Below are 144,179 nucleotides of genomic sequence, written 5' to 3' on the forward strand. Positions count from 1 at the left end.
ACTTATGGACTCAGCCCCTCCTTTGATTGAATAAGTTACTCTTACTCAGCTTCTTAACATCAAATGTCTGTATGAATGTGCAGTTACATTATTATATATGAAAGAATATTGCGTAAGCTTGTAATTTTGCAAAATAAGCATAAATATTGCAGAATTCTAAGATTTAAATGGAAGTGTTTATGTTCTGTGGAATTTATAAAACTGGACTTTGTTCATTGTTTTCCTTGTCTCTTTTAATTATGTAGCTCAGGATATGTTGTGCGAAATATTCTTCTGATTTTAAGAGGAAGAAGTTATTACTGTACACCACATGTGACCACATACTGCAAAATGCCTGTGGTGAATTCGCCTGCCTTTACTACGGAGGTTGACTGAGGTGCTACATCCATCTGAAACAGTGTTTAGAACTGCGCAGCACAATGAAACATTCTTTTGTTCTACTCTACATTACCTTGCACTCTGCATTACCTTGGACTAAAAACATTTTTATTACACACTTATTAACTTTTTTTTGTGAACAAGCTAGTGTATTTGGGAAACATATACGCTAGTCTTTTCACTTGATTGTAAAGACGTACATGAATCACAGTTAATACGACATATGACCATTGTGTATCTTCAAATTAGATTAAAATCATACACAAAAAGCAACAATTGCTGCACGGAGCAACTATTTTGCTACGAGGCAAAGATCAGGCAAGCTATTTCATTTACCCTGTGTGACAAGTTATAAGTATATACTAATCAAAGAAAATAATAAATGCACACTGTAATGTACTTTTCACATGCTACTAATTTGACAACGTCTCCTTTCATAAAATTCATTCAGTTGTTAACAAATCCTAACCTACTAGGTGATTTGCAGCGATTTTAAAGCTTTGTTCCTCTTTTGCGGTTGTTTTAGTGTTTGGAATGAGGAACAAAGCAATGGTTTAACAGTTTTATTAACCTAAAAAAACTATTTTTCGTTACGGACAGAGGGAATTATTGCGTTAAAGTTCGCTACCCGTCCGATGGGCTAATTATATTTAAAATATTCCCAGGTCAATACTTTGCTCATTTCTTGTTGCCATGTAGTCTCATCATTAACGAAATTAAATGCGAGAAGCGAAAGCAAAAAAATTTCTTGTCCAAAAGTAGAATTTTTTAAAAGCATAATCTGGGACCATCTTTAAGGGCTAAGTATTGTATAGGAAGAGTAATAAAATCTAATTGTAAGCACAGCGTACCGCACATGTAACCAGATCAAACTTAAATGGTCATGTGGTTGTGGTATCAATTCCTTTCTCCAATTTTCGTAACTTTTTATTAGTAACAACAACGGCACTGAGCTATTGCTGCTACAGAGTAGGGATGGAACATCAAAGTATGAATACCGGTTTTCTATTTATCGAATAGCGTCGTAATAGTGATCGTCAAAGACGATTAATCGAATAAAGTCTCGACATTTTGATATGCCAAAAATTTATGTTTAAAATTCAGATTATGACATGCAATTGAAAATGTTATTTAAAATTGTGACGAGTGAGAAATAACAAAAATTAAGGAAAACACTGCAAAATGTCAATGTCACCAACGTTCTCTCTGGACAAATATATAATAATATTTACTATTAAAAACAGTCTTGATCACGATTTATTTTATAAGGTGACCGGTTTCGACCACTACTGTGGTCATCTTCAGACCATTGAGTGGAAACCCCTTTCTGTTGGAGAATCCAACAGAAAGGGGTTTCCACTCAATGGTCTGAAGATGACCACAGTAGTGGTCGAAACCGGTCACCTTATAAAATAAATCGTGATCAAGACTGTTTTTAATAGTAATTATTTACAAGACATTGATCACTGCTGTTCCCATAATGCATTCAAAAGTAATATAATAATATATTCCTGTATATCGATATATCCCTGGCAGATATCAACTGTACTGCAGATGCAAATCAAAATTCATCAAAAGTTGAGATGTTACTGTTCATAGGTGAGTATCTTTACGTCTTTTGTAATAGTACCAGGCACGTTATGTCTTGCGAAAGTCTTTGAGGGTAATGTACGTGTTCGTATGGTTATACATTTATAAGGTAAGTGCTAGATAAAGTCGGTGGTGTGCTGCCGCTGAATCTATTTAATGTCCATACGTTTCGAGTATTTTTCAACTGCAGATGAGTTATTACCTGCGTATTATATAGATTTTCAAACCTTTGAGCTTATTTTAAAGTAGTCACAATAAGAAATTGTAGTAATAGTATCTATAACGAATGGATTTAATATCTTAGTTTCGCCAAGGATGAACGACGATCAAACATATGATACCAGAAAGTAAAGATGGAAATAACTATTTCAGTGTGTGATAAAACGCTAATTTGCTGCATCTCATAGCTCCTTGTTCGATGTTTCTCAAGTACATTCATTATGGTGTAATAGGAAGCCTCCGCAATGACACCGCTGCATAATTTACAATATTGAATGGGGGCTCGGCAATACGATCAAATGACTAGGATGACTATTCCTTCTTTCTCTGTAAGAAAAAAATACACCTCTGAGCGCTGACGTCTGCTGCAAACAAGCGAAAAGGCCCAACATTTATCTGTTCAAATGTGTGCTAGTGATCTAATAACCCTCAAACTTTTCAGAGCGATTACGGACAAAACTTTACCGTCATTCTACGTTAGCGTAACAATTTTGTTCTGCGCGTCTGTATGCGCACTCCATACATATTCCTACTCATTGGTGCTACTCCGATATGCAGAAGTTCAGAAACAACTGAAACAGACGATCTTACTGATCGTGTGGGGGAAAAGAGGACGCGCAGTTATTGTACACGTTTTGAAGCTAGAGAGCCACAATATTTACGTTTTGGCGTAAAACCAAGAGGAAAAGAGTGAGAATATTAAGTGAAACGGACGGACACAAACCTGGAGTCGTTATTTTGAAAGTCACAGTCGCCATTCACAGCCATTGTCATCATGGAAGATAAGAGGTAAAGTGCAGCCACTGCAAATACTTCTGTAACAGATTAAGGAAGTAGGCTCTCAAAGCGTTAATTTAACTGCTATCTAAAAATAAATTAGTTGACGACTGCTACGGCAAGGTATCTAATTTGTCAATTAAATCATACGGGAATGTGACCTACTGTATTATTTCAGTTAGAATTTTAAATTTCTTCTAAATATAAAACCAGCGGACAGTGACTTTGCGAGTGCGTAAGTTCTCTAGCAGTATGTGTTGTAGAATGCTTGTCAGTAACGTCATATTGCAGAATTTTACAAACGATTTCGGTATGCACTACGTAAATATGAGTCAAATTTCTAATAATAGATTACATGTCAATGTCGCTATTATTGCGTATAATACCAAAAAAATCCTTCACGAAGTAAATAATTATCGAAATTGGTCTCTACAATTTTTTTGGTAATTTTGATATTAGTGCTCACCCTACTATCACCCAATAAAAATTACAGTTACTCTTGAAACGAATAAACTTGCTGTCCATCATTATACGGCTCGCACCCAAGCTTACTGTCACCTGTGACTTTCTGATTAGCTGGGAGCTGCAGTAATCACTGCAGTTCAAATCTGACAGCTACTGAAAATGTATTTTGTTCGTTTTGTTTAATTTTCGACACAGTTCTTTGTTTTACCGAAACATTGTTTTTTTTTAAGTTAATATAATTGTGTGCTCATGAAACCATACTGTCAGTAAGTAGCTGTACTATTTGTCTGTGTGTACCAAATTAAATGCATGCAAATAAAATTTATCAAAATTAAATGTAAGTACTTCTACTATTTATCTGCGGGTAACAAATGAAATGTACACTAATAATATTCAGGTTTCTTTCCATGGGTGAAGAAACGTTTTCTTGTCGAAGTTGGACAAAAGAATTTTGTTTATGTGTTACACATCTAATTATACTATCACATTCCATTACCAAAATTTTAAACTAAACGAGCATAGGTCACTACTAACATGCAAGGTTAATTCTACTATTACAATTAGGTCGACAATTTCGATTGGGTTAAATATTCTCTTAATGCCATTGTTTTTAATATTATTAAGTAAGTAATGAAGTCTGAAAAATTTATTTTACCTTCCTTCGTGTTATTTCTTACTTAGACGCTTTCTGTTGTCAACTATTCTGAGTGGCTATTTTCGTCTGCTCTCCAACGGTGTTCTTAATCCTACCAGCTGCTAAATGAATTGAATTAGAGTAGCGCAGTGCACTCTCCTTCAATTATTCTGTTACCTCAATGTGCATTTCAAAGCGATTACATTAAAGTTCAGGGTATCTAAGTGTTTCATTCTTGCACATGATACTCCTCAAGGAGACTTTTTAGAGAACTATGAAAGAGCTTTTCAAAATGTTGAAATTTGTGTCCATTCCTAAGGGACCAAACTGCTGAGGTCATCGGTCCCTAGACTTACACACTACTTAAACTAAATTACGAAAAGAACACATACACCCATGCCCAAGAGAGGACTCGAACGGTCGGTGGGAGGGGCAGCGCAGTCCGTGACATGGCGCCTCAAACCACGCAGCAAAAAGCCTTTCCTTAATGTATACTGAAAACTTCATATTTTTAAGTCAGAATATCAAATGTTGTTTGTTAGTTTAGGAAATGGCCTTGTTACTACGTTCAAACCGAAGTATTTAATTTTAAGTTGATTATATCAGTTTCAATTACTAAATAATGACGTAGTTAAAGTGAACTGTCGTTATTAAAATTTATTACAAGCTGCAGATTCCTTTGCTGAAGAGTACTCGTAATGCATAACATCAACCAATCACAGTTCTTACTGTAACATCAGTTTATGCTTAAAAGTATCACTGCTATTTATTGTTTTCTATATACTATGCAATTTATATTTATGATATTTGTAATTGCCACTGTGAATATGCATAGGAATCGATGTCCGAGCGTCTTCATATTTTTTGGCTTGGCATTATAACGAACTGCATTCCTCAGCGAGCATAGAAAGCATTAGGTACCCCGGTTTTGGTTCCTTTTCCGCAACCAAATTAGCTTTTTTTAGTGTCTGTTGGGTTCATGAATAATTTAAGTGACACCGTTACTGTACTAAATCGACAAGCAATAGACAATTAGTACAATACGACCATGATGCAGTGCCATTGGCACAGGTTTACAGAGAATTCAACGTTAGTAATTTTTATACAAAAGAAAGGCGATAGCGTTACGAATTCTGTACATTTCACGCTCTGGTATTTTTCTCTAGTGGAGGGTTTATTCCATCATGGATACAGTCTGTTTGATTAGTTTGTGTCACTGATGCTTGTTCTGAAGTTATTATTTCTGATCAGCTGTGGCCTCTTAGCGGCACTGCCAACTCTTATAAGTTACATTACATTACATTAATACTTGTTCCATAGGTTATGAATACGACATTTCGTAATGATGTGGAATGTGTTACCTTAACATAAGTTTTCTTTGCACAATATATATGCACATATTTTCTTACAGTTACTACTTTGTATCTAACAATTCATCTATTTAGTCGAAGAAGTTGTCTTTCAGAAATTCTTTTAATTTCTTTTTTAATGTCGATTGCCTGCCTGTCAGACTTTAATGCTGTATAGCAAATGACAAAAGATTTTTGAGGCAGCATATTCCAACCCTTTCTGAGCTAAAGTCCGATTTAACCTAGAATAGTGAAGATTCTTCTAGTGTTGTAGCTATGCATTTCGTTATTATTTTTGACTGGGATGGGTTATTACTAACAAATTTCGTTAGTGAATATATATATATATATATATATATATATATATATATATATATATATATATACTTATATATATATATACTGAAGGTACTGTGAATATCCCTAATTCCTTAAATAAATGTCAGCACGGTGATCTGGGCTCCAGCTATTATTCTGGTTACACACTTTCACTTTTGTGCAATGAATACTTTTTCTCTCAATGATGAAAGCAGTGAATGAAACTAGCCAATTTACTGAAATGCTTACCACCAGAATTTGCAATAACCCTCATACCATAAGTAGCTGAAGCTAACTGCTTCAGCAGATTATCAATGTGTTTCTTCCAATTCAGTTGCTCATCGATCCATAAATGCAGAAATTCTGAATATTCTGCGTCAGCAACAGACTTCTGTTCATAGTCTGCATTTATCAATGTTGTTATGCCATTTACCTTACAGAATTGCATATTTCTCAAAATATAGTGAGAGTCCATTTGTAGAGAACCACTTAATAATTTTCTGAAAGACATTATTTACAATTTTCTCAGCTGATTCTAGTTTGTTGGGTGTGATTACTATACTTGTGTCATTAGCAAAAAGAACTAGCTTTGCATCTACATGAATATAGAGTGGCAAGTCATTAACATACACTAAGAACAATAAGGGATCCAAGACTGAACCCTGTGGGACACCATTCTTGATACCTCCCCAGCTGCAAGACTCTGAATATTTTTGCAGAAAAACTGCACTGTTAATTTCAACCTCCTGCATTCCTTCCAGTTAAATACAAATTATACCATTTGTGCACTGTCCCACTCACAACGCAATACTCATCTATATGCATGATATATGCAGTCAAAAGCCTTTGAGAGGTCACAAAATGTCCCAACAGGTGATCGTCAGTTACTAAAGGCATTTAATACTTGATCAGTGGATGCATATATAGCTTTTTATGTTGAAAAGCCTTTCCAAAAACGAAACTGTCATTTTGTTAGTAGTTTACTTTTATAAATATGCGATGCTATAGCTGAATACATTACTTTTTTATGAATATTGAATAATGCTGTCAGAAGTGAGATTGGGCAGTAGTTGTTAGCATCAGATCTATCTCTTTTCTTTACGCAATGGTTTAAAAATAGCGTATTTCAGTCTATCTGGAAAAATGCCCTGTTTTAGTGAGCTACTACATATGTGGCTGAGAATCCTACTTATATGTTGGTAGTAAGAATTTAGTACTCTGTTGGAAATCCCATCGGTTCCCCGTGAGCTTTCACTTTTAACAATAGTGTATTTGAGTGTTTCTGGAAAATGCCCTGTTTTAGTGACCTCCTACATATGTGGTTGAGCATCGTACTTATCTGTTGGTAACAAGCTTTTAGTAGAATGAGATTTTCACTTGCAGCGGAGTGTGCGTTGACATGAAACTTCCTGGCAGATTAAAACTCTGTGCCGGACCGAGACTCGAACTCGGGACTTTTTGCAGGCAAGTGCTTGGGTAGCACAGATGGTAGAGCACTTGCCCACGAAAGACAAAGGTCCCGAGTTCGAATCTCGGTCCAGCACACAATCTGCCAGGAAGTTTCAAGCCTTTAGTACTCTGTTGGAAATGTCATCAATTCCATGTGAGCTTTCACTTTTGAGAGAACTAATTATTTTCCTAATTTCAGTACAACAGGTGGGTGGAATATCAGTTTTATCAAATTGCATAGGTACTCCCTCTTCCGTATATTGCGTTCCATTTTCTAATAAGTAGCTGGATCCTGTTTTATCTGCAACACTTCCAAATGATTATTAAAAATGTTTTCTACTTCTGACTTTTTGTTGACAAGCTTTTCATTGAGTTTTATAGAAATACAGTCTCTCTGTGCTCTCAGTTGCCCTGTTTCCCTTTGAACAATATTCCAAATTGTTTTAATGTTATCATCAGATGTGCTAATGTCAGACGTAATGGACTTACTTCTGGACTTTTTAATAACTTTTGTTAACACAGTGCAGTAGTTTTCATAATGTTTCACTGTTTCTGGATCATTGCTCCTTCTAGCTATAAGATACATTTCTCTTTCCTAAATGTAGGAAAAGAAGAGTATCGAAGAGACGAATGAAAATAATTTACACCGGTCTAAGATGGGGTACGTAATGATTCTCTATTTAAATCTACAAGTAGTAGTGACATCATCGCTAAGCAGTTTCAGAGATGATGTTGTCCGTGAGTGTTGTGATTTGTTTGCTCCAGTCAGATAACGTGACTGGAACAATGGGAACGTTAATTCTTGAGAGATCCATCTATGTGATGAACACATATAAAAAGTATCGAGGGCCAACGAACGATCTATCAATCTCTCGGATGGCGGTTTAGATATTCTCGGATGTCTGTGTGCCAAAGAGGTGTGTTTGTTCTGCAGTTCTCCGCCGAAAATTCCGTTATGTTCAGTTACACATATCCAATATTGCTCTCTCGTTGAAATAATATGAGTCAAACAGACCCCAGTTAGAAAACAGTCGAAACACATTACTCTTGCGCTATCACTTTCGCTTTCAGTGACAGTACGGGCCTTCTCGGAATCGCAGAAGCCGGACATCTCGTTTTTTGATTTACCAGACATATTTAATGCCGCTTTATCGCCAGCGATTCGTCCTGGGAAACAGTTATCCTCTTGAACAACTACCACAAATTCTTAAGAAAACGACAGACGCTTTACGGGATTATTAGATTTTAATTCGTATGGAATCCACTGCAGCTACTTCAATACAATCTTCCTCACTGTTATACTGATGACAGCAACTGTTATGACTGATTTCTGCAGGATTCGTAGGGAATTTCATTCAGTTTTCCGGCTGCTGGTAACATTGCCACGTATTTCAGTGATTTCAACGCACACATATCACCCTAAGTATCAGGGCCTTCTTCTTCAGCCATTGAGATGACCGTAATATTATGTTTGAATGGAGTGTTGAGATTGTTCAATCATTTGTAGGTTCTCCGTAATTATAAATTCGTTTTGCTTTGTGAGTATTTCCCACAGTGTATAAACCTGTATTTGAAGTACATTTAAGTTAGGTGAAACACGAGTTCGAAAGTATAGGTTGTACATTGGTTCGCTGTATCTTTGGGTTCCGGCCAATGCTCATGTACTTACTCGATTCGGTGCCTCACCAAATCGATGGCCTTTAGCTAAAGAAGTAATAAATGCATTTCCTTTATCAAAGCATTCTCTGATACATTTAGGTGCTGTTGTTGTGGTCTTCAGTCCAGAGAGTGACTTGATGCAGGTCTCCATGCTACTCTATCCTGTGCAAGCTTCATCATCTCCCAGTACCTACTGCAACCTACATCCTTGTGAATCTGTTTAGTGTATTCATCTCTTGGTCTCCCTCCATCCCCAATGTTATTCAATGTGTATATTGAGCAAGCAGTAAAGGAAACAAAAGAAAAATTCGGAGTAGGAATTAAAATCCATGGAGAGGAAATAAAAATTTTGAGGTTCGTCGATGACACTGTAATTCTGTCAGAGGCAGCAAAGGACCTGGAAGAGCAGCTGAACGGAATGGACAGTGTCTTGAAAGGAGAATATAAGATGAACATCAACAAAAGCAAAACGAGGATAATGGAATGTAGTCGAATTAAATCGGGTGATGCTGTGGGAATTAGATTAGGAAATGAGATGCTTAAAGTAGTGAATGAGTTTTGCTACTTGGGGAGCAAAATAACTGATGATGGTCGAAGTACAGAGGATAAAATGTGAACTAGCGATGGCAATGAAAGCGTTTCTGACGAAGAAAAATTTTTTAACATCGACTATAGATTTAAGTGTCAGGGAGGCGTTTCTGAAAGTATTTGTATGGAGTGTAGCCATGTATGGAAGTGAAATATAAATATAAAACGATAAATAGTTTTTGACAAGAAGAGAATAGAAGCTTTCGAAATGTGGTGCTACAGAAGAATACTGAAGATTAGATCGGTAGATCACATAACTAATGAAGAGGTATTGAACAAAATTGGAGAGAAGAGAAATTTGTGGCAGATCTTGACTAGAAGAAGGGATCAGATTAGATTAGATTAGCTTATTACTTGTTCCATAGATCATAAATACGACACTTCGTAATGATTTGGAACGTGTCAGGTTAATAAAAGGTGTATATACAAGATATTACATTACACAAAATATTACATGACACTTAATATTTATAATTTTTTGTGGTGGTTGAGGAAATTACCCACTTACTATATCCAAAAATTCATCTAATTAGTAGAAGGAGTTGCCATTAAGAAATTCTTTTAATTTCCTTTTAAATGCTAAATGGCTGTCTGTTAGACTTTTGATGCTATTAGGTAAATGACCAAAGACTTTTGTGGCAGCATAATTTACCCCCTTCTTAGCCAAAGTTAGATTTAGCCTTGAGTAGTGAAGATCATCCTTTCTCCTAGTGTTGTAGCCATGTACACTGCAATTACTTTTGAATTCGTTTGGACTGTTAATAACAAATTTCATAAGTGAATATATATATATATATATATATATATATATATATATATATATATATTGTGAGTCTACAGTGAAGATCTCTAGCTCTTTAAATAAGTGTCTGCAGGATGATTTTGGATGAGCTCCAGCAATTATTCTGATTACACGCTTTTGTGAAATGAATACTCTTTTACTCAATGATGAGTTACCCCAGAATATGATCCCATACGAAAGCAGAGAATGAAAATAGGCCTGGTAAGCTAATTTACTGAGATGTACATCGCCAAAATTTGCAATGATCCTAACAGCATAAGTAGCTGAACTCAAACGTTTCAGCAGATCCTCAGGGGGTTTTTCCAATTCAACCCCCCATCAATGCATGCACCTAGAAATTTTGAATATTCTACCTTAGCTACCGAATTCTGATCGAAGTCTATATTTATTAATGGTGTCACTCCATTTACTGTGTGGAACTGTATATACTGTGTTTTGTCAATGTTTAATGAGAGCCCATTTGCAGAGGACCACTTAATGATTTTCTGAAAAACATCGTTTACGATTTCACCAGTTAATTCTTGTCTGTTGGGTGTGATTGCTATACTTGTATCATCGGCAAAAAGTACCAGCTTTGCACCTTTGTGAATGTAGAATGGCAAGTCATTAATATATATTAAGATCAGCATAAGACCCAAGACCGAACCTTGCGGCACCCCATTCTTGATTGTTCCCCAGTTTGAGAAATCACCAGTTTTTTGCATATTATGTGAACTGCTTATTTCAACTTTCTGCACTCTTCCAGTTAGGTATGATTTAAGCCATTTGAGCACTGTCCCATTCATACCACAGTAGTTGAGCTTATCCAGAAGTATTCCATGATTTACACAATCAATAGCCTTTGATAGATCACAAAAAATCCCAACGGGTGACTTCCGGTTACTCAGAGCATTTAATATTTCATTAGTGAAAGTATATATAGCATTTTCCGTTGAAAAACCCTTCTGGAAACCAAACTGACATTTTGTTAAAACTTTATTTTTACAAAGGTGTGAAGTTACTCTACAATACATCACTTTTCCAAGAAATTTGGATAAGGCAGTCAGAAGAGAGACTGGACGGTAGTTGTTGACATCAGACGTATCCTCTTTTTTATGCACTGGTTTAACAATGGCGTACTTCAGTTTATGTGGGAAAATACCCTGCTTCAGAGAGGTTTTACATATGTGGCTAAGAATCCCACTTATTTCTTGGGAACAAGCTTTTATTATCCTGTTGGAAATGCCATCAATTCCATGTGAGCACTTATTCTTGAGAGAGCTTATTATCTTACTAATTTCAGAAGGAGAGGTGGGTGGAATTTTAATTGGATCAAATGGTGTGGGTAAGGCCTCTTCCATTATTTGACTTGCTTCTTTTAATGAACATTAGGTCCTGTTTCCTCTACAACACTTAAAAAATGATTATTCAAAATGTTTTCGATTTCCGGTTTGTTGTTTATCAAGTTTCCATTCGCCTTGATGGTGATGCCGTCACCCTGTACTCTTAGTTGCCCTGCCTCCCTTGTAATAATATTCCAAATTGTTTTGATTTTGTTATCAGAGGTATTAATATCAGACATGATGCACATGCTTCTGGACTTTTTAATAACCTTTCTTAATGTAGCACTGTAGTTAGGATCAGTTAGTAGGGCACATTCTGAGGCATCAAGGGATCAGCAATTTAGTATTGGAGGGCAGAGTGGAGGGTAACACTTCGTTATAAACGCAAAATTGGAAAACGTTACATAATAAGTCAAGGGGAAAGTGGAAGAACTTTCCAGCAAAGAGCGCGGGTAACCAGTTTTGCCATTTAAACAGAGTTCAAGCAGGGCTTATTTTACTGCAATTTTTGATGTGTGGTTTCAAGACGTCTGAAGTTTTTTATGGCATTCACGAGAGCTAGTAGTTACGCTACATGGAGGATATTCATTGAAATAAAACAGCAACACTATCAGATCAAATGTATCCGGACACCCCTAAGTAACGCTGAACTGACCACCAGATGTCACGAGAGGCAGACAGGTGAACAAAAAAGGAGGCGGTAATACCGTGTTATCAGTAGAGAACCACTAACAATAGAATGAGTCGGTGAGGTGTGCTCAGCGACTTCGATTGTGAACTAGTAATTGGATGTCACCTGATTAATAAGTCCATCAGGGACATTTCAACCCTTCTAAAGCTGCGAAAGTCGACTGTTGATGACGTGATTGTGAAGTGGAAACGCGACAGGACAACCGCAGCTGAACCAAGAGCCGGCGGACGTTATGTAATGGCTGATAGGGACTGTCGAGCTTCGCGCTGCAAAAAAAAATCACATGAAATCGGCGAAAGGAATCTGTCGTAAGTTCCAAAGTGCTACGAGCAGTTCAGGAAGCACAATGACTGCGCGTAGGGAGTTAAAAAGAATGGCGCGCGATGATCGGGCACCTCCTCATGAGCCACACATCTCCGTAGGCAATGATAAGCGACGTTTGAGTTGATGTAAAGAGCGCCGCTGCTGGGGGTTGGATAACTGGACACCGATTTTGAGTGATGCCCTGTGCCATTCCCACGGGAAGGAATGGGTTTGGCGAATGCCGGGGGGGGGGGGGGGGGGGGGGGGGTACGATACCTGCCATCATGTGTTGTGCCAACAGTGTAGTATGGAGGAAGTGGTATTAGCGTATGGGGGTGTTTTTCGTGTTTAGGGTGTAGTACCATTATTGTCCATTATTGTACGAGGGGCGTTTGAAAAGTCCGTGCAAAGTCCGAGAAATAGCACCACCGGCCCGTATTGAGGTCATGTTTAGTTAGTAGCATCTTTGTAAAGAACGCACACCAAGTTGCAGCCATATTGGTCTGTTTCTTCGTGTCTGGCATTCGCATGAATCAAGGAAGTGGAGTGATTGTCAAAAAAGGACGAAGAAGTATTTCGTGTGGTGATTAAACATTACTTTATGTAAAGAAAAACGCCTCAGGAGACAAAAGAGAAGCTTGATAAACATTACGGTGACTCTGCACCTCCGATTAGAACAGTTAAGAAGTGGTTTCAAAAATTTCGGAGTGGCATATGGGCACAAGTTATGCTGAACCTTCTGGACGCCCTGTGAAGGTTACTACTCCATAAATCATTGATAAAATCCATGATATGGTGACGGATCACAGAAAAGTTAAGGTGCGTCAGATTGCTAGTGCTGTGGGCATCCCGAATGAACGGGTACATAATATTTTGTATAAACATTTGAACGTGAGATAGCTATCCGCAACATGGGTTCTGCGATTGCTCACGCTTGACCAAAAACGGAATAGTGTGAAGTTTTGCAAGGATGGTTTGTAGCTGTTCAGGAAGAATCCGCAGGACTTTAAGTGTCGTTTCGTCACTGTGGCTGGAACATGGATACATTACTATACTAATAAGACCAAACAACAATCTAAACAATGGGTTGCCAAGGGAGAATCTGCACCATAAAAGGCGAAGACTAGTCCTTCGACCGGAAAGGTTATGCCGACTGTCTTTTGGGATTCGCATGGGATAATCCTCATCGACTATCTGGAAAAGGGTAAAACTATTACAGGTGCATATTATTCATCGTTATTGGACCGTTTGAAAACCGAGCTGCAAGAAGAACTCCGCCGATTGGACTGCAAAAATGTCGTTTTCCATCACTACACTGCACCAGCGCACACCTCGGCAGTTGTGGTTGCAAAATTAATGGAAATAGGATTCCAGTTCGTTTCACATCCCCTCTATTCTCCAGAACTGGCTCCCTCGGACTACTGTTTGTTCCCCAATTTGAAGAAATGGGTGTCGGGACAAAGATTTTATCAAAGCGAGGAGGTGATTGCAGCAACTAACAGCTATTTTGCAGACTTGGACAATTCCTATAATTCGGAAGGGATCAACAAATTAGAACAGCGTTGGACGAAGTGTACAAGTCTAAAAGTAGACTATGTCGAAAAATAACAAAGGTTTACGCCTAACACGTAAGTAGTTTTTATTTTTGCACGGACTTAAGAAAACTCTAAATGCGGAAAGTCATGAATACATTTTACAGCATGGGGTTCTGTATAAAGGAGAGTAACAGATCGACGACATCCACTATTTGTTTTAGCATATTCCAGTACACCCTGTCCTAAGGCAGCATCTGCCAAGCAATTATTTGTGAATAACATTCCTGAACCGGACTGGCCTGGCCAAAGACCGGACGTGAACCCAATTGAACACAGTTGGCATACGTTAGAACGTCGATTTCGCTCAGTGTCCAGCCGTCTCTGGTTTCGGCTCTTGAGGAAAAATGGGCTTCCATTCCTCTACCGACACGGACTCCTAACTAAAAGAGTTCCCATCAGAGATCACGTCTTCACAAAGGCAAAGGGTGGACACAGCCCAAATTAATATCCATTAATAGGCATGCGGATACTTTTGATCACACAGCGTATATTCTATGAACGGATCCCGCGTTTCTCACGGAAGCTGGAAAGCGCCCAGCGTTTCCTCCAATTATTTGGCTTGTGTGAGAACTTTACACAAGTCAACGCTTTTAACCCTACTTAACTATAGCAGTTAACGTCATAACTTTATAAGTAACTTTTTCTAACTGTAGGTAGCTCAGCTGTTATCAGTCAATGAAGAAACATACTTACTGAATACCACGTCAGTTGCATACGCCCTTCATTTGTTTCCATAGTCAACGACAGAATACGATATTGCAGCGTTCTTCTTCTTAACAAAACAGCCACTGCGATATCGTATCGCAATAACTTTCAATTACAATGTCCTCCTCTGCACTTGAATAATATAATGCGTGTACGGATACAGGCTGTGACGCAGAACCGACGACATACAGAAGTTTGGGTCTGGCTGTGACTCTTGCACGGATAGCCAAAGCGGTTAAGGTGACCGCTCGCGTAAAGCACGAAATCCGGCTGAGAATGAGGGACAGTGGTTAGCGCCGAAGCCGGATGTTGGTTATACCGTTTTTTTCTTTCACGCCATTTTAACCTGACTTTTATAACAGCTCAAAATAATCGGTTTCTGGAATAATCGATTTTCGGTTCTTTATTCCTATTATTTCCTGTAACAATCGTAGAAATGAAACAAAGACTGAAAAATTTTAACTCACTGCGTTTCGAGATACATAGACTCAAAATATTAAATTAAATACGCAAATAAAAGAAAAAATAGTATGTCTACTGTTCGCTGCTTTTCTCGAAAAGTGATAAAGGGCTAAATACTACTAAAATCATTAGCATTCTATTGATTCTATTGCTCAGAAATCATGTAATCTGGTATCATTGCTAAAGGTTAGTCATTGCTAAAGGGTGAAAACTGAGGTTGAAGAGCTCTGTTTTTCGTGTGAATTTGTCCGTTTTCAAGGGCTACAAGTAGATAAAGGCATATTGTGTAGACGCAGGGAGCATGTCAGCTACTTCCTGTGTTTCTTCATATACTGAAAATGTATTATTGTTAAGTTTTTAATTTTTTACTGTTACCATAATTTCCTTCATGTTTTATTATTTCGTAGAAATGCCACACAAACCTTTAATGTCTCAAAGCAAATGAAGCACTGTAATGGTTGCTATGTCTCTTTGTAAAAATATTTGCAGACTAGGGTTGATGTCATTCGGCAGTACAACAGATGTCCGGCGACGGCAGACGAATAGACCAGGTGAGCGCAAGTCTTGTATACTGCACGTACCCTCGTACTTTAAGCCGCAGCATACGGCATCAGGGACGTTATTGCCTCAACGTTGTTGTACTAATTGTTGTTTCATCTGTTTGCTGCTCGTTTCTGCTGACATTGTTATTAAAATACCACTAATCGTTTTCCTGATTTTCTATAATGGCGGAATATTTCAAACCAATGCAAATTTTTCGAACAAAAGCTACTTTTTTTAAAAAAAAGCTCTACTTAAAAACGAAAATTTTTTGCAGTGCTGTAATGGCTAATTGATATTTCAGTTATTTATTTGGTTATTAGTAAAAAGTAAAAAAAACACATGTTATGACCTAGATCAGACAAATACCGAAAAGCACCGGTTATTCAGAACTAAAATACCGGTACCGGTTTTAACTGGTCGTTTTATCCCGTCACATGTTCAAGTCATTGTCTTCATTCCCTTACATAGCCGATAATTGTTCTTATTTGCAACTGCGAACACATTTCTAGTACCTAGAAATACATTAATGGCGATAACAAGAACAATTCGCCATCGCTGCTATTATGACTGCTGACTTGTTTTTCAGCTAATCTGTGAACTGACAAGATGTGGTACTCTTTAGACCAAAACATATCACAGTCACGGGCTAAGCTGTGGTATTTCTGTACGCAGATTACAAAATACACTTTTATGTTCTATGGATGGCAACAGGAATTCTGGTTGTGTTCAGGACTAAGAGTTCGAACCACTAGAAGACTCTATCGTAAAAAGCGTTATATTAGAAATTACCTGTGTGACACCTGCAATTATGCACGTAACAATAACACTTTATATTTGTTTGTTCAGTGACAGTTAGAATAACTGCACCTATTTTCGTCTTGTATGAATTATTGGTCTGTTACTCAACGGAAATTTTAGTTTATGCTGGTCGCTTACAAAATATTTTTCTTACAAAGCGTAGCCAATAAACAAAACCAAATATGTAACCTATTAGACAGAGACACAAAGGATGCTGATCTAATGCTCAACTATTTTAATGGAATTTATGTCGGTACTACAGTCCAGAATTAGGTAAATAAGAGAATAAATTTTGTGGGCGTCGCAGAAATTAATCACTAGTTCATTCGTAATTTTCGACTCCCGATGCAATAATACAATAATAAATGCCACGCCATCCGCGAAGTCGTACGGAAGCATAGTTGTGTTCACTGTTAAGCAATTTTAATAGGCCTCACGATCATCAGGAAGAAGTACGATGGGAATTCAAAATACAGAATAATAGATACAATCCTACAACAGATGAAAATATTTGCAAGCAATTAAGGACTTATTGTGAACGAGTAATCGGATAAAGAGGTTCTTCAAATCTTATTTAAAACTCCACATAATTGTAATAAAAATTACTCTAGATATTACGGCTATGAAAAGTTTAGTAATACTTTAAACGAAAAGACATTGAGGCAAGGACAACACCATGGTTACTTATTCTTTCAATAAAACATTTATTATCCATCAATATACAAGTGTAGATGTTTTGGCGATTATCAGTTTCGGTTTGTAAAGCAAACCACCTTCAGATCTTCCATTCGGGCTGTAGCAGCTCTATTCGATGAGAATGTGGTATGACAGGCTCTGTCCAACTATATTCTGTTAAGTACCGTATTTTGATAATACACCACTTAAAATTGCACTGTGTTCCTCAACGGTAACTTTAACATTAGGTTTGAGACAACAAATTATCCTGGAGAAAATATGTTTTACAATTTTGAGACACGTCCAAGGAATGTCCCACCATGTTTTGCTGAAAAGCTTGCAATACTTCAAGTTTGTGCAGTTTCACCTCTGGTGAGTTGGGGCCAGCGATATAACCAGTTCCAAAGTTACCATCTTCAGCCGAAATTTTCGTGAAGGCGCACTAGTGACCGTTCCAGGTTTCCACTGGGAGAATTGAGGGAAACGGCTCGATTTTCCAACGGCAGCTGTCAAATGCTGTCTTTCTACACCCGCCAGAATACCCATAAACGAACATCGAGTTCACAATTTAAACGATAGATAACACTGCCACATAGCTTCACAAACTATTGGCTTCCTTTCCACACATCCAGCATTTCAACTGCTATAGGATGTCGCAGCCATGATTTGTTCAAGTTATCGTGGCACTATATCGAGGGTATGAAGAACTGAAATACTGGATGTTCTGTGGACAAAGGGTACCAGCCCTCACTTTTCAGTGAGCCTAGTCTGTTTTAGGTATGCAACACTTATTTTCCCCCACATTAATTTTGTGGTTTTCTAAATATTTTTTCTCAGTTGACTGACTGCGTCAGATGCAATATACCGTCTGAAGTCCCACGTGGTCAATATTCAGTTTCTTTCCCTTATGATTAGCCTTGTTAACTCGCGTCGAAAATATTTGTCATTATGGGAAGGATCTTAGAACGAGTGAGATATTTTTAAACAATTGCTTTGATGAGTACATTCTCGAAATTGTTAATATAAATAAATGCATAAATTACGGACCTACTGCGTAACCTACAAATAACATCGTTTCTCCTGATGTGGATGAGAACCCATTGGTCCCTACGCAAGTTAGAAAGAGGACTGTGCTTGCATCTAGGAACAAAAGACTGGTAGGCCGGATTAAAACTATTGCGATAAACTACAAGTTATTTCGTGATACGATAACCATTAATACTGTCCAAGCCCGCATCTCGTGGTCGTGCGGTAGCGTTCTCGCTTCCCACGCCCGGGTTCCCGGGTTCGATTCCCGGCGGGGTCAGGGATTTTCTCTGCCTCGTGATGGCTGGGTGTTGTGTGCTGTCCTTAGGTTAGTTAGGTTTAAGTAGTTCTAAGTTCTAGGGGACTGATGACCATAGATATTAAGTCCCATAGTGCTCAGAGCCATTTGAACCAATACTGTCCAAACAGCTAATTGGATCCGGATTGTAGTATCCGTTGGCGGAACATAGATAGAGCAAATACTCAGAGTGTGTAAATGATTCAAAAATATTTAATTACGACATACAGACCCCACATTTACTCTGTTGGACAAAAACGAAAAAAATAAAAAAACGGGGTAGTTACTAGGTTTACGACTCATGAAAATCTACAGAATTAGGAATATATAGGACCATACCCAATGGATGTGAAAATTGTTATATAGCCAAATGGGGCATTGACCCTTAAACCGCTTTAACGGTCGAATTCTTTTTGAACACTAAATGTGTACCCAAAGTTATTTAAATTTTTTTGTATGTTGTATTTGTACTTCTGATGACCGTTTCCTTTCTGATTTCTTCATTTTTATCTAGGGTCTATTTCGCTTTAGGTCCGCTGCCCTTCCTATTGGCTTAATTTAAAGTCGTCTGTAATCATTTTTTTCCCTAACCGTCTTAAAATTCCTTGTTTCGTCGTTCAGGCGAAGTATTTGTTCTCTTACCCAAGGATTCTTCTCATTTCTGTTGATTTACCTACATTATTTGGTTTACCTAACTTACTCGATTGTGCTTTTTAGGTAGGTGTAGACACCATTAATGTCCGGATGGTCGTCTATGTATAGCGATGGACAACGTATTACTAGATTCTCGGCGGTCGTGGAATCACAACAGCTCAATTAGGAATAACACTACGTATTCATTAAGAGGAGCTGCCATCCCAGTGCAGCACAGGGTATGGTGCTTTTCCGCGGCAGGGGGAGGACACTGGGATGCCTCAGTGAAATGGTAGCAGCTGGTTTGGCCTCGGAGACGCGAGGTCGATGTCAGTGTTGTTTGGCAGGCAGCCGGAATGTGTGCTGGACAGCCAGACATTAATGTGGTGAGTCAGGAGCGTGGTATGCTGGCACCCAGGCTATGAACTTAGGATCCCTTGGAAACACCCAGGGAACGTATAAAATCACTCTAGAGGTGGTCCCCTCTTGGTAACGGCATCTCGAACCCTAGATGCTTGTAGACCAACAGCTAGCAGATAAGGCAATTCCGTGTAGACAAAGCTAGGTGTCACACAGGTCCAACAGTTGGCAGTGTCAGTAGCAGTCGAAGAAAAGCTACTGCAATAGTCTGAGCGGCAAGTATTTATAGCGGCTATCCCCAGGTTTTTTGTGACAGAGATGCAGCTTCAGATACAAAAGTGAGCAAGGCAGTGTCGGATTTCACAGGCAGCTAGCATGTCTGCGTTTCCGAGGGCTGTGAAGTCGGGACAGAATGGTCTGACTGCAACACTCCTACCTCGTTATGCAGGTTCAGTCGACTGAATCTCCGGCTGCTTCTAAACCTATGAACTCCTCTAAATAACATCGTGCTATTAATATCCTTTTACATTAATTCACCGTTGTTGCACTGACTTTCTTTTCTTCTTTGTTCACTCTGTTGCATGGTGTATGGAGGCTGGCACATTTAACTGCTCATATCTTAGAGGTGACCCACTTATACAGTGTGTAATGGACTGGGAGCTCCAGAGGTTGGATGGATCTCCACAGTTAGCAGACAGGCTATCCAACTAAGGACCAGGATTAAGATGGTACCTGTAGATGAGGTTCCTGTTACTACGATCCTGCACTGGCACTGGCTGTGGTACTGCTGAGGATGTTGGAAAATGTGTTCCCTACCATTGTGCCCCTTCTATGTGGCTATAAGCTTGTGTTGTACAATCCAAGGTATGGTGCAGGTGGGTCAACTTTCTATCTGTCAGTATTTCTAAAGGATTATCGGGCAAATACAGTAGTGGATAGGTTCAGAGCTGTAGCCCTTGTTGTTGTTGCCAAAAGCTGAAAAATCGGTCCTGAGACGTCACAATTTGTGCCATTCAGTAGTATTCTGCTGTCGTATAGCTTTAATCATTCTGCTACCTTTGAATGTTCCTACTTCTCAAAATTAACATCCCAAGGAAGGTACATATAAATAAAAACAAAATTCCTCCACTTGTTCTATGTCATTTCCTTCACATATTCTCTTCTATGTGGCACGTAACTTAAAAATGAACCTGATAAAATCCTAAAATTTTTAAATACATTGCCCGTTCATCTTCACAGTGGCTTAACCTTAGGTCTTAATAAATAAGATAATTCACATGTAGATAGTACAAATACAATCCACTCTACATGCCACATTGCACTCCTCTTCCTAACCCATCCCTCTTTTTCAGGACTACTGCCGATAGTGGCGCTAGGGTCTGGTGTACACCAAAAGGGATGGATATACCTAGCATGTATGACTGTAGTGTGGATAGTTAGTTGTAGCTTTACATTGAATGGTGAAGCCATTTCAATCACTTGCTATGGATACTGACAACGACTGAAGAACTGTTTAGTGTTTTTTCAGTATGTATGGTCCTGTTAACATTAACCATTATCCCATATGGTATTCAGGTATCTTCACATGTCCCGCTGTCCCATCCACTCCAACTTTTGAAGGACTTTCTATTGTGCTTCTGTACTTTCTTCTGTATCTCCCACCAAGTTATTTTCAAAATTTCCTTCTTTCCTTCTTTAGGCTTCACTACCTCAAAAAATGATAGCATTTTCGAGCCATGTGCTGCCTCGTATGGTGATAGGCTAGCAGTTTTGTGAACCCTAGAATTACATGTTCTCACAGTGTCTAGTAACAGGGTATCTCAATCGTTCTGATGACTATTTACGTACTGACTTAACATCTTCCCTGTTGTCTGATGAACTCACTCAGCTCTTCCTTTCACCTGCTGACATATTCCGCTCTTCATTGACTTGCAATTAAGCCTAAAATGACAAATTTGTTTCACTAATTCTAACATAAAATTGGTACCCTGACCTGTAATCAATGTCTGACTAACATTGAACTTCAACAGCCTGTTATTTACTGTGGTCTGAGCCACTGTGTCCTCTTACTAATTTGGGATAGCTTCCATACCCACATGGCATGAAAAATGATCTAATATCCTCAGCATATAGTAATTCCCTGCCATCGTTAGTGCGAAAGAACCTATGGTGTCTATAACAATCATTTCAAATGGCTTATTAGCCTCCAGTAATCTTACACGATGATAGCCGTTCAGTCTGCTGTGCACATAGTGAACAGTTCTTCACATATTGTTCCATGTCCTGTTTACATGTACACCAACAGTAATGTTTGGCTACATGACGTACCGTCGTTCTTCAACCCCTACAGCCCACTAACATGTGATCATGTGCCTCTCTCAGTACTTCTTCTCACCATAAAATAAGATCCATCTTTCGTTTTCTTGCATTACATTCTGTTGCACACTGTGAACTGTAGCTGTATTGCAAGTAGCTTAGAGCCTTTCTCAGATACTTTCAATTTTTGCCATTCAGCAACATTGTGGCCTACTCTATGTACGAAAGCAACCTTTCTACTGAGAACATCTTATTTCTAAATATTCTTGCCAAATCAGTTGTTTACCTCAAATCGAAGTCGCTGAGCTTCAGTGCCGAATGCATTAAACTGCTCGATAGTTCTTTGAATCCTTATAGCCAATTTAAAGCTGTGTGATCCATCGTTACCTTAAATTTCGTACCATGTAAATAACACTGAAAGTATATTATGCTCTGTACTATGCTTAGGATTTCCTTCACCATGGTAGAGTCATTAAACTCTGCTTTATTTTACTGAAGTGTGGCACAGGCTACCACATGCTCTGCTCTCTTTACTTCTTGACTTAACTTTCACCAATCACCAGACTGCAGGCAATACATGACAAAATGAATTCCTTCTCGTAGATTGGGAAAATCAGCACAGGACCAGTTGACAACTATATTTTTAATTTGCTGAGCACATCTCTGCACTTTGATGTCCCATGGAACTTCTCTCCTTTTACCAATGAGTGAGTGAGAGGTTGTACTTTTTCTGAAAATTTCAGGACAGACTTGCTATAATAAATAAACACCACCAAACCCAAGAAAGGCTATAACTCTTCCTCTGTACATGGCGTTGAAAAATCTGGTACTGTCTTTACTAATCTTGTGTCTGTATGAAAACCACCACAATTGTAAGTAAGGCTTCAGTATCACTGCTTCAAAAATTATTGGCTATTACGACAGCTGTTTCGGAAGATTTCCATTTTCAAGGACCTGCATATACAAAGTTTGAGAATTACAATGTGAAATAGTTCTACAGGAATATTAGACGTTATGCTGTATGAGTGAAGAATTTCGTAAGTAATTCTTCACTTTTAGACTTAATTCTTTATAACTGGAGAATTTCGTGAGTAACTCTTCACTTATAAACAATTAAGTCTAAAATTTCTGTTGAATTATAGCACATTGTAATTCCCAAACTTTGTATCACAAGTACTTGAAACTGGAAATCTTCAAAAATAGCTGTCGTAGTAACCAATAAATATTTTAAGCAGTGATACCTTACATACAATGTCCCTTCAAGACGTATATTTCACTACAAGCCCAATCATCAAGAAACCCACCCCAATTAATCACATATCCTAAATATTGCAGTTCTTAGAATACAAAGTGGCACTTCTCCATACTGAGCATTAGGTTCACTGAGTAACCTCTCAAACACCTCCCTTCATCGTAGCATGTTTTTCCACGTCCTTTGCAAAGATCATTACATCATCCAAATATACTATACACTGCCTCGGTTGTAACACTTCCAAAATTCTTTCCAACAAATGCTGGAATGTGGCTGACTCATTCTTTAACGTAAGTGGCGTATATGGACATTGTTAGTGTGCCAAAGTAACTATAAATGCCGTTTCTAGTCGATCCTCCGGTTCTCTTTATAACTAATGTTAGGCACTCTGCTGGTCCATGGGCAAAGAATATCTGCACTGCACTTTCCCAAACTGTCCATAGTTTCTGATATGTTTGGGACTGGATAAGTGTCCATCATTGTTTGATTATTAAGATACCTGTAATCGTGGTAAGCACAGCAGAAGGGATAAGCTTTTGCTTCACTGCTCTTATCTGGGATGATAACCTCTGTGGTCTCTCAAGGAGAGGAACTCCCTTCAGTAATGCCATCCTAAACCATTCATTAGAAATTTCCTCATGACTCGTTGTAGGTGGTATGGCATACAGTATGATTTGAAATACATAGGTGTCTCATTCCCAGTTGGGATTCCGTGCTGTGTCACTGAGGACTAATTGGATAATCGTTACTGCCCTGCAGCTCGCACTACCGTTCAACGACAGGTTACCATTCCAATTCCTTGCCTTTCTATGATGGCTAACTATTATGTCGTTCTCGATGCACAGATTTTGCACAATTCCTACACTGCAACGAACCTCAGTCTCCCTGTATCTGGCTGACAATACCCTCCAGCGCTGATGCTGTTCCAATAGCTCCAGCTAATTCCTTAGGAAACTCTACCCGTATCTTTCTCGATACATTGGATGACGACCCATGCAAAAAATACTTCTTGTCTTCAGCTCATGCGTATTCACATGAAGATTCCTTATCCAGCTTACGAAACTCTCACTGGACTCCCATTGCTTCTGATGCCCTGTTTAATTGCTCCCGGTATAACCTACAACTTTTCTTCTTTCTATAACGCAGCACGAAGCTTGTCCTCACAACCCCAAAAGTCTGAGCATTCCTAAACTCCTCGTGAGGTATCGGATATGTTTTCATAGCGTAACTTGGGCATATGTAACATTTGTTCCTCTGATCAATAAGCCAGCTTTGCGACTGTAAACAGGTTGTCTACAAATTCTATCACATCCCCCTCTACCTTATCCAAAAAAGAAGAAACTGGAGAAGCAGTACTGGTATCTCGTACAGGTACCGACATAACCGGACGAGGATCAGCACTCTCTTAATCCATCTATCTGCCTCTCCTCTGCGCGCATTTGTGCCCTCTGTTATAGCAAAGCCTGAACTGCCTCGTTAGTGATAACCATCTCTAACTCTGGTTTGCTCATTATAATTCCTATGTCCACAACAAAAAATGTTTCAAATGGCTCTGAGCTCTATGGGACTTGACTTCTAAGGTCGTCAGACCCCTAGAACCTTAGAACTACTTAAACCTAAGGACATCACACACATCCATGCCCGAGGCAGGATTATAACCTGCTACCGTAGCGGTCACGCGGTTCCAGACTGTAGCGCCTAGAACCACTCGGCTATCCCGGCCGGCTGTCTACAACAGTAGGGAAAAATACAATGCGAAAAAATCACGGAAGAACATTTAATGCTAATATCACTGCTACACAGTCTATTACAGACACTCCTAGACCCTACACCTGAGCGCTAACCATGTGGATTCTTTACATTCTCTAGCATAATGTCCAGGCCTTTTACATTTAAAACGGATCACTGCTGAAGTTTGGGCACACAGAGCACTATGCCCGAGTAAAGGACACTGCCTGCAAGCAATTGGGTGCAAACTGTCATCAGCTTCTTTGGTGTCCCCACTAAATTCACTCAAATCACTGACTGGGTCTATTTTCACCAGTTGTACCTTCCAACCAAACTCCAACCCAAACGATTGGTCACTGTCAACACACTCTCGTGGGAAAAAAACTAAAACACAAATCGTTTTCACTCATCACGTCGTCCCACGCCGTTGCTCGTTATCACTGGCTTCTTGGCTCTCTACTGACTCCAAGTACAATGGGGTCTGGACACCACTAATGCCCGGATGGTAGTCTCGTGTTGAGGTGTGCAGGTCGACAGGTTGCGTATTACCAGGTCCCCGAAGGTCGTGGAATCAGAGAAGCTCACTTAGCAATAACATTGTTTGTTCAGTCAGACGTTCATACAAAGGTTGATGGCGGCGATTCGGTGGCGTGCAAAGACCCCAGGCAGCAGCTGGTAGATCCAACACCACATGGCGGCGTGCTTCGCTATAGCAGCGCGATGAAGCCGGTCAGATGTGCTGCGTCAGCTGGGCGGAAACGGCTGATGAAGCCTTGCAGACGTAAGACTGATGGCAGGCAGCAGGCGCTTATGCTTGACAGTTGGCATATGTAGTGGGTGGTCAGGTGTGCGGCATTTTGGCACACAGGCCCTAAACCCAGGACTCTTTGGAGACATCTAGGTATCATCCAAAGGCACACTAGAGGTGGTCCTGTCTTGGTGACACCAGATCGAGCCCCAGTATCATCAGGCCTAGCAGCTGTCTGTAAATCAGCAACTAGCAGATGATGCAGCTTGATGCAGACAAAGCTAAATGACCCACATGAGACCACCGCCTGGCATGGAGTGTGTCTCAGCATTGGCAGAAATCGATGACAAGGTACTGCTGAAGCCTGAGTGGCAAGTATTTATAGTGGTTCTGCACAATTTTGTTGTGACAGCGGACCCCATTTTGTTACGTAACTGACCAAGGCACATACCATGAGAAAACTTAGCTCGCCACTGCGGCAGACTGTGGTCCTACACCGTGCTACTTCAGCAATATTCCAGCCCCAGCTGCAGCATTTAACAGGTAGCTAACTTCCCCGCCTCACCGCTGGTTATGAAGCGTGGACAGAAGTGCGTTGCTGCAACAGTATTATCTCTGACGATACGAGAAATCTGGTAGGATTTGTTTCGATACTTGTACCAAGAAGACGGTATTTTCAAGAGACAGAAGTTGGTTGCAGAGCCACCAATATGAGAAGTTTTCACTGCCGTTCAGCCATCTTCCTTGTTAAGAAAAAGAAATAAATGCCTTATTTGGGAGGGTCAACAAAAATAGCAGCATAACCTCTTTGCCGTTTGCGGTAGACACATAGCATGACCGAATCTGGTGCGTTTTAATCGAATTTATTCGATGTCAGGGTTTCAGCAGAACTCAAGAGAAGGTATGTGGGATTTAGCTCATCCCACAAACGCACTCTTGAGTTAACATCGACTAGGTACCCAATTTCCTAGTTGATTTTAACTGGAGAGACGCAAGGTGTGGTACTCCCTGGAGTAGAGAACAGCTCATTCAGTGTAAGTTTTCTTTCCGAAAACATGTAAAATCAAGGAACAGTTTGCTCAGTCAATTATGCATGGATGCTGATGAACTTCATTTTCCATGTTGTATAGCTGATAACGGAAGCAGACCAATGAGATCCATCATCTACGAATCAAAGCGAAACATTTTGTCATACACTTGAAGAAGAGCCTTCAGAGCTCCAAATGTTTTTTTTTATAAACAAGTATTGTGACTGAAAGCGGGGGCTTCCTGTATATTTGTAAGAATGTAAATCAGCCACGGCCCTAACAAAGCTGCCTTTGATGAAGTTAAGAAATTCGTTTTATATATTACATTTACAGACAGTCTTGTTTGCCAGTATTACTTCTCAACAATTTTCGCCACTAACTCCAAATCTATTATCATACTGGTTGCACCCATAATGTGCAAACCTATGGACTTACTGCCGTCGTCATATTTTCATACAGCTAGTAATAGTCGTCATTCTCCAGTAAATGCTGCATATAACTTCTTTTTTGTGCCCCACTGTGGCAATTCCCCGATAGTCTCACTGTTGACGAAATTGTTTAGTTTTATTAACCATCCATCTCGAAGCGACATTTCATGGAGTCTCCTACTCGTGAAGAAGGAGACATACGGGTATACGTAACAGGCTACGAGTGTGATGCTGGCCAATCGCCGAAACTAAAATTTTCCACCTCGTCCTCTTGACCTAAAGCGTCGTTTTGAAACAACGTTCCAAGGACTTTCGTACTAGACATCTTAGCCTGAAGATGACGAGTAGGAAACTCGCTTAAACGTTGCTTATAGAGGAGGCTCCCACTCGAGACGTAATCCAAGAAGATTCCATAAGTGGAATTAGCCGAGACAGCTTGAATCTATTTTCAGATATAATCCTCTCAAAGCACGAAAGCGCAGTCATGGGAAAAAGTGAACTTCGTCTTTACGGAAATTAACTCCCGATCCAGCGCGTGAATTCATAAACGTCATAACAACAACAGAGAAAATCTTGCATCAGTAACATGATCGGTCATCAAACAGGGAAAGTGCTGTAGAATTATCTGCCTTCGGAGAAGATAGTGGGGAAGCTATAGAAAACTGAACCTTTGTGATCGTCACATTTCATATCGTCACTCTATGCTATTCCCGGGATGATGATGTTATTGTTGATGTCGTTGATCATATTGTGATCTTCAGTCCAAAGACTGGTTTGATATAGATACCTACCCTAGTGTTTCTTGTGCGAACCCCTTCATTTCTACATAAATATAGCATCTTACATCTACCTAAATCTGCTAACTGTACTCAAGACTAGGTCTCCCTCTGCAATTTCGATTCCCCCAATACTTCCCTCCATTAGCAAATTAATTACTAAAATACACATTCCTCACAGTGTGTCCTTGAAACCGAGCCCTTTTTTTGCCCAAATTGTGCCAAAAATTTCTTTTATCCTCGATTTTATTCGATACTTCTGCGTAATTTAGCCGATCCATCCATGTAATATAGGCTAAAACTCTGTCTCATTCTCTTCTGAATACCCCAGTCTCTTTCATATCTTTCTACTCTCCAGCAGTGTTGCTTTTTACGATGAAAGTTGAGGTAGTCTCTCGCTGCCTGTATTTTATGTTTTCACCTTCAGAATTTTAAAGAGAATGTTCCAAACAATGTTTCAAAAAGTTTCTCTAAAGCTACAAATGTTTATGTAGACTGAAGCGGCAAATGAAAATTTCTACTAAGGATGGGATTCGAACCTAGGTTTCTTCTTCACTACGCATATGCTGGCTTCGCACAACTGCACGGACTACACTAGCACCCCCCTCCCCCGACCCCCGCCCCCCCCCCCCCCGCCCCCACCGTTTCAGTCCAAATTCTCAGTCACATCTCCGTCCACTTCGCATTCCCCCTTAACTCCAACAGCATTGCACCGGTTCTCCAACAGTGTAGGAATAGTACCTTAGCATCGAACGAAACAGGGGATCCTGCCTGAAATACAAGCATACATGCTTTTTCTAATCAAATGAAACTATATGGTCCTAGAGACCTTTCCCAGTCTCAAACATCTATGACGTACACTACTGGCCATTAGAATTGCTACACCAAGAAGAAATGCGGATGATAAACGGGTATTCATTGGACAAATATATCATACTAGAACTGACATGTGATTACATTTTCACGCAATTTTGGTGCTTAGATCCTAGGAAATCAGTACCCAGAACAACCACCTCTGGCCGTAATAACGGCCTTGATACGCCTGGACATTGAGTCAAACAGAGTTTGGATGAAGTGTACAGGTACAGCTGCCCATGCAGCTTCAACACGAAACCACAGTTCATCAAGAGTGGTGACTGGCGTATTGTGACGAGTCATTTGCTCTGCCACCATTGGCCAGACGTTTTCAATTGGTGAGAGATCTGGAGAATGTGCTGGCCAGTGCAGCAGTCGAACGTTTTCTCTATCCAGAAAGGCCCGTACAGGACCTGCAACATGCGGTTGTGCATTATCTTGCTGAAATGTAGGGTTTGGCAGGGATCGAATGAAGGGTAAAGCCAGGGGTCGTAACACATCTGAAATGTAATGTCCACTGTTCAAAGTGCCGTCAATGCGAACAGGAGGTGACCGAGACGTGTAACCAATGGCACCCCATACCATCACGCCGAGTGATACGCCAGTATGGCGATGACGAATACACGCTTCCATGTAGGTTCACCGCGCTGTCGCCAAACACGGATGCGACCATCATGATGCTGTAAACAGAACCTGGATTCATCCGAAAAAATGACGTTTTGCCATTCGTGCAGCCAGGTTCGTCGTTGAGTACACCATCGCAGGCGCTCCTGTCTGTGATGCAGCGTCAAGGGTAACTGCAGCCATGGTCTCCGAGCTGATAGTCCATGCTGCTGCAAACGTCGTCGAACTGTTCGTGCAGATCGTTGTCGTCTTGCAAACGTCCCCATCTGTTGACTCAGGGATCGAGACGTTGCTGCACGATCCGTTACAGCCGTGTGGATAAGATGCCTGTCATCTCGACTGCTAGTGATACGAGGCCGTTGGGATCCAGCACGGCGTTCCGTATTACCCTCCTGAACCCACCTATTCCATATTCTGCTAACAGTCATTGTATCTCGACCAACGCGAGCAGCGATGTCGCGATACGATAAACCGCAATCGCGATAGGCTACAATCCGACCTTAATCAAAGTCGAAAACGTGATGGTACGCATTTCTCCTCCTTACACGAGGCATCACAACAACGTTTCACCAGGCAACGTCGGTCAACTGCTGTTTGTGTATGAGAAATCGGTTGGAAACTTTCCTCATGTCAGCACGTTGTAGGTGTCGCCATCGGCACCAGCCTTGTGTGAATGCTCTGAGAAGCTAATCATTTGCCTATCACAGCATCTTCTTCCTGTCGGTTAAATTTCGTGTCTGTAGCACGTCATCTTCGTGGTGTAGCAATTTTAATGGCCAGCAGTGTATATATGCAGACTGAAGCGATGAATGAAGATTGGACTGAGGCAAGAATGGGAATTGCAGCTGTTAGCAGCCACTGTGATAGGGTTAGTACATCTGCCTACTCAGCCAGAGACCTGAGTTCGAATTCTGGCCTTGGTATACATTTTGATTTATCACTTCTGTCTTCGTATATAGGTTGTAGACGTTTGAGACCAGGAAAGGTCTCTGGAACGTTACAGTTTCATTTGATTAAAAAAAAAAATCTACAAATTGCATAAACGCAGGTTTTCTTGTATTCAGCTTATCTTCTAAGGCAAGTCGCATATTGAGTATTGCCCGGCATGTTCCTACATTCCTCGAAACTCAAAATAGTCTTCCCAGACTTCAACTTCTACTAGTTCTTCCATTCTTCTGCAAATAATTATTGCCTATTTTGCAGCCATGGCTTGCTAGGTCCTATAACATTCGCACCGATCTGCACATGCCTACTCCCAAATATCTGCACGAGATGTCTGACTCCCTTTGTTAGCTGCTAACACCGCTGTCAACACTTTTGCGCTTTGGGCAAAAAAGCGGCCGCGAACCGGCGCACACAGGGTGTCTGTGAAGGAAAAGAACGTCAAAGAAGTCAGCACCTGCCTGCTGTACGATATGTGTGACTCCATTTGTGACCCACTAACGCCGCTGTCAACCCTTTGCGGTACGGGCAAGTCCGCAGTGGTTTCTCTCCACTAAAAGCCGGTTGCCAACAGGCGCACACAAGTGTCTGCTGTGATGACGAACGCCAAATAATGGAATCAGGTCTTCATATGTGGAAAATGATTCAGAGAAGCTGCTGTTGCGTCGAAAATAAACTATTAGGAAGACACGGCTCGCTGGTTATGCACTCGCAGGGACTGCTGTTTCATTCAGAGGAACGCGCGCACTCGCCGCCGCGACGCAGCAGTCGCGCCGACCAGGCGCGCTGAGTCATTTCGCGTGTCGTTTTCAACAATGCAGTAGCGCGGCGGAGTCGTCCGGAGCGGCCGCTGAAAGCCGAAAGGTGTAGCGCGGCCGGCTGTCCGCGCCGAAAAAGTGTTTGGCGGTGCGCTGGCGAAGAAGGCCCGGCCGTAGACGACGCGGGTCAGAAACCGCGGCCGCCGACTGCTGACAAGTGGCTGGCGGCGAGCCGGCGGCCGGAGGAGTGGGGGAACGGAGGGAGAGCGGTCGCCAGAGAAGCGCCTGGAGTGGGGGGTGGGAGGGGGGAGTTCCGTGGGATCGGCCGGCCGCGAGCTTGGGACACTGCGCGCTGGGGCCACTTCCACAAACGGTGCGGCCTAATTGCTAATTGTAAAGTAATACCTAGTAATTCGGTAGCGAGCTACCTCTGGCGCTCCCCTCGCTCCGTGTATGTGTGTGCTTAGCTCACCTCGTGTGCGCGCGCGTGCTCGTGTGTGAGTGCGTGCGTGTGCGCGTGTGTGCGTCCGCTGATTGCAGAGGGCACCCCTCACGCGGGGAGGGAGGGAGGGCCAGAGATCCGCGGGCCCGCTCATTACGAGCCTTGATCGACACGAAAACCTACTCAAGCTGGTAAATAAATGTTGTGCTGTCGTCGCGTCGCGACAGCAGTAGCCCGCGGGAGTCCGGGACGGGGGGAATCCGCTGTCAAACTGGCGTGTCGAGCGGTGGTACAGGCTGCCATGCAAGCGCGCTGCGCGGGGGAGGGGGGAGGGGGCGGGCGCGCGGCGGGTGTTTGACGAGTGGAGAGGCAGCCGACGAGCCCGCTGTTGTCGCCCACACTCTTGAACTTCAGAAACCAGCGTTTACACTAAATTATTAGGGTGATGACGCAGCATATTTTGTATCCGACACATGACACAGTGTCAGGCATTGGCGTCCAAGGAAGAGTGGGAGTAGCCTTCCGAGGGAGTGGTGGGAGGAGGTTAGCGAAGGTGGCTTCTCTCCTCCTCGAATCTGCGACGCAGAATTGTATCTACTATAGAATCTACATATATATATGTGTAAACGCCTACTCTTGCTTGCTGTTCTTCCAGACATGCAAGCTCACGATATAACGATATTAGTCTGCTCCTTATTATCTCATTCTCTAGGGTTCCTGGAAACCAAGTAATGTTGCGGGCATTAAGTGATAAATTCAGTGGACTAAGACATAAGGATATAGGCAGTGCGACATACGGAAATTTAGGTCGGTCTGGGGAGCGTTAGCAGCAAGCTGCGATGTAGAGTTTCCGTTAGAGTTTCGAGATTCAATGCTGCGATAAGGTCGAGGTTTCGATTCCCGATTCGTATGCCGCCACGGTAGCTCAATGTGTTCGGTCAGAGGGTTTATCTACCCTCTGCAATAAAAAAAAACTAAGTGAACGGATCAACGAATAACCTGAACGCATGTCATCGGACGTCCGCCAAGAACAAATTCAAGGAACAAGATAGGACAAAATGAAAAAAAAGCGGGTAAGGCGACCGCTCGCGATAAGCGGGAAATCCGGGTAGCAGATCTGTAACTAATTCAGATGATGTCCAGGAATTTGCACTCAGGAATTAATTTCAAAGTGTTCTGTACAGCTGTGGATCATCAGTCATGCACGTTAACCTTCCTATCATATTGGCCAAATCAGTGGGGCCCATACGAAATAGGACCAACAAGGGTTACTTAACGGATATAAACAAGAGCAGCACGAATGGTTACATGTTTGTTTCAGCCATGGGAGAATGTCTTGAAATTACTGAAAGAACTGAACTGGCAGACGTATGAAGATAGAGATAAGCTATGCCGTGAACACTTAATCAGAAAGCTTCTAAAAACAACTTTAAATGATGAAACTACAACTCCATAGATATCGCTCGTACAGATACTGCGACAAGATTAGAGTAAGTGCGGCACACACACAGACATTTAACCCTATCAGCACCAATGCATTTTTCGTAGCATGTACTACCAGAAGGGGAAGGGAGAGAAGAGGCAGGCTCTACTCTATTTTAAATTAAAATAAAAAGCTGGTTAGTTGTTAACTTCTATTAACAGCATACGTACTGATGTATAAGTAGCGGCCAGAACCTGAAAATGTCTTGTAGCACAGTATTGGCAATACCAACACATTTTTTGTAATGTGCACACCAATGTGGAATGATACTTTATGACCACCACAAAAAACATCTAAAAATACAAATTTCGTTAACTGTCATTCACTTTTATTCACGTCACACGTTTTATAGGTATACAGATGTGTGGGAAGGGTCCTGAACCTGAAAATATGATTGTGACATTTGTTGTGGAAAGTCACACTTACTACTCAGACTTAAATTGTTCGGTTAAGTTTTGCTGGAACTTAAAAAACAGTTACAGAATCTCGTATAAGGAGTGATTAAAAACAATAAACATTTTTAAAAAATATTAAAATTTAAAGACATAACTATTGACTAGGTTACGCTACATAACTTCAGCCCGTTTAGTTGTCTGCCCGGAGAATGAAAATTACGTCTTCTTGGTTCAAGGGCGGTTTCGCCACTGTACGTTAGTCAAGGTGGATGCGAGCCTTTGCAGAACAGTACCCCAATAGCCCTCCACAATAACGTGCCTAACTGGGAAGACAAGGGTAGCCTTGATTCGGTCCTAAGTCGCTTATCAGTCGGCTCTTCTGACCATTTAGAGGTTGCTTTAAAGAAGTTTCCCGCATTCATCTAGCTGAATACCGGGCCTGGGTTTCACTTTACACTAAGAATTCATAAATTAGCTTTCAAAACATATTCGTTCTACTTTAATTATTCCAGGCAGCATTAAAAATGTAGAAGAGATACAAATAATGCATTATATCTATTAATATTACATCTATGAAGTTGTGTAGTCAACGCTATCAATGTTGCATAAGAGTGTATTCACGCTTTGAGAGTTAAGAACTGGAATCTTATGCCATTTATTTTTTATGATTACCAAAATGATTTTCTTTCTCGTTCTATAAATTTCTATTTCAAATTTTTAATGTTCATTGTACTCCATAAATAAAATTATCGTTATCAGTTTTGTTCTAACTTTATTTACTAACTTGTTAGTTACGTTGAATGTACATTCAGATCATTAAGTCAAAGAAGTTGTTCCTATAAACGTATTAATAACCTGAAACATCTACTTTGCGTTTACTAATGTAACATGCTTACCTGCCAAGTTAACAGAGTACGCTACCATCTAAGTCATATAGAATATATACCTTTCAATCTTTTGAGACATAGTACAATAAGTATTGTGTACTTCTTGTCAAATTTTGTTCTTTGGGCAAGACACGTCTTCGCCGAATCGTTAATATAACAGAGCGCAATATTAGAACATTGTCGCCTCTTGGATGAACTAGCGCGACCGCCCTTGAAGTCGAGGTTCAAGAATCGGCTTCTTGCAGTAAAGGAATGGCATTGGTAATATGTTCAGCTACCTAGCTTACATGGTCTCGCAGTTACATGTACTTGACAACTTACTAATATATTTCAACAGGTTTCAACCAAGACATTACACACTTCACATTGGCCATCATTGTGGGCATATTTCCTAAATCATGGAAAAAGCTAGTCGGAATGACCAAGAGCAGATGACTACGGAAAATGTAGCGTTTTTCTTGTGAATGAATAAATATGAAATGCCGCTGTATTAGCAGTGTTAAGAGCAGCACTCGTGACACAGTCGCCGATCCCATGGAGTAAATACGTCTTTTATTGACAGGCCTTACGCATTCAGTACCTAATGTCCAGGCTATCACCAGATATACCTTTTTTCTGTCATGCGTACTCAACTGGCTTAATGATAGTGAACTGAGACGATAAACATACAACGAACTTTTTGACGTGGTGAATACAGTTACATAATACGGGGTAATTCAAAGAGGTCCAGAGCCCTTTGAAAAGCCTGCCACAACTCGATGACACGTGCGCTGTAGGTTACGTTTAATATTTTGATGAACAGCGTAGAGCTAATGGCTTATTTCAGTAATTTGGGAACTGCCAAATAAAAGATGAGACAAAATTGAAAATGCACAAGCAAAAATTGGTCGGATTGTTAGAATTAATTGTTGTTTGCAGTATCAATTGCGCAGCCATTTTCAACAAGTAAAAGTGGGTCATCATGAGCCGTAGGCCTAAAACAGGTGCTCTCACACCAGAACGGCGCACAGAACTATTTGAGGTCAATAGACAGCAAAATAAAAATTCATCAAGAGAGTTCTGGTGTCAAGTTTTTAACGGAACAGCAGACATTTTTCACAGAAACACAGTGCTAGGGAGGCTGACAAAAAACGTAGTGACATCAAACAGCGGTGTATATGTAAGCTACAGGAAACTCTCCGTCATGTCATATGCACGCTTCTGCCGGCGAGGAAACTGTTGAAAATTTGCTGATATTAAACACTAACACAATTTTAAATCAAATTTCAAGGCCCTCTTCATTGAACTCTCTACGGCCAACGACAAAGTCATCTAAGAACAGTATGGAAAAATACCCTTTGTGAACTGGAACGATGATACTGTCTTTAACAGTGTTTTGATCTCGACAGACACTGAAAAATTTTGGCTATGTCTTCTTCAATTTCAGAGATTTAAAGGGCTGTCGATTTTTTTTTTTTGGCTAATAATCACGGTCAAATATACTATAGCCAAGTGTATCTTTTCTATCCCCTCCTCCATTACGACACAGATGCGAAATTTAATCGGCAGTCAAACGAAAGCGAGACAGAAGGGAAAAAGTTAGTAAACTGTTTATTTCAAAAGTAATAGCCATATCCGTTAATACATTTATCCAACTGTGAGTTAAGACGATCAGAGCCTTCGCGGAAAAATGTTTGCGGTTGCCTGCGCAACCATGATCGTACCCAGGCGCAGCAACCGAGTCGTGCTATCAACCGCTCGCGGAGTGCCACTGTGTGAGCATTACGCAGTTGCGATCGGTGAGACATTTGTGTTTCAAGCGGTTGTATTAAACACGGGGAAATGTAAGGAGGTGACACAGTGGTAACAAAGGGCAACTGTTTGGCTGTGTCCGTGGCCATACAGTAAGTGAAGTTACTGGATTTGGTGGTCTTTCGTGGTAAACTGTTCATGCATGTCTGCAAGCAGTGGTGTAACACACGTGGTTACGAAACACGTCAGAATTGTGATCGGATAAAGATTCTAACAGAGAGCGACTGGAGAAGTGCTTCACGACTTGTGACTCAAAATCGCTTCAAAACCCGACAAGAAGTGCCGCAGGCAGTGCATGAAGGTCCGTCACAACGTGTTAGCGAAAGAACATTGTGACAGGAACTGCGCACAATGAACATTTGGAGTCGGTCAACGCGCAAGAGGCCATTGATAACTCCTATTTTTCAAGACAGCAACAGCAAATTTCATCCGGCTTGAAGAATATGCGACTCGTTTTCTGGACATTCCCCCCATTCTGTTACATCTCAACTCGCCCGCAAAATCACCTGACATCAAACCCCTTGGAAAAATCTGTGGAACTTGTTGAAACAGCATCTTAAACCCCAACATCAGTAACCCCGCCAATTTGGTGGAATTGCGGGTGGTTTAACCTGGATGCGACGTACCTGCACAGCCTTATAGACTCACTTCCTAACCGATTCCAGTTGATTATCAGTCCAGCGGCGAAATTACACGATATTAAATGAGGCTTGTAATGATTCACCTAGGAGTGACAAATTTTTTGTCCGATGACTTACCGATGCACGATGGCGTGCTGAAAAGTAATGCCTCCGAATTTCTTAAGTCTAAACTCTTAAAACTTTTTAGATAGGGCAAAGGTTATTAATATTCGGCATCCTATTTCTTAATGTTTTCATATTTGCATCCTTCTGCCGCCAGAGGGCTCCAAATTGTAGCATACAACATGGCGGTGTGTGACCTAACGACGAAGGTTCGGAGAAATACACTCCTGGAAATGGAAAAAAGAACACATTGACACCAGTGTGTCAGACCCACCATACTTGCTCCGGACATTGCGAGAGGGCTGTACAAGCAATGATCACACGCACGGCACAGCGGACACACCAGGAACCGCGGTGTTGGCTGTCGAATGGCGCTAGCTGCGCAGCATTTGTGCACCGCCGCCGTCAGTGTCAGCCAGTTTGCCGTGGCATACGGAGCTCCATCGCAGTCTTTAACACTGGTAGCATGCCGCGACAGTGTGGACGTGAACCGTATGTGCAGTTGACGGACTTTGAGCGAGGGCGTATAGTGGGCATGCGGGAGGCCGGGTGGACGTACCGCCGAATTGCTCAACACGTGGGGCGTGAGGTCTCCACAGTACATCGATGTTGTCGCCAGTGGTCGGCGGAAGGTGCACGTGCCCGTCGACCTGGGACCGGACCGCAGCGACGCACGGATGCACGCCAAGACCGTAGGATCCTGCGCAGTGCCGTAGGGGACCGCACCGCCACTTCCCAGCAAATTAGGGACACTGTTGCTCCTGGGGTATCGGCGAGGACCATTCGCAACTGTCTCCATGAAGCTGGGCTACGGTCCCGCACACCGTTAGGCCGTCTTCCGCTCACGCCCCAACATCGTGCAGCCCGCCTCCAGTGGTGTCGGGACAGGCGTGAATGGAGGGACGAATGGAGACCTGTCGTCTTCAGCGATGAGAGTCGCTTCTGCCTTGGTGCCAATGATGGTCGTATGCGTGTTTGGCGCCGTGCAGGTGAGCGCCACAATCAGGACTGCATACGACCGAGGCACACAGGGCCAACACCCGGCATCATGGTGTGGGGAGCGATCTCCTACACTGGCCGTACACCACTGGTGATCGTCGAGGGGACACTGAATAGTGCACGGTACATCCAAACCGTCATCGAACCCATCGTTCTACCATTCCTAGACCGGCAAGGGAACTTGCTGTTCCAACAGGACAATGCACGTCCGCATGTATCCCGTGCCACCCAACGTGCTCTAGAAAGTGTAAGTCAACTACCCTGGCCAGCAAGATCTCCGGATCTGTCCCCCATTGAGCATGTTTGGGACTGGATGAAGCGTCGTCTCACGCGGTCTGCACGTCCAGCACGAACGCTGGTCCAACTGAGGCGCCAGGTGGAAATGGCATGGCAAGCCGTTCCACAGGACTACATCCAGCATCTCTACGATCGTCTCCATGGGAGAATAGCAGCCTGCATTGCTGCGAAAGGTGGATATACACTGTGCTAGTGCCGACATTGTGCATGCTCTGTTGCCTGTGTCTATGTGCCTGTGGTTCTGTCAGTGTGATCATGTGATGTATCTGACCCCGGGAATGTGTCAATAAAGTTTCCCCTTCCTGGGACAATGAATTCACGGTGTTCTTATTTCAATTTCCAGGAGTGTATATTCGACGTCAGGGTGACTATGATGAGAAGTAAATGTGAACCCACCAAGAATGGAGATGAGTTATGTTACAAATGTTTGCTTTATTTAAAAAGCTTTAAGAGTTTTCACATAAAAAATTCGGAGATATTATTTTGAAGCACACCCTCGTATTTTCAACTGGAACTTTTTACTTGAGCTAAGTATAAAAAATTTACCAAAATAATTTTCCATTTTCTGGAGTAGTTGGCCTCAAATCTGACAAACCTGCACAGGACATCAATGTCATAACGACTGCGATAGCGATAATACGCACTGTTTTTCGTTTCCCTATGATAGCCAGTCAAAACTACTATAGCAATTCAAAATCCCGCAAAATACAAAATCTGTTCCATAATCACAAATCTGTTAACATTCGTCGCGAGATTATTTATGCATGCAGAAGGAATACATTGTGAACCAATTGTGTTATTTGTTTAACAGCAGTAAGAGAAAAATGTTCATTTTGATGACAGAAGTGGCCGTCCGTCTGTAGTCAGCAATAAAATGGTACAGAAAAGAAACAAAATACTCATGATCGCAGGCGTTTCGTAATATTTCAACTCTTATACAACTTTCCCAAGATTTCTTAGTGTTCTGTATAAGATATCGACTAGACATTTAAGATTCCACACTTTCTGAACATAATGGATTCCTAAGCTGTATTTCAAGAGCCAGAAAGCTCAGCAGATGACTGCTTCCTTGATTTTCCGTTACGGTGAGGAAGGATAGGACTTACTGTACAGAATCGTCACCACCGACGAGACATGAGTTTACTGTGCTAATGTGGAGGCAAAACGACTGTCAGTTGTTCGAATTCCTATCCCGTCGCCTAGTAAAAGAAAATAAGCCCACCAAACTCTGCCAGCCAGGAACATTACGGCTACCGTTTTTATGGAACTTGTCACAGACTTTCCAAGACTCCAAACATATTAAAATTAGAAAAAGTATATATTAAAAAATTTTAAAACAGCATGATTGGTGTCAAGTGCCTGTAGCGTTAAAGAGCGTCTTGTATGTGTACGCAAAGATTAAAATGTACAGGGTGGTGAGAAACAGGCATACCGTTGCAAAGCAGTATGAAATGGAATGAGCATGCAAGGAATGTAGTATGGAAAGCGAATCGTAGACCTCGATTTATTCGAAGAATTTTAGGGAATCGTGGTTCACCTGTAAAGGAGGCCGCTTAGAGAATAATAGTGCGACCATTGTTGCATATTCATCGAGTATTTGGGATCCTATTCATGTGCTACATCAGTTTTTGGTATGACTCTATTTGTTATACAGAACTGAACGTAGCGTGTTTTCTCAAAATTCAGGGGTGGTCCATTTTCAGAGAACCGCTAAATAATTCATTGAAACACATAATTAACAAAACTTTCCGTTATTTTCTGTCTAATGGCATTTATTATGATCATATTATCGTATGCGAATGTAACAATCCTGCTTGTCAAGTGTTAAGTGCAAAGTCATTCACATATGAAGGAGATGGAGTGGACCCAAAATTGAACCCTGTGAGACTACCTTTTTGATTTCTCCCCAGCCAGTAAAATTTTCTACTTTTCCAAAATTGTTTGAATTATTTAGCACAACATTTTGCATTCTGATTCTTAAATTAAAAGAACATTATTCTAACAAAGCATTTCATCCAGCAAAAACTGCGTGGTAGTTATTACTATGTACAGTAAACAAGAAGAAAGAGTAACATCACTGTCCTGAGCTAAATTCAGATTTTCAAAAACTAGAGGATCTTATTCGGACATCAAAACGTATTGTTGCACAATATCCATGTACTTCAGTTTTTTCCATAGTTTTGTTAGGTTGTTGAAGGAAATTGTTCACCCATGACAACTTGTTCATGAATTATTTCGCTTTTCCACTTATGATATGGCAAAATCCTTTCATCGTTTGTTCTGTGGTCTTCTTTGTCTTACTGTTAAGAAAGTCATTAGTTTTACTCTTAACAATTTCCTCTTCATTCGTCAGGAAAACGGCGTAGACATTACTGTTCTTTCGTTTCAGTCCCCGCCGGTAGCTAACAAATCAGTAATTAGTTTGGTACTGAATTACAATAATTTGGCTTTAGATTTTCGATTAGCACTTCATCTGAAAACAAATTTATTAGTGATGAAACACAGACAGAAGAGCTTCAACCTCAAGATGAGTAAGAACCTTCTTCTGGCGCTTATAGTGACGAGGCAAACACGAAGTCGATGAGTAATTAACAAGAGCCGGAATCTTTTCAAGAAACAAGAATTTACCTTTGGAATAAGAAATCCTACATTTATTGCTAACGGGCTTAAGAAGTGCTACGAAATGGCCAGTTATGAACAAATTTCGCTCTTAATAACCTCATTCAACGCCATCTGTGTAACTGCCACTGCTCCAGGTTTTCTGTTGAAAGCATGTCGGTATTTGTCACCCAGATCAGTCAAACGTACCTCCAAGTATGCATTCATCCGCCAGACAGTTATGTTTCCATTCTTTCCGCACTTCATATCACTTCTGTAATGTCATACTACTGACGCATATGTATTCTGAATGTAGACTGCGATTTTGGTGCAATGATTTGACTTTTGGAACGCTAGGGTATCTTTACGTCAACATTTCGTTGCTATTAGATGATAGGTTGCTCAAGACACCTTTTTTACCACCTTTTCCCCCCAGACTGGTCAATATTTACCTGTAGCCCTTTCAGTTGCTTACGTAAACTGAACGAAATTATTTCAGTGCGCCTTATCACATTTTGCATAACTATCATAGATCACGAAAGAATATAATATCATTCTGGATATCAGGAGATGATGACGACAGTGCAGGGAGCGCCGATAAGACCTTTTGGCGTAAGTATGAAGGTTTGCAGTCCAGTATTTGGCTCTACGACATTTCTTGTCGTCCATGTGATCAGAACGCATCTGCTGTAATGGGAAACCACGCTCGTATTAGGCCAACTTACCTTCGACGTCGCGTATTTTGTGATTATATTCTTATTATGTGCTATATTCCGTGATTATATCCATCCTAACACTATCATCCAAAAAGAGAGGCGAGGAAAGAAGTCTATGTAAGATTCTTCCCAGAACAAGCGACGAGTTTGTGGGGCATCTACTACGGCATCCAGGAAAAGCTGACCTCCCGCTGCACGAAACAGTAGAGGGAAGAATTGCTGGACAATTTCCCTGCACATCTCCTACTCTAAAGCCTCCAACATGCCTCTATTACGCAAAATTATTGCAAGCACCCCTCTCAAACAATCACAAGCTAAAGCATATATGATCTGAAGAATCACAGCATGTGTAACCTTAAGAGTATCGGCATCGTGTTCCAGACGAACGGAGAAACACAGAAATTAGCTATTTCCTGAAAGTTCGTAATAGAGAAATCAGTGAAACCTTGGAACATTGACAAAATGGAATTAGGTAGTTTAACAAAATGTTGGTATGCATCAGCACCACACTCTCCCCCCTACCCTGTCATGCCTTCACCTACCCCTTCCTTACACTCAAACAAGTGTCCCTCCATTCTAATGCACTGAGTTTGGCTTGCAGTTGCATAAGCCTACACTGTAATTCCAGAAGCCTGTTCCTTAGCGGGGTTAAATGGCCTTACGTTTTGCATTAGGTTGCACCAATGACTACTTTGGATCTTCACACGCTAAAACTGTGCCTGGGAAGGATTATTACACTCCAAGAAGCCAATATTTTCCTTCGCACCGTGAAACTTGGCAGCACAAAAAGACCGAGCACCACTTACCTCGCCAATATTGTCCACAGGGATTTGGAGCCGACAGTCCAAAGCCACGCACAGCCAAAAGTCCAGTTCGGCGATGCTGCCTTCCCCTGGCTGACCACGTATCCGCAACTCGTACTGAAGCTGCTCCTTTTTTAAATCTCCTATGCCCAGTATGCCTGTAAGAGGTCCAAGCAGATGTAATTTCGATGTATTGCTCATGCGCTGCCTGCGATATGCAAGGTCTCTGACCAGAGAGCAGTGTTGACTGCAGTAGGAACTGTGTAGCTGTAGCAGTAAGTTGTTGCTAGTCTGGAGTCTGCTCTGGTCTGGTCTGGTGTATCGTGTTGGCTGGCCCGGTCGTGGTGCAGCGATGCCGGAGCCTGAGTATTATTGTACAAGGTAAAAAGCAGCCTCGCGCATATGTATTAATGTTATCTCAAGTCGCATGTAAATGTTTTAAAACTCTCGTAATAATAATCTCTCTCATAAAAAGTAACTTTTAACAACCATTCATTTCAATTCAAAGAATTTACTAATTTCTCCCATCCATGATCATCCCGATTGTTGCAAAAGAAAAAAAAATCAGTTGCTTCGTTTCATAAATGAGAGATATATCGGCCAGCATTGCACAGAGTTGGGCCGGAAAACTTTATTGTAAGAGCAGATATATCCGGCGACTTCATTGAGGTAAGAATTTTTCCTTTTTTTATTCAGAATTATCTTTCAGGGCCATGACGTAGCACTGCTGTCGTCCAAAATTTACCAGGTTAAATTCACAGTGAATTATTGAAAAGTCATAAGTGAGCGACAATTTAATTGAGAGGTTAGTTACATTGTTTTATTACCAGGTTACTGAAGTTATTTTTTTATTCGGACGTTACACTGAATGTGAACGACATAATTATAATTTTTACTGTTGAGAGGTTTAGGAATTTTTCTGTTTTGAGGTTACGCTAAATGTGAATGAATTTTGAGCTTAGACTAAATCAGAAAGAATTTTGTGTGGAGGTTAGTGTGAAAAGAATTTTGTAAGGAGGTTACAAATGAGAAAGAATTTTGTGGGAAGTTTACACTAAATTAGAATCATATTCATATTATTTATTTTTATTTTTGTGGGGAGGCTACATGCCTCATGATACACTCGTGGTTCCACAGCCAACAACATTGCACCTAAAACATACGCACAAAAAAATTTTGTGTAGGGCAAACAAAATCTTAACCAAGGCAAACTTAATTTGTAAATGATAATTAATGATTTAGTCAGCACCCAGACAACCATGATTTGCTATCATTGAAATGCGGTGAGCTGGCAGCTGGTAGTCGAACTGCTAGACGATCAAATAAACATCACTCACATTCAGATGAACATTTTTATTTACTTAGACCAGGACTACATTGATTTAATAAATCCCCCAAACAAAATAAATAACTGCTACGACTGTACAGTGGAACAAAGGTTCTCAAAGAACTAACCATCTCCTTTACCATAAGCTGATAATGCACCCAACAAGTAGTCGGCGCCGGCCACCAGCACTGAAGGTGCGGCCCCAACACGACTTCTGTCCGTGTTCTCGCACCCACTGGCTGAACGACAGACCCCAGAAAGGCGCTATGTGGATTACATATAACAACTTTACGTGTGATCCAGTGCAATTTCTTTGGTGGTTCTTAAGCCCCAATGATTCATAAATACAAACAGCTGAAAACACCGGCAATATAAAAAAACTACAACGCGATGAATTATTCCAAAAATGAAAGAATTGAGTTTAAATCAGGTTAATGAAAAGAATATACAGTAATCTACAGTTCAAACAGGGCATTTAGTTTCTTGTAAGGACCTGAGAACTTTGTGAAAGTCTTAAAGAAGTTACACTCACAATAATTAGCTGGCAAAGACCCTCAGAACCCAGAATTTTAAGACCAACCACAATCTTAAAGTATTGGGTTGGACCCGACAACCTTAGTCACAGGAATTTAAATATAAAGTTGACTGAATTAAAAGGCTTTTGTAAATAATTTATAAAATTCGACTAATCAGTTTTGCAATGTCACACAAGGACAGCAAAAAATCTTCAATGATCCTTGCCGAAACTTGCTGAAACAAGGAGTCAAACCAGTTCCCATAGCCACAGCTATGCATCCCAGAATGCACTAATATTGTGGGAAAATGCTCAGAAACATGCTTTCCAAATTCATTTCCCCACTGTTTCGGGCAGGGATAAGCAAGGTAGGACCCGCATGCTTCCACAGCCAGCACATCAGTGCAACCAAAGACTGCTTGTGACCAACCGTGCCACTTATCCCACTGTACATTAGAGCCAAGAAGCCTCCCTTCAGCACGCCCACTTCCTCTTAAAGTTTTCCAACGCCACAGCACGCGCTCTCGGCTATGGTTTACTTCTAGACCGCGGCACTAAAAAGCTGAAAACAGAATGAATCCAACTGCACTGCAAGCGCCTTTAAGCTTCCACAGAAGACGCTCACAACCCGTTGCTGGGCAACTAGCATTTATAACATCTAGAGAAAGAATACTGATATCAGCTGGCATTGCGCGCTTTCTGAGCCAATGATAGCTCTGATAATGGTAATAATGACCGTGCGTAGGGAAATCACCGTTCGTCTGAAATTGTGATGGATATTTTTTTTTCAAATTTGATTGGGGAATATGAACAGAGTGTATAAAAGTTTCAAATGACGGTGATAGATCACATTATGAGGAACAACTTTTGTTAGAGACAAAATATTCGCTGACGTTTCCCAGCGCCGCAATGGGACGAGGAGATTCCATCTACGTAGCAGTGTCTATTAACCATGTGTGGTGCTTACTATGTGCCACAGCAAACTGGTAGAGTGATTTTTAACGAGGAAACCTTAAGAACGAGTGTTCCTAAGAAGAGAAATATTATTTAGAAGCGAATTATGATCTTTAATTTTGCTGTGCCTGCGCCCTTCATACAGAGAAGATGTATGGATTGTAGGCAGCGAGCAACGCATACGCACGCAGCAGAATGCGTATGTCCTGTTGCTCACAGGGTCATGACCAATACATAAAGATACCTATCAACGCCAGGAATCATTAGTGAACATTTTTCCTGTAACAGAAGTAGTGCCAAATGATGTGATCTATCACCCACAGACGCTTGACAGAAAGACTTCGAAACATCCTGTATGTGAGTTGTGATAGCGCAGTTAAAATGGCTAACTCTTTCAAGAGGTACATACTAAATAACTGCAGGTGAATACCGCATTTTATTCTTACTGTTTGCTGTCGTGGAATCAGTACTTCCTACCTAAGTGATGAGTCGCCCCAGGAGAATATTCCGCAAGACATTACTGTGTGGAAATACGCAAAGTATATTAGGGCGTTGATTCGTTTGTTTCAATGAAATGCAATTACACAAAGAGCAAAAATAACTGAACTTAATTTGCACTATTTTCTTTTCATAATTTTTAGTTTTATTGCAGTCCATTTTCATAACTAGTTCCCAACATGTACCGTTAAATTCCTCCATTCGTGCCGGCCGGAGTGGCCGTGCGGTTCTAGGCGCTACAGTCTGGAACCGCGCGCTACCGCTATGGTCGCAGGTTCGAATCCTGCCTCGGGCGTGGACGTGTGTGATGTCCTTAGGTTAGTTAGGTTTAATTAGTTCTAAGTTCTAGGCGACTGATGACCTCAGAAGTTGGGTCGCATGGTGCTCAGAGCCATTTGAACCTCCATTCGTTGTTGAGCTTCATCTCCACCAGAGACAATCAGTAGAATGTCGTTAGTTAAACATAGTTGCTTACAAATATTCCACAAACAGAGGTACCTTCTTCAGTTTCCCAATTTAACCATCAGAAAACTTTCTCCAGGACCACTGAGAATAATTGTGGTGGCGCGGAGCCAGCTTGCCTGGTTCCTCTTTCAGTCCTGAAATTCGACTTCTCAAGATGAAGTCTACTGGAAGGTAATATAATGAAGAAAATATTTCTATGATGTGCTACAACAGGTTGAATGAATTCCCCATTCCTCAGGAAGTGTTAGTTTTGTTGAAATAGATTCAAAAGAATTCTCAGAATCTTTCGATGCAGAAAACGATGTAAGTCACACTAAGTACTCGTCTGTGTAATTTCGTCCACAAAAGGTCTAGAGTGCTACGTTCACTCCTGAAGTCAGTTTGCCTATTTTCTTACCTAAAAATGCAGTGACATTTGTTGTGTTCATGATGATTTTAAATATCTTCTACATTATGGATATGAGACGAGAATTCTGTTTGTTCGTGTACCTTGTACCTTTCTTCACACGAATTACAATTATTAGAGCAGTGCTTCAGTTTCGAGGAACTGTCTTCCTCTATAGACATTTTCTTTTTCTTTTATTAGAAGGCAGCTAAGGACAATTTTTAAGCCATCAAATTGTTAAATTTTTTCCCCCCTTCTGTTCTCCCTTTCCTTTCCGTGGCTTTATTAGCACTGTTTTGTTTTGCAAAACTTCCTACCTCTTCATTTTAATTCTATACGTTGTACTCTTTCCCCTCCCCCCCCCCCCCAATAAACCATGGACCTTGCCGTTGGTGGGGAGGCTTGCGTGCCTCAACGATACAGATAGCCGTACCGTAGGTGCAACCACAACGGAGGGGTATCTGTTGAGAGGCCAGACAAATGTGTGGTTCCTGAAGAGGGGCAGCAGCCTTTTCAGTAGTTGCAGGGGCAACCGTCTGGATGATTGACTGATCTGGCCCTGTAACACTAACCAAAACGGCCTTGCTGTTTTGGTAATGCGAACGGCTGAAAGCAAGGGGAAACTACAGCCGTAATTTTTCCTGAGGGCATGCAGCTTTACTGTATGATTAAATGATGATGGCGTTCTCTTGAGTAAAATATTCCGGAGGTAAAATTGTCCCCCATTCGGATCTCCGGGTGGGGACTACTCAAGAGGAAGTCGTTATCAAGAGAAAGAAAACTGGCGTTCTACGGATCGGAGCGTGGAATGTCAGATCCCTTAATCGGGCAGGTAGGTTAGAAAATTTAAAAAGGGAAATGGATCGGTCAAAGTTAGATATAGTGGGAATTAGCCATTTTTGGTGGCAGAAGGAACAGGGTCTCGGGCCATGTGAATACAGGGCTATAAATAAAATCAAATAGGGGTAATGCAGATGTAATAATGGATAACAAAATAGGAACCTGAGTAACCTACTATGAGCAGCATAGTGAACGCCTTATTGTAGCCAAAACAGACACAAAGCCAACACCCACGACAGTAGTATATGTTTACATGTCAACTAGCTCAGCAGATGAAGAGATTGAAGAAACGTACGGAGAGGTAAAAGAAATTATTCACATAGTTAAGGGAGACTAAAACTTAATTGAAATGGGGAACTGGAAATTGATAGTAAAAAAAAAAGGAAGAGAGGGAAAAGTAGAGGGTGAATATGGATTGGGAGAACGGAATGAAAGAGGGAGTCGCCTGGTAGAATTTTGCACAAAGCATAATTTAATCATAGCTAACACTTGGTTTAAGAATCATGAGAGACGGTTGTATGGGTGTAAGAGGCGTAGAAATATTGGAAGATTTCAGACTGACTGTATAATGGTAAGATAGAGATTAATTGTAAGGCTTTTCCAGGGGCAGACGTGGACTCTAACCACACTGCATGAATTACGAACTGTAGATTAAAGGTGAAGAAACTGCAAAAGGGTAGGAAATTAAGGAGATGGAACCTGAAGAAGCTGAAAAAACGAAACGTTGTTGAAACTTTCAGAGGGAGCATTAGGCAACAGATGACTAGATCAGGGGAAAGGAACACAGCAGAAGACGAATTAGTAGCTTTAAGAGAGGACATACTGAAAGCAGCAGGAGATCAAATACGTAAAAAGACCAGGCCTAGTAGAAATCCTTGGATGAAACAGGAAATGCTGAATTTAACTGATGAAAGGAAAAAATTTGGAAATGTAGCAAATGCATCAGATGAAAGGGAATAAAAATGTTTAAAATGTAAGACTGACATGAAGTGCAAAATGGCTAAGCAGGAGTGGCTAGAGCACAAATGTAAGGATTTAGAAGCGCATTTCACTGGGAGGAAAATAGATACCACCTATTGGAAAATTAAAGAGAGTTTTGGAGAAGAGAGCAGGAGCTGTACGAATATCAAGAGCTCAGACGGAAACCCAGTCCTATCCAAAGAAGGGAAAATTGAAAAATCTAACGAGTATATAGAGACTATACAAGGGAGATGAACTTCAAAGCAATATTATATGAGGGGAAGAGGAGATATGATACTACGACAAGAATTTGACAGAGCACTGAAAGACCTAAGTGCAAACAAAACTCTGGGAGAAGACGATACTCCGTCGGAACTACTGATGGTCTTGGGAGAGCCAGTCGTGGAAAAATTATTCCTCTCGGTGTGCAAGGTGTATGAGACAGGCGAAATACCCTCAGACTTCAAGAAGAATTCAATAATTGCAATTCCAATGAAATAAGGTGCTGACAAGTGTGATTATTACCGAACTGTCAATTTAATAAGGCATGGTTACAATATATTAGCACGAATTCCTTACAGAAGAATGGATAAATTGGTAGTAACGGACCTCGGGGAAGATCAGTTTGGATTTCGCAGAAATATAGGAACACGGGAAGTGATACTGACCCTACGACTTTAGAGGATAGGTCAAGGAAAAGCAAATCTGCGTTTATAGCATTTGTAGATTCGGAAAAAGCTTTAAACAATGCTGACTGGAACACTCTCTTTATAATTCTAAAGGTAACAGGGATAAAACATGGGAAGCGAAAGGCTATTTACCACTTGTACAGAAACCAGATAGTAGTCATAAGAGTCGAGGGCATGAAGAGAGATATTGGTTGAGAAGGGAGTGAGACAGGGCAGTAGCCTATTCTTGATGTAATTCATCCTGTACGTTGAGCAAGCAGTAAAAGAAACGAAAGAAAAATTTGGAGTAGGAATTACAGTTTAAGGAGAAGAAATAAAAACTTCTGAGGTTTGCTGACGACATTTTAATTCCGTCAGAGACACCAAAGGACTTGGAATGGCAGTTAAAGCAACAAATTTAAGACAAGGGTAATGAAATATAGTCGAATTAAAACTACTGATGCAGACGGCATTAGATTAGGAAACGAGACTCTTAAAGTAGTAGATGAGTTTTGCGATTTTGGGAGTAAAATAACTGATGACGGCCAAAGTAGTGAGGATATAAAATGTAGGCTAGCGATGGCACCAAAAGCGTTTCTGAAGAAGAGATATTTGTTAAGATCGAATACAGATTTAAGTGTTGGGAAGTATTTTCTGAAGGTATCTTTCTAGAGTGTAGCCATGTAAAGAAGTGAAACGTGGACAGTAAACCGGTTAGACAAGAAGAGAATAGATGCTTTTGAAAGATGCTTTTGAAGATCAGATGGGTTTACCACTCCACAAATGAAGAGGTACTGAACCGAATCGATGGGAAAAATTTGTGACAAAACCTGAATAGAAGACGGGATCGGTTGATAGGGCACAATCCGAGACATCAAAGGACCACGAATTTAGTGCTAGAGGGAAGTGTAGGGGGTAAAAATCGTAGAGTGAGACCAAGAGATGAATACAGTAAGCAGATCCAGAAGGATGAACGTTTCAATAGTTACTTGGAGATGAAGATACTTGCTCAGGATAGAGTAGCATGGAGAACTGCATCAAACCAAACTTCGGACTTAAGACCACAACAACAACAACCTGTCAGAGGTTGAAAATTGCGTAGAAACTGCTCTTAATGGTTAATTTCATATGATACGAAATGTGATGGAAAGCGCCACTAAAACTACACGCAATTATTGGTTGTGAGTTTTGGGGCATGCCACTATAAATGGGCAGTCGAAGAAGTTTGTGAATATTAATGTGGTCTAATATGTCTACAACAGTGCCAGAAAATGTTTCGATCAGGCTGGAATCCATCTTGAAGTAGTCTAGGAATCAGTATATCATCCATTATGGCACTTCTTCCGTTATCACAAACTCATAAACCAACTTAATATGGGCTTAAATAGTTTTTTCTCTGAAGTAAATTATTGTCTCCTGCTATAAAAGTTTAGTTTTGATGAAGAAGAATTGTCACAACTAGAGAATTTTGATTGAAGGAATAGAGGTAACTGCCAAGCATTGCGTTGTTTTGTGGAGGGAATACTTAAGCTTCAAAGAAACTTTTTTCTTTGTCCGAAGATTTATAGCCCATCAAACATTTAATTATCAAAAGACTATAATTTCATCGAGAATTTGACTAACGGGAAATAATTTTGTTTCCTAAAGATGATTATATATTTAGAACCTTCAAAATACAGGAGAACAATAAAGAAAATCATCTAGACAAGTCAAAAGTTCCTTAGCCAAGAATTAAACAGTGAAGAAGCTGAATAAGGCAAAATGTGGGGAGGAAGGAAAAATGAACTGTTCGTTGGATTAATGGTTGTTTCGTTCGCAGAAGGCTTCGGTCAAATTTGTACGTCAGAGACGAATATTAACAGACATGAATAAACCTCCTTTACCACTGGTAGCGCCATGTGAAAGACACCAGGCTGCACTGTGGTTAGGGACCCACTTTAAACACGATGTCGTCATCAATGTTTTCTAGCGCGAATGTGTGCTCTTTTTCTTTTAGAAAATGTTTTGTCTGTGAAAAGTGTAATATAACGTATTTGAACTGAATTCACGACAAAGATATCAGATAAAACAGACTGTGGCTGAAATTACTGGGAGGTATGAAATGTTATAAGTTCATACAAAACAAAACGTAGTAGAGTAGCATGGCTCCTCCATTGAACAGAGCAAGCGTAATGTGTGAAACTCAGTCCCTGCGTCTTAGAATAAGCTTTTGATTTATAATTAAGTCTCTTAAAATGGGTTATATTCTTGTTTATTTTTAAAGATACGTAAGCCTCTCAATTATTAAGTAGACCATGATTCACGATTTTGTAATATTTGTTACAGAAAAGCTAGCTGGAACTGCGAGCTCAACACATCATGGTAAAGAGACGCAATGTGCGGAACGCAATTCACGTTCTGCCATTAAATTCATTCTGCTATCAGCAAATCGCGCCGCTGAGATTATTTACCGATCATTTAACAGTGACTTGCGACCTTTTTATAATACGACAAAATTCGGGAAACCGGGCAAAATGGAGACGGATCCCGATACACAAGAGCAACTTCCAGTCGATGGCGGCAATTGAATCTGGCCGACTAGGCAAGATTCCGATACTGAAGTATTAAAATCTGATGTCGCGAATGTGTTGTATGAGACTTATTTGAGGAAGCGACCATAAAAAAGTTAGCGCTAAGTTACGCCACCAGGACAATCATTAACACCACCAGGACAATCATTAACACCACTTGTTGACTTACTTATATTAAAACTGCGAATTTTACTAGCATTGCAAATGAACACTGTGAGAAAATGAAAGAAAATTCAGCTCGAATTGCCAAGCAACAGTCTAAAAAAATAATGACAGGTTACATGAACAATCAGACAAAATGAAAGAAAATTTTGCTCAAATTTCCACGCATCAGTCCGAAAAGACTGATGACAGGTTAAAAGAACAGTTGGCAAGAATGGATAAGAAATTCGATGCCGTGATAAAAAATATTGACATGCAGACAGCTACGACGTTAGACGAGGTCAAAACAGAAATTGTTAATCTAACCGACACGTGTCGCAAAATACCAGGTAATGTCAGACAGTTATCGGATGATGTGAAAGTTGAAAACCACACAAACATAAATACGATATAACGTATCAGATCTTACTCATCAGGTTAACGTATTGTTACTTGGGCGAACCGTATCTTAGAGCCTGACTGCTTAAGGTGAAAAATTTAGTAAGATTTTTGATGAGTAGATTTTGAGAAAAATACAGCCACTACAGAAAAATCAGATAAAGAGATACGTGCAGGGGCCCAGGCTGTGAGTGCTGAAGTAATATCAGAACCAAGAACTGCGGGCGGAAGTATTGGGTCAGAAGGCCGTGCATTTCTAGGCGCTTCAGTCTGAAATCGCGTGACCGCTACGGTCGCAGGTTCGACTCCTGCCTCGGGCATGGATGTGTGTGATGTCCTTAGGTTACTTAGGTTTAAGTAGTTCTAAGTTCTAGGGGACTGATGACCACAGATGTTAAGTTCCATAGTGCTCAGAGCCATTTGAACCATTTATTGGGTCAGAAGAACTTGTACAAATACGACAGATGTTGTCAGATGAATTACGTAAGTGGTGTAGAGAAGGTGACATCCAAATAACAAACCTAAACCAATAGGTCGAGCAAATAAAAAACACACACCGTGCGAAACATATACGCCCATATAGATAACGCAAACGAATGGAAATGTTCCACCATACAGGCAACACATTTCAAACAACGTAGGACCTAGTAGCCCAAGTGGTGGATGTAGCGATCTACGATTGTGCAGCAGATTCACCCACGTTGACAGCCGTACTTCTAGAAGAGAATCTTCTAATGCACCGGCAATTCCAAGAATGCATACCTGAGAAGAAATTCCCACATCCAGCAATTTCATTCGCAGTTTAAAAGGAATGTTACCTACGACAGGGAATGATAGACGAAAGATTCAGTTCGCAGCCCCAAACACGCAAGGCGAATCCGCGTTGTTGGCAGCAGCTACAACAGAATCCTGTTTAGCTTTTGAAGAATCAGAACAGGCATTCTTGAATAGATATTGGTCGCCTCATATTTAGGCGCGTCTGAGAGAGAATTATTTAACTAAGGCTTATAATCCAAAACAAAGGAAATGCTTCGAAAAATACGTATAGGAAAGGCACGCTTTTACATAAGCCTTGAAGGCAGTTCGTATACACAGTAGCTTCAAGACTTCGAGGTAGCGATGGAGTATTACTTGTACAAACTCATCCGTTCTTAAATATAAAAATAACTCAAACTGATTTTCTTTAGCGAATGTGCTCTACCTTTTTTAAGGAAATGTTTAATCTTGATTGTGAAAAATTTAATAAAACATGTATGAACTGTAAATTCAGGTCAAAGATATCAGAGAAATCAACCTGTGGCTGAAATGAATCGGAGATATGAAATGTCATGTTGTTGTTGTGACCTTCAGTCCAGAGATTCCTTTGATGCAGCTCTCCATGCAACTCTGTCCTGTGCAAGCCTTTTCATCTCCGAGTAACTACTGGAATCTACATTCTTCTGAATCTGCTTACTGTATTCATCTCTTGATCTTCCTCTACAATTTTTACCTTCCACGCTTCCCTCAAATACTAAGTTGTCATATGTTTATATAAAACAAAATGTAATAGAGTAGCATGGCACCTCGCAGTAGATCGTACCTATCTTGTTTGTCTCCTTTGAATAGAGCAGACGTAATATGAGTGAGTTAGTCCCTGTGTCTTAGAATAAGTTTTTGATTTATAATTAAATGTTTTATTTTAAATGATATGTAATCCCCGCGTTTGTTAAATGGTACATGATTTTTAATTTTTTAATACTTGTTACGGAAAAGCTACTGGAAAGCGAGCTCACATTTCATGGTAAAGAGACGCAATTTACCGAGCGCAATCCGCGCTCTGCCACTGAATTCATTCGGATATCAGCAAATCGCGTCGCTGAGAATATTTACCGACCAGTGACTTGCCAGCGACCATTTTTAATAAGGACAAAATACGCATAATCTGGCCAATCTAGAATTGTGGATCTGCTGTTTTCGCTTCTGTCAGATACTAGCCTCGTGGAACTGATGGTGGTGTTAAAGTGGTCTAAGGCGCTGCAGTCATGGACTGTGCGGCTAGTCCCGGCGGAGGTTCGAGTCCTCCCTCGGGCTTGGGTGTGTGTGTTTTTCCTTAGGATACCTTAGGTTAAGTAGTGTGTAAGCTTAGGGACTGATGACCTTAGCAGTTAAGTCCCATAAGATTTCACATACATTTTTTGTGGTGTTAAATTACTAAGACTCGTAATCGTAAAAATTTGAAGAGCCTGTGCATTCTTTCTAGAGGTCTATCTGATGCAATGGGAGGATGCACGCCACCGTCAATAATGATCGTTGCTCTCCCCCTCAAAGAAAAAAAAACTGATCTTACACTCCTGGAAATGGAAAAAAGAACACATTGAAACCGGTGTGTAAGACCCACCATACTTGCTCCGGACACTGCGAGAGGGCTGTACAAGCAATGATCACACGCACGGCATAGCGGACACACCAGGAACCGCGGTGTTGGCCGTCGAATGGCGCTAGCTGCGCAGCATTTGTGCACCGCCGCCGTCAGTGTCAGCCAGTTTGCCGTGGCATACGGAGCTCCATCGCAGTCTTTAACACTGGTAGCATGCCGCGACAGCGTGGACGTGAACCGTATGTGCAGTTGACGGACTTTGAGCGAGGGCGTATAGTGGGCATGCGGGAGGCCGGGTGGACGTACCGCCGAATTGCTCAACACGTGGGGCGTGAGGTCTCCACAGTACATCGATGTTGTCGCCAGTGGTCGGCGGAAGATGCACGTGCCCGTCGACCAGGGACCGGACCGCAGCGACGCACGGATGCACGCCAAGACCGTAGGATCCTACGCAGTGCCGTAGGGGACCGCATCGCCACTTCCCAGCAAATTAGGGACACTGTTGCTCCTGAGGTATCGGCGAGGACCATTCGCAACCGTCTCCATGAAGCTGGGCTACGGTCCCGCACACCGTTAGGCCGTCTTCCGCTCACGCCCCAACATCGTGCAGCCCGCCTCCAGTGGTGTCGCGACAGGCGTGAATGGAGGGACGAATGGAGACGTGTCGTCTTCAGCGATGAGAGTCGCTTCTGCCTTGGTGCCAATGATGGTCGTATGCGTGTTTGGCGCCGTGCAGGTGAGCGCCACAATCAGGACTGCATACGACCGAGGCACACAGGGCCAACACCCGGCATCATGGTGTGGGGAGCGATCTCCTACACTAACCGTACACCACTGGTGATCGTCGAGGGGACACTGAATAGTGCACGGTACATCCAAACCGTCATCGAACCCATCGTTCTACCATTCCTAGACCGGCAAGGGAACTTGCTGTTCCAACAGGACAATGCACGTCCGCATGTATCCCGTGCCACCCAACGTGCTCTAGAAAGTGTAAGTCAACTACCCTGGCCAGCAAGATCTCCGGATCTGTCCCCCATTGAGCATGTTTAGGACTGGATGAAGCGTTGTCTCACGCGGTCTGCACGTCCAGCACGAACGCTGGTCCAACTGAGGCGCCAGGTGGAAATGGCATGGCAAGCCGTTCCACAGGACTACATCCAGCATCTCTACGATCGTCTCCATGGGAGAATAGCAGCCTGCATTGCTGCGAAAGGTGGATATACACTGTACTAGTGCCGACATTGTGCATGCTCTGTTGCCTGTGTCTATGTGCCTGTGGTTCTGTCAGTGTGATCATGTGATGTATCTGACCCCAGGAATGTGTCAATAAAGTTTCCCCTTCCTGGGACAATGAATTCACGGTGTTCTTATTTCAATTTCCAGGAGTGTATTTATTAATCGGTTTTTCTTGATTTGAGTCATAATTCAAATACCAGAGCATAAAAACACGTCACTGCCCACACACCTTAACTTCCAGCAGTAGCCCACCCACCTTTCGAACTTCACAGAAAGTCTCCTGCAAATCATGTGGGACTAGCGCTTCTTGAGGAAAGAATGTTCCGGAGAAATGTCTTAGCCAGGGGATTGCTTCCGGAATGATTTTTCACTCTGCAGTGAAGTGAGCGTTGATTTAAAACTTGGTGGAAGATGAAAACTGTGTGTCGGATCGGGACTCGAACCTGGGCTTCAAAACAGCGCACACTCTTCTTCAGAGTGAAAATTCATTCTGGAATACTGTTAGTGTCAGCTATGTCTCTACGTATTCGCATATTGATCCCACCATGATCGTTATCTATATACCTCGGGTTGCAAGTGGAAGCTCCATTACTGTTGTTTAATTACGACTGATAATGGACAAATCTGCTCATTATTACAATATGCGTGAGACATTCAGGAGAAAGTTCCATATTCAGACACACAATGTAGCATTAAATTCATCAAACTTAATTCTTTTACAGTTTTTTAATGTGATACTTACCATAAAAGATAAGAACCAATAATTCCCATTAATAATTAGCATTCTAAAGAAGGCAGGTGACTATAGGTGTGAATATAACCGTACCATCCATTTAAGAAGTCATGACTGCAAATACTAACATAAATAATTTGAAGAATGGAAAAAACTGGAAGTTACCGTCTTCGTAGATCAGTTTGGGTCCCGGAGAAATGTAGGAACACGGGTGGCAATACTATTCTTACGATTTATCTTAGAAGATAGACAGAAGAAAGGCAAATCTTTGTTTATAGCATTTTTATTATCAGAAAAAGCCTTTGACCGTGTTGATTGGTATACATTCTGAAGGTATCAGGGATAAAATACAGGGACCAAAGGTTATCAGTAAAGTACATATAAATAAAGAGTCTCAGGACGTAAAAGGGAAGAAGTAGTAAAGATGGGAATAAGGTAATTTATTCCCGATCTTATTCAATGTGAAAACTGAGCAAGCAGTGAAGATACCAAGGAGAAATTTAGACAGAGAATGAATGTTCAAGCAAAATAAACTAGAAATTTGAGGTCTGCTGATGACATAGTAATTCTGTTAGAGACAGCAAAGGGCTTGGAAGATTAATTGAAACGACTGGACACTGTCTTAAAGGAGATTATAACATTAATATCAACAAAACTAAAACAAGTTTACTGGAATGTAGTAGCCTTAAATTAGTCAATATTGAGGGATTCATAAAAGGAAATCTGACACAAAAAGCAGTAGATGAGTTTTGCAATTTGGGCAGCAAAATACGCAAATGTCCAAAGAAGATACGATACAATGTGTAGACTGCCCATAGAAAGTAAAATGTATTTGAATTAGCGAAATTTTTTAACATCTAACATGAATTTCAACATCAAGAAATTCATTTCTGCAGATATTCATCTGGGGTGTAGCCTTGTTCGGAAGTAAAAGATGGGCACTAAGCACTATGGACAAGAAGAGAATACAAGCTTTGAAATTTTATGCTATAGAAGAGTGCTGAAATCTAAATGGATAGATCAGTTAACTGATGAGATGTACAGAATAAAATGGGAGAGAAAAGAAAATTATGGAACAATGTGATCAAAGAGCGGGACTAGCTGACAGTACACTTCGTGAGGCATCAAGGAGTCTTTAACCTCGTAATGGAGCGAAGAGGTGGGGAGGGGGAGAGGGGGGCGGGGCACGGAGAGAGAGAGAGTAAATGTTGATGCGGGTGAGCAAATCTTGACTACAGTACGCAGGTTAAAATTAATGATGTAGCTTGCAGTTCTGACTGTAGACCACAACTGCAACAAAACCTACACTGCCAGTTTCCAAATTCCACAGTTACTCAGGACCAACAGCAGCGGTAACGTCTTAGAAATAGACAACGATAACGTCATTTAATACCTGTAAGAAGTCAGGTAGTTCGTCACAAAAAGTTATTAGAATATCTGGAATTTTAGGTGTCGCTTATATTACTGGGGAGAAACTCTGTCATGGAGAATGGTCGAGTAAGCATTAAGAAGTCAATTCAGAGTTCGCCTTAAGAAAATAGATGTGAGTATATTGCGCTTTCTTGCTCACTCCTGCTAAGTGGAGCGTTGTACACATGAAAATACTGATCTCTTTCGAGCAGAGCGGCGAGAATACCGCGATGTTTTCTGAATAAAGACTGCGACCCAATTTCTATCCTCCTGCTTGCCTACTGCAAGCCGATACTTCGTATATAGGTCAAAACTTAACCTTCCTTCCTTCTACTATATCGCGACTACAGATTTACTGTGTTAAAAGTTCCCATTGAAATGGTTCAAATGGCTCCAAGCACTATGGGACTTAACATCTGAGATCATCATATGAAACGTCCCCTTAGAAAAATTTTACATGACCGTGCTTAAACTGACGCACAATTTTTTTGGCGCAACGCAATCTGACTTTCACAAATCCCTACAAAAGAATGGTCCTGACTAACATTAACCTATACCTTTCACAAATCACTTACCTCACAAAAATCTTCGTTACTCGAACTACTGCAATACAGCGAGCGCCACTACTGCCAGCTACATCAAAGATTCAAACTACTGAAGTCACTAACTACTGATAGGCATAGTTAGCAAATGAAAGATTTTAATAGAGAACAAACAATGTATTTACCTTAATAGTGTTGAAAAATCATAATATACATAGCAGTTCATGACATCCAGTCTTACAAATTTCAAAACTCCGTCATTTCTCTCCCCACATCCACCACTGCTGGCGGCTCACCTCCAATTGCGCCACGCTACGCGCTATTAACATCCAGTTGCCCAACACTACAATGGCAGACAACAATGCAAACTAGCCACAGACTGCACACAGCACAGCCAGTGATTTTCATACAGAGCGCTACGTGGCGTTACCAATATAAAAACCTAAACAGCCTACTTACATAGCCCCCATGCTCCCCACAAAAAAATTACAAATTGTTTTGGGCACTGGCCAATACAGATTTGAATTTTTTTTTCATAATTACAGTAATAAAGATATCAAATGCACACACTTATTAATACAATGTTGGTCAAACGCTAAAATTTTCTCACAGTCCATAAAGACAGTCCTGATCTTTCATCACAGTAAAACTGCCATTTCTTTTCTCAAAGTCTGAGCAGTAAAAGACAATGCACACGGAAGGAGTGGATTTCCATGCAGTCTTGAAGAAGTAGTGTTATCCTTCCAACAGAAAGACAATGCTGACTTTTGACATGCAGACAGGTAATGGGTCACAACAGAGCAAACCCACAGCAGGGTCATTCGACGTTTCGAAGAATATTGGTAGGTAGGTCATCACAGAACAGACCCACTGTAGTCCTGGTAGAGATTACGCTATTGGTGGGCCACCAGAGGTGCAGACCCACTGCAGTCCTTGTAGAAATAATAGTATTGGTGGGCCATCAAAGATGCAGACCCACTGTAGTCCTTGTAGAGATGGCCAGCAGCCATCTGCTGCGACTGTGCAGGTGCACAATCACCATCGAAGAGTCTTGCGGACAATATAGCAAGTCCATAACCACCACTTGTGCACTCACAAAGTTTTTGGAATTGTCCTTAGAACCAGCAATGCTGTTATCCAGTCCCTTGCTGAATTACTAACACGCGTGCAAACACTAACAGTCCCTACTTCTCACATATTGTCCATATACTAAGACCAACAGAAATGTATGCAGTGAAATGGAACTTACAAGTTAATAATATGATGAACTGGTGTCAATTACAATTTTATAACATAAGAATAAAGTTACAAAGGTACAAAACAATACAGATAACATTTGTAGTACAGGCTTTACAAAAGAATCGAAATAACATACGCATCAGTGTTACAGGAATTATGACATAAGTTCATACATAAAAGATCAGAATAACATCAACCTCACACATGAGCATTAAAACAAAACAGAGTAAATAATGTCTAAACATCTTTACGAAGTAAATAACATATTACTAACGCAAATTATATTTGAGGATAACAGTATTCCTCATCATAGTGAATGTAGCTTAGTATTAGAAGAGAAAAAATTCTATCAAACAGTACACAGAGACAGGAAGAAAACAAATACACAAGGGTACACAAACTCATAGTGGGATAACACAAATGGAAAGGACAGGGTTTGTTGTCAGTGTAACATTTGATACTGCAGTCCAACCCAAAACTTTATTCCATAGATCGTCTCTCTTATTTCAACATTTGCTCCAGCCAAAAAAATATCCTATCCAAGCTACTTTCTGTATTCTGTTCACATCCTCTTTCAAAAATAGTTTTTCTCCATTGTACACTACTTTTTTGGCCAAACCATTTTCTTATAGCTTCTCAATGCATTTCTTCCAATTCATTATAGTTAGTTTCTTATATAGTCTACCCCCTCTTAAGCTAACTTAAATCTACCGAGCTCAGATATATATACTAAGGAACGAGGCAATGCAGCAGCACATAACAAATTAACACAAACAGCAATGATAAAAAATGCAAATTGGCAAAGCAAGCAGCAATATTACAACTAATATAAGGCACTGAGCAGCAAACAAGAAAAATAAATCAGTAGTAAAACTAGCTTAACAGAGTAATACAAAGTGAAATTCAGTAACACTATGCCTGGCAAACAGCAGCAGCAAATGAAATAACTTATAACAAAACATGACAAAGCTCAAGCAGAAAAAATATTACACTACAAATAGCCATGTCTAATACCTATGTCACATCTTAACACTAGAGTGATGCATCACAAAAACTTACTCTGCAAGAAAGCTACCAAGTCATTAAAATATTATTTTTGCAATTCCTGTGAAGGTAAATGTCTATTTGTGCTGTCTTTTCTAGGAAAGTACATCATAAACGTATTCTTTACTGCGTCTGTAGACAGAAAATAGGGATATTAGTACATCTATTAAATTTTATAATAACCAATGCTGCAGTGCAGCTAGAAACTAGATATTAAAGAAAATGAGCAAATATGTACAAAGGAAGGCATGAAACATCATTCATTAGCCATATGGCATTTCATAAGGCAGTAAAAAAATCTCTCAACTAGAAAGACAGTAGTCATAATCAGGTGTATAGACATAAAAATATTTCTCGTCATTTCATTAGGCATTTCAGTAAATATCATAAATTAAGAGCTCCCCAGTGTTATCATATGTTTTCAAGTATGAGCGTGTCGTATTTGCGATGCTTTCTACAAAGGAATGTCAATAGCGAGGATAATGGCCCCCCCTTTTTCTTTCTCCACCTGCGCCCCTGAAAGGCACACACTAATGGCTTTTTTCCATGTGACTGTCATGCAGCTGGGTGCCCACAACTCATTACGTGAAGGTGGTCACTTAACTTTCTTACTGAAATATTTACGACACCAGTTTGCATTACAGTGACAGTCTCATATAAAAAAGTTCACAGGTCGAGAATTTGCGTTGCAAATCTGTAGAAACAAAATCCTATGAATATAACAGTGTTCAAAAAGTTTTCGTCGGCATTGTGATAGATTCACACATTTACACACATTTCATAAATCTTAAAGTACGATTCTTGGTTTCCAACATCCTTTTCCACAAATCAGAGTCCCTAACCACTACTCATTATTCATATACGTATTCGTTGACACTTCTTCAATATTTCATCAAAATAAATACGTAGCATAATCAAATTCCTCATTTATGGTAACATCATCTTATTGATCATAAACATACCTCAACAGCATAATACACATCATCGTTGTAAAAATAACATCATAACATCTTCAATTTTTTGGTCCTGTCCTCCTCAGTTGCGCGTAATACTATGGTATGTTGATGATTTTCACTTATGGACCGTCTGACAGCAACTGAATAAAACACAATTTTAGTGCCATACGCGTTTCGCCTTTATTTTCTGCAAGGCATCATCAGTGGCCTGTAATATGTACATATGTTAGCTATTTTATTTACATTTTTTGTCACTGTGCCTATAGGTTATAAACAGTTCTAATGGTTGGTATTTCCTATTAAGTAGTACTGTTTTGAACTGTACTTACAGGTTGCATTTTTGGTCTTGTTCTTCTTCCTATGAGCGCCAATTTGCTGTTTTTTCTGCATTCTGCATTCCACAGCACTATGCACTGAACGCTTTTTTTAATGCAATGTTTTGGTTTCTGTTGCCGACTGTCAAATGTTTCTGCCAAAGATCGAATATTACTGCCAAACTTATGAGTGTAACTATCGAAGTATCAGTGGTCTGTTCGTGTATGCATTTGTGTGTGCGCTTGTGTGTGTGTGTGTGTGTGTGTGTGTGTGTGTGTTTTGGTGTCATATTATTTTATTTTATTGTATTTAATTATTTATTTTTGTTTATGTCCTGTGTATGTGTGTGTGTGTTTTGGTGTGATTATATATATATATATATATATATATATATATATATATATATACATATATATATGTGCTGTGTATGTGTGTCTGTCTGTATTTTGGTGTTATGCAATTTTTTTTTTTTTTTTTTTTTTTTTTTTTTTTTTTTTTTTTTTTTTTTTTTTGGGAGTGTGTGTGTGTGTGTGTGTGTGTGTGTATTTGGGTGTTATATACTTTTTTTATGTTATCATTTTCTTTATTAAGTGTAGTAAGGAGCCTGTGCTGATGTGTGTTTGTTCATTTATCACATGTTTGTTTTCTGCTATGGCTTTCTGGATGTGGAAGTTCTCTTGCATTTGTATAAGATGTTTGTCATGGTTGCTTATTCTCATTATTTTCATTTCTTGTTCCATGTTTGTAGGATGATGGTTGTAGTGTTTTAAATGCTCTGCAAATGTGGAATGGTTTGTTTCATACTTCCAACATCTGATATGTTCTTTGTATCTTGTTTCAAAATTCCTGCATGTCATGCCTATGTATACTGCATCACAACTTTGACATTCAAGTTTATATATTCCTGATTGTTGGAATTTGTCCCTCTTGGTAGCTGGCTGGCTTAGGTGTGATTGAAGGGTTTGCCCAGGCTTATATGCTATTTTGAAGCCCTGTCTCTTTAGGATGTTTGCAACTCTGTGTGTTAGTTTATGTGTGTAGGTCATGGTGTACCATCTGGTTCTTTTCTGTGTGGTGTTGTCATTGTGTGTGTTTGTTGAGTGTGTTTGTAAGTTTTCAGCTTGTGAGTTCTTTTGTATTGTGGAAATGTTGTGTTTGTTTTTTATTTGTGTTTTTATTTTTTGATTGAGCCTGTGTACCACATGTGTGTCATACCCGTTGTTCCTAGCTATTTGTATGATCGTGTTCATTTCTTGTTCATAGTTTCTCTTACTGAGTGGGATTCTGTTTAATCTATGTAACATGTGCCTTAGTGCTGCAAATTTCTGGCTTTGGGGGTGGTTGGATGTGGAATGTATTATTGTGTCCATGGCTGTTGGTTTTCTAAAGATGTTAAATGTATGTTTTCCGTTTTCTTTTTTAATTGTAATGTCAAGAAAATTTATTTGATTTTCTTTTTCTTTTTCAAGTGTGAATTTTATGTTCTTATGAGCTTTGTTTATTTCTGAATGGAGTTCATCTATTTTTTCACTTGGCTCATCTACCAATCAAATAATGTCATCCACGTATCTGTACCAATATATGATTTTGAAACTTTCATTTGTGGTTATCTTATCAAATATCAGATTTTCAAGGTGACTGATGAAAATGTTTGCTAGTGTTCCTGATATTGGGGATCCCATGGGCAGTCCATCAGTTTGTAGATAATATTCTTCCTCAAACTGAAAGTAGTTTTGTTCAGTTGTCAGTCTGAGCATATCTGTTATTTCTTTTATTGCGTCTGTGGTGAGGTTGCTGTGGGATGAGAGATTTTGTTCTATGATTTCTATTGTTTCTGTGATAGGGATGGAGGTATACATATTTTCTATATCGAATGAAATCAGTGATGCTGTGTGTGGTACCTGTATGTTCTGTATATTTTCTATTAGGTTTCCTGTGTTTATCACTGTTCTGTTGTTTTCTACTTTATAGTGTTTTGTAACTAACTTTTGGAGGTGTTTGGCTATGCGGTATGTTGGGGCTTTCTTGAAGTTGATAACAGGTCTCATTGGCATTCCGTCTTTATGTACTTTCGGTTGACTGCAGAGTGTTGGTGCTTGTGGGTTTTTCTGTGTTAAGTAGTATTTTTGTTTGTCTGTGAGTGTGTGTTCAATGTTTTTCAGTGTTCGTTTCACATTTGCCTGGAATCGTGTAGTTGGATCTGACTTCAGTTTTTGTATTGCGTTGGTGTTTATGTATTCCTTGGTTTTTGTGATGTATTGCTCTTTATCCATGAGTACTGTTACATTGCCCTTGTCTGCTCTTGTTATTAATACGTTGTTGTTTGTTAACTTTTGTTTTAACCTTTTCATAGTAGCTGCTTCTGTTTGGTTGCTCTTATTGTGTGTCTGCTGTGTTTGTTTTATTATGCCTTTTATTTCTTCTTTTACTAGTTCTCTTGTCAGTCCTACGTTTATTTCGCAATTATTTTGTTGTTCTTCACGTGTAAGGATGTGTTCGGTCTCTACTATGAGATTTTCTATGTATTGATTGTTCACCTTGCTATTGGTGCAGTGTTTCAAACCTTTTTCCAAGAGCATTTTTTCGTTTTCGTGTAGTTCTGTCTCTGTTAGGTTGACTAAGCGTGGATGGAATGAGTGTTGGTGTTCATGTGGTTTCACATTTAAACTGTAAATGTATTTTTGCGTCTTTTTTACTGTTAGTTTCATTATCTTGCGTTTATGTTTGTTATGTAAATGTTTTATTGCTATGTATGTGTTGTGCTCAGTTTTTCCTACTAGTGCCATGAAAACTGCGGCGTTTCCTACGTTTTTTGCCAATTCTAGATGAGTCTCATAGAGCATCATGTTTAGGTGCTGTTTTTTCGAATAGAGCATCTTAATTTCATGTATATATATATAAAATCACACCAAAACACACACACACATACACAGGACATAAACAAAAATAAATAATTAAATACAATAAAATAAAATAATATGACACCAAAAAACACACACACACACACACACACACACACACACACACACACACACACACACAAACGCACACACAAATGCATACACGAACAGACCACTGATACTTCGATAGTTACACTCATAAGTTTGGCAGTAATATTCGATCTTTGGCAAAAACATTTGACAGTCGGCAACAGAAACCAAAACATTGCATTAAAAAAAGCGTTCAGTGCATAGTGCTGTGGAATGCAGAAAAAACAGCAAATTGGCGCTCATAGGAAGAAGAACAAGACCAAAAATGCAACAGGAGCATAATATGTAAGAAATTGTCTACGCAACCTGTAAGTACAGTTCAAAACATTACTACTTAATAGGAAATACCAACCACCAGAACTGTTTATAACCTATAGGCACAGTGACAAAAAATGTAAATAAAATAGCTAACATATGTACATATTACAGGCCACTGATGATGCCTTGCAGAAAATAAAGGCGAAACGCGTATGGCACTAAAATTGTGTTTTATTCAGTTGCTGTCAGACGGTCCATAAGTGAAAATCATCAACATACCGTAACATCATAACACCTCAGTCAAATCTCAAAAACCTCGTAGCTTTCTGCAATAATGTCAAAACCTAAAAAAAAATTCTCTGCTCATTTCAATAGTGTCATCTACCTCAAACGTACTTTAAAATCATGCTCCCTTACCAAATACATCAATCAAAGCTCTCATAGTATCACAATGGTTCCGAAAAAATATGAACAGTTCACAACGCACAGTCAAAATACAATTTCATAAGTGTGAAGTTACCCAACTGTGTAATTGCGTAAACATGTGTCACTGATGTAGTAAAAAAAAGTTTATCTCTCAGTTAAATGATCAGATATGGTACCGATGTGTAAAGTTGTATAAGCAAATACCATATTAGCTAGGGCTCCTTGTGCTTGCCAAACACATGATACACAAAGTAAGCGTGTACCCCCCTGAGGATTAATGTAGTTATACCCTCAGGTATTACAGATTATAGCAATGGAATGAAATGTATCACGGAAAATCTTTGTATCATTGTACTTCAAATATCTTAAAAATAAATTATTTAAGTGCAAAATTAATCACTCAAATACGTGTCCTGTAGCGCTAAATGTGCGTCTTGCTGTAAGATAATCTATGTGGAAGTGTCGTACTTACTGTCCTACGAAAGCTAAGTTCTGCAGAAGCCAATGTACTTACATCATGATAAACAAAAGTGAAATGCTTTGCATATAGATATCTTAGTTATTACACTTATTGCCGTGATGAAGAAAGTACTGTGCTGTAACGTATTGTTGTGCTATGGAAAAGGCAGTCTCATTGAAGCTATACCACAAAAGTTACTACTAAAATATGTTTTACTTTCCAGAATAATACAGAAAAACTGTGCACATATAAAACAGAAACACTGTAAAAGCAACATTGTAAATTGTCTCTCATGAGTAGCGTCGTGATAAAATCGTGTAGCTGTCACATAAACTAACCACTGTCTCATCTGGTATCTCACAGAAAGTACTTTAAATCCAGAATGTATTTCCAAGTAAACCAAAGTGTTGCATTAAAATCTCATTAGCAGTACCAGTATATGTTCTAAGTATGAGCCTTATAGTCGTTATGTAATTGTGCAACTAACAAGCAAGAATGTACACACACAATAACACTGCGACATTGTTCACTATAACAATGCATTCGTAATTATTGTCTAAATAAGTTCTCTTGGTTCTTGATTGGATATTTAACTTCAAGCATTGTTGCATGGTAACAGTTTGTAAGTCTGACAATGCATACTAGAAATGTGAAGTGAACCGTTTTATGGCAAAGACAAAGTTAAAAAGCAGATTATCTTTCAATAAACGGTTTTACATGTGAAATGTTGTGTAAACATTTACTCTTCCTAGTACGCTGAGTTTCAACTTCAACGCAATTATCATGTGGTATACGACGGATTCTGTAAGGTCCATTGTAAACTAGAAAGAATTTGTAACTCAAGTGTTTCTTCTTATGTGGCAATGAATGAGCTTTAATGAGAACTTTCTGACCAATATATAATTTCTTTGCATTTGCTTTACCGTGTAGTTTTCTCCTTTTGTCTGCTGCAGATTTTATATTTTTAAGAGCCAAATCAATTATGTCTTTGAGTCGAAGTTTACGTGTATTCGGGAAAGGTACAAGCTCTCTGATCCTGTTCGGTGGTTCTTCATTCTTCAGTACAAGAATAGGTGGTAAAGCAGTGGAATCATGAGGCATTTCATTCAGCACATTTTGAAATAAGTGTAAATATCTGTCCCAATGCTGATACTTTCTGTGACAATAAAGTCTGCAAAGCTTATTGATTTCTTTCTTAATCTGTTCAGACGGGTTACAATGTGGTGAGTACAATGAAATAAAAACAGGTTTGATTTTATGATTCCGAAGCATGCGTGACGAAACAGCATATCCGAATTGCGGTCCATTATATGAAATGACTTTACTAACGTGTCCAACTTCATGTAAGAAATTTTTAACAAAGGCGTTGAATACAGACCGTCCAGTAGATTTGCAAATTTTGAAGCAAGTTCAACAGCGACTAGAACCTACGAAAATCCATTAGATGTTCTGACAAGCGGTCCCAAGAGATCAACAGCAGCAAATTCTTTTAATTTAGAAGGTATAATAGGAACCAACGGAGCACGATGTGAGATAGTAGATGGTTTCCCCTTTTGACAAAGTTTACAAATAGACAATACTCTTTGAATTCTCTTTTCCATATTGTTAAAATAACAAGTCGTTCGAAGAATATGATAACATTTTCGTGGACCAAAATGTGCGTAGCTGAATTGAATGTACCAAATGAGCTTATTAACAAAATCGTCTGGAATGCAAAGTACCCATAGCTTGTCATCAACAGTGCAGCGTTTGAAGAGTATGTTGTTTCTAACCGGGTAATAATGCCAAATCTGAGTGTGTGTCTTTTCATGCCATTTAGTTTTGATGTCTTTCCAAATCGGATCTTTATCTTGTTCATGAGCAATGTCCTTTAAAGATGTGGTGATGAAGTTTTCAAAGGCGACTTTCTGAATGTAAAGAATACTGAATTTTTTCTCGAGGTTGCCTTCTGTGTTACTTTTCTCAAGCCCAGCCGGTGCGCGTGACAGTGCGTCCGCAACAATGTTCTCCTTGCCGGGAATGTAGACTATTGTGAAGTGGAATTCTTGCAGAAACAATGCCCAACGTTTTAACCTGTCATGATTTAATTTTGAAGACATAAGAAATTGTAATGCACGATGATCACTGTATACTTTTACGTGCTTACCAGAAAGAATGAAACGGAATTTGTTAAATGCCCTAACGATAGCTAAAGCTTCTAATTCAGTAACGGAATAATTTTTTTCAGATTTTGTTAGCACTCGGCTAGCAAAAGCAATGGTTTTCTGAACAGTAGTGTCATTTTATGTGGCTTCTTGAAATAAATGGGCACCAAGACTGACTTTAGAAGAATCCGTGCTAAGCCAGAAATCTTGTGACAGATTTGGATGAGCTAGTATTGGCGCGTTAAGTAGCGATTCTTTCAAAGAATTGAATTCCAACTGTGCTTGTTCGTCCCAGTTCCAAATAGTATTTCTTCCAGTGAGAGAACAAAGTTTTGGTGTAACAAGAATTTGCATATTCAGAAAACGACGGTAAAAATTTACGAGACCCAGAAAACTGCGGACTTGTCTTTTTGTGGATGGAACTGGAATGGCTCTGATTGCTTCTAACTTTTCAGGATCCGGCTGAATGCCTTCAGAAGAAATAATATGTCCCAAAAACTTCACCTTTGTCCTACCGAATTCAGACTTTTCCAAGTTAACTGTAATTCCAGATTCTGCAAAAATACATAACACGCTGTTGAGGATGCGATTGTGTTGTTCCCATGAGGCTTCTGCTATCAGAATATCGTCCATATATAAAGTGATGTGACGTTTTAAGAACTCAGGTAATATGGAATTTAGCCCGCGAATGAATGCTGCCGAAGAAATGTTCAAACCAAAAGGAAGTTTCCGAAACTGATAACAAACGCCGAAACAAAGGAATGCTGTGTATTTTCTACATTCTGGATGAAGTTCGATCTGATAAAAGCTGGATCTGAGATCAATGGAAGACAACACTTTTACACCATTAAAATTTTGAAGAAGTTCTTCCAACGTTTGCGGCCTGTCTGTTTCAGGAATAATGATAGTATTGATTTGTCTCGAATCTAAGACAAGCCTGATCGATCCATTTTTCTTCTCAACAACATGTAATGGATTCTTGTATGAGCTTACTGCAGGCTCAATAATGCCCTCGTCAAGCATAGATTGTATTTCTGCTCTAACACGGTCCCTATAATGTGCTGGAATTACGTATGGTCTAACACAAAATTTAGTATGCTCACGAACACGAAATTGGTATTGAAATCCCTTGATTGTTCCTGTTTTGTGAGTAAAAACTGTGGAATGTGCTTGTAAAAACTCAAAAAGGTCCTGCCTATCAGTGTCATTACAATTCTCAATTGTTTGAATTTTATTCTGAATTAACTCATTAGTTTCAAATATGCCGTCGATATCATCCCAGTCAGTACTTGCAGAGTGATTGTTAGTGTCTAGTTCCGTAGAAAATTCCGAACTGTTGTCTAACAGAAGGTAAAGCCGATTAATTTCCTCGTCATGGTTTGAGAGCCAATCTTCAAATTTCAAAGCTATTGACCTACCTTCTTTCTCTAAACTTATTTCAGCATCGTGAAAGTTTAAGATTACTTTGTATTCATTCAAAAAGTCTACTCTCAATATAATTTTCGTCGACGATAATGGAACAATAAGAAAGTTCATAGAGAAGCTGTGGCTTTGACAAAAGAATTATAAGTTGGTTTGCTGGCGTACATCTACACTTTTTCCAAAGATTGCACCTTGTAATTTAATCTTACGTAACGGAAGTGTGGGACAATCGTTCGATTTGTTGCATTTGCTAAAAGCTGTTTCACTAATTACTGAAATGGGACTACAGAGTCAAGTACTGCCGTAAATTTTACGTCATTTACATTAATGTGAATCACAGGATATGCAATGTTGTTATGTTTTACGTCGTGCTCCTGGAGTAAGATGTCCCTAATGTCTTCCATTTTTACGTAATTACTAGCTACGGCAGCTGCGTCATCAGTTTCATAAGTACGTTTTGTGGCTGCCAGCGGTATGAGTCATTGGCTATTGTGTCTTTGTTGGCGCGCGTCGTTATTGGGATTTGGAGACCTAATTTCTGAAAATTCACCTTGTCGAGAGGGCCCTGCTCTGTTTGAATCCCGCCAGTTCTGATGCAATTCAGCTCTGTCGTTACGATCATATCGTCTGTCGCCATGTCGGTAGATTCCATAGTTTCTTTCTTGTCGGTCACGTGGTGGAGAACTTCTCCCTGAATCGTAACTGCGTGTTGGACCGTTGCGCCTGAAGTTATTCTGTCTCCCTTGATAATAATTATTTTAGTTCCCAAATTGTCTGTTTCTCTGATTGTCTCTGTGATAGTTACTACCGCAGAGAGGTGATCTTTCCCTGTAATTATTACTACTCTGCCAATGGTTGTCATACGGGTGGTGTCTGTTTTCGTCACGATTTGTGTTGTGAGAATAGCCTTGTCGTGTTCAGTTATTATTTCTTTCATCGTGTAATTGCGACGGATGTGACCTGTAATTATTGTGTTCCTGTTTTTGCGTTCCGCGATTGTCTGTGTCAATTTCTAATTCTTGTAAGAGTCCCTGAAAAGCTTCAATGTCGTCTTTGCAACGTCCTGCCAAAATAATATGTCGTAAATGTTCAGGTAATTTGATTAAGCAAATGCGGATGAGTTCTGAGTGGCTGTATGGGTTTGACAGGTACTGATTCTTGTGCAACATGTCTTCAAAATATTTCACAAGACTGGAAAATTCAGATTGTTCGAAATGTTTCATCATTATGATGCCATGTTTTACTCGGTCTTGTGTAGCTTGAGACCAATATGCTGAGAGGAAGGCATGGTAAAATTCTCCTTCACTGTGACAATCGTGAATGACCGATTGCATTCTTACAGCTGGTTCATTCTCTAAATAGCCACACATAAATCCTAATCTGTGCTCTAATGACCAGTTGGGAGGAAAACAATGAGAGAATTGATGGAGCCACACTTGTGGATGAATGTCGTTGCCAGAATTCTTAAATGTTTTAAATTTACGTGTAGTAATGAACAGCTTATAGTCAAAATCATCATGTCGGCGAGTCGCATATCGGTCATTGTTACGTCGTTTCGGCGGTTACATTTCAAAATTCGGTGCACCTTGCCAATTTCTTTCATAATTTCCGAAATGTCCTGTGTTATTATTTTGTGGTTGTTCCGTATTTCTATGTCCCTCTTCTTGTACTGGAGCGCGAGTGTCCTCTGAAATATGTAATTCTTGTATTACTTGTGCCAACTGATCTTGTACTTCCCGGATTTCTCTTTCGTACTGTGTATTGATTTGATTTTGATTTTGTTTGAATTTTCTAATTTGTTCATCCTCTTCAGTGTCCATGAAGGCTACAGGTCTTGTGTCATTCAGATCATCATCTACCTTTGTAGATGAGTTAGTGAACTGATCTGAAAGTTCGGCTACTTTATCCGATAGTGAAATTATTTCCTCTGTGTGTTTTTCTGAACCAAGTTTCAGAGTGTCCATTTGTGTTGAAATCGTATCTACTGTGTCCTTTACGTTTTCCTGGGTTTTTGCAAGTTGCATAACCAAATCGGTAGATGCAACTGAGTCAATTTTAGCTTGCAAGGTGTCGTGATTTTCATGAACAATAGTTTGCAGTTTTTTTATGGCTGCTTCGTGATTCTGTAATGCATTTTCATGACGCGAAAAAATAGGTTGGAAATGCTCACAAATTTGTGTTTTTACGTCATTAGAGACTTTTTGACATTTCGATTCAATGTTATGTAACTCAGCAGTTAAATCTTCACCTGTTTGTTCAACTGTGGTGTCTAACTTCCGAATATTTTGTTCCATTGTGTCTAACTGTTGCTGTGTTTGTCTCTGGTGTTGTTCCATTGTGTCTAACTTTTGAAGCTTTTGCTGTGTTTGTCCCATTTGATGTATTAATTGTAATGCACTGGTGTCTGAAACATGTTCCTCAGTGCTTTTCGGCAGTGAATTTGCACCGGCAACATTCACATTTTGACAAGCAGAAAATGTGTCTTGACTTATTTGAGAAAACGGTGAGGACCCAAAACCTGAATCTACAGTATTTACGAGATTGGGTCTGTCATTTCGGATTCCTGAGGCGAGCTATTGCCGACCGATCGATCGATAATGCTTCCCTGTTCACTAATTGTTTCACTGTCTACGCCATTATTTGCCTATGCTCCATTTCCCTATGCACAATTACCAAATCACTAGTTTGAACATTAGTTAATTCATTACACGGTGGCGCTAACACACTGCTTTCGTCTTCACTGTCATTTCTCAGTTTACTTTGGAGCCTAGTATTACGTTTTTCACACGCCATTATTGTCACAATATTTCACACGACAACACAGATAAGCACAATTTGAAGAGCAAAATAAGAAAACACATTAACATAGCACTGAAAATAATATCTAGTTAATTGCAAGCGCAGCTGCGAAATACTTGGTGCAAATCTACATGCATGCCACAACAATAATGAAAGACTGCAACTACAAAGGAGATTCTCTCTACAATTACACGCTAGCAATAAACAATAGCTACACTAATTACACAAACTACAAGAAAAAAATTACAAGATTCCAGTGAGGCATCCTCGGCTAAGGGTCGACATATGAAACGTCCCCTTAGAAAAATTATACTTGACTGTGTTTAAACTGACACACAGTATTTTTAGCGCAACGGAATCTGACTTTCAAACATCCCTACAAAAGAATGGCCCTGACTAACATTAACCTATACCGTTCACAAATCACTTACCTCACAAAAATCTTCGTTACTCGAACTACTGCAATACAGCGAGCGCCACTACTGCCAGCTAAATAAAAGATTCAAACTACGGAAGGCACTGACTACTGATAGGCATAGTTAGCAAATGAAAGATTTTAATAGAAAACAAACAATGTATTTACCTTAATAGTGTTGAAAAATCATAATATACATAGCAGTTCATGACATCCAGTCTTACAAATTTCAAAACTCCGCCATTTCTCTCCCCACATCCACCACTGATGACGGCTCACCTCCAACTGCGCCACGCTACGCGCTGTTAACATCCAGCTGCCCAACACTACAATGGCAGACAACAATGCAAACTAGCCACAGACTGCACACAGCACAGCCAGTGATTTTCATACAGAGCGCTACGTGGCGTTACCAATATAAAAACCTAAACAGCCTACTTACAATCAGTCCCCTAGAACTTAGAACTACTTGAACCTGACTAACCTAAGGCCATCATACACATTCATTCACGAGGGAGGATTCGAACCTGCGACCGTAGCGGTCGCGCGGTTCCAGACTGAAGCGCCTAGAACCACTCGGCCACATCGGCCGGCGCTGGATCTACAACAGCCAGCCCAACCCTCGTGAGTAGGGAGTGAAAGATGCATAGAAAACTGAAGTGAATGATTAAATAACACTATGCAGTATCTCGGTGTCAAGTGCCCACTTCGAGACACTGCTGAGAGCGAATATCGAACGCTGTTAAAATTGTTGACGTACATTCTTTTCGAGAGCTTGATGATTGAGTCCTAGTAGTTTTACGTGCAGGCTAGAACCCGTTCCTGCACAAATAAGATTTTGTACTTATTCGGAAGGGTGTATTAAGCAACAACAGATTTTTCTTGATTCCTGAACTTGATAGGTACAGCGCTGGCAAACAGTTCGGTTACACTGTCCCATGTAGCCACTGTCACATTCACGTGGAATACTATAGGTGCCTGGGACTCTGATGCCACGACTGTCTTTCACAGGGGGAGACATTTATTTGGTTTTCTTAGGCGACCGAACTCAACTTCGCGAGTAACCAGAGAATATTTTTGTGCAGACACGGTTTCTAGCCCATACTGCAAACCACTGGCAATCAGTCATCAAAGACGCTGTGGGAATTAGGATGTGTATCAACAGCTTTAAAAAGTATGATGGCTTTTCCTAAACGAAATATTGAGTTCAAATTATTTGTTATTCGGAACGCTAATTTAATAGTCGTATCTTTTAACGTGGCATTTATTGTATTCGAAATTTTACTCATGTAGATGGCAGGTGTGTTTTGGTTAGCAGGTTTGGTGGATTTTCTCGAATGAGCGCTAGTTTTTGGTTTATTGAAAGTTGTTTGGGCTTTTTTTTTTGTCGTAAAGTAGTTTACTACCACAGCTATACAGAGTTTCTTACACTTACGTTATAACAAAAATATTTATGAATTAACGAAAAAATGTACAAACACGCAGATGGTGGTAGCCGTGGGCAGCAGAAGAGCCAGGAAAATGGATGGTGTCTTATGAAGTAAGTTGGAAGAAAAATCCTTCATATCACAAAACGGGCACTTAAGCAAAATCATCTATTATTACAGATATGTAGACGATACGTTACTTCTCGTAAAAGGAACAGAACTAGAAATCCAAGATCTTAATAGACTGCACCCAAAAATAAAATTTACCAGCGAAATAAATACGGTTAATCCATTGCCTTCCTGGAAGTAAAAATAAATAAACAACATTAACAACAATCACACTTTCGAAATGCATAGAAAGCCTACGACATCAGATACAATAATAAATTACATCACTTCCCATCCAAAATTCAAAAAATATATATATTTCCATGTAATGATAAACGAACTATACATTAACCATTGGAAAAAACAACCATACAAAAAGAACTAAGACTGAAATACATAGCATATAAAGTAACTTCAATCCAAACATAGCACACAATTATAATTAGACACATACCGGCCATCTACATAGGTAAAATTTCGAATAAATTTAAATATCACGTTAAAAAATAGACTCTTTAATTAGAATTCCGAATAAAATCAGTTTGAACACAACAACCTATTCGGGAAAAGCCACAAAACTACTCTATCTGGGAGTATATAAAATCAACTGCGATAACTGTAACAAAAATAGGGAAGTGCACTCAGCAATATATGGAAGTGGGCACTTACAAGAGATTTTTTCCTCGTCATTAATTCCTAACTTGTGAGATCAAGGTGGGCTGTTGTTCATTCTTTTCAGCTAATTCGAGATGGCTGAGAGTGGGACAGAGAGATCCCAATAGGGAACACATCAGAAGGGATTTCTATTCCGGCATTCGCCTGATGAACAAAGGAGACATTATGTAAACCTAGTTACACTGGAAGATCGAACCTTCTGTAATTTATTTCTAGACGCTGTTGCTCATTGTCTCACACTAATATCAAAACATTTGTGTACGTTTGTGTACGTGAATGTTTTGTGAATGTACCGGGTGTTCAAAAAGTCAGTATAAATTTGAAAACTGAATAAATCACGGAATAATGTAGATAGAGAGGTACAAATTGACACACATGCTTAGAATGACGTCGGGTTCTATTAGAACGAAAAAAAGACAAAAGTTCAAAAAATGTCCGGCAGATGGCGCTTCATCTGATCAGAATAGCAATAATTAGCATAACAAAGTAAGACAAAGCAAAGCTGATGTTCTTTACAGGAAATGCTCAATATGTCCACCATCATTCCTCAACAATAGCTGCAGTCGAGGAATAATGTTGTAAACAGCACTGTAAAGCATGTCCGGAGTTATGGTGAGGCATTGGCGTCGGATGTTGTCTTTTAGCATCCCTAGAGATGTCCGTCGATCACGATACACTTGCGACTTCAGGTAACCCCAAAGCCAATAATCGCACGGACTGAGGTCTGAGGACCTGGGAGGCCAAGCATGACGAAAGTGGCGGCTGAGCGTACGATCATCACCAAACGACGGGCGCAAGAAATCTTTCGCGAATCTAGCAATATGGGGTGTTTTTTTGTTCTAATAAAACCCCATGTCATTCCAAGCATGTGTGTCAACTTTGACCTCTCTATCTACATTATTCTGTGGTTTATTAAGTTTTCAAATTTATACAGACTTTTTGATCACCCGGTATGTCTATTATGCGTTTGATGGGTGATGTGCTGTATGTATGTGCTTTTATACTTATTTTTGAGTTAGTGGCTGGTTGAAAGTACGTTTACTTTTATATACCATCATGAAAGGATGCTGTGTGTGGAGTTTCATCATTGGCACCAACGTGATGTCTGATCACACTGGCTACTTCTACATCATTTACGTATGTCTGTTCCTGTTATTTCTACAGTCAGTTGCTTCTCTGTCTCTGGATATTGTCGACAACTGGTATTCTCGTATGGAATTAGGGTTCAAAGGGCTCTAAGCCGCGATTCCGGACTGAAGTGCCTAGAACCGCTCGGCCACAGCGGCCAGCCGTATGGAACTAACTCGAGAACATTACACGGAATTAACAAATAACACAGAATTAAAATTTTTATTTAAAACTCCCCTCGTAGAAAAAGGACAGTTATTTGTTTCAAATGGTGACGCGTAAATTAAACCACAGCGCCCGCTTTCTCTGCGTCCTTAATACATAGTGACAGCCAATTATTTTTCGCTTTGTTGCTGATTCAGAAACGCTCTGCTGAGCTCCACGCCTCCACCGCGATACTCGACAACCTGTCGCACGGTTGCCGACGTGCAGTAGACGTGTGCAAACACATTAAAGGCAGTCCCTTGTACAAATTCCACTGAAAACAATACGAGAGAAAATACTTCAGGTCTGTGAGCCTTTGTGGCACCACACGAGGAAGTGGGGGGGGGGGGGGGGGAAGAGTATGGCAGCAACTATTTGCCCATTTGATATAGCGTTCACAAATCACACGTGCTAATTCGAATACAAAAAGGAGACTAAACGTTATTGGCCCTTACTACTGCGTATTTCTCTAACCAATGAAAGTGTGCCAAAAAGAACCGTACCGGTAGGGGTTGCCCCATATAAATATGTGTCATTTGTGACGCCTGAACGTTGCGGTTACATGTTGCAAATGATACGAGTGCAGACAGCATATCGGAGTCTGTAACAGATAGGTGGATAGTGAATATGACACTACAGCGCTTAGTGAACCGCCTTTGAATGTGAGGTGATGACCGATGCAAAACACACATCAGAGATTGCACCAGAATCTAGAACTGCCAAGGTCAACAGTGTATAGGGTAGATGTTCAGTATCGCAAACACAATGTTTCTAAACGCGTAAAACGCAGCACAAGACGACAATTTGTGTTTGACTAAAGGACGGTACGCTACGATTGGCAACCTACTTTTGCGTCAAATCGCCGCCGATTCCAATACAGAGTGTCGGGAATCCTTTTATAAGATGAGTGTATGGAGACAAATGCACTGCTTAGGATCGTTTCACACTCGTCCAGCTGCCGTGTAAACGGCGCCAGGTAGACTGTTTCGGGAAGTACATTATATGAGACATGTAATACTAACCCGGCGCTGGCTAAAGGGGGCACGACTGCCGCGCTGATGCCTTGGCAAGCCGACAGACCACACTGTCACAAACTGCGACGGCAAAACGGAGCGAAGAAAGCAACAGGAGCCAAAGGGCACTGTTGGCGTTCACATCTGGCGGTATTCCGTACCCAAAGACGAAAGTTGTACACGTCACACCAATAATCAGCAAAGGCAATAGGAGTAACCCACTAAAATGCAGGCCCATATCATTAACGTCGATATGCAGCAGAATTTTGGAACATATACCTGTGTTGTGTTCGAACGTTACGAATTACCTCGAAGAGAACGGTCTATTTATACATGGCCAACACGAATTTAGAAAACATCATTCTTGTGAAACGCTAATAGTTCTTTACTTTCACGATGTGTTGAGGGTTATCCATAAAGGATTTCAAATTGATTCCGTATTTCTAGATTTCAAGAAGGTTCAAATGGTTCCAATGGCTCTGAGCACTATGGGACTTAACTTCTGAGGTCATCAGTCTCCTAGAACTTAGAACTACTTAAAGCTAACTAACCTAAGGGCATCACACACAACCATGCCCGAGGCAGGATTCGAACCTGCGACCGTAGAGATCGCGTGGTTTCAGACTGTAGTGCATAGAACTGCTCGGCCACCTCGGCCGGCTTACAAGTAGGCTTTCGACACCGTACGTGACAAGCTACTTGTAATCAAACTGCGTGTTTTATCGTTTCAGTTATGAGAATGGGAAAAAAATTGGAAATTTATGGTAACTTCTATGGGACCAAACTGCTGAGGTCATCGGTCTTTAGATATAAACACTATTTAATCTAACTTAAACTAACTTACGCTAAGGATAACACACATACCTATGCCCAAGGGAGGACTCGAACCTCCGACGGGGGGAGCCACGAGAATCGTGGCAAGGCGCCCGAGACCGCACGGTTACCCCGCGCGGCTATGAGAGTGCATTCGTGATTTCCTGTCAGAGAGGTCACAGTTCGTAGTAACCGACGGAAAGTCCTCGAGTAAAACAGAAGCGATTTCTGGCGTAGCGTTATGGGCCATCTGTTGTTCCTTACCTATTATAAACTATTTAGTACACTACTTGTGCAGCCGTCATAGGTTGTCTGCAGACGATGCTGTGGTTATCGTCTAGTAAAGTCATCAGAAGCTCAAAAACAATTGCAAGACAGTTTAGATAAGATATCTGTATGGTGCGAAAATTGACATCTGATCCTAAATAATGAAAACTGTGAGCTCATTCACATGAGCACTGAAAAGGATGAATTATACTGGATGATCAAAAGGTCAGTATAAATTAGAAAACTTAATAAACTACGGAATAATGTAGATAGAGAGGTCAAAGTTGACACACATGCTTGGAATGACATGGGGTTTTATTAGAACCAAAAAAATGTATTGCTAGACGCGTGAAAGATCTCTTGCGCGCGTCGTTTGGTGATGATCGTACGCTCAGCCGCCACTTTCGTCATGCTTGGCCTCCCAGGTCCCCAGACCTCAGTCCGTGCGATTATTGGCTTTGGCGTTACCTGAAGTCGCAAGTGTATCGTGATCGACTGACATCGCTAGGGATGCTGAAAGACAACATCCGACGCCAATGCTTCACCATAACTCCGGACATGCTTTACAGTGCTGTTCACAACAATATTCCCCGACTACAGCTATTGTTGAGGAATGATGGTGGACATATTGAGCATTTCCTGTAAAGAACATCATCTTTGCTTTGTCTTACTTTGTTATGTTAATTATTGCTATTCTGATCAGATGAAGTGCCATCTGCCGGGCATTTTTTGAACTTTTGTCTTTTTTTTTTTGTTCTAATAAAACCCCATGTCGTTCCAAGCATGTGTGTCAATTTGTACCTCTCTATCGACATTATTCTGTGATTTATTCAGGTTTCAAATTTATACTGACTTTTTGATCACCCTGCACTTCGAATACACGATAAACCAATCAAATCTAAAGGCCGTAAATTGAATTAAATATCTAGCTATTAGCAAGTTCGAAATTCTCAGAAGAAAAGGGGTAAGCTCTATGGAAGACAGGCAATTTAGAATATGTACGACATCAAAGAGGGAAGAATAAAAGTAAAAGACCAAGAAAAAAACACCCTGACTAAAATAGGTGTCAGATAGGTTCAAAAAAGGTTCAAATGGCTCTAAGCACTATGGGACTTAACATCTGACGTCATAAGTCCCCTAGACTTAGAACTACTTAAACCTAACTAACCTAAGGACATCATACACATCCATGCCCGAGGCAGGATTCGAACCTGCGACCGTAGCAGCAGCAGCATCGCCTAGAACCGCCCGGCCACAACGGCCGGCTGTAAGATAGGGATGTAGTCTTTCACCCCTAATGTTAAATCTATAGATCGAAGAAGCAGTTACAGAAATAAAAGAAAGGCTTACAGTGGAATTAAAATTCAGCATGGAAACATACCGATGATAAGATTCGCTGATCATATTGCTATCCCCATCGTAGGTGAATAAGAATTACAGGATGCGCTGAATGAACAGTCTAACGAGTACAGGATTTGGACTGAAAGTAAATCGAAGAAAGACGAAAGTAATGAGAAATAGCAGAAATGAGAACAGCAAGAAGTGATCACGAAGGAGTGAATTTGTGGAATTCTGCTAACTAGGCAGCAAAATAATCCAAGACGGACGGAGCATGGAGATCAAAGCACTAGCACTAGCACTGGCAAAAAGGGCATTTCTGGCCAAGAGAAGTCTACCAGTATCAAGTATAGGCCTTAATTTGACGAAGAAATTTCTGAAAATGTGCGTTTGGAGCACAGCATTATACGGTAGTGAAACATGTACTGTGGGAAAACCAGAACAGAAGATAATCGAAGCATTTGAGATGTGGTAGAAAGATGAACTTCAGGTTGTCTGATAAAGTAAGGAATGAGGAGATTCTCCGTAAAATCGGAGAGAAAAGGAATACATGGAATACACTGACAAGAAGGAGGATCAGAATGGTAGGACATCTGTTAACACAGCAGGGAAGAACTTTCATGGTACTAGAGGGAACTGTAGAGGGTAAAAACTGTAGAGGAAGAGAGAGCCTGGAATATATACAGCAAATAATTGAGGACATTGTGGCACAAGAGAGGAATTCGTGACAGGTCTCGTCAAATCAGTCAGGAGACTGATGACCCGTTAAAAAAATAATAAAAATAAAACTAAATATAGTTTACAGGTGTACTGTGAAAGGATTATCTACGTCTGTGCTCTTTGTCGACCAACAAACCATGGAGGACTGTTGGTCAGTTAGTGGCAGTGAATTAATAGTCTGTGTGTGGTGAACGAACACATGCATTGAATCAGAGTAGCGTGCAGTATTTTCTTTCGCCATGTTGTCGACGGCGAAAGATCTACATCTAATTCGAAAGCCACCTTACGGAGTCTACCGGAGAGCACTTTTGGTACAATCTTTTAGGTTAGATTAGCTTCCCTGTTCCAGTCGTAAATTTACTGTCCGTGACAAGTAATACTATCGGTGACCTCCGTACGAGTTCTATTTGCTCTTCGTGTTTACTTTGGGTTGTTCTTCAAAAAATGGTTCAAATGGCTCTGAGCTCTATGAGACTTAACTGCTGAGGTCATCACTCCCCTAGAACTTAGAACTACTTAAACCTAACTAACCTAAGGACATCACACACATCCATGCCCGAGACAGGATTCGAACTTGCGACCGTAGCCGTCGCGCGGTTCCAGGCTGTAGCGCCTAGAATTGCTCGGCCGCTCTGGCCGGCTGCGATGTTCTTGTTGGAGTAAGTAGTATGTTTCCCGACTCATCTTAGAATGTAAGTTCTCAGAATTCCATCAGTAAGCCTCTTTGTGAATCACAACACCTCTCACGTAGCGTCTGTCATTGGAGTCTGTTGAGCGTTTCGGTAACGCTCAGACGCTTACGAAGCGTATGTACTTTACTTCGTCTTTTATTGATCTAACTTAGTAATGGACCCAGTCTGATGAACAACTTTCGAGCATCGATAATACAAGTGTTTTGTAAGCCACATCCTTCGTAGATGATGTAAATTTCCTTAATATTCTCCCAATGAATCTTCACGTTATCGTCAGTCCCTCCCATAGTTTGCTTAATGTGATCATTCCACTTTCGGTCACTCCGGATAGTTTCCCCTAATTTCAGTTGATTTGTCACCAATAGTGTCATCGAACTATGATGGATCTCTTTGCCCGTGTATGCGCAGTACGTTACTTTTATTCATGTTTGGGGCCAACAGGCAACCACTATACCTATCGCTTATCCTTATCAGGCCTTCCTACAGACTTCTGCGTGACAGCTTACCTATAGACAGCAGTATCGTTTGCGAACACAAAATACAGTTTACGACATTATCCCCTAGATGAATTACAGATGTTACGAACGCTAACTACGGTATAAGTCTCCCGTTGGTTACTTCCAAAATTGCCTTGACATCTGTCGATTTACTTACGTCAAAAATACTATTTTTAAATCTAAGAGTAAGGAATCGCATAATCCAATTACAAATATAACTGACAGACGATAGCTCGTATAGTGTTCAGTAAACGTCAGTGTGGAATTACACAGATTGCTTTCCAGAAGTTAAGGAACTAGACAGTAACCTGGGCTTCACTGTCTATTCGCTCTGGGTCTCATGAAGATCTCTCTTCATGGAATCCATGTTGATTTTAGTTCTTTAGAAAGCATACAGCTTTCATAATTCTACAACAGAACGACGTCAGTGATATACAGAGCTCGGAAAAAAATATGGTAATAACAAAAACACAACACGCTGACATACTTAATAAGGTATAGCAAACCCATCGGCATTCCAATAAGCTTCCAGTCGTCTCAGAATGGAAATATACAAGCCATGTATGGTTTTCAAGGGAATCTTATATCATTATGCCTGCAAAGTATTGGCTAGATCAGGTGACGATGATGGAGGTAGATAGTGATCACGTACCATCCTCTCCAATGTAGATCACAAAAGCTCAATAGTACTCTAAAATGGTAAGTGTCGTTGCCAGGATAGATGCGGCAGTTCATCCTCGTTCTCGCAAAACAAATCCTGGACGATTCGAGCTGTGTGAACTAGGGCCCTGTTGTCATGGAACACAGCATCACCACTGGGTAACAAACACTGTGCCATGAGATGGAGCAATCAGCAAAAATGGTGACATAATCGTTGGCAACAATGTGACCTTGCATAGTAGCCACGGGGCCCGTGGCACACCGCGATACGGCTGCCCAAATCAACACCGAACCACCGCGATTTCTTGTTCTTGGAACGTAAACCCGACCAGTAGTTGGAAACAATGTAAAACAAGACTCATCCGACGAAATGACATTCTTCCACTGCTCCATACTCCACATTTTATGACATCGGCACCACGTTTTCCTGTATTTGCATCATCGACATGTGGTTTTGGGATTCGAGTTCGCCATACTTCACTAGCTCCCTTTGTGTTGTTTTTTGCTAATAACGGGACTAACAGGGTTCAAGAGTGCGACATTCAGTTCTGCACTGACTTTTGTTAGTCTCGTCTTCTTACTTTTCGTCACAGTCCTCTTTAATGACCGTCTGTCAGGATCACTTTCTACACACTTTAATCTTCACTGTAAATTGTCGGATGAGGTCTTTTGCTTTCACTGTACGAGGCATAAATCTTCGATATAGTGCCTCTTGAAACACTGAACACTTTTGCTTCCTTGGAAGCACCCACTGAGGCGTAGCGCCGTATACCGATCCTGCCTTAAGTGGGACATGTGTCTCAGAAATGGATAGTGACAGATGGTGATGCGAGACTGAACGCGCACGTAGTTGATGTATCAGCCGATAGAGGACAGTTTTGGGTAGGGGACTGTGATTTAGTTTCGATTGTGCCCACTAGAATGCACTAAAGTAATGGAATGTTTTTCATAAACTGTTCTAGTATTTTCATAAAGTGTTATTACGTCTTTTTGTGTATGTAAAATGTTATAAATGTGTTTTAGCAGTGTAAATGATGCGTGAGTGTGGTTTAAGGTTAATATGAAGACAATTCTTAACGAGTTATGTAGTGGGATTTAGTGTGGGAACATTTCGAAGAAGTATGGATGTGGACAAAGGGAATTTTTGTAGAATAGATTTGTAAAGTACGTTTATGGTAAAGGGAAAGTTAATTCAGGTATAAATAACAATAGTAAATAACTTTATGCATAAACAAAACTTCAGCATATTAGACAATTACGTCGGTAAAAAGTGCAGTCGTTAGGTTTACTATTTTGCGATTGGTTATTGATGAAAAGCGCGGACTGGCGCGGGAGAATGTTGTTGAGTAAACTGACCAGTGGTAAATCAATATTCTTCCCCTGCCTTTCTCTGCTGGTAGAGAAGACAGAGTGTTCTAGAGAGGAGTCCGAGCCTAGTCATGAAACAGTTCGGACGTGTGTAATAGTAGTTCCGATGGAAATGATAGGTTGCCGGATGTAGCAGTCTTTCATACATCAAAAGTGTTGTAAAGTGACGGCATAATTATTCCGATGGGTGTGTAGAAATTTCAGAATTTTTAAGTGAATTTTGTGACGAGAAAAGACATAAATTCCGCGTGCCGTATTGAGCAGATCGGTGGCTAAAAACTGTAACTGCATTTGGTACCGACAGAATATTTGGCGAGCATTCTCAGTGTAAAGCAATCCGTATTTTTGTAGTTATTACGTTTTCTGGAAATGCAACACCATAAACTTGCTAACGTGAGTGAAAGGGATTGTGAGTGTGTTGAGACTAGCATGGGCTTGGCAGTGATACTTGTTCACCTAAGTTTCAGAATATATTAATTAAGGACCAAATTTCCAACCTTTCATTTCGTGTGAAAACTTTCTCCCGAAACGTAGATTAGTGACTTTAATTGCAGCCTGGTTCACGTCGAAGTACAGTAGGTTTCGCTCGGCTTCCATATTGATGATCTGCTGAGACAATGTTCACAGGTAGGTGCAGGTTCGTCGTAAAGGGACAGAAAGAACCGCGCCGCCGCACCACCATACCAGCTCCAGAATGCCTATGTCCGAATTCACTTAGCTCTGTCCGCAGCTCGTGGTCGTGCGGTAGCGTTCTCGCTTCCCATGCCCGGGTCCCCGGGTTCGATTCCCGGCGGGGTCAGGGGTTTTCTCTGCCTCGTGATGACTGGGTGTTGTGTGTTGTCCTTAGGTTAGTTAGGTTTAAGTAGTTCTAAGTTCTAGGGGACTGATGACCATAGATGTTAAGTCCCATAGTGCTCAGAGCCATTTGAACTTAGCTCTGACACAATGCACTCACAACTACACAGTACGCTGTTCTGCCCATTTGAAATGTATTCAGGACGTAGTACAGGTACTGTTCATGGTCAAATACAGCGGCGTGCATCGCAGGCTTGGCTAGCATCTGCGTTTATGTTTAAGCACTCATTTCTAGTGGAGTTTCCATATTTTTATCCAATCCCCGTAGGTCTATTACAGTAGCGGGTCACCGCGGTTTCTGGCCAAACACACTGACTCATCATCCATCAGCACTTTCTTATCAGCGTCAGTACTTTCTTATCATAAATGCCATGACATCATCGCTTCATTGCCCTGTGAAGACTACCTCCACCCTGCACCCACCACTCCCTGCCCCCATTGCCTCCACACCCACGCCCCATGTCCCCACCTCGAGTGCTCGCACTTGTCCGCATCATCAGCTGTCAGTAAATTTCTTGCTAATTTAGCTTCCCATCGTTCAACCTATTTTAATTTGCATGCAGTGCCGTCTTTCCCACTGCTGTTTGTAGAGAAGCTGTGAGCTAATGAAATCTGTGATTGTGATATCATTAGATTAACTTAATATATCTATCAAATTTGTAAAATGCATAATGCTGTTGTGAATGCCATAAGTTCTTCGCTGTCTGTACATGCGTCTGCATCTTATGCATTCTGTTAATGAGATGGCTGTGTTGAGAAAAGAAGAATTTAACAAGTTTGTTTGTGGCGAACTTCTATCAGAGAAATGGACTCACACCTTTCTGCACCAAGAATGGCAAAGCATGATACTGGAGGAGCATATGACTCCGACTGGAGAAATACTGTTTAATGGCAGTGAAATGGAATAAAATGAAATGCCTTACTGGATTGGCTCCACAAACACACCAGGATGCATATGCTGGAATTGTATGCTCATCTTAAAATGTCTGTCCAGTCTCTTACAACCAAAGAAGCGCTAGCAGTTGCAGTATGTATTCACCTATCAAGAAATATTTTCGTTATGTTTGTATGATGTTATACTTACGGTTCTTTGTTATTATTACAGTGATATCAGAGATACTACTCGACCAGGAAATGGAGATATTCACAGCCACAGCAGCGACAGTCAGCGGGAGTATACAGCAATATATTCAGCTTGATTGATCAATAAAAACACACGCATTTGTAGTTTATAAATAACAGTGCTGAAGAGCACATTAATATGGGATGTGTTCACTGGAAGGTAGACACACAGCTCCATGTTTTTATGGTGTAATAATAATAATAACTTTAAAAGCGGGGAGCTGAGCACAGCACACTGTGGATGTTGTCACCTCTGACTCTGAGGTCTTTATGAGTGATACAGCATGCTATTCAGTACTCAGTGGACATCATCACTACAGCTGCTATTTCAGAATTCCACTTCATGGCATCCACACCACGAACCATCAGGAGTACTCTCCTTAATTTTATGTGTGCTATCACTTGCCTAAAGTTGCAGCTCTGGTGGCGCAGCCATGGGTTTTCACGAGGCTTCTTAGAGCAGTGAGGGGAGGCACGCATAAAGAGTCGGCCCCGGAAGCGAAGCAGTGACTTGTAGTCGACATCAGTTGGGGCTGTTTGAGGGAGGAGGCCAGACGTCGAAGTCATCGGTCTCATCGGATTAGGGAAGGATGGGGAAGGAAGTCAGCCATGCCCTTTCAAAGGAACCATCGTGGCATTTGTTTGGAGCGATTTAAGGAAATCATGGAAAACCTAAGTCAGCATGGCCGGACGCGGGATTGAACCGTCGTCCTCCTGAATGCGAGTCCAGTGTGCTAACCACCTCGCTCGGTCGACATCAGTCAATGTTAATCTGTGGTGCTGCGAGCAGAGTCCGTAAGGAGTGCAGACATAGGTGTGGTAATGCTGACGTCCGAATCTTCTAGGTGCAAGGGGCAAATTTCATTCTCATTCAGCGGTGGGTAGTCTGTGCATCCTCATGCCTGGCATAATTTCTGAAGTTCGTGATTCTATGGTGCCTTGGTAGAGCTGAGTCATTTATTGGATGTCGAAGAAAATTGGTTATTTTGGGACAAGGTGTGACCTGGTACACTCTGTAGTATGGTGGCTGCAAGTGAGGAGGTCGTTTGTGAAAACCGTCGACCCAAACCACTGGATGCTTCGTTTGGCAGGGTGCTGTTACTAAAAGGTGGGCATCATGTGTCTGGTTGCCTGGGCTATTTTCTCCACATGTTATTGTTGTAAGGATTCACACTGAATACTACTTGTACATTTTATTGTGGTTTTAACTATCAGTTTCTGATGGCCATTTTGTCTCTGCTTAGCTTTTAATATGTTTAACACTAAGCTTACCACGAACTGCTGTTGCTGCACCACGGCAGACGAATGAGTATAGCAAACATCTTACTTACTTGTGATAGTGCACAACAGTTCACAACGAGGTAAATAAGAAACCTGAAATCCGTAACTTACAGTTCATGGTAAGTTTAGTGTTCAACAACTCACATGTTAAGCAGAGATCAAATGACGATCAGAAATTTATAATTAAAATCGTAATAAAATATACAAATGGTATTCAAGGTGAATTATTAGGACAATAACATGTGGAGAAAGTGCCCCTGGCAGCCAACACGTTCTCATGGGAACAGCTCATGCGTCAAACACATGCGATGCTCACCTTTTGAAAATAGCACCCCGCCAAACGACACATCCTGCGGTTTGGGTCAACAGTTTCCATAAACGACACCCTCATCTGTGGCCACAATACTGCGGAGTGTATCAGGTCAAACAAATGATTCCGTTCTACTAACGCACCATTGTGTCACGTAATTCACAAGTAATGGTGGGTACAAGGATACACAGGCTGCGCGTGGCTGACTGAGAACGAAGTTTGCTAATTGCAGGTAGCAGACTCAGACGTCAGCGTCACCTGCACTCCTTACGGACTCTGTGTGCAATCTAACAGGTGAACACTGACTGATGCCCGTAACAGGTAATAGCCATGGGGTAGAACTTCATTTGAACGAGCATCTGTTCTCACCATCTTAAGAAGCCTCAGCAACAGCCATGGCGACGCCATCAGAGTGGCCGCTTCGGACTTTAGGTGAATGGTAGCATATGTAAAATCAAATACAGTTATCGCACTCGAGATCGAGCCAGTACCAAACCGGCTCAGTGGGTAATTAGCTTCGACTGTATTCAAAGATGTATGACTTGACAACGAGCACCCCCACTCTGTCATCATCATCATCATCATCATCATCATTTAAGACTGATTATGCCTTTCAGCGTTCAGTGTGGAGCATAGTCCCCTTTATAAAATTCCTTCATGATCCCCTATTCAGTGCTAACATTGGTGCCTCTTCTGATGTTAAGCCTATTACTTCAAAATCATTCTTAACCGAATCCAGGTACCTTCTCCTTGGTCTGCCCCGACTCCTCCTACCCTCTACTGCTGAACCCATGAGTCTCTTGGGTAACCTTGCTTCTCCCATGCGTGTAACATGACCCCACCATCTAAGCCTGTTCGCCCTGACTGCTACATCTATAGAGTTCACTCCCAGTTTTTCTTTGATTTCCTCATTGTGGACACCCTCCTGCCATTGTTCCCATCTACTAGTACCTGCAATCATCCTAGCTACTTTCATATCCGTAACCTCAACCTTGTTGATAAGGTAACCTGAATCCACCCAGCTTTCGCTCCCATACAACAAAGTTAGTCGAAAGATTGAACGGTGCACAGATAACTTAGTCTTGGTACTGACTTCCTTCTTGCAGAAGAGAGTAGATTGTAGCTGAGCACTCACTGCATTAGCTTTGCTACACCTCGCTTCCAGTTCTTTCACTTTGTTGCCATCCTGTGAGAATATGCATCCTAAGTACTTGAAACTGTCCATCTGTTCTAACTTTGTTCCTCCTATTTGGCACTCAATCCGTTTATATCTCTTTCCCACTGACATTAATTTCGTTTTGGAGATGCTAATCTTCATACCATAGTCCTTACATTTCTGATCTAGCACTGAAATACTACTTTGCAAACTTTTAATCGAATCTGCCATCACAACTAAGTCATCCGCATATGCAAGACTGCTTATTTTGTGTTCACCTATCTTAATCTCACCCAGCCAGTCTATTGTTTTCAACATATGATCCATATATAATATGAACAACAGTGGAGACAGGTTGCAGCCTTGTCTTACCCCTGAAACTACTCTCAACCATGAACTCAATTTACCGTCAACTCTAACTGCTGCCTGACTATCCATGTAAAGACCTTTAATTGCTTGCAAAAGTTTGCCTCCTATTCCATAATCTCGTAGAACAGACAATAACTTCCTCCTAGGAACCCGGTCATATGCCTTTTCTAGATCTATAAAGCGTAGATACAATTCCCTGTTCCATTCATAACACTTCTCCATTATTTCCCGTAAGCTAAAGATCTGGTCCTGACAACCTCTAAGAGGCCTAAAACCACACTGATTTTCATCCAATTGGTCCTCAACTAATACTCGCACTTTCCTTTCAACAATACCTGAGAAGATTTTACCCACAACGCTGGTTAAAGAGATACCTCTGTAGTTGTTACAATCTTTCCTGTTTCCATGTTTAAAGATTGGTGTGATTACTGCTTTTGTCCAGTCTGATGGAACCTGTCCCGACTCCCAGGCCATTTCAATTATCCTGTGTAGCCATTTAAGACCTGACATTCCACTGTATTTGATGAGTTCCGACTTAATTTCATCCACCCCAGCTGCTTTATTGCACTGCAATCTATTGACCATTTTCACCACTTCCTCAAATGTGATCCTATTTCCGTCCTCATTCCTATCCCATTGTACATCGAAATCTGAAACATTACTGATCGTATTTTCACCTACATTGAGCAACACTTCAAAATATTCCCTCCATCTGTCCAAGGAATCCACAGGATTCACAAGCAGTTTTCCCGACCTGTCTAAAATACTTGTCATCTCCTTCTTACCTCCCTTTCGAAGACTGCTAATTACACTCCAGAATGGTTTTCCAGCAGCTTGACCCAAAGTCTCCAACCTGTTTCCAAAGTCTTCCCAAGATTTCTTCTTGGATGCTGCAATTATCTGTTCGGCTTTATTTCTTTCTTCAACATAACTTTCTCTGTCTACCTGAGTTCTAGTATGTAGCCATTTTTGATACGCCTTCTTTTTCCTTTTACAGGCTGCCTTGACTGTGTCGTTCCACCAAGCTGTTTGCTTCATCCTACCTTTACACACTACTGTTCCAAGACATTCTTTAGCCACTTCTAGTACTGTGTCCCAGTACCTTGTCCATTCCTTTTCCAATGACTGTAATTGACTACATTCAACTAACTGGTACCTTTCTGAGATCATTGTTATGTACTTGTGCCTGATTTCCTTATCCTGAAGTTTCTCCACTCTTATCCTCCTACATATGGACCTGACCTCCTGCACTTTCGGTATCACAATACCAATTTCGCTGCAGATTAAATAATGATCAGTGTCATCAAAGAATCCCCTGAATACACGTGTGTCCCTCACAGCCTTCCTGAATTCCTGACCTGTTATTATATAGTCAATGACAGATCTGGTTCCCCTGCCTTCCCAAGTATACCGGTGAATGTTCTTATGTTTAAAAAAGGAGTTTGTGATTACTAAGCCCATACTGGCACAGAAATCCAAGAGTTGTTTCCCGTTCCTGTTGGCCTCCATATCCTCTCCAAATTTACCCATAACCTTTTCATACCCTTCTGTTCGATTTCCAATCCTGGCATTAAAATCACCCATGAGCAGAACACTGTCCTTGTCCTTTACTCTAACAACTACATCACTGAGTGCATCATAAAAACTATCCATCTTATCTTGATCTGTCCCTTCACAATGCGAATATACTGACACAATCCTAATTTTCTTGCTAGACACTGTCAAATCTATCCACATCAGTCGTTCGTTTACATACCTTATTGCAACTACGCTGGGTCCCATTTCTTTCCTGATGTAAAGCCCTACACCCCATTGTGCTATTCCTGCTTTGACTCCTGACAGGTAGACCTTGTATTCTCCCACTTCCTCTTCTTTCTCACACCTTACCCGAATCTCACTAACAGCTAAAACATCCAGCCCCATCTTACTTGCAGCCTCTGCCAGCTCTACCTTCTTCCCAGAGCAGCCCCCATTGATATTAATAGCTCCCCATCTCATTACCATTTGTTTGCCGAGTCGTATCTTAGGAGTCCCTGGTTTGTCAGATAGAGGTGGGACTCCGTCACCTCCAAAGGTCCGAGGCATTTTGCTCTGATCGTTGCCAGCATCATATTTAAAGTACCGGGGAAGCAGGTTGCTAGCCTTACTTGCCCCGAGTCCCATTGAGTTTTACCCCTAACGGTTGAGGGACTAACCGGTGGATTTGGTAGTCTTTGCCGTTTGAGCACAAAGGTGACCACAACTCAGAATATGTCCGAGATGCTCAGCCTTATTCCAAAGTAACTGGTATCCCGACTGTCGGGACCACTTACTTGGCCACTCATGCGTTGCCCGTGGTTCCTGAACTAGGACATGACTACAGGAACCCACGCCATGAACCACACTGTCTTCAAGCAATTTTAATTCGATTGCTGTATGCAGTTCGAGGATGAAGGGACTCCTACTAGTTTTGAGCAGTATGGTCTCCATTCTAGCTCAGTGCTTGGTTATTTGTTACAACAAATTAATTTACTTTTTTGTCCAAGCATCCAAACGATCTGACGATGTCACACGTGCATCATGTCGATGTAATGTCGGCATCTCACATGTAGCACATAAACCAGTGTGCTGTCACACATCTGTAACTAATTTACAGCTCGAAGTACCTATATTATTTATCTGTGATATGGTGTTGTTCTCCATTCGAGGCCTCTGCTCTGTAGTGAGCGATCAAGTGCTCTGGTACCAAGCGTGTTAAAAAACAGGTGTGGTAAGATACTTTGACAGTATAAAATAATGATGCTGTAATACGGTCTGAAAAATGTTAGTCGAGTGGTGCCAAACCCGGAAACTGATAGTATCAATATTTTGGTAGGACATCAAATATGGAAGTTGCTAAACTGGTTACATAATTGGTAATTGGCGCCACAATGCCATACATACACTACAGTTGTGCCACAAATACACCATTTATACACCATATCTATACCGGTTATGCTTTGCACATATGCTGTGGTAAGATACTTCAACAGCATAAAAAATTAAGATGGCCTAATGTATCCTGTAAAAATGTTACTTAACTGTCGCCAAATCTGAAGAGTGGTCAAACTGGCAGTTTGGTAGAGTGCCAAAGTGGAAATTGGTGTAACTGACAGAAAAAACCAAAAAGGCAGACGTACTGGCCAAAAAGAGCAAAGAATTAGGAGATGTGTAAACATGTCAATTGCTGTGGATCTTAAAGACCTGTATTATGCATTATCAATTGCAACAGGTAGATTGTGCTGTTGGCGTCCTTATCTAGGAGGGGTGTAGTAGTGTACTCTGAACATATTGAGTATTTGCACAATCATAGCGTAAAAGAAGATCCAGTGGAGCAAAGCATCGAAGTCTGGATTCCAGCTGTAGCAAAGCGTTGAGGGTTGAACCCATCATGACCATCGAGTCGGAGTTTACTAACGGTATTCTAATGTACATGTTATCACCTATTGGACTTGATGAGGTGCAGGCTGAATTTAAGGCTTATAGAAGACAACTATTGGTGGAACACTGTGCTACAGCACTATGTTTGTAAATCAACCATTGCTCTCATTTCCACCCACCCATATCCTAATCAGCTTTTCCACTTGCCAACACTTACGTGCCAGCAATTAGCATATCGATTTCTGAGTTATTAGTGGCAAAACACACACTTGCAGTTTATAAAAGCACGGACTTTAAACATACACTAGGTGTAGTTTCAACACCGCTATTATTAAAGTGCTGATATGGCTGTTGCCTGTACTCCTACTCAACATTGTTGGAATCTGCATCACATTTTACACCACCACATGCAGGTAACTGGTACAAGTACAGCGGAAATATTGTAAGTACTATTGTTGTTGTTGGCATTTTGACACACACAGTTAGAAATAGTGGCTTCCATTGTGATTTGCTGTAATCGAATTAGATGACATTGTGTACAGGGCAGCAGCCAGTCAAGGAATATTTTTGTAAATTGTTTCAAAAAATTTTATTTCAAAGTCCCCAGTCAAACTTTTACAAGTTTTCTTCCAGAGCAACCTCCGCTGCGCCTGCGTGACGCAAGTTGCCTGCCTTTCTGAACCGACGCAGTTCTGTCCAGTTAAAGCCGCTGACAAGAGACGCCTTGAGTCCTCCGCTGAAACTGTATTGAGGCGGGGTCCCAGGTACCACTGGAAATTCAAGGGTAGCTGAGTAGCATTTGTAAACTACGTTTGTGGACCCATATCTATTCCTCCTACTACAGCGCTATTTTGTTGTAGAGTCGTAATCTGCAATAAAAAATGGGCTTTTCCCATTGAAGATTTGATAGTCCCCCCCCCCCCCCCTCCCAATGAATGGGGCCAGTATTTTGAAAGTAGGTGAAGTTTGGCGAAATACACATCAGATTTTAAAAAAAAAGTGGTAATAAACGTTATTCATCTCGAAGACGGACATCCATTGACATAACGCTCAACCCCCTGCACCACCCCTGGGGGCTGGAGATGGGGAGGGGGTGAAATCTTAAATAGAAACCCCTATGTTTTATTGCAGATTTGGGTTTTCCGTGAAAAAATATGTAACCTTTGTATGAAACATTTCTTTCGTTTCATGACAGATGGGGTGCTGTAATCGGCACAGATGAATGTGGGGTGGCAGTTGTTGCAAAACGGCAATATCTCACAAAAATGCACGTCCGATTAGAAAAATCAAAGTACATTATTTGATATTTGGGAAAATGCTATCATGTGACACGTCTACCCTCCCGCAATGCATTCTTAGATTACATTTAGCGTTACCCACGAACAATGACGTGGATGTAGCAGTAATGTGTTCCTTTCGGGGTGTGCCCCCTTGCCTCTAACTATCTCGGGATGCTTGATTATTGTGAATCCCCTTGCCTCTCACTAACTCGGGGTGCTTGATTACTGTGAGTCCCCTTGCCTCTCACAAGTGTTTCAGAGCAGCAAATGTTCGAAATGTTGTCCTTTATTTCTAATGCACATTGCAACTCTGTGTCTGAAAGACAGAACGACATGTATTAGTGTTTCTGTGCTAATGTTTGCAGATTCATTGAGAATTTGCTGCCGCATATCTTCGGAGGTTGTTGGTACTTCCATGTACACTCCCTCTTTTAGCCATCCCCACAGGAAAAAATCGTCAAAAGTCAAACCGGGTGAACGTGCGGGCCAAGTTTGAGGACCTCCTCGTCCAGTCCCTCGACCCGGATAGTTTCGATTCAAAACTTCTCGAGTTAGTCGAGAATTACGCATTGGGCATCCATCGTGTTGAAAGCACATATCCAGTCTCGTTTGAAGTGGAACATCGTCTATCAGTGTGGGTAAAGTATTATCCACAATTTCGCTATACATTTGACCAGTCAGATTGCCTTCTATGAAGTATGGGCCAATTACCTGCGTACCTAAAATACCGCACCAAACGTTGACATTCCATGGGCGTTGATGATCAACTTGCCTTACCAAATGGGTATTCTCCACTGACCAATAATGCATATTTTTATGTCGATTTGCTTGACCACGATTCGTAAAATTTGATTCATCGCAGAAAACTATCTGCGAAATGAAATTATCATTGACTGCCAGTTGTTCCTGTATCAAGTTGCAGAAATTCAGGCAATTGTGATAATTGTCACCATGCTGTTCTTGATGCAGCGATAAATGAAATGGATGCCTCTGTGTGCGTGCAGCATGCGTAGAAAACGTCGTTGTGAAATTACTGAACTTCGCGCTCTCTGTCGAGAACTGATGTGAGGATTTGCAGTGACCAGCTAAAGCATTCACTGTGTTATTTTCGTTTGTCACAGGCCGCGGTCGGTCATTTTGGATAATACTGCGGAACGTCGTTGCAGACAGAACATTCATATACAGGAACAGAGTAGCATACATACGACGAGCTTCGTCAACATTTCTATGAGCCTCAAAGTTCGCGAAAATGATATCGACCCTCCCTGCAGTCATTAACATCATGGAACAATTGCGACGAGATGTGTACAGTCCGAACCATTGAAACAACATGCACAGTCTGGCCGCCGACTGGGCGCAGGATCATGGTCTGTGCTTCATTCGATTGTGGGAGGTGTCACATGACAGTATTATCAAAAATATCAAAAAAGCACTCTGATTGTCTTAATCGGATGCGTATTTGTTTGAGATAATTCCGTTTTGCAACTATTGTCACCTCTGCCGATTACACCGTCATCTGTCATGAAACTAAAGAAATGTTCGCTACAAAAGTTGGATATTTCTTCACGTAGAATCTAAATCTGCAATAAAAAACAGGGGTTCCCATTTAAGATTTCAAAGTCATCCCCCTCCCGCCCCCGAGGTGGTGCAGGGGGTCGAGCGCTATGTTAATGGATGTCCCTCTTCGAGGTGAAGAACATTCATCACCACATTTTTTAATCCGAAGTGTATTTCGCCAAATATTTCTGCAAACAGCTGTAAATGCCTCACCCTGTACATGTCCCACAGTTGTGCCCAAATAATTGTTTTCTATGTACTTTGAATGTGGTTTGTATCATGTTCAGGAATATATAGGAGGAATTACATACATAGGCATTCCTTCAGTAAATTCAGCCTCCACGGATTTTATAGTAACAAGATCAACACTCATACTCGTACACTCTGGTGCAGGGGGAATATAGGCTGAAAAAATCAGACAGCCAGATGCAAAACAAGGGTTTATTAGCCCTTGACCTGGGTTTCGATATTTCTAAAAATATCTTCTTCAGAAGTTGCAAAAGAAAGGTTTTGCAAATGGTTGGCTTATTTTTTAACCTCTTCAGATTTACACAGTTGCTGAGTCACAGCCATATTTAAGATCTTGAGAATGTAGCCATTGATACAGTGCTCCATTTGATATGTATTAACGCTGCTCTTGTCCAGATTCTCAACAAATTCATAGCACACTCCTTTTTACGACCAAACATGTGAATGTCATTAGGAGTATTAAGTGCGACATACTCGTCCGTCTTCATCTGTTCATATACTTCATCATACTGCATATATAGTCCCATTCATACCACGAATACCGCACTTTGAAACCGACACTGGGCGTTTTCTGCTTCTCTCAATCCTTCAGATTCATCATCAAGTGCCAGACCTACATTACTACGTTTAGAGCCACTGACAGTCACATTGCATACTTACGTTCGCGAATCACAGTACTCTTGTCGGACTGTGGTAGTGCTGTGGCACATCCATATTTCACCAGGCCCGAAATGTTGGGGACACATTTTGTGGAGAGTGACTGCTGTTGCTGCTGTGGTTTAGGTGGGAACATCTGCCTGTCCTCATCCAGCTATGGATCAGACACTCGTTGCTGCTGCTGCAATTGCTGTGCTAGGGCATAGTTGAAGGACCCTATGTTTAGAAGACAGCCTCTGCACAATTTCTGTGATGTCCACAACCTCTACATGTCTCTCTCTGTAACAACAATAACAACAAAGGCCTAAATATGATGCTGTACACATATACAACAACAACAACAGCTACTACTACTACTACTACTATTACTAAAACTAATAATACTACTACTACTAAAACTAATAATAATAACTGGGGATGGGTTGACTAAATACTTACTGACAGTCTTCTTCCCAGATGGTCGCTGTTTTTGCTCCTGCTAGTGGCACTTCATGCTGAATAGCAGACGATGATGTTCACACAATCAAAATATTATAATTATATTGCTTTACTGGACTTGCATGCAGTTAGCCAGGTGGTGGCAAGGACACGGAGGTGTCAGGGTAGGGGCAGGGGCACGGGGCATTGGGGAAGAAGTGAGAGATGTGGGGACGGGGGTGTGACCCTGGTAATAAGAAAGTACTGATACTGACATCAGTGAAACATAATAAGCGCAAATACCTGAGAGCAGGAGGTCGTGACCTTGGAGATAAGAAAATGCTAATGTTGATGTCTGGATTCCTGTAAATCTGGCCAGATCGCACTCTGCCTACCCATGGTTTTACAAACCATTAGAGTGCAAGAGGCATTTAGTCAGCTACAGCTCCTATTGGTCCACTCCTGCATAGAATTGAGATGTATCCAGCTTTCCAGGTACAAATCATACCAGTTGTGACCTAAGCGCTGATAGCAGCAGCGTCAGTGTTAGTCTGAACCATTGAAGTTGCAAGTAGAGCCATGCAGAGTGTGCTGTTTGACTGTCAAAGACTCTGCTCCGCAGACAACTGATTTGTTGAAAAGGAAATAGCGTTTCAGATGTTGGATGATGCTCAAAGTAGCGTGATTGCTTCTGGTGATTTTGTTCTGGAGCTGACAGTGCCCTTCTATGAGTTGGACGTAATTTCTGTGAAACGGTTCATGGAGAATCACCACCAGCACAGTTTGGAGTCAGTTGGTATACCATTAGAGATAGTGCTGAATTGTGTACACTCAGTAATTTCAGCTGAGTCACGTACCTTTATGAAGGGTTTGGAGAAAGTGGAGTGCGTTATAGACTTGTTATTGGAATATGATGCGTATAATATTGAGGGCGAGGGGTATCCCTAGCTCCGGGCGCTCAGACTGCAAATGTGTTTTAATAGATACGAACCAGTGGCTGGTGAGTTAAATGTTAAACTGTTGGAACATTGGTGATGTGATCGTAGCTCATAAGATTTCTCATATGACATGAATGTAGTGTTTCATTATGTTAAAATGAATGTGAGTAAAATAAACCTTACTGTCGAACAATGAAAAGCTATGTTCCTTTTTATGTGAAAATTACGACTATTTTGGATCTTACTTTGGAACAATGCAACCTGCTCTGACCCAGCAGTAGGTATCTACAGAAATTCCTACCAGAGCGGCAACTGTCAGCTTCTAGCCAGTAATGCAGAGAAATCAACCGGCGGGAAACCTTGAACGAGAGAGTATTATTGTCATACATTTCCAGTGATAACAGTAATAGCAGGAAGAACTTTATAATCCAGGTCTTTGAGATGAAGGGGACATTGTATTTCCTATGCGGCCAATATTAAATTATCGAACTTTGCGACCCATCATCTTGGAAACTTTTAAAGACACCACCTTACAATTTTCCGTAATTGTTGAATACACCTTTCTAGATACACTAAACTAGAATTATTACAAAAATTTTATTGTGGGGCATGTTATCCTTTTTTTCAAACATTCAATTTTTTACTGAATTTTGCAAATAAATGAGCATAAAAATAAAACAACTCAGGATATTTTAATAATTCTATTTCATATGTGTTGAATCTTACACTTGGCGTGCTGTGAAAATTTCTTGTCTCTACCATCTACTTTTTTAGAAAACAGGTTGTTTATTGCAAAGAGATATTGAGGTTTAAAATCTTTTTTACAAATTCTGATATAGACTTACATTTCTGCGTATTTTGTGCACTAGAATTGCCCTGGCCCATAGTCTGAGTCTTCTTCAGTGTCACAACAGCCTAGTGCTTGCATCCTCCCTTTTTTTCTTCCTTCTTTTGTCATTTGCTGAGCAGCTAACTCTGCTTCACGTACACGAAGTTCATCCAGTTCCCGCAGTCCTTTAACTGTGTTCTGTCCAAATCTTACCTCTGACTTCTCCAGAACCTTAAGGCTTTCATAGTTCCCACCATTAAAAATTATTACAGCATCAGACACTGCTAACTTTAGAGTCATAAGGCCAACAAATACATTTTTAGGCACATGGCACCACACAACATCACTGAAGGATTCATTTACATTCTGGGTCTTCCCATGTAAACACTTCTTTAGTAGCTCAGGATTTGCCAAATCACTGTAAATAGGTTTGATTGCCTCCGTTACTACCAAAGTAAGAGAATGTGTATGTGTAAATTCATGCAGGGTGCCAGAAAATTCAGCTTCCCTATAATTACACCAAGTGTTTGGAGGTGGACACAAAGCATGACACTGCTTTTCATAGGTTGATATTCGATGAAAGAAAGTGCTCCACACAGCTCTTTACATCTTTTCTAAATTCAGTTATCTCTAGTGGTTTCTTGAAGTACTTTTACTCTTAGTCATTTTATTTACGTATAAAAAGCAACAGAAGTTAACTTACTACAAAAATAGCCGATAATCACACTACTTTCAACGAAAACTATTACAGAAACAAAGGACTAATTGTTTGTTCGTAACGCCAACTTCTGAGACGTAGTAGTACGCACAAAACAAAATAATTCACAGCCTAGAGACTGTGTGGTTCCCAATTGAGGCAGTATATGTGTACCCGCAAAATTTGACAGTCACACATCAACATTAAAAATATTATTTGAAGGTCTCACAATTGTATGATTTTAATTTATTGTATACCAAAATGTTTAGGAAAGTCCAAAGTACATTATGGAGTAGAAAACAGAAAATGTCATGTTTTAGCGTATTTTACACAAACTAGTTGGCCATCTCTACAAAATTTAGCAATATGAAAATTTCTATAGACACTCCATCCCTTATTCTAATCTACCATAATTTAAGCTGATTACCACAATGCAACTAATACACTATCACTTGTATCCGCCTTTAGAGATAGATCTGAAGACAAGTACGCATTAGTTCCTGACATAGATTCTAGCTTGTCGCGATGCAATTAAGGAAAGGTGAGAGTGAATACAAACACTTACATTAGCATTTACCAACAACAACAAAAAGTATGTACCAGCTCTCTAGCGACTTTGTGGCAATCTTGCAACAGCCCAAGGATCTTCTGATCATCGCTGATGAAACTGTTGGGTTAGGATGTGGATGTGACTGAACAGGTATTTGAATTTTGTGCAGAGGCAGTTGAAGTTAGTAAAACTAAACTTCTAATTGTTGCTGTTTACAGGCCCCTTAACTCCGACGTCAGAGCATTTCTGCTCAAGCTGGAGAGGGTTCTTGGTTCACTTTATAGAAAGTACCAAAAATTGGTTATATATGGTGACTTCAGTATTAATTTTGTGTGTGATTGTGCGAAAAAGGATGTTGGTAGTTCTCCTAAACTCATATGATCTGATGCAGATTGTGTTTTTTCCAGCCAGGGCGCAGGGGAACGGTAGCACAGGAATAGACAATATTTTTATTCATTCTTCATTACTAGATGGGCATTCTCTTAGTAAAAGAGTGAACGACCCTTCAGACCATGATGCACAAATTTTGACACTAAAAGGCTTTTTTAGTCAAACAAATGTTATATATTAATAACAAACTATGTAAGAAAACTAGTCCAACGCCAATAGTCAGCTTTTTAGAATCTCGTTAAGGAACAATTGTGGTAGCCGATAATATAGATGACAAACATAATGCTTTCCATAACACATCTCTCATGCTCTTTGAGAGTTGCTTTCGATTAGAGCGTTCTAAACAGAGTACTAGCAGTAAAAGGCAGCCTGGGTGGCTGACTAGTGGGATAAGGATATCATGTTAAGAATTATATCAAAATGTTACAAGTAGTCAGAATCAAACTTCAGTAACCCATTACAGACAGTGTTGTAAGATGCTTAAAATGTTATTAGGAAGGCAAAGACTATGTGGTACGCAAACAGAATAGCTAATTCACAGTATAAAATTAAAACCATATGGTCAGTTGTGAAGGAAGTGTGCTGTCAACAGCACGAGGTCGATGATATAAAGTCAGTTCCTAGTAAAAATATTTCTGTTACTGATAAGTCAGATAAATGTACAGTATTTAACAATCATTTTCTGGGCATTGCTGTTGAATTAAATACAAAATTAGTTTCGTCAGGGAACCATACAACTCTTTTGGAAAATGCCTTTCCGAGACTGATGTCTGAAATGCTCCTCTGTGATACTGACAATGGGTAGACTGAGTCAATAATTAAATCGCTGAAGACTAAGGACTCTCATGGTTATGATGGGGTGCTTAGCAGAATATTAAAGCATTGTGCTGCACATGTTAACCCTGCACTTAGCCATATTTGTAATTTTTCCTTTAAGAATGGTCAGTTTCCTGAACGATTGAAATACTCAGTAGTAAAGCCGCATAATAAAAACAGGAAAAAGGGATAATGTAGACAATTTTAAACCTGTTTCTATGCCATCAGTGTTTGCTAAAGTTATTGAAAAGGATGTGTATGGAAGGATAATTGATCACTTTATATCACATATCCCTTTCACTGCGCATTTACTCTCAGCGGCTGCCGCCCTGTGCGCGTTATTTTCACCCGGTGCGTATATATACGACTGTAGCAGTCTACCGTTATTATTGAGATAAAAATTAGACGCAAAATCCAGTATTGTCGGTGTAAATCGTTTTATTTTTTAAAATCTTTGTCCAGAAAGTCTTATTTTGTTCAAAAAGGTACTTTATCAGGAGAAAAAAATACAAAACATATTACATTTGTAATACTTCGAAGTGTGCCATCTCTCGAAACAAAAATTCAAACATAAAGTCACATTACATTTTACACAAATGTATCTTGTGTCAATTCGTTTATCATGTTTTGCACATACAATACACCTTCTCTGGGCTGCCTTCTTCTTTGAAGCTCCTGGGATTAGCGAGATAAAGTGGCGCTCGGTTAGGCGTAAGGGATTGTGACCATCAGCCGATCTCCTTCCACGACGTCCCTCTGTTTGCGGTTGGTGGTGAATCTCTAGGATCTGTTGAAAATCAGATACTGAAATATTTCGCCCCGTTTAAGTTTTATATAATGCACTTCCCATTGAGCAGAGACATATCGACCAAATGAAAAAATACTTTTTTATATCATTTTACAGTTTTTCGTACACTTTCTACTGAACTTAGCATCATGTCGCTCCTGTCGACGGCCCCCATATTTTCAGTGTAGCTTACGATGCAAGCTGGTTTGGTTTTTGGTTCATTCGTGGTTCTGTCAATTTTGTCAGTCGCTGTAATTTCGTTTGTATGAAGAGTTGAAAGCATCCTCACTTCCCGCTTGTCCTGTCACTTCAGAGCAAGAAGTTTATGTGTTGACATAAACTCGATCTCGCCTTTTCTAAGTTTTTTTGATCAAGCAGGCATGCCTTTGCGGTTTGTTCTCGTAGTTCCACAGGCATTAGTCACTCTGTCATGCAAATAAGAAAATAACGTTGGTCTAGTGTACCAATTGTCAACATATAATGTGTGACCTTTACCAAGGTAACGTTCAACTAAAGTGAGAACAACGCTTCCAGGTATTCCAACATTTACGCTAAAGTAAGTTTCTTTTTTTTACGTCTGTTGCTGCACCCACTTAAATAATAAAGTCAAGAATATAATCAGTTTCACATTCACTTTTACACCAAATCTTCGGCGTTTGGAAAGAATGTACTGCTTGAAGAAGACACGACCTTTGAAGAGAACTAAACTTTCGTCATTGCACAAATTTTTAAAAGGATAGAAAGCACCTGGAAATACTTTTCTTAAGTGATCCACAATTCGACGTAATTTCCAGATTTTGTCATCTCCAGGGTCCTTACTGTTATCAGCAAAATGTAACATTCTAAGTAACAGAAGATATCTATCTCTAGGCATGATTTGCGCAAACATTGGAGTAGACAATAACTGATCATTGGTCCAATAACTGTTTATTTCATTTTTTCTCACTCGAGCCATCAGAAAATTTACAGCAAGGAAACAGTAAACTTCGTCACTGTTTGTGTTTTTCCAACATTGTGGTCTTGATTTTTCACTGGCATCATTAGAAAGGTATTCATAATATAAATTACATTGCTCAGCTATGTAGCTCACAATTTCTTGGCTAAAAAAAACTTGGAAGCAGTCGTATACAGTACATAAATCATCTCAATTGACGATTTTGCAACAGGAACCACTGTTCTCGAAATTATACACTTTAGGGTCCAAATCAGAGCCTTTCCATCTAAAATCAACTGCTTTGTGTCTCTTAGGAGATTTTTCTGGCATACGCTCAGGCTCATCTTCGAAATCGGAGAAAGAATTGACGATAACATCAAAATCTGGATCTGCATTTACTGGTTCAACGTTTGTTGGTTCACAAATAATTTTTTATATTTGTGGTGACAGATTTATCAAAAAGCTCGTCGTCTTCATTATCTGTCCACCCATAGTCAGCTGGATTTGGCATGATGATGTCTTCGTCGTCACTTTGGTTTAGAATACTCAGCAGCTCATCGTCTGTAAACGGACGCTAACGTCGCGTCATTTTATTCGGTAACGCGGAAACGGCCGCACACAAACTAGGTAATATAGCGATACGAATGAACTCAGCAGAAAGAGAATTCAGCATTCAATAGTCGTTCAGGTATTTCCTAGTATTCCAACAATTAAACTGCATACTTGCGCAACAATTACCTCCGACTCGCTGGCCGATTGTCGGCGTTATACGTAACTATACGACTGTAGCAGGGAACCGCTGTAAGTATTTTCATAGCAAATAGTATATATACGTCTGGGGCACTGAAACGATTAGCGTATATTTACGTCTGGAGCATTGAAAGGGATATTGTGCTATCAAATGTGCAGTTCGGCCTTAGAAGTAGTTTAACAATTGAAAATTTTATAGTATCTATTCTCTGTGAGGTACCGGATGGACTAAACAAAATGTTTCGAACGTTATGCATATTTTTTATTTAACTAAGGCGTTTGATTGTATTAACGACAAAATATTGCTCCAGAAGTTGGACCATTTTGGAATATAGGAAGTAGCTCACAACTGGTTCACCTTCTACTTTAACAACAGACAGCAAAAGGTCATTGTTTACAGTGTTGAGAATGGCTGTGATGTGGGGTCTGAGTGGGACATGGTCAAATGGGGGGTGCCCTAGGGGTCAGTGTAGAGGCCACTCCTGTTCCTTATCTATATAAATGATACGCACTCTAGTATTACGGTAACTCTAAAATATATCTGTCTACGAATGACACAAACTTGGTAGTAAAGGATGTTGTGTACACCTTGGCTCTGTTTCAAATAGTGCAGTTCATGACATAAGTTCATGTGTGATAGGAAATAAACTAACGCCACATCTCAGTAAGACTCCGTTTTTACAGTTTCTAACACACAGATCAACAAAACTAGATGTTTTAATTTCACGGAATGGGCATGTGATTAGTGGAACTGAACAGCTCAAATTTGTAGGTGTTCAGATAGATAGTAAATTGTCGTGAAAAAGCTCGTATTCCGGATCTTGTTCACAGAAATGATGCTGGCATGTTTGCTATTCGAACGGTATCTGAAGTAAGTGATCGTTCGAAACGGGCAGTTCTGGGAAAAAGTTGTATAAGTCTGTGAACCTCTTGTCAACCCCTGTTCACTAGTCTGGGTATTCTGACATGGGCCTCTCAGCATATATATTCTTTACTGCCGTTTCTTGTTAACAATATCAGCTTATTCCCAAGAATTAGCAGCTTCCAGTCAGTTAATATTAGACAGAAATCCAATCTGCATTTGGATCGCACTTTCTTGACTCTTGTGCAGAAAGGTGTGCAGTTTACTGCTGCATCTATTTTGAATAAGCTACTACAAGAATTCAAAAATCTTAGCAGTAATCTACGGGCATTCAAATCGAAACTGAAGAGTTTCCTCATGGGTCACTCCTTCTGCTTCGTCGAGGAGTTCCTTGAAAAATTAGGCTTATTCCTATGTTATATTGTTGACTGCGTTTATTAAACATATGGTTTGTCTTTTTTGTTTTTTCTGTTATTACTTTTATGTTGTAATTTCATGTTCTGTCACGTGCCATGATCATGGAGATTTGCTCCTCAGTTTCGTCCAACGGAAATAGGAGTGTAAAATAAAATAAAAAATTTGTAGTTGTCTGCATAAACTGACAAATGATAAGTATTGTCTTCAGGGCCTAGGAGGTCTGATCGAAACCATAACATTTCTGATGTAGCAGGAAGGTTGAGCTGCACCGGTGTTAGTAACCAAACTGCTTCATACCTGAATCAACAATAAGCCACCACCTCTGAACTGCACTGCATGAAGACCGATTCTGCTCATATAGCGCTCTCAAACGAGTTCATTCTATGTATAATACATCAGAGTCCTTATGGACCTTGAAGTGGTTGACTGTACGTATAGCACTTGAACAAGCTTACCAGTTTACATCACAATAGCAATACATAGCGGTAGTGATATAAATACTGCTTGCTAATATGAATTTCTAAGTAAGGCCTGTACCTCACAGATCAAATATCGTTGTATATGATTCAGACACTCACTAACAGCACTGCTTAATAGATACATAACGCACCACAAATTTCTTGGTTGGGATCTTGAACTGGCTGTAGCTACACGTGTGAAAACATTTATTCTGCTTAACTTTCCATGGTTAACAAAAAACATACAATTACGCTGTAAACTGTGCAGTTTACATGTAGCAAAGTAAAAATTTCGTTTTACTCTCTTAATTACGTAGAAATAATGGTCTAACTGTAGACGGTGTAGGTTTCCAACACACAGCACATGAGGAAACATATAACAGAAGTAGTAATGTTTGCATGTGGATGAAATACTGCACTCAACTCATCCTGGAAGCATATTTTATACAGACATGTCTCCCCAGTCACATTCTATTCAAATGACACTGCTTTGTTCGGAATATTTGCTGCAAGTTTAATATTTGACTCGACGTTTTCTATAATTATCGTATGTTTCGTTAGACAGATAGCATTCACGAATCAGGAACACACATCTGGAGAATCACAAGTCTAATACTTTTCATGCTAATGCTTCAAACATCTACCACATATCTTCGGGCATTTCAGCTCAGGCGTTTCTGATGCGGTCGACCACGTCTTCACGGCCTCTTGGCACTCGCTGGTACCCCTTATCTTTTAAATATAACCACAGAAAGAAATCCGGTGACGTCAATTCCGGCTGTTTAGGAGGCCAGTTAATAGGGACACATCTGCCGATTCATCGACCAGCGTAAACAGGGTCTAATACCTCCAGTGCTTCGATTGCGTAATGTGCCGGGCAACTGTCATACTAAAACGTTCAGGGCAACATACTGCAGTAATACGGTAGTTCTGTCCCGAAAACATTTCCGTACATTCTACGTGCCGGCGATAAAACACGGAGCACTGAGTTTGTTCCTCATGATGTCACATCATTCGTTGTCCGACCAAAGACGTTGATGGTCAACTTGCCGCAACCAGTGGAGACTGTCAACACTCCAGCAATGCTTTATGCTGGTTAATGTTACCATGGTTTGTCAATGTAGACTCATCGGAAAAGAGTACTTTGCAAAAAAACGTGGGGATCATTTGCATTTGTTGACGTGCCCATTCAGGAAACAGTACACAGTGTACGATTTGTCGGACTAATACAACGCTCTGAATGGGCTTACCAATTAAAAGTTATGAAATACTGAATTGCTCTACCCTCATAGTATGGAGGTGGGGTACAACGTGCCATTGGACATTGAAGGGCTATTGAATTGCATGTCGTAAATTATGACTGTGTACCGATTTCTACCCCTCCAATTAAGGCACCATCTGGTGAAACGAAGAAATTGCTTCAGTCAAAATGTAAATAGATTTTGCCGTACAATCGTAATATGCAATAAAAATATGTGTGTGTGGTTATTAACCTGCTGCTTCTAGTCCATACACACTGTAAATATTGTACATAAAAATTCCATAGTAGTTTATTTTGTCCATAAGTAAAGCCAAGCCTGAAATACACTGTTAATAACAAAATGGGCAACTGTTAATAACAAAAGAGGGAACAGTAAGGTCTTTAGGCGTGGCGAGAGGAGGCACAGATCCGGAAGAAGACTGGCCGACGCAAGGCTGATGGGCAGCTACGCTTAATAAAATCTATAAGCTATGAACACACAAAGACGCCATGTGTACTCCTGGTAACAGAATCCCTGCCAAGGTTTGGAATTAAAGCTAATAGGCATGCAACAGCTCTGGTTAGAGAGAGAACATGGGACGAGAGGGAGAAAGAGAGAGTGCGTTCTAGTGGGGTCAGCAGCCAATGCAGGGGTCAGGCACTAGTATGTGACCATATTAAGAAAGGCCTCTCTACCCCTCCACCCGGCCTCTGAAGAACCACTGAACAACAGTGCACGTATAAAGCCAATAAGGAGGCAAGCAGCCCTTGACGTCATGTCATGGCAATAGCTGGTAGGGTCGAAATGGAAATTTGAACTCAACTCTGGAGTAGGACCTCCATGGGAGATGGAGAGAGAGAGAGAGAGAGAGAGAGAGAGAGAGAGAGAGAGAGCATTAGAGGGAAGTTAAAGGATAGTCTGGCTCGAGGTGCTGCAGGCAGATTTAGCAACAGGAGCTGACGGCCATAGAGGCAGTAGCCATGGGACTCTGAGTTTAGACGTGTGGGTCGCATTTGTTAGAACAGACGGAACGGTGCTTGTCATTCACCGTCTCTATGTTAGATTTGGTTGCTTAGTGGAAAGCATCTCAGCCAGAGGAATTAGGATTTACTTCCCTTATTTCTAAAGAAATCTCAGAAACGTTCTTGGAGTGTTATTTCAGTTATCTCCCAGCCTTCTACCTTTTACCTCAGAGAAGCTTAGTCAGGTCAAAGTTTCCCTTTCATTATGGCCAACCAGCTAAGCCTTTTCTTACGAACCATGTCGCTCTATCCCAGGCCAAACCTCCGTTTGGGACGTGATAAGTTGATCAGTTTCTATTATGTAAATATGGTACATAAAATCATTCTCATTTCTCTTAGTATGATGTATCTCTGCATATATGCAATCTCTTTTTTTTTGTTGATAAAATAAAATGTATTATCAATGGTAATAAACCATATGGTTAAAACCCTGATTCTTCAACCATTACAGTTATTGTAGGATGGAAGTAAATATGAACAAGTTTTTGTAGAACATTTTTTCTTTACACATATGATTACACAATCACTCAGCTTTACAGTACTAAGTAATTGTTTTCCACATGCCCTGATTTCGGCTGGAACTATTTTAAGCCTGTCTCAATTAATACATAGGCATTCCTACGATGTATGCAGCCTCCACTGATTTTATAGTTCAGACTCATTCTTTCATTTTTGACACTGATTGAATACAGGCATTTATACACTGTTGTAATAGTTTTATGTTTATGCTATTAACCCACATATATTCTAGAAACCTACAGAATACAGCTCTAATATATCCGTGTCAGTGGCTCAGTCTGTATGCAGCGGTTGCTAACATACAGTATAAACCTTCTAAATTCACAACACTGGACGTTTTAGGTGTATGAGGTTGTAGACACTTTATGACCAAACATATGTATGTCAGGATGACATGCATCATATGTGTCCATCATCTTCCTCTCTATATATTTCACCATACTGCGTAGATAGTCGCACTCATGCCACGAATACAGCACCTTAGCACCGATAAGACATGCATTTTCCAGTTCTATTACTACCTCAAAGTCATTGTCAGGTGCTTTCCCTAATTCACAAATTGAACCACTGGCTGTCTCATTTTATATGTTGACGGTTAACAATACTTTTGTCAGGCTTGGCAGCGGCTCGATTTCAGGCAGCTGTTGTGGTCGTGCTACAGCATAGTCGAACGAGATCAGATCCGAAAGGTCGAGACAACATTTTGTGGAGAGTGACTGCTGTTGCTGCTGTTATTGGAGTGGTAACATCTGAGTGTGCTCGTACAGCACTGGATCAGCGGCTCCTTGCTGCTGCAGCAGCGCTGTGCTACTGCATGGTTGGAGGACACTTGGTCAGGATAACATCCTGAGCACAGTGGCTGTTACTGCTGTAACATCTGGAAAATCTGCTTGTCCCCGTCCGTATCAGTAATAATAACAAAGACCTAAGTATAATGACATAAACAAATGATAATAATAATAATAATAACAATTCCAGATGGTATGTCAAACTACTTACCGAAAGTCTTCTACTTCCTAGCCCATCACCGCTGCTGCTGGTGGCTCTTAATGCTGGACGGCACATGATGGCACACATGCAATCAAATTATTATTAACAAAATTCTCGAAGAGTGAGGAGCTCAACTCGCATGCGACTCGCTGACGGCTTGATGACGATGACGAGCAGTGGAACGGGAACCCTGGGGGCAGGGATGTGTGTAGGATGTGGGTGTGGGGGGGGGGGGGCGGGGGGTTGGGTCACAGGGAGCAGGAGGTGTCGGCTGTAGTGGCCTTCACAGGGCAATGACGCGATGATGTCACGACCATGATGATAAGAGTGCTGATAAGAAAGGCTGATGGATGCTGAGACGGCGTTTTTGAACAGAAACGGCAGTCACCCATAGTTATAAATATGTTTATACCTGGGCGTTCGTATTACGCTGTCCATCCACTGTCCAGAATGTGTAGAACCTGTTTACAAAACTTCACTAGGACGATCGTGATGTTACGTTTAAGGCGATCGTCATCGTGGTCGTCAGCACCTGTACTGGATACTGAAACATGTATCTCGTGGTTTGAATTATGTTTGCTCTCACAAGTTAAGCTGATGCCACAATACCAAGGAACACTGATCGTGAGTTGCTACTTAATGGAACGAAAGTCAGCTGAATTAAAATACTGACAGCTACATTTGGATGACAGACAATTTAATTAAATCCAGTCAGACCCCACTGATATCTTAATCTCAGCACTTTAGTTAGGACCTAGAAAATTACAATATGCATATTACGCTGTTGCCGATGTCGGCAAAGACGGTGGACAGGTCTCTAATCAAGCTAAGAGTAGCCGTTATGTCAATATATGAAACACATATAAATTGTCTGACAAAAAGGTTAAGCAACCTGAAAAGTAGGAGGAAACGAAAGGGAACATCAAGGGTTAAGGGTGTATGTGATGTTATTTCAGTGATAACAAACTCGAGTGAAATTTTCAAAGAACTTGGCAGTACGAGCGCGCTTATTAGTAAGATGTTGCACCCTCTCTGACTGGGTTACATGGGGTAATTCAATTGGGATGGGCGTCACAAAGCCCAAGTATCGTTTCCTGTGGCTGAGTGACTTGATTTGGAATGACTACATAAAATTAATTGCGAGTAAGGCAAATGCCAGAATGAAATTCTTTGGAAGACCCCTCAGGAAATATACACTCCTGGAAATGGAAAAAAGAACACATTGACACCGGTGTGTCAGACCCACCATACTTGCTCCGGACACTGCGAGAGGGCTGTACAAGCAATGATCACACGCACGGCACAGCGGACACACCAGGAACCGCGGTGTTGGCCGTCGAATGGCGCTAGCTGCGCAGCATTTGAGCACCGCCGCCGTCAGTGTCAGCCAGTTTGCCGTGGCATACGGAGCTCCATCGCAGTCTTTAACACTGGTAGCATGCCGCGACAGCGTGGACGTGAACCGTATGTGCAATTGACGGACTTTGAGCGAGGGCATATAGTGGGCATGCGGGAGGCCGGGTGGACGTACCGCCGAATTGCTCAACACGTGGGGCGTGAGGTCTCCACAGTACATCGATGTTGTCGCCAGTGGTCGGCGGAAGGTGCACGTGCCCGTCGACCTGGGACCGGACCGCAGCGACGCACGGATGCACGCCAAGACCGTAGGATCCTACGCAGTGCCGTAGGGGACCGCACCGCCACTTCCCAGCTACGGTCCCGCACACCGTTAGGCCGTCTTCCGCTCACGCCCCAACATCGTGCAGCCCGCCTCCAGTGGTGTCGCGACAGGCGTAAATGGAGGGACGAATGGAGACGTGTCGTCTTCAGCGATGAGAGTCGCTTCTGCCTTGGTGCCAATCATGGTCGTATGCGTGTTTGGCGCCGTGCAGGTGAGCGCCACAATCAGGACTGCATACGACCGAGGCACACAGGGCCAACACCCGGCATCATGGTGTGGGGAGCGATCTCCTACACTGGCCGTACACCACTGGTGATCGTCGAGGGGACACTGAATAGTGCACGGTACATCCAAACCGTCATCGAACCCATCGTTCTACCATTCCTAGACCGGCAAGGGAACTTGCTGTTCCAACAGGACAATGCACGTCCGCATGTATCCCGTGCCACCCAACGTGCTCTAGAAGGTGTAAGTCAACTACCCTGGCCAGCAAGATCTCCGGATCTGTCCCCCATTGAGCATGTTTGGGACTGGATGAAGCGTCGTCTCACGCGGTCTGCACGTCCAACACGAACACTGGTCCAACTGAGGCGCCAGGTGGAAATGGCATGGCAAGCCGTTCCACAGGACTACATCCAGCATCTCTACGATCGTCTCCATGGGAGAATAGCAGCCTGCATTGCTGCGAAAGGTGGATATACACTGTACTAGTGCCGACATTGTGCATGCTCTGTTGCCTGTGTCTGTGTGCCTGTGGTTCTGTCAGTGTGATCATGTGATGTATCTGACCCCAGGAATGTGTCAATAAAGTTTCCCCTTCCTGGGACAATGAATTCACGGTGTTCTTATTTCAATTTCCAGGAGTGTAGTTCATCAACAAAGGAAGTAGCTTACGAAACACTCGTTCGACCAATACTTAAATACTGCTTATGAGTATGGGATCCATACCAGATAGGACTGAAGATCCAAAGAAGAGTAGCGCATTTCGTTACAAGTTCATATAGTAATCGCGGAAACGTCACATAGATACTGGCAGATGCTGAAAGAGACGCGGTTTTCATCACGATATGATCCACTGTTGAAGTTCCGAGAGCATACCTTCATAGGCGAGTGAATCAGTATACTGCTCCCACTTACGTACGAATAAATCTCTCGAAAACGTCATCAAGATAAAACTTGAGAGATTCGAGCCCTCAAGGAGGCGTACCAGCGACCGTTCTTCCTGCGAACCAGACTTGACTGGGACAGGAAGACGGGGGATAACTCTGGTACACAAAGTACCCTCCACCACACACTTTAAGCTGGCGTACGAAGTACAGATGTAGATGTTGTCCTTGGTATCCTGGATACTGACACTGCGACTGAACTGAGATCTGACCTGGTCCCACAAGTATTCTATCGAGGATGTTTCTGGGGATCTTGCTGTCCACGCAGACGTTTTCAATGCGAACATTTCAGGTTAGGCTTTACCGTGACTGTTATTGATGCCGAATGAAACAACAAGCTTACTGTTACCAGTCGCTGTTTGTTTATATCCACGATGCGTTTCGAAGGTTTAAACCTCAACCATAAAGCGGATTTACTTGCGTTAGTATGTGTGTATTGTGTTACGATTTTTGGGTAACTTCTGGCACTGTCTCCAGTGATCAGAGGTTCCTTTCTCTATCCTTTTACTATCATATTATGTAAACACAGCTCTTTGTTTACAAACTATAACAGTTTATGCGTTATGACTAACTAAGGAACGTGTGACCACTGGAGACAATGCCACAAGTTACCCCAAATTCGTAACACAACACAAACATATGTCATACAAACACAAGTATATCCATCTGATGATGGAGGTTTAAACCATCGAAACGCGTCCTGCATATAAATAAACAGTGATTGGCAAAAGTAAACTTGTGTTTCGTTCGATATCAATAACAGACACGGTGAGACATCATGCTAAGCGGCATCTCCGGGTCCTTCACAGTGATCACTCGACATTTGACGGCCTTCGCGTTCCTTATACACTGAAGCGCCAAAGAAGCTGGTATAGGCATGCGTATTCAAATACAGAGATGCGTAAAGAGGCAGAATACGGCGCTGCGGTCGGCAACGTTATATTAGACAAGTGTCAGGCGCAGCTGTTAGACAGGCTACTGCTGTTACAATGGCAGGTTATTAAGATTTAAATGAGTTTGAACGTGGTGCTATAGTAGGCGCACGAGGGATGGGACACAGCATCTCCGTTGTAGCGATGAAGGGGGCATTTTGCCGTACGACCATTTCACCAGTGTACCGTGAATATCAGGAATCCGGTAAAGCACCAAATCTCCAACATCGCTGCGGCTGGAGATAGATCTTGCAAGAACGAGACCAACATGGCTGAAGATAATCATTCAAAGTGATTGAAGTGCAACACTTACGCAAACTGCTGCAGGTTTCGATGCTGGGCCATCGACAACTGTCAGCGTGTGAACCATTCAACGAAACATCATCGATATGGGCTTTCGTAGCAGAAGGCCCACTCGTGTACCCTTTATGACTGCATGACACAAAGCTTTACGCCTCGCCTGGGCCCGTCAACACCGACATTGGACTATTGATGACTGAAAACATGTTGTCTGGTCGGACGAGTCTCGTTTCAAATTGTATCGAGCGGATCGACGTGTACGGGTATGGATACAACCTCAAGAATCCATGGACCCTGCATGTCAGCAGGGAACTGTTCAAGCCGGTGGAGGCTCTGTAATGGTGTGTGGTGTGTGCAGTTGGAGTGATATGGGACCACTGACAGGTCTAGATACGGTTCTGACAGGTGATATGTACGTAAGCATCATGTCAACTCACCTGCATGCATTCATGTCTGTTGTGCATTTCGACTGACTCTGGCAATTCCAGCAGGACAATGCTCCACAGACATGAACATTATTGAGCATATCTGGGACGCCTTGCAAAGTGCTGTTCAGAAGAGATCCCCACCCCTCATACTCTTACGGGTTCACGGTGTCAGTTCCCTCCAGTACTACTTCAGACAATAGTCGAGTCCATGCCACGTCGTGTTGTAACACTTCTGCGTGCTCGCTGGGGACTCTACACGGTATTAGCCAGATGTACCAGTTTCTTTGACTCTTCAGTGTATATTCGAAAAGGCATGGTAACAACACAAATCCACTGTGATGGGCGCTCTATCTGCCCAAAACAAATGGTGTGCAGAAGTACGATGATATATTGACATCCGACTGTGTCTTCTGGGTGTTTAACTTTTTTCCCAAGCAGTATAGTTAACAAACACTGAGCCATGTCCAAACGCTATACTTCAATTTCCCAGCCTCAGGCGTATGCTGATTAAAATTTCCTTTTTGTTGTAAGTTTTAGCATTTTCGGTAAAGAATAGTGGCAGTACATTAAGGATGTGCCGATCGTTTCTGCTTCTTTTCAGGTGGGAATCGTAACACAGTAAACTCAGAGGACGTACACATACAGCATTCGTCATCTTTTGGAGTATGAAAAACGTCCAATCATAAATGACACAGAAGCATCATACCAGCAGATCGAAACGAAATTAGGTACAGCACAATAACTGCCGAACGAGTGTTGGTGACATGAACTCACGACAATTTTGTGGCGAAAGAAAAGGGAAAGGTTCTTAAAGAAACTACTACGAGGAGACGGCGGGATTGTTCGACTGGCTCTAGCGAACAGAGAGATGAAAAGAGTTTAAATCTGGTCAGAGGGCGCAAGTGTGCCTGGAAGAGATTACTAGTAGCTAGGATGCCATAGGATGTGTCCCTCTGACGCCATGCCACAGACAGCAGAGACCTGCATGACGTAGAGCCAGAGTAAATTGGCGCGATGAGTGGTAGTCAGCGATGATTTACGCTACTGTACGGGATAGTCAGATCGCCGCCAATGTGCACGTAGAGGACGTGGTGGATGATCACTTGAAGCAACGCTTCTGGGCACCGACAGGTAGAATGCTCCCCAAAGCTAGTCAAGAATGGTGAACCCAGGTGTCACACTCTTCATGACCTGGGTACAATAAGATATACTAGAGTAAAGTAATTCAAGACCACACACTGCAGCTCATGTTACAAATATCTTTCAGAAGATACGTATCCTTGACTAGTTTGCCAGTCCCATTATTTGTAACACACAGAGCATTTCTAGGAAGACGTATGCCTTCATACCAAACTCCAGTGAACAATTTTCATGAACTGACGTAGCATATGTTTCAGGACAGGCATAAACTCCTCAAGATGATATTCGCAGCGCGACTGCTTTATGTCACAACGAATATGAGTATATTCGTACCTATTGTAAGTAGGTTGTTTATGTTTTCTTATTGGCAACGTTACGTAGCGCTCTGTATGAAAATCACTGGCTGTGCTGTGTGCAGTCTGTGGCCAGTTTGCATTGTTGTCTGCCATTGTAGTGTTGGGCAGCTGGATGTGAACAGCGCGTAGCGTTGCGTAGTTGGAGGTGAGCCGCCAGCAGTGGTGGATGTGGGGAGAGAAATGGCGGAGTTTTGAAATTTGTAAGACTGGATGTCATGAACTGCTATATATATTATGACTATTAAGGTAAATACATCATTTGTTCTCTATCAAAACCTTTCATTTGCTAACTATGCCTATCAGTAGTTAGTGCCTTCCGTAGTTTGAATCTTTTACTTAGCTGGCAGTTGTGGCGCTCGCTGTATTGCAGTAGTTCGAGTAACCAAGTTTTTTGTGAGGTAAGCGATTTGTGAAACGCATAGGTTAATGTTAGTCAGGTCCATTTTCTTGTAGGGAGTTTTGAAAGTCAGATTGCGTTGCGCTAAAAATATTGTGTGTCAGTTTATGCACAGTCATGTACAATTTTTCAAAAGGGGACTTTTCATATGGCGACCCTGCCAGTATTCTTTATATTCAGAAAGTCGCCTTTGAAAACTTCATCACCACATCTTTAAAGGACATTGCTTATGAACAAGATAAAGATCCGATTTGGAAAGACATCAAGAGCAAATGGCATGAAAAGACACACACACAGATTCGGCATTATTAGCTGGCTAGAAACAACATACTCTTCAAACGCTGCACTGTTGATGACAAGCTATGGGTACTTTGCATTCCAGACGATTTTGTTAATAAGCTCATTTGGTACATTCATTTCAGCTACGCACATTTTGGTCCACGAAAATGTTATCATATTTTCGAACGACTTGTTATTTTAACAATATGGAAAAGAGAATTCGAAGAGTCTTGTCTATTTGTAAACTTGGTCAAAAGGCGAAACCATCTGCTGCCTCACATCGTGCTCCGTTGTTTCCTATTATTCCTTCTAAATTAAAAGAATTTGCTGCTGTTGATCTCTTGGGACCGATTGTCAGAACATCTTATGGATTTTCGTACGTTCTAGTCGCTGTTGAACTTACTTCAAAATTTGTTTCTTTCACTCCGTTACGTAAAGCCACTGGACGGTCTGTATCCAACGCCTTTGTTAAAAATTTCTTACGTCATGTTGGACACGTTAGTAAAGTCATTTCAGATAACGGACCGCAATTCAGATCTGCTGTTTGGTCACGCATGCTTCGGATTCATAAAATCAAACCTGTTTTTATTTCATTGTACTCACCACATTGTAACCCGTTTGAACGGATTATGAAAGAAATCAATAAGCTTTGCAGACTTTATTGTCACAGAAAGCATCAGCATTGGGACAGATATTTACACTTATTTCAAAACGTGCTGAATGAAATGCCTCATGACTACACTGCTTTACCACCTACTCTTGTACTAAAGAATGAAGAACCACCGAACAGAATCATAGAGCTTGTACCTTTCCCGAATACAGGTAAACTTCGACACAAAGACATAATTGATTTGGCTATTATAAATATAAAATCTCCAGCAGACAAAAGGAGAAAACTACACGGTAAAGCAAATTCAAAGAAATTATATATTGGTCAGAAAGTTCTCATTAAAGCTCATTCATTGTCACATAAGAAGAAACACTTGAGTCACAAATTCTTTCTAGTTTACAATGGACCTTACAGAATCCGACGTATACCACATGATAATTGCGTTGAAGTTGAAACTCTGCGTACTAGGAAGAGTAAAGGTTTACACCACATTTCACATGTAAAACCGTTTATTGAAAGATAATCTGCTTTTTAACTTAGTCTTTGCCATACAATTTTTCACTTCATGCTATTAGTACAATTTGTCACACTCAGAAACTGTTAACATGTAACAATGTTTTGAAGTTAACTATTCAGTCTAGAACCTAGGGAACATATTTAGACAGTATTTACGAGTGCATTGTTATAGTGAACAGACGACACAGTGTTATTTTGTGTGTACATTCTTGCTTCTTAGTTGCACGATTACGTAACGACTATCAGGCTTACATACTTAGGACGTATACTGGTACTGCTAATGAGATTTTAATGCAACATTTTGGTTTACTTGAAAATACATTCTGGATTTAAAGTACTTTCAGTGAGATACCAGATGACATAATGGTTAGTTTATGTGACAGCTACACGATTTTATCACGACGCTACTAATGAGTGACAATTTACAATGTTGCTTTTGCAGTGTTTCTGTTTTATATCTGCACAGTTTTCTGTTTTATTCTGGAAAGTAAAACATGTTTAGTAGTAACTTTTGTGGTATAGCTACAATGAGACAGCCTTTCCCATAGCACAACTATACGTTACAGTACAGTACTTTCTTCATCTCAACAATAAGTGTAACAATTACGATATCTGTACGCAAAGCATTTCACTTTTGTTTATCATGAGGTAAGTACATTGGCTTCTGCAGAACTTAGCTTTCGGAGGACGATAACTACGAGACTTCCACAGAGATTATCTTACAACATGACGCACATTTAGCGCTACAGTACACGTATTTGAGTGATTAATTTCGCACTTAAAACGTTTATTTTTTTAAGATATTTGAAGTACAATGATACAAGTGTTTTCCGTGATACATTTCATTCTATTGCTGTAATCTGTAACACCTGAGGGTATAATTACATTAATCCTCAGGGGGGTACACGCTTACTTTGTGTACCATGTGTGTGTGGCAAGCACAAGGATCCCTAGCTAATATGGTATTTGCTTATACAACTTTACACATCGGTACCATATTTCTCCAACACAGAATTACACAGCTATCTGATCATTTAACTGAGAGAGACAAACATTTTTTTTTACTACGTCAGTGACAGATGTTTACGCAATTACACAGCTGGATAACTTCACACTTATGAAATTGTATTTTGTCTGTAGTGTGTGAACCCTTCATATTTTTCGGAACCATTGTGATACTATGAGAGCTTTGAATGATGTATTTGGTATGGGATCATGATTTTAAAATACGTTTGAGGTAGACGACACTATTGAAATGAGCAGAGAATTTTTTTTAGGTTTTTAAATTATTGCAGAAAGCTACGACATTTTCAATATTTGACTGAGGTGTTATTATTACGACGACGATGTGTATTTTGCTGCTGAGGTGTGTTTATGATCAATAAGATGATGCTACCGTGTATGAGGAATTTGATTATGCTACGCATTTATTATGATGAAATATTGAAGAAGTGTTGATGAATACGTATATGAATAATGAGTAGTGGTTAGGGACTCTGATTTGTGGAAAAGGATGTTGGAAACCAAGAATCGTATTTTAAGAGTTATGAAATGTGTGTAAATGCATGAATGTATCACAATGCCGACGAAAACTTTTTGAACACTGTTATATTCATAGGATTTTGTTTCTACACATTTGTAACGCAAATTCTCAGCCTGTGAAATTTTTTTTATATGAGACTGCCACTGTAGCGGAAACTGCTGTCGTAAATATTTGGGTAAGAATGTTAAGTGACCACCTGCACGTAATGCGTCATGGGCACCCAACTGCACGACAGTTGCCTGGAAAAAAGCCATTAGTGTGTGCCTTCAGAGGCACCGGTGGAAAAAAAAGGGCCATTATCCTCACTATTGACATTTCTTTGCAGAAAGCATCGCAAATACGACACACTCATTACTTGGAAACATGATTACTCGTACTTTGTGCTACTTACTGAAATGCTTATGAATTGATGGGAAATATTCGTACATCTGCACACCTGATTATGACAACTGTCTTTCTACAAGAATTTCTACTGACTTATGAAATGCCACATAGCTGTTGAATGATGTTTTTATGCTTTGGTTTGCGTAATTGCTTATTTCATTTGATATCTGGTTTCCAGCTGTCTTGCAGCATTGGTTTCATAAAATAAAATTAAATGCATTTGCTAATGTGAACACTTTCTGTCAACAGATCTATTAAATAATTATTTTATGATCCACATTCTTCAAAAAAGGAGCTCTTGGAATGGAAAGAACAATAAGAAGGGACTAATAACAGTAACTGCATATATAATTTTCTTTTCAAGTATTTGGTAATTTTTTGTAGAATTAGTTTTTGTGGTGCACCACTTTAATTACATAGACATTACGATGTAAATATACATTTCCCTTGTCTGCATTGTTGTCTTTAGTGTAATATTTTTTTCTGCTTGAGCTATGTCATGTTTAGATATAAGTTATTGCATTTGCTGCAGCTGTTTGCCAGGCACGGTGCTACTAAATTTCACTTTACATTACTGTGTTAAGCCAGTTTTACTACGAATTTATTTTTCTTGTTTGCTGTGCATTGCCTTATATTAGTTGTAATATTGCATTTGCTTTGCTAATTTATGGTGCTTGCTTTGCCTTTTGTATTTTTTTATCATTGCTGTTTGTGTTAATTGTTTTGTGCTGCTGCATTGCCTCATCCCTTGGTATATATATCTGAGCTCAGTAGATTTAAGTTAGCTTAAGATGGGGTACACTATATAAGAGAACAAGTTGTGATGAATTGGAAGAAATGCATTGAGAAGTTATAAGAAAATGGTTTGGCCAAAAAAGTATTTTGAAAGAGAATATGAACCAAAAAAGTAGGGTTTAGGGACAACAGGTTTAGGTAGGATTTTCTTGGAAATAAATGATGAGGTAAGATAATGGAAAATAAATAATGAGGTAAGAAATATGTGAACATATAAATACAGAAAGCATGCTTGGATAGGATTTTTTTGGTGGAAACAAATGTTGAAATAAGACGAAAGATCTATGGAATGAAGTTTTGGGTTGGACTGCAGTACCAAATGTCACACTGAAAACGAACCCTGTCCTTTCCTTTTGTATTATTCCACTATGTGTTTATGTACCCTTGTGTATTTATCTTTTTCCTGTCTTTATGTGTTTAGCTAATAAGAGTTATGTTGTAGAATTTTTCTGATGATATGTTATTTTCTTTGTAAAGATGTTTAGACATTATTTATTCTGTTCTGTTTTAATGCTCATGTGTGAAATTAATGTTTCGAAAACTGTTCTCATTATTTTATATGTGTACTTATGTCATAATTCTTGTAACACTGATGTACATGTTTATTCCTATTCTTCTGTAAAGCCAATATTACTACAAATGTTATCTGTATTAGTATGTTTTTAATAATGTATTTTGTACCTTTGTTATTGTATTCTTTTGTTATAAAATTGTAATTGACACCAGTTCATCGAATTAAGTAACTTGTAAGTTAAATTTCACTGCACACATTTCTGTTGGTCATATTATATGCACAATATGTGAGAAGTAGGCACTGATAGTGTTTGCACGTATGTTAATAATTCAGCAAGGGACTGGTTAACAGCATTGCTGGTTCTAAGGACAATTAAAAAAAAAAAACATTGTGAGTGCACAAGTGGTGGTTTATGGACTTGCTATATTGTCCGCAAGACTCTTCGATGGTGATTGTGCACCTGCACAGTCGCTATAGATGGCTGCTGGCCGTCTCTACAAGGACTACAGTGGGTCTGCAACTTTGATGACCCACCAATACCATTATTTCTACAAGGACTGCAGTGGGTCTGCACCTTTGATGGTCCACCAATACCATTATTTCTACAAGGACTGCAGTGGGTCTGCACCTCTGGTAGCCCACCAGTACCATAATCTCTACCAGGACTACAGTGGGTCTGCTCTGTGATGACCTACATACCAATACTCTTCAAAATTTCGACTGACTCTGATTGCATGGAAATCCACTACTTCCGTGTGCATTTTCTTTTACTGCTCAGACTTTGAGAAAAAAAACACTGCAATTTTACTGTGATGAATGATCCGGACTGTCTTTATGGACTGTGAGAAAATTTTAGCTTCTGACCAACATTGTATCAATAAGTGTGTGCATTTGATATCTTTGTTATTGTAATTATGAAAAATTTTATCAAATTATTACTGGCCACTGCCCAAAACAATTTGTAAAATTTTTTGTGGGGAGCATGGGGGCTATGTAAGTAGGCTGTTTATGTTTTCTTATTGGCAACGTTACGTAGCGCTCTGTATGAAAATCACTGGCTGTGCTGTGTGCAGTCTGTGGCCAGTTTGCATTGTTGTCTGCCATTGTAGTGTTGGGCAGCTGGATGTGAACAGCACGTAGCGTTGCGTAGTTGGAGGTGAGCCGCCAGCAGTGGTGGATGTGGGGAGAGAAATGGCGGAGTTTTGAAATTTGTAAGACTGGATGTCATGAACTGCTATATATATTATGACTATTAAGGTAAATACATCATTTGTTCTCTATCAAAATCTTTAATTTGCTAACTATGCCTATCAGTAGTTAGTGCCTTCCGCAGTTTGAATCTTTTATTTAGCTGGCAGTAGTGGCGCTCGCTGTATTGCAGTAGTTCGAGTAAACAAGATTTTTGTGAGGTAAGCGATTTGTGAAACGCATAGGTTAATGTTAGTCAGGGCCATTTTTTTTTTGTAGGGATTTTTGAAAGTCAGATTGCGTTGCGCTAAAAATATTGTGTGTCCGTCTAAGCACAGTCATTTGTGAAACGCATAGGTTAATGTTAGTCAGGGCCATTTTTTTTGGTATGGATTTTTGAAAGTCAGATTGCGTTGCGCTAAAAATATTTGTGTGTCAGTTTAAGCACAGTCATGTACAATTTTTCAAAAGGGGACTTTTCACTATGAGGGACATCCCTCATACTAATGTTTTGATGCTGGACAACAGGTCCAAAGGGTGTGAAAGCTTATTCATTTAACACGTGTTATGTGTTGAACATCTGCAAAATGTTTGACAAATACATCTGATGCTGGTAAAATTCTCTCGAGCTTCCAGCCGCGTCAAGCGGTTTAAAATCCACGAATGTAGACTAAGTACTCCTCGGACATTGGTAAGTGATTACTATATTTTGGTTGCTGCTACCGTCCTTATATAGCCGCGCTATCTTCCGTGACATCAGTGGTGCTCGCTCCAGCGCCATATACGAGGGCTGTCCAGAAAGTAAGTTCCGATTGATCGCGAAATGGAAACCACAGTGAAAATCAGAAATGTTTTATTTGTAACAGTTAGCTACACATTCCAGCTACTTCTCTACGTAGTCGCCGCTCTGACTTGGACATTTGTCGTAGCGTTGTACCAACTTTCTAATACCCTCAGCATAGAAGACAGCCGCCAGTGCATTCCGCCAATTCTCTGCGCTGGCCTACAGCTCATTTTCTGTGCCAAAATGTCTTCATAGCCAGCGGTTCATGGAGCGGAGTTGAAATTCAGAGGGAGTCAATTAAGGGCTGCATTGTGGGTAATCAAACATTTCCAATTGGAAACGATGCAGGAGCATCTTCATTGCCCCTGAAGAATGCGGCTGACAATTGTCTTGAAGAAACCGCTCGACAGTTATGTAATGTTGGCTGCATAGCTTCAGGCGAAATTTCTCACCAGGTCCTCGTACTCCGAGGGGCACACTATTTTATAGACATCTTTACGCGCTCACTGTGAGCTCAGAAATGAGAAGAGCGACGTGATGCTACCTAGGGTCGTACTAGAGACACTGCCCAACACGTCTGTGCAAAGCTTTATCTGATTATCATAGCCGTTCCCATTTCGCGACCGATCGGAACTTAGTTTCTGGACACCCCTCGTAAGATAATGCTTTCGTTGTGCGCCCACCACGACCGTTTAGAACTTCCGATGGTGGGTGCCAAGCGGTGCTAGGCTGCAGGCCGCCGTCTTTATTGAGGGTTTCGTCACATTTTTTTAAAAATTTCAGTCGCTTCTTTAATTACGCTAAACTAAAAGCTATTAGTCCGTGTAGTAACACATGTCTTTTCGAATGCAACTCGATGTCCGTTTTCTAGCGCATGCTCCGCTACCGCTAATGTCTAACGGTACCGAAGGCGAAAGCATCTCTCGCGTTCTATGCAGCGCTCTTCAGTAGTATGCACAGTCTGTCCGACATAAAACGTCCACAGTTACACGATATTCTACATACATCTTTGATGTGGCGTCATTACTCACGAGTATTCCCTTCCAGGGTTCTATAGATTTGCTCTCCCAGTTATTTGACGACACTGTCGTGGATATTTATGCACACTCTGGCGTCATGTTAGTTTTTGTAAGATGGATAATAATTTAATCAGAGCTGCAGCTATAGCCAACCTACTTAAGGAGCACTTTGAGGACATCGCCCTAGAAGTGTCTCCTGCACACTTAGGTGTTTTTGTCGTTACATGGACGACACATTTATTGTCTGGACTCACGGACGTGAAAAGATGTGAGAAGTCTTTGACCCCATTAGCAATATACTTGACGACTCAAGTTCGCGATGGAGGTAGAGACCGATGGTGCCCTACCATTCCTAGTCCGTCGTAAAGTCAATGGGTATCTCAGCCACAGGGTGTACCAGAAACCAACCCACATGTACTGATAACTTAAGGTGTCAGGCAAATCCAACACCTTCCATGAAAACCCTGACATTATAAGCAAATCCAGTAGTATGTCACATAGCTCCGAATAAATCGTGACATTAAATTAACCTCAGTAATACAAGTTCTACACTTTACTTTACAGGGAGTGCAGTGGATCTGACGCTGAAATCATTAAGTATTTGGTTATATCATCGCTAGTCTCACTGAACTCTTCTGAATTCTACATGTCATGTGCGGTCTGACGTCTCCTTACCGGCAACAGGTCCCAGGTTCAAACTAGTCAATTACCTAAAAAATACGCTCAGAGCGTCGTTGCGCGAAAGTGGTAGGGAGACACGATATAGAACAAACAGACACCACGCGGAATGTTTAGAAACTGCATACTAACAGCTATCACCTGTCGAAGGGAGTGAGCCACTTACCGAAAGTATTAAGGAAAATGGCCACAACAACCACCAGATTACGTACGCTATCTTCCCGAAAACCCGAAAACGGAATAACCCCAAACAGGACTCCAAGAATTTCGCACAGTTGCCGTTCTGTGACTCAGTGATAGGAAAGACTGGCCGGCTCCTGAAGAGACATAAAATCGATCGGACACACTGTGCGTACTAGTATTGAACAGCGTCGTGTAGATCACGAGAGATGCTTTCTCATTAGGTACTCTGAGAAGTCAGCGGTAGCGGAACATTCTCTAGAAAACGGACACTGAATTTTATTCGGAGAGACATGTGATATTATGCGGATTAACAGTTTCTGATATAATACACTACTGGCCATTAAAATTGCTACACCAAGAAGAAATGCAGTGGTAAACGGCTATTCATTGGACAAATATATTATACTAGAACTGATGTGTGATTACATTTTCACGCAATTTGGGTACATAGATCGTGGGAAGTCAGTACCCAGAACAAACACTTCTGGCCGTAATAACGGCCTTGATTCACCTGGGCATTGAGTCAAACAGAGCTTGGATGGCGTGTACAGATACAGCTGCCCATGCAGCTTCAACACGATACCACAGTTCATCTAGAGTAGTGACTGGCGTATTGTGAAGAGCCAGTTGCTCGGCCACCATTGACCAGACGTTTTCAGCTGGTGACAGATCTGGAGAATGTGCTGGCCAGGGCAGCAGTCGAACATTTTCTGTTTCCAGAAAGGCCCATACAGGACCTGCAACATGTAGTCGTGCATATTCCCGCTGAAATGTAGTGTTTCGCAGGGATCGAATGAAGGGTAGAGCCACGGGTTGTAAAAAATCTGAAATGTAACGTCCACTGTTGAAAGTGCCGTCAATGCGAACAAGAGGTGACCGAGACTTGTAACCAATGGCACCCTATACCATCACGCCGGGTGATACACCAGTATGTCGATGACGAATACACGCTTCCAATGTGGGTTCAGCGCGATGTCGCCAATCACGGATGCGACCATCATGATACTGTAAAAACCTTGATTCATCCGAAAAATAACGTTTTGCCATTCGTGCACCCAGGTTCGTCGTTAAGTACACCATCGCAGGCGCTCCTGTCTGCGACGCAGCATCAGGGTAACAGCAGCTATGGTCTGCGAGCTGATAGTCCATGCTGCTGCAAACGTCGTCGAACTGTTCGTGCAGATGGTTGTTGTCCTGCAAACGTCCCCATCTGTTGACTCAGGGATCGAGACGTGGTTCCACGATCCGTTACAGCCATGCGGATAAGATGCCTGTCATCTCGACTGCTAGTGATACGAGACCGTTGGGATCCAGCACGGCGTTCCGTATCACCCTCCTGAACCCACCGATTCCATATTCTGCTAACAGTCATTGGATCTCGACCAACGCGAGCAGCAATGTCGCGATACGATAACCCGCAATCGCGATAGGCTAAAATCAGACCTTTATCAAAGTCGGAAACGTGAGGGTACGCATTTCTCCTCCTTACACGAGGCATCACAACAACGTTTCTCCAGGCAACGCCGGTCAACTGCTGTTTGTGTATGAAAAATCGGTTGGAAACTTTCCTCATGTCAGCACGTCGTAGGTGTCGCCACCGGCGCCAACCCTGTGTGAATGCTCTGAAAAGCTAATAATTTGCATATCACAGCATCTTCTTTCTGTCGGTTAAATTTCGCGTCTGTAGCACGTCATTGTCGTGTTGTAGCAATTTTAATGGCCAGTAGTGTACATTAAAAGAAAAAAGATCGAGATAAAAATTTGTTGCGGCGGCCTGCAGCTAAGCACTGCTTCGGACCAGACTATCGGAAGGCTAAACTACCTTAAATGGCTCTGGAGCGAGAATCCGTGAACGGGGGTAGCAGCCGTGACAATGCCTGAGGAGTACTCACCGCAATCTGGTGGATTTTAAATCACTTGACGCGGCTGCAAGCTGCAGAGAATTTTATCAGTACATATCACCGCAAAACCATGTATTCGTATATCAGACTGATGCTTCATTTCCGTTACTGTGTGGCGTACCGAAAGCTGGTTTCGCATGCTTCGCATAGTGGTGGATAACCCCACTGGAGGAGGAAACTGAGTGTCAATGGGCAGAGCCCCTGCTGAGGAGAGGCGCCGTGGCGGTGAGTGACGCAGTGCGGCCTGCGGCGCCGCCTCCAGCGCCGGGACGGCGGCGTCCCCAGGGAGGCGGGAGGCAAGCGCCGCTCAGTATTCGCAGGCTGCCCCCGCCCTCATTAGCCGTGCCGGCGGGCGGCGGGGACACATTACAGATGCAGTGCGGTTTCTCGTCCTGCCCCTCACCTCACCTCACGGAGTGCGTGTGTGCCGCTCTAAAACACTGGGGACCCCCGCCCACCGGCGTCTTCGCCGCCTCTGACAGCGCAGCCGGCACGTCGCGCCGGATCTCCCTGGAGCCGCGACGCCGCCCCACGTCGCGCCCCAGCGTCCCCGCGCTCCGACTCTCTGCAATTAAGCACGGACAAACTCCAAGCCGACCAAACCCGTGAAACCTTCAGATTTGAGAAGTCTTCAAACCTGTAAAGTGAATATCTGACTAAATCTTTTCCTGTCAACCTTTTCTTCGTTAAGTAAATGGTTTCTTACCGCTGGTAACAGAACTTTTATTTATTATCGTTTGAAACGTTTTCAGGTTGGAGAGCGATGTCTTTTGATGCACCGCTTTCGGCTACACTGTTAATAGCGCACCATCGAGCAGGTGCAATAGTTGCCAGCAGAAAGCCCTTAACACCAAACATGGATCCTCAGAACTTAGTAACACCTGTGACAGAGCTATAACTGTTAAATTTTATGAGTTTCCCAACCATGGCTCGAAAGTAAAGGGAAACAACTGCCAAACAATGTCCAACTTGCATAACGGTAAGCAAGCGTCCATACATATTCACCTGCATCTATATTCCACAAGCCACCATACCTTCTGTGGGGAAGAGTACTCTGTTATTTATCCCTAATGAGTCAACACATTATGACCACAGCACATCACGTGGTTGAATACTTACATGGTGGCACTGGAGATTCGTGATACAGTAAGGCCGTAAAATTGCTGCACCACGAAGATGACGTGCTACAGACGCGAAATTTAACCGACGGGAAGAAGATGATGTGATATGCAAATGATTAGCTTTTCAGAGCATTCACACAAGGTTGGCGCCGGTGGCGACACCTACAACGTGCTGACACGAGGAAAGTTTCCAACCGATTTCTCATACACAAACAGCAGTTTACCGGCGTTACCTGGTGAAACGTTGTTGTGATGCCTCTTGTAAGGAGGAGAAATCCGCACTATCACGATTCCGACTTTGATAAAGGTCAGATTGTAGCCTATCGCGATTCCGGTTTATCGTATCGCGACATTGCTGCTCGCGTTGGTCGAGATCCAATGACTGTTAGCAGAATATGGAATCGGTGTGTTCAGGAGGGTAATACGGAACGCCGTGCTGGATGCCAATGGCCTCGTATCACCAGCAGTCGAGATGACAGGCATCTTCTCCGCATGGCTGTAACGGATCGTGCAGCCACAACTCGAACCCTGAGTCAACAGATGGGGACGTTTGCAAGGCAACAACCATCTGCACGAACAGTTCGACACCGTTTGCAGTAGCATGGACTATCAGCTCGGAGACCATGGCTGCAGTTGCCCTTGACGCTGCATCAGGGACAGGAGCGCCTGCGATGGTGTATTCAACGACGAACCTGGGTGCACGAATGGCAAAACGTCATTTTTTCGGATGAATCCGGGTTCTGTTTACAGCATTATGATGGTTGCATCCGTGTTTGGCGACATCACGGTGAACGCACATTGGAAGAGTGTATACGTGGTCGCCATACTGGCGTATCACCCGGAGTGATGGTACGACGTTACATTTGTACAGTGGACGTTACATTTCAGATGTGTTACGACCAGTGGCTCTACCGTTAATTCGATCCCTGCGAAACCCTATATTTCAGCAGGATAATGCACGACCCCATGTTGCGGGTCCTGTACGGGCCTTTCTGGATAGAGAAAATGTTCGACTGCTGCCCTGGCCAGCACATTCTCCAGATCTCTTACCAACTGAAAACGTCTGGTCAATGGTGGCCGAGCAACTGGCTCGTCACTATACGCCAGTCACTACTCTTGATGAACTTTGGTATCGTGTTGAAGCTGCATGGGCACCTGTACCTGTACACGCCATCCGAGGTCTGTTTGAGGCAATGCCCAGGCGTATCCAGGCCGTTATTACGGCCAGACGTGGTTGTTTCTGGGTACTGATTTCTCAGGATCTAAGCAACCAAATTGCGTGAAAATCTAATCACATGTCAGTTCTAGTATAATATATTTGTCAAATGAATACTCGTTTATCATCTGCATTTCTTCTTGGTGTAGCAATTTTAATGGCCAGTAGCGTATACGGGATGTGGTGTATACAGGGTGAGTCACCTAACGTTACCGCTGGATATATTTCGTAAACCACATCAAATACTGACGAATCGATTCCACAGACCGAACGTGAGGAGAGGGGCTAGTGTAATTGGTTAATACAAACCATAAAAAAATGCACGGAAGTATGTTTTTAACACAAACCTACGGTTTTTTTTAAATGGAATCCCGTTAGTTTTGTTAGCACATCTGAACATATAAACAAATACGAAATCAGTGCCGTTCGTTGCATCGTAAAATGTTAATTACATCCTGAGATATTGTAACCTAAAGTTGATGCTTGAGTACCACTCCTCCGCTGGTCGATCGTGTGTATCGGAGAGCACCGAATTACGTAGGGATCCGAAGAAAACGGTGATGGATCTTAGGTACTGAAGAGACTGAAAGAGCACATTACGTCCACATGCTAACACCTTTTTATTGGTCTGTTTCACTGACGCACATGTACATTACCATGAGGGGTGAGGTACACGTACACACGTGGTTTCCGTTTTCAATTACGGAATGAAATAGAGTGTGTCCCGACATGTCAGGCCAATAGATGTTCAGTGTGGTGGCCATCATTTGCTGCACACAATTGCAATCTCTGGCGTAATGAATGTCGTACACGCCGCAGTACATCTGGTGTAATGTCGCCGCAAGCTGCCACAATACGTTGTTTCATATCCTCTGGGGTTGTAGGCACATCACGGTACACATTCTCCTTTAACGTACCCCACAGAAAGAAGTCCAGAGTTGTAAGATCAGGAGAACGGGCTGGCCAATTTATGCGTCCTCCACGTCCTATGAAACGCCCGTCGAACATCCTGTCAAGGGTCAGCCTAGTGTTAATTGCGGAATGTGCAGGTGCACCATCATGCTGATACCACATACGTCGACGCGTTTCCAGTGGGGCATTTTCGAGCAACGTTGGCAGATCATTCTGTAAAAACGCGATGTATGTTGCAGCTGTTTGGGCCCCTGCAATGAAGTGAGGACCAATGAGGTGGTCGCCAATGATTCCGCACCATACATTTAAAGTCCACGGTCGCTGTCGCTCTACCTGTCTGAGCGAGCGAGGATTGTCCACGGACCAGTAAAGCATGTTCCGTAGATTCACTGCCCCGTGGTTTGTGAAACCCGCTTCATCGGTAAACAGGTAGAACTGCAACGCATTCTCTGTTAATGCCCATTGACAGAATTGCACTCGATGATTAAAGTCATCACCATGTAATTGCTGATGTAGCGACACATGAAACGGGTGAAAGCGGTGACGATACAGTATGCGCATGACACTACTTTGACTCAGTCCACCGGCTCTCGCAATGTCCCGTGTACTCATGTGTGGGTTCATGGCAACAGCAGCTAACACACCAACTGCACCCGCTTCTCCTGTGACGGGCCTGTTACGGACCCGTTTGCGTGCTACGACCATACCTGTTGCATACAGTTGGCGGTAGATGTTTTGCAATGTACCGTTCTGCATACACCCTGCAGGCTTCAGCTGCATTTCGTCGACACTCACCATAGATGAGTATCATCTCCGCCTTTTCAGAGTTCGAACACACCATGGTCACAGTTCCTACAATACTACACTATCACAGACGTCTGGTAACACGGTGTACTACAGTTGGTCTGTGTGCGGAGACGAATGCAGAATAACAATAGCAGCAAGCGCTACATGCGGACACTGCGACAGCTAGACCAAACCACAACAGTGCACTACAGCCACACTCGTAAACACGGTCGTCATCGCAAATATGTCCCTGCAGATGCTGCTCTCCGACTGTGGCCCGTGTTTGTTACAACATGCAACTGAACGTCGGAGGTTTGAAGCGTCAACTTTAGGTTAAAATATCTCCGGATGTAATTAACATTTTACAATGCAACAAACAGCACTGATTACGTATTTGTTTATATGTTCAGATGTGCTAACAGAACTAACGTGGTTCCATTTTAAAAAAACGTAGGTTTGTGTTAAAAAACATACTTCCGTGCATTTTTGTATAGTTTGTATTAAACAATTACACTAGCCCCTCTCCTCACGTTCGGTCTGTGGAATCGGTTTGTCAGTATTTGAGGTGGTTTACGAAATGTATATCCAGCGGTAACGTTAGGTGATTCACCCTGTATATGTGCAAATATTTCTATTGGTGACTAAGAACGGTGTACTGGATAACATTACATCAGTATTTACGTCATACCGTGACAATAATTATAGCCACTACGAGCAGTACGCTTTTAGGTTGGTTAGTATGGCACTGAGCACTATGGGACTTAATATCTGAGGTCATCAATCCCCTAGAACTTAGAACTACTTAAACCTAACTAACCTAAGGACATCACAGACATCCCTGCCCGAAGCAGGGTTCGAACCTGCGACCGTACCAGTCGTGCGGTTCCAGACTGAAGCGCCTACAACCGCTAGGCCATCGCGGCCGGCTGCTTGCTTAGTACCTCCAAGTACATGTGGCAAGAGAAAGCCATTAATGGTTAGTTTCTCCTGGGCAGGAAGTCAGATTTTGAAGTGTGGAAGCATGGACGCAAAACAATTGTCTGTATTGCCAGGCATTGTTCTCTTCTTGGCTCAGGTCATCAAGTTTGTGACGTGTTTGTGGGATGACTTGCATGTTCACTGCAGAGAAAAAACAACGATGTGTGTACATGTTAAGGTACAACATATAAAATCATCTGCTCTTATACCCAATACCCCTTGTATAAAAAGAGCACGGACAAAAGGGAATCATCCGAGTGACGAAACATACCGCAAATGAGGAACTCCGCTGACACGATTATGAGAAAGATTAAACTGCTAATGACCCGGCGTCTCGGATCTAGCATCTAGAGAACGGCGAAGATGTTAGGCTGTTTGCCAGTTGCTCCCGTGAGCATCAATGGAGGGTGGTTCAAAGACGGTAGAACCACGAGCAAGCGACATAGTGTTGGACGTTCACGCCTCGTCACAGAACATGGAGACCGGAGGCTTATCTACTCTGTAAAGGAGGATCGGCGATGATATGTGGCAGATATGACGACAGAGTACAGTGTTGCAACAGGCACAAATTTTTCCAAGCACACCTATCAGCGCACGTTGTTGAATATGGCTCTCTGTAGCAGACGACCACCACATTAATACGCTGAGGTGACAAAATTTATGTGATACCTCCTAATTTCGCGTCGGGCCTCTTTTTGCGCGCTGTAGTGCAGCAACTCGACGTGAACCACGCTGCCTCTATGGCTTTCCATAACTACCGAAGTCTTGCCGGTGCATGATTTTGTGCACGAAATGCCTCTAGATTATGTCCCATAAATGTTCGATGGGGTTCATGTCGGGTGATTTGAGGGGCCAAACCCTTCCCTCTTATTATCCAGAATGTTTCCCAAACCAGTCGCGAACAATTGTAGCCCTGTACATGGCGCATTGTCAACCATAAAAATTGCATCACAGTTTGGGAAAATGAAGTCCAAGAATGGACGAACATAATCATTTCACTCAATTATCGGTTCAATAGGACGAGAGGACACAGTCCGTTCCGTGTAAACACAGCCCAGCCTATTACGGAGCCAACATCAGCTTATGCACTGCCTTGATGACAACTTGGGTCCAAGACTTCGTGGGGTCTTCGCCATACTTGAACTCTACTCATCTGAAAAGGCCATAGTTTTCCAATCGTCTGCGGTACAACCGATACGGTCTGGAACTCAGGAGAAGTGCGATGTCTTGCTATTAGCAAAGGCGCTCGCGTCGGCCGTCTTTTTCCATAGTCCATTAACGCCAAGTTTCATTTCACTGTCATAACGGATACATTTGTCGTACGTCCTACATTGATTCATGATGTTATTTCACGCAGTGCTGCTTCTCTTTCAGCACTGACAACTGCACGCAAACACCGCTCCTCTCGTTCGTTAAGTGAAGGCTGTCGGTCACTGCGTTTTCGAAGGTGAGAGGAAACGCCTGAAATTTGGTATTCTCGGCGCACTCTTGACATTGTGGATCTCAGAATATTGAATTCCCTAACGGTTTCAGAAACTGAATGTCCCAAGCATCTGGCTCCAACCGCCATTCCGCGTCCAAAATCTGTTAATTCCCAACGTGCGGTCGTACTCACGTCGGACACCTTTTCACATGAATCACCAGAGCACAAATGACAGCGCAGCCAATGCATTGCCCTTTTGTACCTTACGTACGCGACGATGCTACCGCCAATTCAATACGTACATGTGGCTACCCCGTGATTTTCATCGTCTCAGTGTATGTACAGCCAACGACATCGTAACTGACGATTGCAGTGGACAGGGAGTCATCTAGATTGTAATGTGAGTCAAAACGTGTCACCCGGCCGGATAAATTACGTTTCTTGTTACACCAGGTAGTTAGCGATTTCCTGATACGGGCCACGGACGCAGGCTGGTGAGGGTAATATTATGCTACGAGAGGTATTCACCTGAGCTTCCGTGGGACTTTGACAATAAACGAAGCCGCCACGGAAGCTGTGAACTACATTGACAGTATTGTCGACCATTTTACGTACCTGTGAAACTGATATCTTCCAAGACTAGGATGGCACCTGCTAGGAAAATAAAGACAGAATGTCAGATGTGTGAGTTCAGAAGGCGTTTGATGCAGTTTGAAACGTCCCCTAGAAAATTATGAATTACTGTGCTTACGTTATTTAATTTTCAAACAGCTGAGCAAAACTGAAAGTACACAGACATTTCTCTCTTTACTTATTCTGATCAACACTAAACTGACACACAATATTTTTAGCGCAACGCAATCTGACCTTCAATAATCCCTAGAAAAGAATGGCCCTGACTAACAATAACCTATACCTTTCATGAATCACTCACCTCACAAAAATCTTCGTTACTCGAACTACTGCAATACAGCGAGTGCCAATACTGCCAGCTAAATAAAAGATTCTAACTACTGAAGGCACTAACTACTGATAGGAATAGTTAGCAAATGAAAGATTTTGATGGCGAACAAGCAATGTATTTACCTTAATAGTGTTCAAAAGTCATCATATATATATCTATCAATTCATGACATCCATCTTTAGAAGTTTCCTTTTTCTGCCGAACACACGTCCAGATAGTCCGCTCTCAAAACTCTGCCATCTCTCTCCCCACATCCAACACTGCTGGCGGCTCACCTCCAACTGCACAACGCTACGCGCTGTTCACATCCAGCTGCCCAGCACTACAATAGCAAATATTCCAACAATGCAAACCACCCACAGACTGCGCACGGCACAGTCAGTGATTTTCATACAGAGCGTTACCTGGCGTTACCAACATAAAAACCTAAACAGCCTACTTACAAGTTCCGGACATCCGTTTAATGAACAAAATATGAGCTTACCGACTATCAGACCAGATCTGTGAATGCAGATAGAACTCAATACGTCGCTCTTAACGGAACAAAATCGACAGACGTGTAAATAATTTCAGGAGTACCTCGAGGATCTGTGAAAAGAACGTTACTTTTTACATTATATACAAAGGATCTAGCGGATTAGGTCGAAGCTCCATAAGACTTTTCGCAAATGACGTGGTTATCTATAAGAAGGTAGCAAAGGTAGAAGACCGTGGCGAACTGTAGGAGCACATTCATAGGATTGATGAATGGCGCATTGATTGCCAGATGGCCTTGAACGTAAATCTTATAATATATTGGGCGTAAAAAGGAGAAGAAATTCACTACTGTGTAATCGCAGCATAGATGACAAGTTTATGAAAGGAAAATATTTAGGAATAACCATCCGAACGGCCGTAAGTGGAATGACTTCATATGAGAAATAGTAGGAACAGACTGATTGTGGGATTCTTAGGAGGAAACGTAAATCATATACGAAAGAAGAGGCTTACTGAACTACTGTTCTACCGATTCGAGGTACTGATGTTTCAACGAAGAATGGTGCGTTTCGTCACGGGATCGTTTAGTTGGCGTGGTAGCAAAAAATTCTGGTGGTAGAGGTTACAAGAGAGACGTTGTTCAATACAGAGAGATTTCATACTAAAATGCCGAGAGAGTACGGTCTTGGAAAAGATGGGCAGCGTATTACTTTCTCCCACACACGTCTCGCGAAACCACGGCGAGATTCTTGACCAAGGATATTTCTTGATGTTAACGTCATCGCGCGACAGCCGCAGGAATAAACACGAACGTAAGGTGGCCAGTAAACCTGAAGGTTTGTAATAACCACTGTAAAAAAATTAAAGGACTGCTCCTTTGTCTAGTTAATAGTTCTATGATAGAAATTAGAGTATCGCGTGTGCCAGCACATCAAGCATAGTGGTACACTGTCCGGTCACATTAATCTGACCACCCCCTATGTTCGACGTCAGTGTACAATAACTACTCACAGACGGCAGGAGGCAGATACATGGAGCATGTCGCGAGAACGCAGGACGTGGTGCAGTCGTTGTCGTAATGTGGAAACGGAGCGATTTATCTGACGTCCGAAAGCGCACAATCATTGGCCTCCACGCAAAGATGAAAGCATTTTATTAACGGCTAAGTTTTAAACTAGCCAACGGCCTTGCCGCAGTGGTAATGAAACGGTACAGTAGTTTCCGCTCTATAAGCAGCAAGTTTGGCTGCTCGCTCGCCCCGGGAAATAGAAACAGAGGCGACTCCGCAGCCAATTTTATTACACGACGCGGCCGGCCGCGGGTGCAACAGAACCCATGTGGACGGGTGGAAAGAAATGTGTCAGGCTTCATAATACGTATTTATATGTGTCGTGTATTGTGCATTTCTTGTACGTGAATGTGAATCTGCACATGAACTTTCCTAATCCTCCTCACAACTTTCCGTAAAGCGTGGCCAAATCTTTGTTGGGAAGTAGTTCTGTAGTATAGTAGTGCCAACCTTACTCCTGGGTAGGGGATCAGAGAGACAGCACGGGCAGGTAAAAGTCAAAGACTTTCCAGTGTCACAAGATCTGGGGTTGAGAGGTTGGTGACGGCCAAGTGGTTCGACCACCCCCTCCACCGGGGCCCAGGAAGACCTCCGGGTGCCCGCCATATTCTGGGAGTGTTGCAGAAGACGGATATGTGAGCAGACGTACCCTCAGTGCGTCTGTCTCAATGTTCACGCATGGAAGAGAGGTATTTGAATATTTGTACTAATTCTTTTATTTCAAGTTTCGGATTGTGTAAGGAAATGAATGATCTAGTTAATTTAGGAAATTTGACCCCCTATGTTAATGTATCTGATCCCCAGTTTGCCCGTTATCCTCCTCACATACTGGATGTCCTATGTAAAATATTGGGAGACTTTCGTGGTATTCATTTGGCCATCGCAATTCCGTCTTGCCCGTAGAAATGTGCGTGCAGATTAGTATATAATATACCCGAGCTGTAAGTTGTAAAATTGTAATATCTGTAAACTGGAACAATTGCTGCAATCGCTGTAAAATCGAGTGATAATATTTAAAATAAATACGTAATCAATTGTCATCAATCTTTAACATTACTTAAAAATCACAAAGAAGTCAAGTTAAAGGAATTTATTTAAAACAAAAGCTATAGAATGCAGAGACCCACACATCAGCATATGAGCCCTCCAGCCCCTTGCCTAGTATCGTACAGAAAGGGCACGCTCTCTAGGTAGCGCTCTCAAGCTCCCCTCCCCAGTTATCCGTTGCGCAATTTTCATTCAGGGCTTGACGACATCAACTTTCATCTGGCGTCCCTAGGCAAGGAGGATTGACGGTAAACTTTCAGTAATACCGGTTCCCGAAAGATCACCGAAGTTAAGCGCTGTCGGATTGGGCTAGCACTTGGATGGGTGACCATCCGATCTGCCGAGCGCTGTTGGTAAGCGGAGTGCACTCAGCCCTAGTGGGGCAAACTGAGGAGCTACTTAATTGAGAAGTAGCGACTCCGGTCTCGCAAACTGACCTACGGCCGGGAGAGCGGTGTGCTGACGACATGTCCTTCCATATCCGCATCGAGTGACGCCTGTGGGCTGAGGACGACACGGCGGCCAGTCGGTACCTTTGGGCCTTCATGGCCTGTGCGGGCGATTTTTTTGTTTTGTTTTAAGTTTTAAACTGTTCACCTGCTGCCTTGGTTAATGTACACTGTGCATGGCAAAATTGTGCTATCCAAAATCGTTGCTGAGGCAACTTTGGTGCCCCACGGACCATATATGAGAGGGGTGAACGACGGCTGCGATGGCTGAGGAGAGGTGTGTGGCCAAACAGATGTACAACTGGTGAGCACCTGACAGCCCACATGAACCAAGGGGCCACCAACAGCGTCTTCTCAGAGACAGTTCAACGGACGTTGCTAGATATGGGCCTCCGCAGCAGGCGCCTGGTACATGCACCCATGTTGACTGCTGTTCACCGGCGTCGAAGTCTAGAATTTGCGCGCCAGTACTGCAACTAGACATCCAATGAATAGCGACTGGTGGCCTCTGCAGATTAATCACAGATGACCGTTCGAGTCTGCAACCCTGCAACGATCCTCGGAATGGCTCAGGCCAGGGGAAGAAGGATTATGGTTTGGTGAATGTTGTCGTAGCATTCCCTGGGTGATCTCGTCATTCTGGGAGGCACAATCGGCAGCACTAATATGCATCTATCCTTGGGAATCATGTCGACCCGTACATGCAGTTTTTACGTGGTTCGAAGTACACCAGGATGAGTTAACCGTACCCCACTGGCCACCAAACCCCCGGGTGTAAACCCAGTCAAGAATCTGCAGGACCACCTCGATTGGGCTGATCGCGCCATGGATCCTTAGCCGAGAAACCTAGCGCAGCTGGCCACAGCATTGGAACTGGCATGGATCCACATCCCAGGAGGTATCTTCCAGAATCTCATTCACTCTCTTCCAGCATGTCTTCATTGCAAAAAGTGGCTATTCAGGTATTTGACAAGTGGTCACACTAATGTGATTGGATCGTGTATATGAGGAGCTGGACTTGTATTTTACAATGCGGTAATGTACACAAAAGACCGTGCTTTGAATCTACGATGGTGACGCAGATACTCGAGTGTAAATTGTAAACAGTTATTGGAAGTGGTAGCGGGATGGTTTGGACACAGGCTACAAGTCGATACCTGAAGTAGGTAACTGGAAAATTGTTTATTTGACAGGAGTAAAAGTGGCTGAGTAAAGTATGGTTTTGCTCAACTACACTCCTGGAAATGGAAAAAAGAACACATTGACACCGGTGTGTCAGACCTACCATACTTGCTCCGGACACTGCGAGAGGGCTGTACAAGCAATGATCACACGCACGGCACAGCGGACACACCAGAAACCGCGGTGTTGGCCGTCGAATGGCGCTAGCTGCGCAGCATTTGTGCACCGCCGCTGTCAGTGTCAGCCAGTTTGCCGTGGCATACGGAGCTCCATCGCAGTCTTTAACACTGGTAGCATGCCGCGACAGCGTGGACGTGGACCGTATGTGCAGTTGACGGACTTTGAGCGAGGGCGTATAGTGGGCATACGGGAGGCCGGGTGGACGTACAGCCGAATTGGTCAACACATGGGGCGTGAGGTCTCCACAGTACATCGATGTTGTCGCCAGTGGTCGGCGGAAGGTGCACGTGCCCGTCGACCTGGGACCGGACCGCAGCGACGCACGGATGCACACCAAGACCGTAGGATCCTACGCAGTGCCGTAGGGGACCGCACCGCCACTTCCCAGCAAATTAGGGACACTGTTGCTCCTGGGGTATCGGCGAGGACCATTCGCAACCGTCTCCATGAAGCTGGGCTACGGTCCCGCACACCGTTAGGCCGTCTTCCGCTCACGCCCCAACATCGTGCAGCCCGCCTCCAGTGGTGTCGCGACAGGCGTGAATGGAGGGACGAATGGAGACGTGTCGTCTTCAGCGATGAGAGTCGCTTCTGCCTTAGTGCCAATGATGGTCGTATGCGTGTTTGGCGCCGTGCAGGTGAGCGCCACAATCAGGACTGCACACGACCGAGGCACACAGGGCCAACACCCGGCATCATGGTGTGGGGAGCGATCTTCTACACTGGCCGTACACTACTGGTGATCGTCGAGGGGACACTGAATAGTGCACGGTACATCCAAACCGTCATCGAACCCATCGTTCTACCATTACTAGACCGGCAAGGGAACTTGCTGTTCCAACAGGACAATGCACGTCCGCATGTATCCCGTGCCACCCGACGTGCTCTAGAAGGTGTAAGTCAACTACCCTGGCCAGCAAGATCTCCGGATCTGTCCCCCATTGAGCATGTCTGGGACTGGATGAAGCGTCGTCTCACGCGGTCTGCACGTCCAGCACGAACGCTGGTCCAACTGAGGCGCCAGGTGGAAATGGCATGGCAAGCCGTTCCACAGGACTATATCCAGCATCTCTACGATCGTCTCCATGGGAGAAAAGCAGCCTGCATTGCTGCGAAAGGTGGATATACACTGTACTAGTGCCGACATTGTGCATGCTCTGTTGCCTGTGTCTATGTGCCTGTGGTTCTGTCAGTGTGATCATGTGATGTATCTGACCCCAGGAATGTGTCAATAAAGTTTCCCCTTCCTGGGACAATGAATTCACGGTGTTCTTATTTCAATTTCCAGGAGTGTATTTGTTATAATTGTTTTGAAGCAATAAGCTGATGGAGATGGCTACAGAACTAAAGGTGCTTTTAAATTTTTTCTGCCCCAACGCTATGCTAATGAGTATACTATTTTGTATGATAAATTAAGAACATTGGTCCTGTAACTCGTGTGTGAATTTTACGTGAATTCTACGTAAAGTTAATAACAGATATTCATTAACTGCTGGTAATCAAGAATCTGTTAAGGAAATGCCGGATCCAGAGACGCTATTGAGAAATGAGTCAAGTACGTTATATCAAAAATAAAGAAAAACAGTTTTTTAAAGGAAGGAATAAAAGTTGTTTCTTTTTCAAAATGTTACGGTCCAATACCGCTGAGGCAGAGATGATACAAGAACGCATTGTCCCCAGTTGTCTGTCGTCAATGTACGTATATAACTACTAAAAATGGGTATGAATTACATTCATTGGTTATCAGTCGACGACATAAATGCTTAAAATTTTGAAACATAAAATAAATTCCAATTCATACTGGCTACGCACATATTTCGCCCGCCAGCGCCTTCCAGATACCACATTTTTTCATAAACAGAAGAAAAAGTTATGAAAAGCAAGTCTCACGTGCTTAGTATAAGGCGTCACCGCCACATTACACCGTCATTTTAATTCTCAGAATAAATCGGTATCGGAGAAGTTCAACAACAACAGGCGAATACTGTACAAATCCTCTGATCAAAATCAATGAAAATCGTAAGAAGAGGCCTGTAATTCGAATGAAAATGAAGTAACTGTCTTCGAGGTATGCCCACAAAGTTGTTATAAAAAGGGAAAGCCACTTGAAATTGATGTTCGAATTGTTGGAACGTCCATCGTGTTTTTCACATTTGGCATTTGGCACTCTCTGACAGCCACCAGTTCCTTTTTTTTCCTTTTTTTTTTTTTGCAAATATGTGGTTAGAAAACTTTTTTACGAACCTTTCGGAACTGCACTGCAGGGATGTAATTCCTTCATTAAAACCTTTTCATCGAAAGTTAGAATGTCTGCAATTCGTGGTATTTTTTACCCATAAACTCAATTCCTCACTGATTGCGGAGCCATATTAGCCTATATGAGTGGCGATGTTTGTTAGATTTGTTTCACAATATCTAAGATCAAGAACTGCTCATAGCTCTTAAGGTATGCGTTTTAGAGCCCATGTTTACTTGACTATTTTGTTTGGAATGATCATTCCTGTCATGGCCCTGAATATTGACTAACACTTCTCAAACACCCTGTATACACATTCGGATATTTGTCGCGTGCGACCGTCGGCTACATAATTTCCGAAGATGCTCGCGTTCGTCAAGTGAATCATGTCAAAACAAAGAAAAAGCTGCGTGCGACTTTTGGCTGCCCGAAAATTTTAACTTCTAAAGGACTGTATTCAGGTGAACGGGGAAGCCATGTGACTGTACCCCCTACATCAACCAGTTGTCCATTAAACATTTATGTTGGGTACTTCCCAGAGAGACATTGAAAATGGGTTAATATTCCGTCATGCTCTAATCAAACTCGTTGTGCTTCCGGAATAACAGCGTTCTCTGAAAGCACAAACAATTTGTCACGCAGGAACTGGTGATGCGCGGCACCTATTTACTTGTGCAATAAAGTGTTCGATGCTATAGATTTTGCCATTCTCAATTCTTGTACGCAAAATACTAAAAACTCATGTATTGTTACCACGATCGCTAAGAGTACTTATAACTGCATATACGAGGTCGTGTGGACAGTTTATTACTCAACCTGAGCGTTTTCGCTTCTCGAGCGTAAATAAAATGCTAAATGTGAACAGCGGATCTTCAGTGCTCCTTCTTAAAATCCACTGACAGAATTATAGACAGACCTGAGACCTCAGAGCTTGCACAGACTGTGTAACTGACATGGATAAAGCAACTCTTCGTAGAAACGACCACGCAACAGCGTGGGTCATGTTTTCAGCAGTTCCAATTGTTTGCTCCGGATCACCTTGTTCTCGTTGTGGAACTTGTGCCTCCGTATCTGAAGGGCGGACTGTGACAAGTCTTCCCTGACCCCTTGTTGCTTGCTGAAGATTTTTTACAGATAGAATTCGGTGTTAGGGATGACGTTCAGCATGAATGGGACGTTCCAGCTACTTCTGCCATGGAGTATCACGATTCTGTTTCACTGTTTATACTCCACGGGATTGCTGATATTATTCTGAAGCCAGTGTAAGCTCATAACGATTCGTACGAAATGGATGATGTAGCCAACCATTGTCAGTACTGTGTTTGAGAACAGTATCACAGTCAGGCGACCAAGTACAGAGCAACTGACCCAGTAAGTAATGAACCATGAACGTCAAAGGAAGACAGCCTACACCACAGGCTGCAGACCCTTATCTAAACTAGGGTTTGTTTCTAAACATATGTTGTAATTTTCACCAGTATTACCTCGTATACAAAAATGCGGCACTTCTTTTTTTAACGTCTTGTAGAATATGTTTTCAGAAATTTAGAAACTCCACTGGGAAATCGGGAATGAAAACAAATCGTAGGGCATAGTGCTGATTTCAACACCCGGTGGGCTTTTGCCGCTAGTCAGTTCGTTTTATACTTGCGCCAAACGAGCGCATACAACTCTACTGGATGCTCCGTATAGTAGTATGAGTTGACGAAGATGCTGTGTATGTCCTTGTTTGAACAGTAAGGTCTCCACAGGCGATGTAAAGCTTCACACAAAGATTAATGTTCGTTCAGTTATAGAATCAATAGGCGATACGGGACGTCCGTTAAATGTTACTACAGATATACACAGTAAAAGATGTCGGAAGCTCCATAAGGCTATTCGCAGCCATGCAGTTGTCTACAAGAAGTTAGCAATGCCAGAAGACTGGAGCGATTTGCAGAGGACCCACAGAGGATTGATGAATAGTGCAGGGACTGGCAGGTGACCTTGAACGTAAATAAATGTAAAGTGTTGCGCATACAAGGGAAAACAAACTCACCACTGCACGACTGCACCCTTGATGACAAGTTGCCGGAAACAGTATCGATCGTAAAATATCTAGGAGTAACCATTTGTGCCAGCAGAGAACTTGTGTTCTTGATAAGGAATGTTTCACACCGGCTTGTTTCAACTTTTCAGAGGTCATACTGGCGGATTCGCAAAGTTTAACACAAAACTTGATGGCTTAACTTTGCTCTAAATTCCGCTGCTCCATTTTCATAACACACAACAAAAACGTAGCCTTACTGACGATGCTCTCAAAAGTCACGTGATGATGTAGCGTACGATTAGAAACATAAAGTGTGTCATAAATAATGTCGCCATCTGAAACAACTGAAAGTATGTGGTAATAGAAGCAAAACTTCTTTGAACACAGTGTAACTGATTTCATTTTTTTGTAAATTTTGGCACAGAAAAACGTAATGGTTGAAGAACATTATTGGATACTTTGATACTTTGGCTGACATAAAATTACTTTTAACACTTCAAGAATATAGTCGTACATAGTGCAACAGCTACACGTTATAGTTACTGTACGGTACACTCTGTTCTACTAAAGGTGTTCAACGACTGCCTTTCTGAAGTTTTACGCAGTGTTGTACTCATCTCCACAATGACATTCACTTTCATTCGGATCGTTTTCAAATTTTTACAAGTATTTACCATATTTTCTGCATTGCTACTTCAACTGTGTTAACAACAATGCTGTACACAACTCTAGATGTAACAATAGACATAAAAATTCAAAGCATTCAGATTATGTGGTTTTGGAGTCCAATGTACAGGGTGTTTCAAAAATGACCGGTATATTTGAAACGGTAATAAAAACTAAACGAGCAGCGATAGAAATACACCGTTTGTTGCAATATGCTTGGGACAACAGTACATTTTCAGGCGGACAAACTTTCGAAATTACAGTAGTTACAATTTTCAACAACAGATGGCGCTGCAAGTGATGTGAAAGATATAGAAGACAACGCAGTCTGTGGGTGCGCCATTCTGTACGTCGTCTTTCTGCTGTAAGCGTGTGCTGTTCACAACGTGCACGTTTGCTGTAGACAACATGGTTTATTCCTTAGAACAGAGGATTTTTCTGGTGTTGGAATTCCACCGCCTAGAACACAGTGTTGTTGCAACAAGACGAAGTTTTCAACGGAGGTTTAATGTAACCAAAGGACCGAAAAGCGATACAATAAAGGATCTGTTTGAAAAATTTCAACGGACTGGGAATGTGACGGATGAACGTGCTGGAAAGGTAGGGCGACCGCGTATGGCAACCACAGAGGGCAACGCGCAGCTAGTGCAGCAGGTGATCCAACAGCGGCCTCGGGTTTCCGTTCGCCGTGTTGCAGCTGCGGTCCAAATGACGCCAACGTCCACGTATCGTCTCATGCGCCAGAGTTTACACCTCTATCCATACAAAATTCAAACGCGGCAACCCCTCAGCGCCGCTACCATTGCTGCACGAGAGACATTCGCTAACGATATAGTGCACAGGATTGATGACGGCGACATGCATTTGGGCAGCGTTTGGTTTACTGACGAAGCTTATTTTTACCTGGACGGCTTCGTCAATAAACAGAACTGGCGCATATGGGGAACCGAAAAGCCCCATGTTGCAGTCCCATCGTCCCTGCATCCTCAAAAAGTACTGGTCTGGGCCGCCATTTCTTCCAAAGGAATCATTGGCCCATTTTTCAGATCCGAAACGATTACTGCATCACGCTATCTGGACATTCTTCGTGAATTTGTGGCGGTACAAACTGCCTTAGACGACACTGCGAACACCTCGTGGTTTATGCAAGATGGTGCCCGGCCACATCGCACGGCCGGCGTCTTTAATTTCCTCAATGAATATTTCGATGATCGTGTGATTGCTTTGGGCTATCCGAAACATACAGGAGGCGGCGTGGATTGGCCTCCCTATTCGCCAGACATGAACGCCTGTGACTTCTTTCTGTGGGGACACTTGAAAGACCAGGTGTACCGCCAGAATCCAGAAACAATTGAACAGCTGAAGCAGTACATCTCATCTGCATGTGAAGCCATTCCGCCAGACACGTTGTCAAAGGTTTCGGGTAATTTCATTCAGAGACTACGCCATATTATTGCTACGCATGGTGGATATGTGGAAAATATCGTACTATAGAGTTTCCCAGACCGCAGCGCCATCTGTTGTTGACAATTGTAACTACTGTAATTTCGACAGTTTGTCTGCCTGAAAATGTACTGTTGTCCCAAGCATATTGCAATAAACGGTGTATTTCTATCGCTGCTCGTTTAGTTTTTATTACCGTTTCAAATATACCGGTCATTTTTGAAACACCCTGTAAATTCCACTTCAGCTTTCCATCTTTGACTTTACACATATAACTCATGTCGCTACAGTCATTTAGGTCGCTCCTGCACGTCTTCTACCCATCATAAACTACGATGCCGTCTTCGTCTCTCATTAGCCCTTGGAGTACAGCAGGGAACTTCATATCCCCCCCACCACTTTCACCACAGCTACTTTTACGTCTTCCAATCTAGTCTAATCCGTACATACGCGCCTCCATTTCTTGCTGACAGAATCCAAGCCTTTGTTTCCTTTACACATCAAACATCCATTGATCAAAACTAATAATACTCTTTGATAGTTAACTATCCTTTTCAGACACTTTGGAACCTTAGAAATTACCTCCTCGTTACTTACCCATCAATCCATCTTCAGCATTCTTCTGTAGGACCGCGTTTCAAAAGCTTCCCTTCTCTTCCTGTCTGAACTGATTAGCGTTCACATTTCACTTTGTTAAAGGCTGCGCTGCAGGCAAATACCTACAGTAA

This window comes from Schistocerca piceifrons, chromosome 2 (assembly GCF_021461385.2).
Source record: "Schistocerca piceifrons isolate TAMUIC-IGC-003096 chromosome 2, iqSchPice1.1, whole genome shotgun sequence".
Lineage (NCBI taxonomy): Eukaryota > Metazoa > Arthropoda > Insecta > Orthoptera > Acrididae > Schistocerca > Schistocerca piceifrons.